This window comes from Tamandua tetradactyla, chromosome 2 (genome assembly GCF_023851605.1).
Source record: "Tamandua tetradactyla isolate mTamTet1 chromosome 2, mTamTet1.pri, whole genome shotgun sequence".
NCBI classification, from domain to species: Eukaryota; Metazoa; Chordata; class Mammalia; order Pilosa; family Myrmecophagidae; genus Tamandua; species Tamandua tetradactyla.
Genome location: NC_135328.1, coordinates 52427411 through 52567848, shown reverse-complemented (window position 1 = coordinate 52567848; position 140438 = coordinate 52427411). Strand labels below are relative to the sequence as shown.

General features: G+C 50.7%; 5 protein-coding genes and 1 pseudogene across 22 annotated transcripts; 3 read left to right on the top strand and 3 right to left on the bottom strand.

Annotated features, from left to right (window-relative positions):
* Positions 1–1293: 1293 nt before the first annotated feature.
* Positions 1294–2869, bottom strand: LOC143656218 (transmembrane protein 192 pseudogene; annotated as a pseudogene).
* A 23992-nt stretch (positions 2870–26861) lies between these two features.
* PTGES (prostaglandin E synthase) lies at positions 26862–37431 on the top strand. Its single transcript, XM_077147020.1, has 3 exons — positions 26862–27094; positions 30156–30238; positions 36284–37431. The coding sequence occupies exons 1-3, from the start codon at positions 26966–26968 to the stop codon at positions 36531–36533; spliced, it is 462 nt and encodes a 153-aa protein (XP_077003135.1). The 5' UTR covers positions 26862–26965; the 3' UTR covers positions 36534–37431.
* Positions 37432–47544: 10113 nt separating this feature from the next.
* PRRX2 (paired related homeobox 2) lies at positions 47545–96380 on the bottom strand. The gene is made up of 4 exons (XM_077147018.1): positions 96095–96380; positions 49767–49954; positions 49089–49267; positions 47545–48003 (listed from the first exon to the last, which is right to left on the bottom strand). Exons 1-4 carry the CDS (start codon positions 96378–96380, stop codon positions 47868–47870), a joined length of 789 nt encoding a protein of 262 aa, XP_077003133.1. The 3' UTR covers positions 47545–47867.
* A 15919-nt stretch (positions 96381–112299) lies between these two features.
* Positions 112300–118394, top strand: ASB6 (ankyrin repeat and SOCS box containing 6). 2 transcript variants are annotated; one of them, XM_077146984.1, is made up of 6 exons: positions 112390–112588; positions 114160–114341; positions 115403–115509; positions 115608–115716; positions 116238–116324; positions 116496–118386. In XM_077146984.1, exons 1-6 carry the CDS (start codon positions 112476–112478, stop codon positions 117161–117163), a joined length of 1266 nt encoding a protein of 421 aa, XP_077003099.1. In that variant the 5' UTR covers positions 112390–112475; the 3' UTR covers positions 117164–118386. The 2 variants fall into 2 exon arrangements, with proteins under 2 accessions (XP_077003098.1, XP_077003099.1); XM_077146983.1 differs by lacking the exons at positions 115403–115509; positions 115608–115716 and having other exon boundaries at positions 112300–112588; positions 116496–118394.
* A 20-nt stretch (positions 118395–118414) lies between these two features.
* NTMT1 (N-terminal Xaa-Pro-Lys N-methyltransferase 1) lies at positions 118415–129578 on the bottom strand. 17 transcript variants are annotated; one of them, XM_077146996.1, is made up of 7 exons: positions 129293–129578; positions 128836–128949; positions 128078–128173; positions 126955–127128; positions 121465–121680; positions 120358–120610; positions 118415–119383 (listed from the first exon to the last, which is right to left on the bottom strand). In XM_077146996.1, exons 5-7 carry the CDS (start codon positions 121624–121626, stop codon positions 119127–119129), a joined length of 672 nt encoding a protein of 223 aa, XP_077003111.1. In that variant the 5' UTR covers positions 121627–121680; positions 126955–127128; positions 128078–128173; positions 128836–128949; positions 129293–129578; the 3' UTR covers positions 118415–119126. The 17 variants fall into 17 exon arrangements, with proteins under 17 accessions (XP_077003111.1, XP_077003112.1, XP_077003115.1 ...); XM_077146997.1 differs by lacking the exon at positions 126955–127128; XM_077147000.1 differs by lacking the exons at positions 126955–127128; positions 128078–128173.
* Positions 129579–130479: 901 nt separating this feature from the next.
* On the top strand, positions 130480–137039 carry C2H9orf50 (chromosome 2 C9orf50 homolog). The gene is made up of 7 exons (XM_077128109.1): positions 130480–131011; positions 131253–131343; positions 131449–131583; positions 134099–134262; positions 135894–136038; positions 136250–136424; positions 136803–137039. The coding sequence occupies exons 1-7, from the start codon at positions 130480–130482 to the stop codon at positions 136908–136910; spliced, it is 1350 nt and encodes a 449-aa protein (XP_076984224.1). The 3' UTR covers positions 136911–137039.
* The last annotated feature ends 3399 nt before the right edge of the window (positions 137040–140438 follow it).

Genomic DNA, 140438 nt, shown 5'->3' with positions numbered 1-140438 from the left:
TGTGATTTAGGGAATTCAACCGCATTGCCAGTAGGTGACACAATCATCTTTACCTTAGTAGAAAACTTTTAGAATGGCCCAGCAATGGATGTATTTAAAATCAAAAAGGTTTTTCATCCTCCACAAATAAGAGTGGTTTTGACTAAATTAATAAAATAGGTATGTATATATAGCTCAAAACTTTTCAAATCAAATATTCAATATTTAGCTAATAACAAAAAAATTAACAGCCTACATAATCACAAACAACCCCACCCACAATGTGAAGCTTTCCACGAAAAGTCTCTCTAAGGCAGTATGTAAAGGTGCTAATAAATTAAGTAAAGTGGTACACTAGGAAAACTAGAGAAATAGTGCCATTTACACACAAAAATACTTCATTTTATCTGAGTAATTAGATATGTTTAATATATAAATTGATACATTTTATTCCCATTATGAGTATACTCCAAGACATAAAAAGGTGTATTTTTTTCTTTCTAGACAGAATTTAAAATCATAGACTATCCTTTTCCTACAATTGAATTCATCGACCCAATGAAGTTTAGTCAGCACAGAAATACATGGTAACTCTGTGAAGCAGAGCAAAAATAAAAGGAATATTTTAAATTCTTCTCTAAATTCTTTAGTTGTTGCCGAAATCACAGGCAATGCTGGTTAGTCTAACTCTGGTCTAAGTAATTCATATTTTATTTCTGGAGAACGAAACACTGAAAGCGTTTGCACAGTAAATCACCTAGTGAGACCTTGGTGAGTAAATTCTCTACAAAAGCTACATAGACCAAGCTGTCAATCAATACCACATAAGCATATAAAACACATGATAAGGTTGGCAGGAAAAAATATATATATATTAACTACATGCACAAAAATGACTTCTTATTGTTTAAAAGTAGGAAGAACTTACTTGCTCAAAACCCTGTTTGCAAATACATTGTCATGTCAGACTGGCTCTATAAATAGGTCAGATTATCACAGGGTTCTGAAATCATGTGGAAGAAGGGTTGGCAATGAAGATGTTTAAACTATACCTTTGATCCCAGGATAAAGCAAAGCAGTTAAATAATTTCAATACATGCAAAACAGACCTTCTTCTCAAATTAACGAGGCTTCTATAAAGTGCCTTTCAAATGACCCACAACCTCTACATATTAAACAGCCACGCGATTGAAAACCTAATTCAGGTTTCTAACAAAAATTGGAAAACGTTATTCTGCAAAAGGTGTAACTCCCTTTGGCAGCTTGCCAGTCAGTCTGTCAGTCGTAAATGACTCTGGACTCCTCCTGACCCTTTCACACTCTCCTTGGCTGAGAGTCAGAGGAGGTGAAAGCCAGTAACCGCTTACTCAGCGGCGCGTTGTGTCACTTCAGGTACACTGTTATGCCCCCTTGCTTTTCAACAATTTCTTCTAGACTGGAAATTGTCCTGAATCCAGTTTCTGAGGTAATATCGCTAGGATAAGCATAGATTTTGTTTTCTTCTTCAAGTCTATCAGGCTGTGGTGTGGCTTTATCAAATTTCCGCATTTTCACTGTGTAAATGAGCAGACGCATCAGAGAACAAAGCAGTTCCAAGGCCAGGATGGAGAGAATGAAGTGGAGGTACAGTTTCCCGGGCTCGGGAAATGAAAGCTGAACACACAGCATAAGGAAAAGTGCCGCGTTGCCAGGGAAGTGTATCATGAATACAAGTCTTTTCAGATGCCTTGCGGCGTGGCGGGTGACGTGATAGCCTCGGTTTCTTGCTTTGCCATGGTGATATTGGATACAGCGCTCAAGAAGTACATGCAGAATCCACAAAAAAACTTTTCCGAGGATTACAACGGTCTGAACTTCCAATGGGTTGGTGCAGTTTCCAGGACACTGGTCTGCATTTGGATTAGGGTAAGAACTAAGTACACTTGTTAAAAATGCTAAAATGACAAACACGACGTGTGAGAACAAGAGAAGATTAGCCGTGATGGCTGTAGGAACACGTTGGAATCTGGGTCTAAAATGAACATGTAAGGAGTGACGCGGGAAAAGCTGGGGGTCCGGGAGGGGGTCATCTGCAATCCTTTGGGTAAGATCCAAGGCGCTGTCCTCCAGCCTGGGCCCCCCACCCCCACCCCCGCCATCTCCCAGCCCAGAGGCTGAAGCCCGGCTGGCAAGGCCTTTCCTCCCCAAGTGGTTGAGAGAGGTGAGCTGCCATCTCCCCGCTTTGGTAGATAAGATCACTTCCAACTTGAGAGTAGAAGAGCTGGAATTTGAACCCAAGTCTGGCCAACTCAAGGGCCAAGGAGCCGAAGCTCCTGCTCTATGGCCCGCTTTGCGGAGCGGGTCCCTCCCCTCCCAACTCAGGCCCTGTCTGGTCGCCAGACAAGCTCCAAATTGTAACGGAGAAATCGGGATTGAAGGGACGATTTTGATTACTGAATCATTACATAGATATTCCTTTTTGCTTCCTGGTACACTGGAGTAGATAGAGGGAAATTCCTGAAATTTCCAAATTGCGATCCAGCTGCCTTGATCTCTGATAATGATTGTACAGCCTTTATCTTGTGCCCCTGTGCTGGTAAAAACCAGTGACTAACCTTCCTTTGTACGCAGTTATCCGGTTTCTCAACTTTAGAGTCTTGTAATCACTAAAGACAGCCTCTGATGTTAATCCACGAAAGATTAGTTCTGGTCTGCCCAGAACTAACTCACCCCAAGTCCCAGGTAATGTCGATGACAGCGACTGGATCCAATGGAAGTGGGCCTGCCTGGGTGGGCAGTAACTTCGGCTTGAACCTGCCAGTCACTCATACCTCCTTCCGCCTTTTTCTTACACGTGTTCGCGCAGCATGCCATCAGTCTGCGCCTGCTCAACGATTAGATCGCCTCTCATTACATCAACCGGGACCGCTGTGCTCAGGATCCTAAACCCTCCCCTCCTTTTCTCTGATAATACTATCAGAATTACTGCAATTCAGGGAGACAGATTTTGGGCCAATAACATCTGCTCTCCCACTACATGCCCAGTAATAAACTCTTTCTCTTTGAAACCCTGGTGTCTCTGGGATTAGCTATGGAGGACCTGGGGCAAAATAATCCACCTCCTCTGTCCCGTAACAAAATTGCACCCCGGGGTTAAATCCTGTGCAGACTCAGCTCACGCCCACCCCCAAAGGCTCCCGCGCGCTCGTTTACACCAACACTCTGCAGTGGGAGGACCCTCAGGCGGTGCCACAGGGTGGAATTGGGAGAGGCCGTGTGGGTGGGATGCCGAGAGCAAGAGGTGCAGCAGACCCCATGGCACTGCTGGGGGGAAGCCCGGGAACAGGGCTCCGCGCCCATTCCACATCTCTCCTCCATCTCAGACCCCACATGTTTAGAAAGTCCCTGAGCAACGAGGGAAGGTCTATTATAGGAGTGTGGGCACTTCTTTTGATTTATGAGTTAAAAAAAAAAACCCACCCATAATGCGGGGGGGGGGGGGGGAGGGGATGCATTGGTACTGTTTAAAAAATTTTTTTTAAAACAGTTTTAATGAGGTATCAATGACACAATATAACTTAACGTGTTTAAACTATATACCTGGATGTGTATTTTGTTTTTATAACGATGACGCTACCTATTCCCACAATTTATTCATCACCCCAAACAAAACCTCTGCACCCATTAAGCAATAACTCCCCATTTCCCCTTCCCTCCAGCTCCTGGCAATCAATAATCTACATTCTGCCTCAGTAGTTTTGCCTATTTTTCATACCTCATATAAAAGGAAACTACAATTATGTGTATGTTTTTAAGATCTTTTTTAAAATTACAGAAATTGCACGTGTGCATGAAGAAAATGAGAAATACAGAAACAAGCAAAAGTGATGAAAAACATCACATCCCCACCCGCCAGACATTCATGCTGTTCAAATTTTAGCATCCAGCCTCCTGGATCTTTTACCAGGTTCACAGAAACATTAGGGTTTCATTTTGGTTTTCCAAATTGAGATCTCATGACTGTATTACTGAATGATGAGGTGCTGTGGTTTTCTAAGAGAAGGTCATTGTTCTTAGGACATGCTGATTAAATGATCTTAAGTGATTTAATTCTGGTAACAAAACAAAACATACTGCTTTGTAACCTGCTTTAATCAGTCACTGATTTCCATTTCTGTACATTTTCATCTTAGTTACAATAAGACTTTATTCTGATTTTCCCAGTTAACCCAACATCGTCCTTGACAGCTGGTTTGTGTAAGCTTGTACTTAATCCAGGGCCGTGTGTCACATCCGTTACTTATGTTTTGAGTCTCTTTTACTTTAGCACATCCCTTCTTTTGTAACAGTGACGTGTTGAAGAGGTGGGACCAGACGTCCTATGGAAAGCCCCACCCTCTGCATTTGTCTCTTACTACTCTTGTGGTGCTATTTAATTTATTCCTGTCTCCCCTGTATTTCCTCTAAACTGGAAGTTAGAGCAAGGCTTGATGGTGTGAAATATTGGCCTGTGATTAAATTCCCACAAGTACAGAAGTGTGTAAAGTAAGGCGAGAAGGTGATACTGCAAGCACAGCTCTTTGCTATAGAAGGGCCCGCCTGACGGCACATCTCTCAATGTGAAAGTGATTTTATTGCAAGTATACAAGGAAAGAACTGGATGGAACCTTCCTTAAACCAGTTTTAAGTGAGGATGTGAGTCAGGCTTTTTACAGGTAGAGGAAGGGGTCTCTGGTTACAATTAAACTAAGACAGAGTCACATAAACATCTTGATTCCTTGGTCACATCTTTCTTTTCTCAGGGTTACTTCTTATGTGCAGAACTTCACGATCCTAAGTAATCAGCCATGGGGGTCTGAACTTCTTTCTCTTGGTGTCCTATAGTCTGGGGCAATATGGTATCTGCCTCCTCTCCTAGAAACTCAAAATAAGTTTTTAGTTAAGGTTTGCAAAGGAATGTCATGTACTATGATGGTTAGGTTCCAGTGTCAAGTTGACCAGGTGATGATGCCCAGTTGTCTGGTCAGGCAAGCACTGGCCTAACCTTTGCAGCAAGGATATTTCGTGGCTGGTTGATAAACTGGAAGGTTCGATCATGAGTCAGCTGATTGCAGCTGTGGCTGATTACATCTATGGCCTATTAAGGGCGCGCCTCCCGCAAATGAGATAATCTGATCAGTTGAGATTGATCCAAACAGCTGAAAATTTTTAAGGAAGAAGATAGAATTTTCACTGCAAGCCTCTTCTGTGGAGTTTGTGAAGATCCTGCAACGGAGTTGCCAGCTCCCAGGCTGCCCTATGGATTTTGGCCTCTAGCATTCCCAGGGTTGCACGAGACACCTTTATAAATCTCATACTTCCTGTTGATTCTGTTTCTCTAGAGAAACGCATACACATATTAAGAAGAAAATATTATTTAAAGAAGACTCTTACCATTGCTATGATTTTTAGCTACTTTTTTTTTTTGCATGGGCAGGCACTGGGAATCAAACCCAGGTCTCTGGCATGACAGGTGAGCACTCTGCCTGCTGAGCTGCCGGGGCCCGCACTAGCACTTATTTTTGTGTAAGCTTTTTTTTTCAACTAACAAAGGTTTTGTACTCAGCCCTTGCTGCTCCTTCTCCACAGAAGTCAACACATCTATTACCAATTGGGCGTCCCTCCTTCCAGACCTTTTTCTCTGCTTATGCAAATGTACAGTTCTCCCTGTGTGGGGGTGTTTGCTTTTGTTTTTACAAAAAAAAAAAGAGAGAGAGAACGCTATAATAGCTCTTGTTCTGCCACTGAAAAAATTAATGTATTTTGGCCACCTCTCCATGTCACTACAGAAAGATGAGCCCTTTGACCACGGGCCAGGCCCAGCAGCGCAGGTGGGGACAGCAGATGGCGCCCCAGGTGGTCCTGGAGGGGGATTCCCTGCCTTTGTCCCAACTCTAGGCAGTGGGCTTGAGGGATGGGTAGAGGTTGTGAATTGGATATAATGCAAAGATTTGAAATGATCAGGACTTGGCCTTAAGACGTGTTTTAATAATAAATATGACTGAGTGCTTGAGGAACTGGACTGTGTAACTTGAAAGAAACCAGTTCACTGTTCATTATCTACAGGAAAGGGGGCCCACAGGGAGTTCTCAGGGCAGCTGATGAATAGAATTCACCTGCTCCTGGATACGCCCCCAACTAGTTGTGCCTCAGCTGCCTTATTTGCTGCTGTGCCCCCCACCCAGTATCTGTCACACTTGGCACATGGCAGTGCTCATTAAATGCCTGTCAAATGACACTGGGAAACAAATAGGAAACTTGACCCCTCTTACCAGTGTGGGGTATGGAGCAGAGTGGGAGGGTCACGGGGACAGGACAGCACACAGTGGGGTGGCGTGTACAGCAGGGGAAGCAGCTTCTATCCATTTCCCTTTGGGATGCTTGAACCTCAGCATGGGCCTCCACCCAGGGCCTTGGGGATACACAGAGTGACAGAGCGCTTCGGTCCCGAGGTCATCTTGCCCAAAGTCCCTGGAGCCTCAATATTGCTAGAAAGCCTTCTGTCCTATACCTTCCTGAGCCTCCCACCCCTGGGGCCCCATCCACCCTCTGGGCTCATAGGAGCATCCAACCCCCTTCGTGGACTTCTGCATGCTTCAGCTGATTTCTGCATGACTTGGCAGTTTGGGTTTCCTGCCACACGTCCCTTTTCTGAACACACTGTGGTCACACCCTCCCCAGGAGTGGACTGCCTTTCCGCCAGAGGCCTAAGAGATGGAAGGAAGCAGGACACCCACTTCCTCATTCTCCATCCTAAGTCTCTGTCAATATATCCTAAGGTCACATTACCTTTTTGTTACTACTAAACTAAGCAAACAAAAATGGAGACAAAGGTGATAGTGAAGTTATACAGAGAAGGTCAGGTTTAACAAATGAGTATGAGTGCTGAATCGTTATAGTGATATTTCTTTTAGCCTCCATACCTTAAAGCAGCTAGAAAGAAAAACTTAAAAAGCGTGGAATTGTAACCTATACCACACTCAGAAATCTATTCTACAACTAATTATTGCAATGAACTTTGAAATTTATTGCTTTTATGTATCCATGTTATTTAAAGAGAAGGAGCAGTATAGCAGAGAAGATAGGATTTAACAAATAAGTAGGACTGCTAAGTCATTACATTGACATTTCTGTCTGTCTCCAGTGTCTTGGAGCAGCTAGAAGAAAAAGCGAAAAATCATGTAACCCATACCAAACCTTGAGATCTGTTCTATAACTACTTGTTAAAATGTACTTGGAAATTTCTTGTTTTTTGTATATGTGTTATATTTCATGATAAAAATAAGTTTTAAAAAAATGGAGATGATTACAACAGACATGACATCAAATAAGATTCACATAAGGCAAATTAGCATGGCAAGAGGCTCAACATTTTATTCAGCATTAAATGAAAACTAATAATACCTGAATTGTTACTGCCAATCTAATGCAACCATCAATGTTAGGCTTTGGGGGGAGTGTGGGATCAAAGTGAAGACTCACATATCACTGCACACAGTGAAAACTGGTGGGATACCATTTTCACTAGCACCAGGTAAAAAGCCTTTGTGTAAAAATCTAACAGAATATGTACTCAACTTATATGTGAAAACTGAAAAAACAAGCAACAACAAAACCCAAAAAATCCTGAAATTTTGAAAATATCTAAACAGTGGAAAACTATGATTTCATGGATCTGAAGACTCAGTATTTAATTTTTTTTTATTAGAACAGTTGTTGCTCTAAGATTTTTTAAAACTTTTTTCTTTATTAGAAAAATTGTGAATTTACAGACCAATCATGCATAAAATACAAGATTCTCATTTACCACCCTATTATTACCACCTTACATTGGTGTGGAATGTTTCTTACAATTGACGATAGGACATTTTTATAATTATACTATTAACTTTAATCCATGTCTTAACTTAGGATTCACTGTGTACTGAGTTTCAATGGGTTTTTCTTTCATTTTTATTGCGATGCCATATATACAATCTAACATTTCCCCCCCTTTAATCACATTCAAAAATACATTTCAGGGCTGTTAATTACATCCACAATGTTGTGCTACCATCACTACCACCCATTACCAAAATATTTTCATTCTTCCGAATGGGAACCCTGTACATTTTAAGCCTTCCCTTCCCGTTCCCTATCCCCACGCTGTCCCTTATTAACCTTTATTCTAGATTCTGACTTAATGAGTTTGTTTATTGTAAATATTTTAAGTCAGTGAGATCAGACAATATTTGTCCTTTTGGGTCTGACTTATTTCACTCAACATGATGTCTTTCCATGTGGTCACATGTATCAGGACTTATGCCATTTTACTGCTGAATAATATTCCATTGTAGGCATATGCTGCATTTTATGTATCCATTCATCAGTTGATGGACACTTGGGTTGCTTCCATCTTTTGGCAATTGTGAATAAATTGTGGATAATGCTGCTATGAACATTGGGGTGCAAATATCTGTTCAATTCTTGTAGATTTACACCTAGCAGTGGGAATGGTGGGTGATCTGGTAGTTCTATACTTAGCTTTCGGAGAAACTGCCTGTGATATATAGATTCACTTGTCAACTTGGCCAGGTGAAGGCACCTAGTTCTGTTGCTGTGGCCATGAGCCAATGGTACGTGAACCTCATCTGTTGCTCATTACATCTGCAGTGGGCCAGGAGGCGGTCTGCTGCAATGAATGATGTTTGATTTAATTGGCTGGTGCTTAAATGAAAGAGCTCAATGTAGCACAGCCCAAGCAGCTCAGCATACCTCATCTCAGCACTCGAAGCTCAGCCCAGGCCTTTGGAGATGCAAAAGACATCACCCTGGGGAAAGTTGTTGGAACCCAGAGGCCTGGAGAGAAGACCAGCAGAGACCATCCTGTGCCTTCCCACGTAAGAAAGAACCTCAGTGGAAAGTTAGCTGCCTTTCCTCTGAAGAACTAACAAAATAAATCCCTTTTCATTAAAAGCCAATCCATCGGGTGGGCCACGGTGGCTCAGCAGGTAAAAGTGCTTGCCTGCCATGCCCGAGGACCTGGGTTCGATTCCCGGTGCCTGCCCATGTTAAAAAAAAAAAAAAAAAAAAGCCAATCCATCTCTGGTGTGTTGCATTCCGGCAGCTAGCAAACTAGAACACTGCCAAACTGCCTTCCATAGCAGCTACACAATTTTACATTGCCATCAGCCGTGAATAAGTGTTCCTATTTCTCCACATCCTTTCCAAAACTTATTTTCTGTTGTTGTTTTTTAACAAGAGCCATTCTAATGGGTGTGAAATGGTATCTCATTGTGGTTTTGATTTACATTTCCCTGATAGCTAATGATGTTGAGCATCTTTTCATATTTTCTGGCCATTTCATGTTAGCTTTTTTATTTTTATAATCACATACTGTTGACATCCAGTGTCCAGGATTCCCCTCCATACTGAAAGCAGGTAATTTCACATAGCCACCTACATGACCGGGACAGATATTACAGGTCATCAAACCTCCTCAGGTGGGAAAAAATGCACAAATGGCACCTTAAACAAGGCTGAAACTCCCCCACCCTTGATCACTGTTGATAACAAACTCCAGTGTTAGGAGGTCCTGCTGCAACTCTGCTCTCACACCCTTGTCCCAAACCCTTATAAGTCTTTGCACCTCCTGAGCACTAATCTTCATTTTCTATTGGCTGGCTGCCTCTCCTGTTTATAAGTCCTAGTAAAAATTCAAGTCTCAGGGTGGTGTGACCGTGGCTCAGTGGCAGAATTCTCGTCTGCCATGCTGGAGACCTGGGTTCGATTCCTGCTACCTGCCCATGGGAAAAAAAAAATCACGTCTCACTCTCTGCCTAGGGTGTTCTTTGGTCTTCAGGCTGCCCCAATCCAGGGCTTCCAAGAGCTGGGTTGAAACACATAACCATATGTTCACATACCATGTAACCATCCAAAGTATACAATCAATGGCTCACAGTGTCATCATATAGGTGTGCATTCATCACCCCAATCCATTTTAGAATATTTCCAACACTCCAAAAAGAAATTAAAAATTAAAATAAAAAAGAACACCCAAAATATCCCATATCCCTTACCCCCCCCATCATTATTATTATTATTTTCTTTATTTTCTTACTCATCTGTCCATATGCTGGATAAAGGGAGTGTCAGTCACAAGGTTTTCACAATCACACAGTCTGACTGTAAAAGCACAATCATCTTCAAGAATCAAGGCTACTGGATTAGAGTTCAACAGTTTCAGGTATTGCCTTCTAGCAATTCTAATACACTAGAAACTAAAAAGGAATATCTATGTAATGCATAAGAATAACTTTCAGAATGACCTCTCAACTCTATTTGAAATCTCTTAGCTACTGAAACTTTATTTTGTTTCATTTCTTAACCCCCCTTTGGGTCAAGAAGGCTTTCTCAATCCCATGATGCCAGGGCCAGGCTCACCCCTGGGAGTCCTGTCCCACCTTGCCAGGGAGATTTATACTTCTCCTGAGAGTCATGTCTCAATTAGGGGAGAGAGTAGAGAGTTTATTTGCAGAACAGGCTTACAGAGAGAAGCCACATCTGAGCAACAAAAGAAGTTCATTGCCTGACTCTTAAGCATAATTAGAAGTAGGCTTAGCTTCTCTGTGTTTCATAAGGCAAGCCCCAAGATTGAGGGCTTCACTTATTAAATTGGGAGCCACTAATGCTTTTGATAATATCAGGAATTCCCCAGGTGGAGAAGTTTAATATTTTCACATTTTTCCCTAGTCCCTCAAGGGGACTTTGCAAATACTTTTTATTTTCTGTCCAAATTACTCTGGGATGTATTGCTGTATTACATCAATCTGTACAAAATAACAAGATCTCATTCTCTGTTCAAGGTTCCATGTAATTATGTTGTTTAAATAAACTGACCATACAAGTTAAATTAGATAGTGTGCTACAGAAAATATAAATTTTATTCCAAATAAACATTTCTTCCTTTGGTCTCACACAGAAGCTGAAGTTTTAAAATACAGTCAATATCATCCTTTCCCCTGTATTCTGATTTACCTTAGTCCTAACCGATCAGCTTCATTCATATCTCTAAATGAAGTCTGATCTCTTTTTTAGATTCTTTAACAGTTGCTGTATGGAGTAATGGAGTATCACATTAGCTTTTTTTTTTTTAACATGGGCAGGCACTGGGAATCAAACCCGGGTCTCCAGCATGGTAGGCTGAATCTGATGTCTGGGTGACTGAACCAGCCTCCTCACTCGTCCTCTCTCCTCTGTCCCCCTCTCTGCCCAACTCCCCTCTTCCCCCACAACAGTCAGAGAGCTGAGCAGGTTACTACCCTCCTTGAAATTCCTCAAAGGTGCGCTATTGCCAAGGGGTGGGGCCGGGACACACCCACCTGCAGAACTCTGCCACTGAGCCACCATGGCCCACCCCACATTAGCTTTTGATGACTTAAAAAAAAAAACTGTTTTTGTGCATAAACTGCTGTTAAATACTGTATGGGTTGTTTTTGGGGATTTAAATGCAAATTCCCTGGGAAAGATAACATCTAACTTATTCCATAAACTTTCAACTCCCACACTTAACCCCACAATCCTTTTTCCCACAGCAGCCAGAGTGATCTTATAAAAAAACCAAATCACTCAACTGCTTAGGCTCTCATTGCTCTTCCAGTACCTCTTGTTGCTCTTCCAGTACCTCTTGTTGCTCTTTCAGTACCTCTCATTGCTCTTGGGATAAAGCTCAAACCTCTCACATGGTCCTGACCGCCTCACTAGCCTTGCTCCTCTGCCTTTCACTCATTCCCAATGCAGAATCTTTGCACATTCTATTCCTGTTCCTGGAATGCTTTTCTCTTTTTGGAACTCTCTTTCTTCTTGAGCTCTTTTGACACTCTAATGCACTTTTTTTTTTTTTACTGGATAAGAAAAACCACTAAAAACCAGCTGGTCAGTGGTTTTAGGTCAAGGTTATGGGAAAGTGTTTTTAGCCTGTTCACTTTTCTAGGGATAAAAAGACACCTCTGGACAAGAGGGTCCCTTCTTCCCACACTGCTCCCCCTGAGACTGTGGCCTCCAGGGAAGGGGTAACTTCTCTGTTTTATTTGCTGCTGTTCCCCAGTACTTAGCACAGGGCTTGCCACCAAGTCAGCAATCAGTGAGTGACTGAACAAATGAATGAATACTGGTAGGAATGTAAATTGATAAAACCTTGCTAGCAACAGGAAACAAAATCTTAGAGACATGCTTATAATTTGATATACAAATTCCACTTCTAGGAGTTTATATGGCTGCACAAAGATGTTTATCTCACCTTTGTTCACACTGGGAATGATTTTAATATCCCAGCAATTGGGCATTGGTTAAGCATAAAACTGAATCATGGATCTGCTCTCCCAAGTCAGCATTTCTTCAAGGCTACCCATTGCAGTAAATGGCACCTCCATCTTCTCAGCTTTTCAAGTCAGAGACCTAGGTATTAGGATTTTCTTTTTTATTAAGGTACAATTTACTTACATTAAAATACACAATTCTTAAGCACACAGCTCAATGATTATTTTTTAAACCTATATATACATCTCTGTAACTACCACCGAGATGGAATTTCAGAATTTTCCCAGCACCTAGGGAGTTGCCTCATGTCCCATCCCAGGCAATAGCTCCCCCAGAGGTAACCACTATTCTGGGTTCTACTGGGCGTCAGAGTTTGTTACCTCCCTCTTCTAGCTGCTAAGAGCTGGTCTATCACCGAGGCCTGTAAATTTCCAAACTCATCTCCTTCTCAGGCCCTGAATCTGATGTCTGGGTGACTGAACCAGCCTCCTCACTCGTCCTCTCTCCTCTGTCCCCCTCTCTGCCCAACTCCCCTCTTCCCCTACAACAGTCAGAGAGCTGAGCAGGTTACTACCCTCCTTGAAATTCCTCAAAGGTGCGCTATTGCCAAGGGGTGGGGCTGGGACACACCCACCTGCAGGCCCTCTGACTTACCTGCTCTACTCTCCTGCATGAACAAATGTATGAGTGAATGAATGAACAATCTAGTACTAGATTTTCCTTCTCAGAAATACAGCTGTCCTTTAGAACTGTGATTTGCCTATCACTAACCACTTGAATTCTGTTATTGGGCTGCTTTCTGGGTGAGAGGGGAACAGGCAGCTCTTTGTCAGAGAGGAGGAGGAGTGGAGGAGAGAGGAAGTCGGAAAGGATCCAGCAATGCAGGGCAGAGGATGGCTTCTGCAGGAAGCTTTTCTGCACTTAGGCAATTTTCCAAGGGCTGGCCTTGACCTCTGGCAGAGGAGAGAGTCTTTATCCCCCCAGAGTCTGAACCCCGATGGTTAAGAGGTTGAGAAGGAGAGTCCCCCTCCCTCTGCAGGGTCTGTGGTTTGCATGAGGAAACTAATTGCGTAAAAATGGAAGGCCTTACCACAGATCCTGTCTCTACCTGAGTCATGCTGGAGGGAAAAGGAGGAGAAAGCAAGAACCCTAAAGCCCCCTCTGGCATGACCTCACTGAAGTCACCACCTGATGAGCTCAGGCAGAGGCGTCTGAAAGCACCAAGGGAGAGGGTAAGAGGGGGTGGGGGACGCATGGCCCAGAGGGACTGCAGACCTGTGCTGCAGAAAGGTCATGGGGTCAAGCTTCTGCCAGAGAGAGCTCCAAGCCTGGATCTTGGCAAGTGCTCTGGATCCAGGTGCTGGGTGAATGAATGGATGAGGCACCCTTGGCTAGGCACGCCGGCTCCCGCTTACATTCTCTGGCTTTCAGAAATGGCTGTTTCTCTTGGGCCTCATGACTTCTCTCATTCCCATAACCACTTTCCGGACACAGACCTGCCTTCTCCTCTGCTTGAGGTGATGTGGCTGGGTTTGTGCAGAGCGGAGGGACCACCATGGGCAGCGGTCACAGCAGGGGGAGGAAGCATTTTCCCCTCAAGGTTAATATACAATTCAGTGGCCAAAACTATGCTGTCCCCCCAGGGCCGGAGGGGATGCTAATGCTGAGATGGGAGGGTCAGGGCGACTGGGGACCATCAGAGCTGGGTGGGGCTGGCCCCTGGCTGTCATTTATGCTGATACCTGGAGGCCTAGGGATGGGGTGGGGGTGTGTAGATGGGCTTTTCCAGGCTCCAGCCTCAGGACCTTTCCGGGATACCTGAGGGCTGAGCACTGGATTACAGCGCTCTTGCTAGTTGGCTACAGTTCTGATGGGAAACTGGAGATTCAGGGTGATGTCCAAACACGTAGGTGGGCCCAGCATGGGAGAGCAGCTGGACAGGTTTCCTGGATGTCTGCTCTTTCTCAGCCAAGGTTCTCTTCCACAGGGATCCCTCAAGATCTTTTTTTCACATATGCAGCCATATACATATAATTGAGGCATTGCAGTGTAGCATAGAAGTTGGTGGAGTCACTTCACTCTGAATCTCAATCCCCTCTTCTCTGAAATGGGGATAATAGTAGGCCCACTTCTACAAGCAGGCAGTGAGCTAATATATATAAAACACTGGGCACAGTGGCTGGCAGGTGAAGTCAGCTATTATCACCTTTAACACTATTATACAATTACAATTATTATTATCGCCATTAGTTTTATTGCTACGTTCGTGTTCCCAGCCCAGGCCGAAGCTCTGCCACTAGGCTTTCCCGACTGAGCAGAGCGAGCATGTTCTTTTGTGGCCAGGTCGTATTGGCTAGAAGCCCTGCTCAACCCCTGGGCCTGGCCCTGCACCCCAGGGCAGGCTGGTCTCCTCTCTCAGCTGCACCCTAGACATTCTCAACAGACCGTGACCCCAGCGGCATTTGGTGGGTCTGTGTGGCTGGAGTCTCGCTGAGAATGGCCTGCAGGAAGCATGCAGTAAGGAGGGGCTGCTGGCTACTGGGGTTCCTGTTCAAATGTGCCAAGGCAGGACCTGGCTCTTGGGGCCAGGGTGACAGCAGGGAAGTGTTCATGGAGGTGGGGTTAGGGTGCGAGGCTCAGGGAAGCAACGAGAGGCTTACACAATAAAAATGTCCTCTTTTTCAACAGCATCCAGACACTGGGTGGGACTTGAAATGGCCTTTGAGCAGGGCCTTGGATTCTAGTTGGCTAAAGTGTCCAGTAGAGAAGAACATTTGGCCGACTCACACTCACCAACACCCATTTGATTCGTTTTTGATGTTGCTGGGGCAGGCCCACCCTGAGTATCCCTCAGATAAAGGGGTTTCCTGCGGGGACTTTCCCAGTACAAGGCGGCACCTCCAGGCAGCCTCTGGGTGAGGTTCTCCAAGGTTGATAGGACCCAAGACGATTTATAGACCGGTTCTTTCCACTGCTCCTGCTGCTCACAGCCTCTGAGTTCGACCCCATCCTGGCGTGTCCTGGCTCCCGCACCCACTCCTAACTCTCCTCCTCTCTAGCTATCTGCAGTTCACACCCGGGGAGGGCTGTTGGCTAACCTCATCCTTGGCTGCCAGTAGTCAGTTGCTGTCCCTTGTTCACCCAGTGATTAACTTCCTCCTGTGCCCTGAGAGGTTGCTGTGTTTGTTGACTCTCTCAGAGTACAAATTGTTGGTTCACTCACTTCCTAGCCCCTCTAGCTAGTGTGTGGATCATACGTTTGTCCTCTGGATAAGAGCTCTGTATCTGGAATTAGACCAGCCAGCAATTAAACTCAGCAAAACCAAATTACATTTAGCACCAGGCACAATACCCTGAGCTACCTGGGATGTCTCACAGTGATCCTGAAGGAAGCTCGACTATCGTGTCCATTTAGAGGTGGGGAAAGTAAGACGCAGAGGTGAAGTGTCAGACCCAAATAGGAAGTGGTAGTGCCCGATCATGGCCAGGCACAGGTTTCAGGTTCTGTGTTCTAACATACTCTCCTTCCTGCTCCTCAGCCACAGGCCACTGCTGGCAGGCCACTGGGCCTCTCCAAGCCTCAGTTTCCCCTTCTCCAAAAATGGGATAAGAAGATTTAACACATGAGACATTCAAAGAAAGTTAAGGTACTTTTCAAACTATAAAGCTCAACCCCGAAGTTTGCATTGTTATGGCAGATATAAGAGGAATTCTGCTGTTCACGATAAAAATAGGGTTTGTGGAGTTGACCTTTAAATCCAACTTGCTCAAAATCAGCCCATAATTTTGGCACCGCCCTCAAGGGCAATTTCAACATCTTGACTCATGCATCTTGGGGTCTGGACCAAAAGGCATGTGTTTCATCCTGAGAGTCTAATCACAATTGTGACCTTTGCACGGGGTGTCTTAAAAATCTTTAAAAACAAAACAAAAACAAACAGACATACAACCAGAAAGAGACAAGTTCTAGAACACTTTATTACACACTGATAGATGGATGGTTTTAGCTCAACCCTTTGGGTAGAGATGCACTGAGCATCTGAAGCGGCAAGTCCAACCTGAGATGTGCTATAAGTATAAAAGTCACACCAAATTCCAAAGAACTAATATGAAAAGAATGTAAAGTATCTCACTGATCACTTTAAAATATAGATTACATGTTAAAACTATAATGTTTTGGATATATTGGATTATATACTACAATAATATGTAGAAGGCTGAATAATATCTCCCAAAGACGGCAGGTTCTAATCCCTGGAACCTATTGATGTTTCCTCATTTGGAAAAGGTGTGATTAAATTAAGGCGCTTATAAAAAGGTGATTATCTTGACTTATCCTGGTGGGCCCAAATGCAATCATATGCATCCTTACAGGGGAGGCAGAGGGAGAATCAACACAGATGTACCCAGCAGAGGAGGCAGTGCCACCACAAGGAGACAGCAACCGGTGTGATGCAGGCACAAGCTGAGAAATGCTGGCAGCCACCAGAAGCTGGATGAGGCAAGGAGTAGATTCTCCTCTAGAAACTTCTGGAGGGTCCTGGCCCTGCTGACACCTGAATTTCAGCCCAGTGAAACTGATTTTGGACTTCTGGCTTCCAGAACTATGGGAGAATAAATTTTCTGCTGTTTTTAAACCACCAAGTTTGTGGTAATTTGTTACAGCAGCCACAGGAAACGAATGCAATTATTCAAATTAATTTCATCTGTTTCATTTATTTAATTTTTTTTTTTTAACACAGCTACTGGAAAATTTAAAATGCCATGTGTGCCTTGAACTTGTGGCATGCATTATATTCCTATTGGATAACTCTGCTTTAGAGCAGCAGGAACCCAGGTGAGCTTGGGATCTTTCTCCCTGCTCTCTAGCATTGACTCATCCCAGGGCAGCCAGATCCTCTCCCTGCATCCCTGGCTTCTTGTCCACAAACAAGGGGTTTGACTGGGACAGCCCTTCTGAACCCAAGTTCCTTGGGTCTCTGGGAGTCCAGAAAGGAGCCTGTGGATTTATTTTCAAGTTGGCAAATCTTTAGCCTTTGCCTGAATGCTATGCACTGAGCATGTTCTGAGATCCAACCAGCAGTTACATGTGTCTCATGGATGTGCGGACACTTTCAGAACACAAGAAAGCATGCTTCTGAGGCCTTTGGTGGAGACAGAGATGCAAAGGGGCAGAGTGTCTACTCTGCAATCTCGTGGCGCTGGATTTGGATAGTCCGCTTGTGATCAACTTGACTGTGATTGTTTTGTTTCCCCTTAGCCTCCAGAATCCTCCTTGAAAAATGGAGGTAATAGCATTGCACTTACCCCAGAGGTTGTTGTGAGGCCACTTATAAGCTATGAGACTTTAAGTTACTTAACTACTCCGTGCCTTGGTTTCTTCATCTTTAAAATGGGAATAATAATATTTGCCTACCTGATCCAGTTGTTATGAAGTCAGTATTTGCCAGGAACATGGTGAGTACTGCATAAGAGTTGTTCACAAAATGTTGCCTGATGCCTAGCTCAGAGCAAGCCCTCAAAAATGCTAGCCACTTTTATTGTTCATGCTATTATTTTTAACAAAATGTTGCCATCCATTAAATTAGACAGAGATAATCAAAGGCCTTATCACACTCTGATTGTGTCTTTCGATAACTGTCTCTGATGTTATCCTTTCATTGGCTTTGATTAGGACCTGCCCTCTTTCTTCATCCCCTATTACTTACCCTGAGCTGGGAGTCAGAGCCAGCACCAAGGACACATGACCTGGGCAGGCACACAGGACCCCACACTGAGAAAGCCCCCATGCATGGCTTAAGGCTCTGCTATCCCCATCTCAAAATTCTTAATATTTTTTGAAAAAAAGAATCAGATATTTTCATTTTGCATTCAGTCCCACAGAATATGCTTGGCGTTAGAATTCTCCCTGTGCTTGCAGCAGTGAGCGGTCCCCAGCACACAGCCCCATGGCTCCTCCAAGAGGGCCCTTTATAAACTGGAATCGTCTAATGTTGGTAGGGGCTGGAAAACACGGGATCTGAGGATGAGCTTCTGGGGTGGCAGTTGTTTTGCCAGAAAGTGGAGATTAAGGGTGGACTCAGTGGCGTCCTCCAAGTTCTAAAGGGCAGCCTGGAGAAGGAAGTACGTGTGTTCCCCATGCCCCAAGGGACAGATCCAGTTCAGCACAAGGAAGGAATCTGAACAAGGAGAGTTGTGCAAGAAGGGAATGGGCTGGCTTAAATTCCAACTGCAGTTCTTTCCTAGGATTAACAGCAGGGGCTCTGGCTTTGGACAGCTCCACCTCTGTCCAGATCTGTGACCTTGGGCAAGGTCATTCATAGCCCCGAAGATGTTTCTCCATCTATGAAATGAAACTGATATTTAAATATGCCTATGGATAAGCTAACTAAGATAACCATTTCTGGTGGTTCTAAGTGTATTGTTTGTTTTCTTAAATCAATTTCTATTTTTAATGAGCCTAATACTCTATAATGAAGGGCAACGATGCTGAAGATAAAACAAGCTGAGTTTAAACAAAAAACACCTCCACAATACCTGGCCCATAGGAAGTGCCTAATAAATGACAGCTGTTATTATTGTAATTATTGTTAAGTAGTGAGTTTCCTCAGAGTGTCGGGGCTCAAGCTCTTGGGGAGCTGCAGAGAAGTAAAGCAGGCAGCATGCACTTCTTTCCCTTGACAGTTTCGGCATCTGGCATATTCAGTCAAAAAAAACGCAGTGATAAAATATGGGCGGTGTGACAAAGGGTCCCGGGAAAGGGTGCGCTCTTGCGGAATGGAGGAAGTTTGGGTCCTGGAGGCTGCGGAAGAAGTAGGAGGGGGTCTCATCCTTCCTGTGTTTGCAGACCCCCGCCAGCCGTCCTGGGAGTCATCGCTGGCTGAACAGATCCCAGTAATGCAAAGCCCCTCCCCACCGCCAGGACCTCCTAGGAAGTGGGTTCCTCTTGTGTCCACGGTGAGGACATCAGAACTGCTCATGTGCGCTGTGGGTCATGGGAAAACAGATATTTTGGGGGGGGGGGCGTGAGATTCCGTGTGTCTGGGGCGGTGTGTGGGCAGTGGGGGGGGGAGGTGTTGGTGAGGGGACATGTCTTGGGAGCTTTGCCTGGAGCCAACACTCAGGGCGCCAGCAGCTTCCCTGGAAGGGTCTTGGCAGTGGTTTGTGCACTTGGCAGTGTTTCTTTTCCTCCACCCCCAGCCCTCCTCCTCTGTTTTGTTGTGTCCTGTCCCTGAGCTACATCCAGGAAATGCTCCCTGCCTGACCACAACTCTGGGCATCCGTAAACCCGGTGTTTCCACCCGGCTGGAGGAGGGAGCATGCTGCCAGGCTGAATTGAAGGATTACCAAAAATGGGTGCCCTGGGGCAAAGGCCCAGTTATCTTGTTCTGGTCCCAGCCTACTTGGCAGACAGTCTCACTCAAAGAACCTCAAAGACCCCTTCCTTGGCTCTCTGCCCATGAGGAGACAGACAAACAGGCTCTGCTGGGTGTTCCAGCAAGTAGGCAGACAGGAGTCAGGACCCAGAACCACACTCCTGGAATGGAGCAGAGGTTTTTACTTATCTTGTCTAGATTCTTTTGGTTATAAGGGACAGAAATCCAAATTTAATTAGCTTAATTCAATTCGATAAATTGCGGTCGTGACTATGTGTTAGGCAGAGTACCAGGTGCTTGTGGCTCATAGAGAATAAAACCGAGATCCCTGCCCTAGGAACGTATTGGACAATAGACTTTTAAATAAATTACATGGTGTGTAAGTGGGTGATATGTACTATGAAAAAAAAAGGAAAAGTAGAAGTGGATAAGTGGCATCAGCAGTACTGGTGGCGGGGGCAGGCTGCAGAATTGATTTAGGTGGTCAGGGTAGGTCTCATAGAGAAGGTGAGATTCAACCAAAGCCTTGAAGGAGATGAAGAGTCAGCCCAGTGGATACCTGGTGTGGTAGTTACATTCAGGTGTCAACTTGGCCAGGTGAAGGTGCTTAGATCTATTGCTGTGGACATGAGCCAATGGTACGTGAACCTCATCTGTTGCTGATTACATCTGCAGTCGGCTAGGAGGCGTACCTGCTGCAATGATGACGTTTGACTTAATTGGCTGGTGCTTAAATGAGAGGACATAATTTAGCACAGCCCAAGCAGCTCAGCATACCTCATCTCAGCACCTGCAGCTCAGCCCAGGTCTTTGGAGATGCAGAAAGAAATCACCCTGGGGAAAGTTGTTGGAACCCAGAGGCCTGGAGAGAAGGCCAGCAGAGATCGCCCTGTGCCTTCCCACGTAAGAAAGAACCTCAGTGGAAAGTTAGCTGCCTTTCCTCTGAAGGACTAACGAAATAAATCCCCTTTTATTAAAAGCCAATCCATCTGGTGTGTTGCATTCTGGCAGCTAGCAAACTGGAACAGCTGAGAAGAGAGAGTTCCAGGCAGAGGAAAGGCCCAGAGGCAGGACTGTGTTTGAGGATCAGCAAGGAGGCCGTGTTACCTGGATGAATGAGCGAGGCGGGAGGAGTGAAAGAGGAGGTCAGAGAAATGGGGACCAAATGGCAGAGGGTCCATGGCCATTTTCCAGCCTTTGGTTTCTACTTGGAGCTGGGAGCACTGCAGGGTTTGGAGCAGAGGAGGGACATGATCTGACTGATATTTTGTTTAAGCGAAAAAGGAAATGTTTAGGCTTCTAGACCAGGTGAGTCCGAGGTGGAGGCATTGTTCTCTCTTCCTGAACGTAGGCACCTTCCACGTGGAGAGGTGGCATGGCAGAACCCGGCTTCAGGACATTATCCCAGGGCTCCATCTCAGCATCGAGAGGGTCTCCCCTCTCAGTGCCAAGATCCAACTCCCAGGGAAGGCCTCTCTGGCTTTGCACGGCCCTGGGCCTTGCCCTTGGGCCCACCACTTGCTGGATGCAGGCACCACTGTGGTCGATCGGCTGGGCCACGTGTCCACCCCAGCCACGTGTCCACCCCATAAAAAGTGAACAGGGTCCTCCGATCAGCCGCCCCACCAGAGTTACAGGTAGGAGGACTACCGATTCTGAAAAAGAAAAGGTGTGCTTTCCAAGAAGAAGGAAGGAAGGAGAAGTGAGCTGGACAGACAGAACAACAGTGCTTTGCTAAATTGCTCATTTGAAGGGGAATCAGGGGCTCCCACATTGTGCCTCTGCCCAGGGCACAAGAACGCTTGATCTCTCTGCAAGCGTTCACTGCTGCACGTGTGCCCGGGGCTGTGTCTGTGGACTGCACACCATGTTCGCAAGCACCTACTACTGCTTCTTAAAGGGGGTTGATGCCACAGTGAAGACTGATACAAATCCAACGTAGCAGGTCCCTTCAAGCACAATCACTTTTTAAAATTGTGCCTTTTCCCTGTCACTGGATACGGGAAGCCCAGCTATCCTCCCAGAGGTCAGGAACCAGTATCCGAGGTGGGCCACTTCCGCCTCTTTCTACGCCACCTCTGATGTCACAGACAATAAAACAGCGTGAAGAGCTTGGTTTCTGATCCTCAGGAAATGCCAAGGAGGGCGAGCTGCAATGAACCACGCTGCAGCTTTAGATAAGGCTGCTCTTTGCTCAGGATCATCGAACCAGGGGAAAACTTCTTTGTACGTGCGTGTGTTTAAATGCAGAGAAGTGACAGATTTTAAAGATGCATCTCAATGCATGCATTCTTACACATGTGCCTACTTGTGTCAGCAGCGGCTGGTTCCTCACAGGGTGGATGGAGCCAGGGGTCTCTCTTGCCCTCATTTTGTGCACACGCTGCCGCAGTTTCCACTGGCTCCAGGTGAGCCAACCCCCTCCCCTGGTACTCTGTGCACACCATCTCCAGTCCTTCCATCCCCCCTGTGAGACAGGGGCCACCAGTCCCATTTTACAGGCAAAAAATCCAAGCGTGAAGCTCGGAGAGAACTATTGCCATCATCACCACCACCAAACAATAGTAGTGCCCAGGGATTGACAGCGCTGTGAGGGGGATTCTTGGCCCAAAGATCAGAGAAGGTTCCATTCCCCTTGTCAGACTTTGACTTAACTGGCTCATTTCAGCAGGCGCTGAGGACAGATTCCTAATCATGAAGTCACAGACATCAGGCAGAAGGGTCACCCTACAGAGACCTCTTGTGTCGGCTCCAGGTAACAGCAGGTGACAATCGGCTGTTTGGCTGTGAAGTTCCCCAGCCTTTGCTGTGGGTTTTCTGTCTCATTTCAGGACACCAGGCGGGCCCAGGAACTGCCCCTAGTCTGAGGAGTGATGTGCCCAGCGAGGCTCCCCTCCAGAGGTTCTGAGGCCGGGTGGCCCCAGCTCCGTAGCTGAGCTTTTTGACATGAAGATAGCAATCTCCAGTTGTGACCAAGAAGTTAGGATTTAGGGGGTGATTTTGATTATTGAATCATTATATAGATATTCCTTTTTGCTTTCTGGTATATTAGAGTAGACAGACAGATGGAAATACCTGAGATCTCTGAACTGTAATCCAGCTGCCTTGATCTCTGATAATGATTGTATAGCCTGTATCTTTTGCCCTCGGGATTGTAAAAACCTCACTTGTACTACATCTATCTTTTTTTTTTTTTTAGAAACTTGTAATCATAAGGGCAACCCTAATGCTAATGGAGGAACTTGAATCAGTTCAGAACTAACCATTAACTTGGTGCTAGCACAGTGCCCCTCCTCTACATTTGTAACTTATTATTGCCTTGAGATGGTAATAACCCCAAATCCCTCCTTTCAGCTTCACTTGCTATTGAAATGGTAATGAAGCCATCACCACTCCTTTGAATCCATAAGAACCTTGAACTCTTTAGACTCAGGGAGACAGATTTTTAGGCCCATGAGCCATCTCATCTCCTGCTTCCAGCCTCGCAATAAACTCTCTCTTGGAAACCCCGTGTCTCAAGAATCATCATTTGCGCACATCGGGCAAAGACTCCACAGGCTTTGTCTGGTATCCCAGGGATTCCCTGTGCTGGGAGCACACAGAGGGAGACTTCCTGCCTACTCAGACAGAAATATCAGCAAGGAGCAAGCCTGCACAGTTCCTTCTCACACTTTCTACATCCCGTCCCCTAATGTAACATTTATCTTTTAGAGCTGGGACAGCCTGGCCTGACAGCTCCATGTTCTAAAAACATGGGTGATGGTTTATCAATCATGGCTTTTATCCACATAAAAGAAAGTTTAGTGCATGGCAAATGGGCAAGAAGAAAACCACCCCCACCCCACCCCACCCCCGATGCCCTGCTCTCAGCTAGGTCATTAACCCTATTTGAGGAGGGGGAAACTGAGGCTCAGAAGCTCATAATGGTCCAGAGCCTACTACATGCTAGATGATTAATAATTACGACTTGTAGCCATGACTTCCTTTATTCTCAAGACTGCTGTGGGGAGTGACTGTCAGTAGCATTTTACTGCTGAGAAAATGGGTTCAGAGAGGGAAATCGCTTGCCTGAGGCCACACAGCTGCTGAGGGCTGCCCTTTGGCATTCACTGCCAGCTGGGTCTGACTCTAGAGCCCATGGGCAGGATATTCACCTTCTGGTGAGTCTTCCCCTTGGTCTCTGCTGCTTAGAGGCGTGAACCCGCCTGACCGTGCAGTACTTCTGGGCAGGCTGAAGGCTGGGGGGCAGGGGAGGCTGATTTTTCCCTACTCCCACTTCCCCAGGACAACCTCTAGTAAAGCCAGCAGTGTAGGCAAAACAAAGGGCGCCATGCCTAGGAGACTTGCTTTGCCGAGGCCCTGCCCAGGAACAGAGGTGGAAGTGGCAAGATGAGGATTTTCAGGTGAGGGAGTCAGAGGATCTTAGGGCATAAACCCATCCATGATTTCCGTGGCAGAGAGGGTGGGCCCTTCAGAGAGATCCTGTAATGAACAATCAAACATTTGCCTGGGTAAATCTCCCAGAAAAAGTGAAGCAATGCTAAAGAAGACAGTGAAATAGTGTATTGGTTTACTACTGCTGCTATAACAAATGACCACACAAATTTAGTGGCTTAAAGCAACACAGATGTACTTTCTTTCAATTTTGGAGGCCAGAAGTCTGAAATGAATTTCACATGCCTGAAATTGTTTCCACTAGGCTAAAATGTCAGTAGGACTGGTTCCTTCTGGAAGCTCTCGGAGTTTATTTCTTTGATTTTTACAGCTTCTCAAGGCCACCTGCATTCCTTCATATTAGGGATTAAATAAATTCTTGTTGTTTAAACCAGCCAGCCTGTGGTAGTTTTTATAGCAGCCCTGGAAAACTAAGACTATTTTTGCTACTGAGAAGGGGTTGCTGCTATAACAAATATCTAAAGATGTGAAAATGGCTTTGGAATTGCCTAATGGATAGAGGCTAGAAGCATTTTTATGTGCTTGATAGAAATAGCCTAACCTGCTTTAAAGAGACAGTTTGTGTTAAAGGGGCTTTCAGTGAAGCCTTAGAAGGAAATGATGAACGTGTTATTGGAAACTGGAGGAAAGGTGAATCTTGTTATAAAGTGGGAAGGAATTGGGTTCTGATATTGGATGGAGGGCAGAATTTATAAGTTATGAGCTTGGATATTAAGCTGAGGAGATTTCCAAGTAAAATGTAGAAGGCACCAGCCTGATTTCTCTTTGTTGCTTTTAGTAAAATGCAAGAAAAAAGTGATAAATTGAGGACAGAATTAAGAAAAAAGGAACTAGCACTTAATGCCTTGGAAAATCCTAAACTTATCCAGATAGCACACTCTCAGCCTGGGGCTAGAAGCAGCCTAACAGGGCCCTACCTGAATTCCCAGGAGGTGAGTTCCCAGTGAAAGGGGCTCTACATGGGGGTGTGGTCTCACAACCATTTGCTAAAGAGACTAGCTAGGCATAGAACCCATGGATCCAGCCAAGCATCCCAGAGGAAGCCAGGAATGGAGATACAATTATAGTGGAAAAATAAGTGGAAAACCATTTGTCCAATGACTCAGACCCCTGTGAATTCCATGGAAGACTGACAAGGTTTTTTGAGACTTTTTGCATCAGCAGAAACACTGCCAACCTGGATTGGAAGGGACAAAGATGGGACAAAATGAAAGGAGAAGGATTCCAACGGTAGATGAAGGGGCCTCGTTGGGCCAAGAGAGAGAGCTGCTGCCCCTGTGTTTGGAGAGGGAGGGGCCACTGCTCCAGCACGCCTGGAGACTAAGCACTGAGCCGTAGATTACTTCAGTTCTTGATAGCAAATGGAATTTGCCCTGCTGGGTTTCAGATTTGCTTGGAATCTTCTTTCCTCCTAATTTCTCCCTTCTGGAATGGGAATATCTACCCCATACCTGCCCCATTACTGTATTTTGGAAACAGGTAACTTGTTTTGTAGGTTTCACAGGTTCACGCACAGGAATCTTACCCCAGGACAGACCACACCCATGTATGGTTGAGATGAAATTTTGGACTCTGAGTTGTTACTGAAATGGCTTAAGGCTTTTGGGGTATTGGGATGAGATGAAGGTATTTTACATGTGGGAAGAACATGTCTTTTGGGGGTCCAGAGGGCTGCGTGTGGATGGGTCAGGTTCTGTCCGGGACAAAGACACGTTCCAGTCCTAATCCCAGTCCTGTGCATGTGAACCCATTTGTAATAGGATCGTCGAAGACCATAATAATGAAATGAGGCCAAACCGAATCAGGGTGGTTCTTAATCCAATCTGAATAGAATCCTCATAAGATTAGGAAATTTGGGCACAGTAAGGAGGAGGAAGAGGCAGATGGCCATGTGATGGTGACAGAGACTGAGTTATGGAGCATGGACAAGCCCCCACCAGGACGCTGCAGAAGTCAGAGGAAGCAGGGCTCAGCTGACCCCGTGCTCTTGGATTTCTAGCCTCCCAAACTGTGAAACAATAAATTCCCGTTGTTTAAACCAGCCAGTTTAGGGTATTTGCTACACAGCCCTGGAAAACCAAGACTCTTGGCTCGTGGCACCTTCTACCCTCTCTGGTTTCCATCCTGTCATCTTTTCCCTTTTTAACTCTTCTGACTTCCTCTTATAAGGATTCTTGCAATTACATGCGCCCACCCAATTAATCCAGAATAATCTCCCCACCTCAAAATGTTTTTTTTTTACTTAATTTCATCTACAAAGTCCCTTTTGCCATGTAAGGTAACATAGTCACAGGTTCTGGGTTATAGGACGTGGACACCTTTGGGGGCATGGGGGGCGCATTATTTAGCCTACCGCGAGTAGCAAGGTCACGTTAGTGCAAGTATGGCTGTAAGTCAAGGGTCCAGGCTGAGTGCGGGGGCATAGGGTTTCCTTCTCACGCCCACCACCCTCCCTAATGCTCGGAGAGATGGGCATAGATTTGCACCATCTGCTATGAACCAAGCCTCGCCACATGCCTGGAGGGCAGGCATTAACGTAATCCCCATTTTACAGATGGGAAAACAGATCTGAAAGCCTGTCAGGATTTACTGGCCAAGCCCATGCTCTCTGTTCTTCGCAGCCCGAGGGGCGCAGAGGTTGCTTCATCTCCAGTGAGGAGAGAAGAGGCCAGGCGTCTTTGTAACAGGAGAAGGGGGCCTGTCAGGGAGTGGGCGGGTGCTGATTTCAGAGTGGCCTCCCTCAGGCACTCTCCCCGCCTCCTCCCTGCCTGCCCCACAGCAGGCGTGCTGGGAGACGCTCACACCCGCCGATCCAGAGCTCCCGGCCCACCCTGCCCAAGATGCTTCCCTCTGGCCTGGCGATGGTGAGCGGCCAGGCGCTGCCGGCCTTCCTGCTCTGCAGCACGCTGCTGGTCATCAAGATGTACGTGGTGGCCATCATCACCGGCCAAGTGAGGCTGCGGAAGAAGGTACGTGACGCCCTCGGGGATCGGAGCTGTGCTCCAAGGGGAAATGGCCAAAGTTTCTCCAGTTTCAGAGCATGAGCAGTGCCCTGCGGCTAGGCAACCTCCCGCCTCCCCCTGAGATCGCTTCCCACCCCCCACCCCCACCCCAGCCGTCATTTTCAGCAGGGCTCGCACCTTTTTTGTCTTTTTTGGTAAAAGAGCATTCCATCCGCTTGCCATTCCACCAGGTGAGCGCTTGACCGAACGGGACCGGACGAGTGTGCTGCGGGCTCTGCCTCAAAGGAAAGCAGGGCCAGAGGGTAGAGCGTGACAGCCGAGAGCCTCTGACCCTTGGCTTCCCAGCATGAGGGATCGGATATTTGGGTGGAGTGGGAACTGGCGAAACAAGAGCCTGAGAAAACTTTAAGTGGAAATTCCCAACTCCCTGGTGTTTGTTTCTTATAAACCCTCTGCAGCCTCCAGAGCCCAGGTCTCAGATTGACTCTATCATAGTTTGGGAATTTTCGGGGAGGAATCTTCCCAGCGATCCAAGTCCCTGGAAAACAACAATAAAGAGGCCCAGAGAAGAGCCAGGGCGAGCGAGCGAGCAAGCGGTGGGACGGCCCAATGCAGTGAGGCTGGGCTCAAACCAGCCAGCAGTAGGCAGCCCGCGGGCGGGGAGCCGGCTCCCAGCCTGCCGGGTTCACACGGGGTGAAGTTTCAGCCGGTCCTCGCCTGGAGGCCCATCCTGTTAGGATGCAGAGAGGCCCCAGGAGTGCCTGGAGTTCTTACCTTCGCTTTCAGCCTGCACGCGGATCATTTTCCCTGGTATTTTAATGGAGAAATAGTTTCTGCAAACTGTACCCCAATTCTCTCCCTTGGTCCACTTCAAAGGCAAGACAAGGCTGGCACTGGCCTCGCATGCAGGGTGGGCATTGGGGGGTGGCGGTCTTGCCCATCAGCCAGGCTCACCCCCCTGGCACAGATCCCAGCAGGATTGCAGGCGGGGCAGCAGCCCGGGGGGAAGTGAGGCCCAGTGGCTGCTGTACAGTGGCCACTTCTGACTTCTCCCTACCTCGGCCCATCCCAGAGTTGTGGGCTCCAGGCATCGAGTAGGGGCAGCTGCATTCGCTCATTGTGTCCTTCTGTGTGCTGGCACGGAGCTGAGCACGCCGTCCCCACCATGGCCCCCTGGGCTCAGGAGAGCAGTCATCCCGGCAAAGGTCACATGGCCAGCTTTGAAGCCAGATGTCCAGCTCCAGAGCCTACGTGCTGACGTGGGGGGCGGGTGGGGTTCTGAACCATGGGGTCCAGGGGTCCAGAGCTTTCCTTTTAACGTGCATTCCGGGAAGAGGGGTGGAGAACGCCCAGGAGTGCCGTTCTGCCTGGTCAGTGGGGAAGCGGCACAAGGAAACCTCCCCCTGGGCTGCCCACGAGGTGTTCCCCGCCACCGTCGTGGCTCCTTCTTGGTTCTGCTTTTGGCCTTTGGAGTCACCCAGGGTCTGAGTCAGGCAGCCTGGAAGGACCTGGGGAAGCAACACAGTGGGGAGATGATGAGGGGGGCCCTGACTCTTCCACCCGCCAACCTGGCATCTCAGACCAGTCTGGGAGCTTGGTTTCCTCATCTGTAAACACAGCATAGGGTCAGCATCTTCCTCACCAGACTGCTGGGAGAATTCAATGTTTGGCACATAGCAAATGCTCCACATATGTTCATCCTTATTACTTATTAATAATTTAAGGTAACATGAACAACAGCAGCCTTTATCTTCCTGGGAGTGCATCCAGACCACTTGCCCCAACACTGGAGGCTCTTCTGATCTGCACCACAGCTGGCTCTTGGCCGGGCCAACTTGCATTAGAGCAGGGGTGAGCAACCGTGCTAGACTGTGGTCTCCAAGGGTAGTTGCTCACTAAATGCCAAGGCCCTTTAAAGGGTGTCATAAGTCCATGGCATTGGCATGAGGTCGTCAGAGTTGGTGCTTCTCTGAGTCCAGGGCCAGCAGAGAGGGACCCTGGGTGTGTGGCTCTCATCCTGACCATGATGGGCACCAGGCACGACAGCAGGCCCCGGGCTGCGTTCCCCTGTGGGGTAGGGAAGGGGCAGGCCCTGCCAGACAAGACAAACCAGCACTTGAGGGACAGATATCACAAGCAGTAGGGTTGGGCCACTTGGCTGAGCAATTTAGGAAACCTGCTGCTGAGATTCAGGTTCTGTGGTCAGGCCAGTGGGTTGACTTTGCTCAGATGCCAGCAGGGTCTGGCTTGGGGCATGGGCTTTTTTGGGGCTGTGAGTATGATCTTCAGTCATTGCTTTCCAATGAGAAAAACTGATGACTCTTTGAGTGCCAGGAGTTGTGCTAGGGCTGTCTCTCCAGTTCCCCACTTCACTCTTCACATGGTAAATGCACTCCATTTTATTCCACGTTTACAGATGAGGAAGTTGAGACACAGAGTTCAGAAATTTAGTGTGAAACTAAGTACCAGCCTAGGTCCATCCAAGGCCTTCGCATTGCTCTTAGTGCAAAGTCCAAATTCTAAAGATGCCTCCTGGATCCCTGTTGACTCTTGTAACTTCATCTTGGACCTCTGCCCCTTGCCTTCTTATGCTCCAGCCACACTGGCTTTTCCATCCTTTAAAAACATGCCCAGCTTCTTCTGACCCCAGGGCCTTTGCATATGCCATTCCTTCTGCTTAGCATGCTCCAACCCTCCCTTCATCTGGTTTGTGTCCACACATCCTTCAAGCCTCAGGTTAAATGTTACTGCCTCAGAGAAACTTCCCTGACCCCAAGACTCAGTCAGGTCCCCCGTGAACATTCTTAAGCAACCCTTCCTAACACTGGCTACCTGTGGAGTCTCCTGGTTCACGGCCTATTCACAAGAGAAAGGAAAGGAGGGCTTTGTTCTCTGTGAACCCCCAGCATTTGGCGTACAGTAGGAGCTCACGAATGCTGGCTGAATGGATGTTTGTGTGTGACGGCTCCAAGTGCCTTTCCCTGTAAACACTGTCCACAGACAAAACAGAGCCTGGCGACCGGACCATCCATATTACAAGTAGTAATTCTCAGCCGATGTATTTCAGGCCTTTGCTAACCCTGAGGACGCCTTGAGGCATGGAGGCCTGCAGTATTGCCGGAGTGACCCCGACGTGGAGCGCTGCCTCAGGCAAGTCCCTTGAGGCCACAGGCCTGGCCACCGCCTCTCCTTTCAGACCCTCTTTCCATTGAACTCTGAAAAAGTAATACTTTTTATTATTATTACAAAGAATGATACTGTGCTCACGCACAGGATGGCAAAGTTAGAAAGGGATGTTCTGGCGTAGAAGTCAGTCTTCCTCCCGCCTGTGATCTGAAGATACTCCCCATTTCTACTCGCCAAGTGCAAACGCTGTTACCAGTATCTTGTGCATCTTTCCAAAGAGATTCTGCATTGACAGACACTTGTGCTGGGCTCTTCCCTTTTTACCCCAAGAAGAATCACCCTGCAGCGACGGTGCTATCCTGTGCCTCTCCTCCATAACAACGGAGATTTTTTTCATACCAGCTCACAGAGGGGCCTCATTCATTTAACCAGTGCTATAGTATTTATGCCATCACCTGCAGCCTCTCTAACCACCTCCCCGCTGGTGGGCATTTAGGTTGTTTCCAAGTTTGTTAAAAATAGTAACGCATCAAAACCCCTTGCATTGGCCTTCGTGTGTGTGTGAGCATCCTGTAGGTGGCAACCAAATGGTAAGAAATTTTGCCAAATGGGGCACAAATCTATAGTCCCACAGCTAATGTGTGAGATCTGTTTCCCCACGCATATCAGGACACTTTTGAATAGATCCCTTTGCCAGTGTGACATGTGACAATTTATGTCACATTTTAGTTTTTCCTCACATTTCTTTTATTCTGAGTACAGTTGTACCTCTTTTCATATGCTTAGCATCCCCTAGTCAATTAAAAACAATTTTTCTTAGATAAAAATCAGAGCTATTCATTTCAGACAATTTGGATAATACTGAAAGTACGTAGAGGAAAAACAGGAAACCCAGTCACGATCTCAATCACTGTTAACATTCTGATCTATTTATTGTCTTCATGTATAAATATTTTTCAAAAAATTAAGTGTGCAATCCAATTTGGGGCTTCTTATTTTTTTGTTTACATTATTGCATGAGCACTTTCCAAAAAAAAATGATTCTTAAAAAGTGGCTGCATACAATTCCATTAACTGAATATTAATTTCACATAGCCAGTACCTTTTATTGGATTTTTTGGGCAGCTTCCTCTCTGCTTTTTTTTTTTTTTTTTTTTTTTTAACCAGTGTGCTGGAGAGTGAGGAGGTCACATTCTCAGGTCATCAGTAGAATCTGTGGGGTAGTGGCTTGGATGGGTGGCCGAACAGGGTGGGGCAGTTGGGGGGACAGGAGACAAACCCTTACATAGTTCTCAACATATTCCTGTGTGACACAGGAGGAAAGGGGTGGGACACTCCAGTTCAAGTAAAAGAAAGCTTGGGTTTTTTTTTTTTTTTTTGGTATGGTTTCCTTGGCCATTAAAAATAATATACATAGTGTGGTTTTAAAAAAACAGCAGAAATCTGTAAGGCAGGAAGTGAAATTCCTTGCTATTCTACCCTTCAAGTATCCAGTCTTTCAAAAGATATCTATTCATCCATCCATCATCCATTCACCGACATTTTAGGCACACCTACTATGTGTAAGGCATCGTGCCAAGCACTAGCTGTACTTGAATGAAACAGAAAAATCCTTTCCTATACAGTACCCATATTGGTGACCCCTTGATCTACCCCTTTTCCCCAGGTAGTGGGACCCTCCTAATTGTCTGAGAAGGATGTGATGAACAGATGAGACAGTCTGCTCATGCCACTGACCAGGAGGATGCATTCTGCCTTCTCCTAGGCTATGAGGCTTCTATGCACAATGCTTAGTTGTGGCACAAGAGTAGCCATGTGGGCTGACAGATACTTGGCTCATTTTTGCTGGCAATAACCATGCAGACTGGTTGGGGCCCGGATATTTCCATACACCCAGTCCATTTTTCTGAACATCATTTATAGTGCTAATGCTTGAATTGTTGGAATTCATGTCAGCACTTTTTGAGTGCTTTATTCATTTGATGACTATTTACGGGGGACCCACTGCACACAGGGCTATGCCAGACCTGGGGGTCCCTGGACCCCGGGACTCTTCCTCCACTGCCTGACTTCACAGAACATCATGGAAACAGAGTGCAGAATTAAGAGAATCACACATCCGATTGTCCACTACCGGACAACTGGCAGGAACCCAAGGAGGAGAGCTGCTAGACGCAAAAGTTGGTTAAATATTAGACCAGGGTTTATGGTCCAACCAGAGTCACTTTTGTGTCCAAACAGGAAAGCCCTTAAGTCTTGGTTTGTGGAGCAATAAATCTGTCTTGCAGATTGGCACATGTGGAGCCCAGAACATGAGCCCAGCTCTGGAAGAAGCCAGGCACTCGCTCTAAAGGAAAATGGAGAAACCCAGTCTCCTTTCCATGGTACCTATTCACTTCCTGGCAAGGTGTGGCCTGGCCAGGTTCTGAGGCTCTGTGTGTGAAACTGCAGGGAGGTGGTTATTAAAGGAGGAAGGTAAACACTCAATGCTAGCTTTGGGATATTTCTGATTAGTTGGAGCATGTAGACTTCGTGGGAGTGAACTGGTTTGTCAAGAAACTGGGTTCCAAAATGTCAGCCCTAGGAAGTCCCTTAGACATGATGTAAAGCATTCATTTTGTAGATGGTGAACTGAGGCTCAGAGAGGAAGAGAGACTTGCCTGAGGTCACAGAGCTTATTAGTACTTCTGCCGAATTAGAGGCTCCTGGCTTAATGCTCCCTAATTTGGCCTCTGAATCTCGAGTGCAGCAGGGGGCCTGCCCAAACCTGAAGGGTGCGGTTGGCTTTAGCAATCACGTCCAGGACAGGGCTGGTGAAGGTGGCGGCGGTGGTGGTGAAGACAGGGTCAGGCAGTGTTCTAAGCTCTTTGCAGGTACTAACTTAATTTAGCTCTCCCACAACCCTCTGCAGAGTGCACTATCATCTATAGCTGGAAAAACGGGCTTGCCAAGACCACACGGCTAAAGACAGTCCGAGATTGAGCCCAGACGGTGGGAGACTTGGCCTGTTGCTCCTAACCACTTTTACTATATTTTATACCAATTTTACTCAATTTTATACCTGCCTTAAAGACGAAGCAGCCATTGGGTTGTATCCAATGTGAATTCCTGATAATCACCATTGCGGATGGTGGGCCAGCGCCAGGCGATCCCTGCCGGGCCTGCCGGGCGGGAAGGCCTAAAGGAAGTGGCTCCCAGCAGCTGGCCCTGCCCAGGATACCTGGGATAACCCAAGTTCTCCACTGTCACCCGAAACAGTGAGATGTACGTGATGTCGCAAGGACAAGGGACAAGCCTGATTTCTGCAAGAGGCCATGCAAGTTCAGTCTAGCAGGAATTTGCTTGGGGTCACTTTTACCTTAAAATATGGTTATTATGGGAATGACACATTTCACACAAGCGTCTCTCTGGGACATGACTCCCTCCCTGTGTCTCAGCTTCAGTTCCTGGGGTGAGGGGAAGGCATGAGTTTTCTTGCATCATCCCTGGTTTCCCCATTTCACCCTGCCCCTGGCATCCTTTGTGAGTTCCGTGGGGGCCCCACTGCGGTTTGGTGCAGACAGGAGGGGGCAGGGAGGGCTGAGCCAGCCCCAGTCGTTGAGAGACAGAGCCCCGCGTCTTCCTCAGTCCCAGCTCTCGGCCACCCCTTCTGCACTGGTGACCTCTGAGTCACTGCGCAACTCCGGGATCCAGGAGGCGGAGCTCAGCACCCACCGTGACGTTCTCTGCAAGGGCTGCTTCTCCCCACCTCGGCCCCATTCCGAAGGGCATGGCCTGCATCTACCATGGGCTTGGCCTGCATCTACCATGGGCTTCTCCCCTCCTCATCCCTCCCCCTCCCCCCGTGTTCCCCAGCTGCTGTCCCCCACCCGCCCTTTGGGATATGGCTATGTTTGAGTTCTGCCTGCACTGATTCTCTTAACAGCTTTTAAAAAACTTGGCCTCACTCTTACAATATAAACACATACATAGAGGAAAAATATCTGAATGGATGGTTTCGTTATGCTAGTTGTGCTTTTTCTGAAACTAGAAAATAAATATATAAGTATTGAAAAATATGCACTGAGGTAGCACCCAATACCATCCTGTGAGTTACCTGTACTCGGGTACTCGGTCTACTATGTTTCGGGACACAGTGGCGTAATGGAAAACAGCTTTTTCAAAGTGTCCCTCTAATCAGCATGTGTGTGTCGGGGTGGGGGTGGGGTGTGACGTCCATTATCCCATTTCCACGGGCAGAGCAGTTTTGAAGGAATGCTTCGGGCCCCTCCCTCTGCCTGCCCCGAGCTGTTCTCCACCCAGGAAGGTGAGGGACTCACTTGATTGGGGAATTGGAGTGAACTTGTCCTTGGTTTGTCCTTCTCTTTCTTCCGTTCTTGGGTCTGGTCACATCCTGCCTCTCTCCAGCATGGACAGGCAGCATCTTTCCCACATATGGGCAGGACCAGCCCTATTGCAGACCCACTGCCCATGGCTGGGCCCCGAGGTCGCGATTCAGGGGGAAGGATTCATGTTTGCCTCAGGATGTGGGGACAGAGGCACAAGCTGCTGTGTCCTGAGTTTGGCCTGAGGAAGACCCAGGCTCTGCTGGTTTCCAGGAGCTTTTATACCCCCAAATTAAATTCCAGACTCCTGATCTCACTTCCCAGGCCTTCTCTCCCACTCTTATCCTGTCTGTCTCACTCTCTCTCAGGCCCCATTCTCCAGCCAACAACCTCTTTTCTGTGCCTTAAGCACTCTGCTCCTTCTCACCTCAGGGCCTTTGCACGTGTTGGTTCCTCTCCATGGAAAGTTCTTTCCCTACATAGCTGGCTCCTCATAATTCAGGCTTCAGCTCAAATATCTCCATCTCTGACTCCCCCCTCCCCAGTCATGCTGCAGAGTTTCCCACAGCACTGGGTTGCTGAGGGTTCCAGGCCTCTTCCTTGCCCTTCTCACTTCTATATGATCAGGCCAACATACCGTGGCCCTTGACCAAAACTCTGAGAGTGGGAGGGAAGTGGAGGACTCTGAGACAGAGGGGTCCCCACCACAAGCTGCTGGGCTGAGTCTGGACAGTTGGGGCAAAGTGTCAATGAAATGCATTCCAGCCACAAGGCCTGGGGAAGGGCATCCATCCCAGCAGTCTCCATACCCCACACATGTGGCCTGTCCTGGAGGGGAGGTCATAGCCCAGGCACCAGGTTCCTGTTTATCTGAGCTTCCGGTGTGGCCATCTATGGCTTCAGCTGCCCGCTCAGTCTCTAATTTATAGAATTCGGCTCTGTTACCCTCGGTAAAGGAAGCTGACCATTAGTGGGGGGGGTCATGGAAAATGTGAACTAACTCCTACCAGGAGCGGGTAAGTTTTCTTTCTTGACCCTTTATTTATGATAGGCTTATCCACAGCCCCCCACCCCTCCACCAGAAACACTCACACACTTGAATATTTTAAACAAAAAGGGAATGGGATAGCACGAATGAAACGAAGAGCTTCGCCACAGCCTGGCGATCGGTCAGCTCCAGTAAGCGGAAGCTGTTCTTGTTATTATTTCAGGGGGCAGGGCTGATATTTAGTCAGAACACGACTGGGGCCAGGTGTTCATTTCAAATGCGTGCTCGTGGGCTCCGGCCCATTTTTCCAGGACCTGCATTTGGAAGGAGGGCAGCCCCAGGCTGACAGATCCAGTCAGACCTCAGTTCGAATCCCACCTCTACCCCGCCCCCCACCTCTGTGAGGTGGATAATGCTAATGCGTCTGAGCCCCTGGTTTCCAGAGGGTGAGATGGGATGATTGTGGCAGGGTCCCAGGGAGCCTAGGGTCATGGTGAAGAAATCCCCAGCTGGTGGGCCTTTCTGACTCCTGACCCATTCATCGGAGCCTTTGTTTCCCGAGCTGCTCCCAGGCGTAAGCTTGGCGCTGCTCTCCCCTCACCCCGCTGACTCAGGGACCTCTTTGTCCTGGCCGCAAATGAACCAGAGGGTTTGCGCCCCAGAAATGATCCCCAAGGGTGCAGCGCCCCTTCATGGCATTCTCCAAAGGGCCCCGAGGCGAATGCCTGACTAACCGCACCCCTCTCGGCTCCCCAGGGCCCACCGGAATGACATGGAGACCATCTACCCCTTCCTGTTCCTGGGCCTCGTCTACTCCTTCCTGGGCCCGGACCCCTTCGCTGCCCAGATGCACTTCCTCATCTTCTTCGTGGGCCGCGTGGTGCACACCGTGGCCTACCTGGGGAAGCTGCGGGCCCCCACCCGCTCCTTGGCCTACACCCTGGCCCAGCTGCCCTGCGCCTCCATGGCCCTGCAGATCCTCTGGGAAGCAGCCCGCCACCTCTGACCCACAGCCGACACCTCTCCGGCCGCCCGGCCACACCGGGCCAGCACCACCCGGGCCGGACCTGGGGGACTGGGCATCCCTTCGAGATTGTGGTTTCCTGGCAACCTGCTGCGCGTGTGGATCCCTGAGGGCCTGCGTGTGTGTGCACATTTGAGGGTGTGTGCCTGCATGTGTGTGTGTGTGCATGTGAGTTTTTTTTTCAGCTCCTTGGTCCTGGATGAAGTGGTGGGGCAGGGCCATTTAGAGCTGGCTAGAGCACCGAAAACAGCACCTCCTCTCCCTCTCTACGCAGTGGGGAGAGTCAGGGAAATTCAAGTTCAGGATTCCCAAACCTGATGATCGTCGGAATCCAGGGCTATGTGCAGACTTCTCAGACCCACCCACAGAGACTCTAGCTCAGGCCGTCTGGGAGGGCATCTGTTATTTTAAAAGGCTCCCCATGTGCATTCCAGTGATGGGCTGGCCCAGTGCCCTCTAGATGTAGGGCCGGGGAGCGGGCAGGCTGCCATTCCGTGATTCCTCTTACGGTGGGCGGTCAGTGAGGCGCTGGGCGGGGTCACCATCCCTGCCCCCCCCCGTCCACACCTCCCTTGACCACTACTCTGCATTCCTTTGCAAGGTCTTTCTCAGGTGTGGGTGGAAGGTGCCCGCAGTACTGTCGGTCTCCTCTTGGGGGAGCTTTAATCACTCCAAAGGGCTGTCAGTCAAGGACAATAGACTTCCAATAACCAATCAGTAAAAGGGAATTTCTGCTTCTTCCGTAAGGTTCGAAAACTGCAAATACACACGCCTTTCGGGAATCCATGGGGCTAGAGGGTGCAGGAAAGTGTCTCTCCCAGGCCCTCATTCTAAGACAAGTGGGTTCTTAATCATTAAATGGAAGTGTTTGACCAGCTCAGTGGACTGCCTCACCGCCTCTTGGATTGTCTGTTCCTGGTGTCCGGCTGATGCTCCTGTTTGCTGGGCATTTTTGCTGATGTGTGCCTGGGGCCAGACTGACAAACACAAATGCACCCCGAGTGGGGCGTTAAGTGATACAGCCAGCAGGATGTCCCAGACACCTTCCTACCTCCAGCGAGGGGGAACCAGGCCTGAATCCTGGTCGCCCGTCCCTGTGACACACCCAACTCAGGGGTGCTGGTATCTGCTCCAATTCTGCAGATGAAGAAACCCAGGCTCCAGGAAGTGCGCTCCCCAAAACCCCTGCTTGCTCTGCTGTAGTGCGTCTGTCTCCCTCCACCTCTCCCTCCCAGCACGGCACCGTTTGCTCCAGGGTCGGAGGTAGCCCCTCACCACTCTGCAGCTCCTAGACTTCTGTATCCTCTGACTGGTGGGACCTGCAGTGCAGGGGCCTCAGTAGGGGCTCAGGGGACCCCAGGCCTCACTAGCAATTCGAGTTAGCCCCTGCTCTGGCCACCCTCTCTGCTGTGAGCAGGAAGCATTGCCCCCTAGTGGTGAGATGAAGCCTTTGCTCTCACGGCTCACACATGGAAAGCTGCCCGTCTGCAGAGAAACAAGGGCACGGTCGGTCGTGTGTTGAGCCCTTTAGTGTTTGCTAAACATTGGGCTGGGTGCAGCTTATACATTTTTTCACTTAATCCTTAAAACAATCAAAGGAGGGAGGCACTTCAGCTTTCAGATGAGGAAAGAAAGGCTCAGAGAGGAGAGATGGCCTGACCGACAATCTGAGCTAGGACATGGTAGAGCCAGAAGGAGGAAAGACCCCAGAGCAGGGACCCAGCAGGTTCAAGGGTGGGCGGGCTGTGCAGTCAGTTCCATGGGGTGAGCCCAATTTTATGTGTTTATGTTTTCCTTCCCGGGAAAAGACGAGATGATAGAACAAAGCGCCCTGCTCAGAATGTGCTGGACTCAGGTGAGGGGGGGCATCCGACACCCGTGGGGACCTTGCAAACCTGGAACCTGGATGAAGAAGGCAGTTCTGTCAGAGCCCTTCCCCCTGTGCACTGCCCCCTCATTCATTTCCTGGTTCACCACCTCCTTGGCCCTGGCCTGGGCGCTGGGGTAGCATCAGCCCTGTCCCTGGGGAGCTTAAGCCTGGGGGTGGAGGTCAGTAGGACAAAGGGCAATCACAGCTCCAGGTGCTCCGCTCCCTAGGATGGGGCAATGGGAGCACAAGAAAGGGCCCTCTAACACCTGCTGGGGAGGGCTTCCTGGGGGAGGTGTTCTGTGATGAGGTAGAGTAAACCAGACCGGCTTGGGGGTGGGACGAAATATCCAAGGTGAGGATATCACAGTGCAAAGACCCGAGGATGAAGAGCGCTCAGGCCCCTTGGGTGTTTGAAGTGACAGAGAGTCTCGTGGCCGGAATGTGAAAGGGATGTGTATGGAGAAGTGGTGGAAGGAGCAGCTGGTCCAGCCGGGGTGGGGGTGGGGGCCGGGGAAAGAACAGGTGCAGCTCAAGGGCAGGGAGGGGCTGGGCGCAGGATGCTGTCAGGGGCAGGTGGCAGGAGCACAGTTTTTCCAGGAGCGAGAAGGAGGCCATGGAGCCTGGTCTGCTCCTGCCCCCAGGAAACCCAACCCCCTTCTCGGGCAGGGAGAGGCCTCCTGGCAGCCACTATTTTTTTACATGAGGGAAGTTAGGTTCAGCAAGAAGAGGTGTCTTGCCCAGCATCCCTGTGCTAGAGCCAGAAGAAAATCCCCACAGCTAGGAGGGTGAAGGTTCAAGGGTGAGTGGACTGCTCGGTCTGGGGTATGTGGGGCGAGCCCAATATTGTGTTTTCATATTTTACTTCTGGGGAAAGAAGCTGCGAGGGCAAAGTGCCCTGCTCAGGGTCAGACTAGAACCAGGCAAGAAGAGGTATCTGCTGCCTGTGGCGACCATGCAAACCTGGAACCTGACCCAAGGCCCCAGGAGAACCAGCGGCCACCTTCCAGGCTGAGCAGAGGAGCACAACAGGCGAGACACGCTGGAAAGGGAACCCCGCAACCGAACCCGTCTGCTGACCCAGCCAGGGTCCACGCGTCAGGACTCGGCCGTCCCCAGAAGCCACTTGAGCACCCAGTGCAAGCTTACCTTCTGGGGCACCCGTGGGTGTCTTTCGTTCCTGACCTCCTTCCTCCGTCTGCAGCATGCGTTCCTCCCAGACCACCCCCAAACCTGGGCCAGCATCGGTGAAGCCTCTCTGGGGCTGCATCTCCCTCCTGACCTTGGGGTTGGGGCAGAGGAAAGTGCTGGCCTTGACCATCTACGGGTGGGGGAGCAGCGAATGCTGAGAGCCACAGCACCGGGAGGCAGGCTAGGAGGGTTTTTTGTTTGTTTTTTTTGCTTTTTGGGTGCAGTGGATGGGGCTGGGGCCCAGGCCTGCGAAACTGGGGTCTGTGTCTGGGTGCATCTTCTCCTGAGGGATAGTGGGGAGCTTGGAATTTGGAGAGCCTCTCCTTGAAACGCTGCCAATTTGGAGAATTGCTGTCAGAATTTGCTGAGAACCCTTCATCCCCTCTCCCGATATATACACTTGCCCAGGATGGTGCCTAAGAGAGGTGTTGGCCGATGTGCTTCCCGGCCCCCCACGACAGCCCCTCCGAGGGACCCCTGGGACTCCCTGATGTCATGGATTCCTTGGTTCAAGGCTGGAAATTCTGAGCGCTTCCCCAGTGAGTGAGGGACTTGGGGGAATGAGCAAGTTTGGGGCCTGTTTTTCACAGTCCTGGATGCTGCTCTGTGAGAGGCAGAAACAGAACCCAGGGGACCCTGTGGGAAAGCAAAGGTCAATTTCCATAGATGGAGGGAATCCTACATGTGTGTGTTCCAGGGAGGCCCCTGTCCTCAGGGACAGGCTGCGAATTCCAGTCAGATTGGGCTTTGAGCAGTCACGGAAGAGGTTGGTATCCGCTGAGACTGGTGGGAACCTAGGCAGGCTTCCTGAGAGAGGCATCGTTCGAATTGGAAACTGCAGGTAGATGGAACTTTAAAAAATTATTAATTATATGTACTCACCAGTAATGGTCAATGTCAAAGTTTTGGTAATTGTAGAGACGCTCAAAGAAGGAAGTAAAAAATTCCTTTGCTCTCATCACGTGGAGGCTGTCACAGGCCACACTCAGAACTTTCTGGGACCCACGTTTGTGCATGCTGCCGTGAGGGCCAGGGTCGCTGCATTAGCTCCCCAACCAGATCCCTGCGTCCACCCTAATGCTCCATGGTCCATTCCCCACCCAGAGTTGGGGGCTCCCACGACTCCTGCATGCCAAGCCCTCAGGTGGCTTCCACCCCTCGGCAAGGGAGGCTGTGTTCCCACGCGGCCGGCCAGGACCGCACAGTCTTCTGTGTGTCTGGCTTGTTCCTCTCCTGGCCATCTAGAAGGTGTGCTCAGGGAGGGCAGGGACTTGGGTCTGCGCTGTCCTGCTGTCCCTGTGTCCTGGCAGGGTGCCTGGCAACCCGGGGTGGGGCCGTGTAAAATGAATGTGTGGGTGCAGACATGGAATTGAGAGGTAGAGATTCAGGCTGGTTTTTATCCCAGATGGGATTCCACAACCAAAAAATATTTATTGAGGGCGTCTCAGCGGCCGGCCCTGAGGCGGCACTCAGGAGACGCGGGTTGGACGCCGGTGGCATCTGCACTCAGGGCCTCACGGTCTGGCCTCAACGCCCCGGCCTTAATCTTTTGCCATTGCTTGAGATTATTCTTTAATAATGTATCTGCACTTCCTCCCGGGGCTTTCGAAGGTCAATAGCATAAAATTTAACAGCTTCCCAGCATTCCATCACGTCGAACACCCTCATCATTAATTTAATCAACCCTTATTGTTGGATAATTCATTTTCCAGGTTGCATTAACATAAGCATTGCTTTCACGGGCATCTTTGCGCATAAATCTCTGTAATGCATCCGTTTCTCTAAGGCGTAGTTCTGGAAGTCAAATTACTGGCTCAAAAGGCATGTCTGTTTCTAAAGCTTGCGGTCTGTATTGCCTAATTATCCTCCAAAAAGATGGTTCCAATTTGGATAGGACTTTAAAGAGTTTTGTCCATTTTTAGACCCCAAGAAGAGAATTTTACAAGTGTGCATATAAAGAATAGAGACCACACACAATCCCACCTCCCTGAGAAAATTGCTGTTAATATTTTGGTTTATGACTTTCCAGATTTTTTTTTTACAATGCATATTTTAAAATTTTATATATTTTATATAAACACACACACACATATGTATGCAAGAGAGAGAGCGAGCCTGTGAGGTAGGCAGGGTTTCCTGGCCTCTAAGCCATGCTGTGTTCTGCCGCTCCCTGGAGGTTCTGCTGTGTGGCTGCCACGTGAGTATCTTAGCTCCTCCGGATGTCTACTGCAGCCAAGAAGACTTTGATTAGCTTTGCATTTTAAAGTTTGAATGATGAAAATAAAAGGATATATATTTTTTCCCCATTTTCCAGATATAAAATGATAACATTGAATTATCATTTTTTCAAACTATGCACCTCTCCCTGGAGAGGCCCACATACCAGTGGACTGCCTAGAAGTCAACTTGATTTTGTTTTTTAAGTTGACACTTTATTGCAACTTTCATTGGAACAGATTTTAACTGGCAGAGACCAGTTGGGTGGGGAGGATGTTGGCTTGGGGAACAGAGAGGTGGGGAATGCCGGGAGGAAAGGGGACTGAGTTGGCAGGACGGTCTGGAGAATCTGGGGGAGGTGGGGTTCAGGCTGGACGGGGAGATTGGGACAAGAGGGTGGAGCCTTGAACGCCAGGCCTGGGAGACTGTGTTTTGCTAGAAGGGCCCCGGGGAGGCCTAGGAGGCTTTAGGCAGGGGGAGGGAAGTGATGGAGGTTGTGTTTCAGGACAATTAACCTGTCAGCTGGAGTCGAAAGGCCTGGAAGGAGGCAAGACAGAAGGCTGGTCCTGAGGCCCAGCAGATAATTTGAAAAGGGGCCTCACCTCTGCCCTGTGGAGGGCTTGGGGGCAATTTGGGGGGACTGTGGACAGAGCGAGGTTGAGCTTGGGCGGATTTCCAAGCTCTGTCCCCGCCTGTATTAGTTCTCTATTGCTGTGTGACAAGTGGCCACAAACCTCCTGGCTGAAGACAACACACACACGTATTACCTCCCAGTTTCCGTGGGTCGGAAGTCTGTTCAGAGCCTCCCAGACTCCAGTCGATATGCTCTCCGCGGTGCGTTCTCATTTAGAGAGCTGTGTCCCCTCCCAGGCTCATTCAGCTCCTTGTTACTGTAAGCCTGAGGCCCTGAGCTCCTAGAAGCCGCTCCTCTCCACAGGCAGTTCCCAACCTAGCTTGTTTGCCAGGAAATTGTCTCTCCTGCTTAGAATCTCTTCTTTCAGGGAAGCCCTGGACCCTCTTTTAAAGGCTTACCTGATGAGATCCCAGGACAATCCCCCTTCTGATTAAGTCAAAACCAACTGATTCGGGACCTTAATTACATCTGCAAAATCCCTCCACCTTTGCCATATTGTGTTGGTTAGAAGCAAGTCACAGGCTGTGTTGGTGCTCAAGGAGAGCTGTGCCCCTCAGGGGCCAGAATCATGGGGCCACACATCTGTCCTTTAGTTCCCCTCCAACTGCAAGATGCCCACACCCTCATACCCCAAGTTCAATCCATGTCCCATTTCTCCTAAGGTGCAAACTAATACTTAGATGTTCTCAAGCACACTTTTTTTCCCCCAGCATTTGCAATGTAAAATGAATTATTGATGACCACAAAGCTTCAAGACCTGAGAGACTAGTGGTGAAATAAGGAGTAGGGACGAGAGCTTTGGATAGGGGCTTGGCAGTCACACCTCCATTCCTAGGGGTGGCCAGAGGATACCACTGACCCATGGTATCCAAAGTACCTGTTCAGCTCTGTCCTAGGCACCAAGGGAAATATAAAAGACGAGGGAAAAAGGGTCCTTTTTACCTTCAAAGAGCTCATTGTGTATTTGAGACCACTACAATGACCGACTTGGATTTTTTTTTTAAAGATCATTTCATTTTTCTATAAAATTATTACCACATTAGAAAAAAATAGGGAGATTATCAGATTGTGAGCCACCATAAAATTCAAGTTATTTACATTACTTGTATAAAATATGTGACAGACATCCTTACGCATGTCCTTTTTCCCCATTTTGGATTATTTCTTGTAGTAGACATCCTTATGCACATTTTCATGACTGTGGATTCATTTTGCCATAATCACTTTCTGGAATGCCTGGGCTGGGTTTTATGTTATGACCCCTGCTGGGGGGTTGGGGTTTTCTTATTTCTTTGTTTTCCAAGAGGGGGTTGGCTCAGCAGCCAGCTGCCAGCCCGGGTTCTGGGCCAGTGGTTCTCAGGATCCTGGCAGGCATCCCACTCTCTGCCCAACAGCTACTCCACAGCGCCCTCCAGGGGCGGGTGGCAGAGGTGCAGGAGTCGGGGATACCATTCTGATTTTGTCCCCCAACTGGCACCACGAGGAGGGTGGGCACCGAGGGGCTCATGGGTAAGAGCCCCTGAGCTCGAGGGTCTTGTCCCCCTGGGCATTTCCCAGGAGGGGTGTATTTTGACTTTCTCAAACTCACCCCTCATTCTGTACTCCTCCAGGATAAACCCAAGTGTCTGTCCTTGACCAGAGTCAAGAGCCAGGAAGTCTGATATTTATTTCTCAGGTTTTGCAAAAGCCAAACAGCCTTTCCTTCTCTTTCTCCCTCTCCCTCTCTTTGTCTCTCTCAACCCAAGTTCCTTTATTTCTAACAAAAACTAAAAGCAGATACATGCAACCCCTCTCACAAGCCCAGCTGGTCAAATGGCAAAGCGAGGCAGAGATGGGAGGATTCCAAGCTCCCCCCAGCTGAGATGGGGCATCAGGTACCTCATCCTTGTGCAGTCATATCCTGGGACGGGTGCCTGGCGTGCTGCCCACACAGCCCTGCAATTTAGGGCTACGAGAGCGACAGCAATGTTTGAATATTTTTTCATTTACAGGGAGGGCTGTCGTGCCTCCTGCTTTCCAGCTTCCCGAAGCAGCATGTGTAAACGATTAAGCCCATTTGTTTTCTCTAGAGCGCTCAGGAGGAAGTGACATTGACGTCCCTGTGGTCCCGTGGCAGGGCCAGCGCCTCTGTGGGAATGGGGCCCCCACAGCCTTTTCTGGAGTTGGCATGCAAGGGACCCGCCTTCCGGGTCCCCAGCCTGAGCTCCCCCACTCCACAGACAGCTCCCACCTGGTGATTTTTCACGGCGTCCTCCCTTTGGATTGAAAATCAGCGAAGACCTAGAAGGCAGCCGCCTGTGCCTCCATCTGAGGCCTGGAGGGTTGGGGGCTGTCTAGGCAGGTCTGGTCCATTCACTCCCTCAGAGGTTAGAGCTTCTGCAGCGTGGGAAGGCATGCTCCATGCCCGGGGGAACCTTGCTTAGGCCAGGATGCCCTCAGTTCTTACCTGGTCATGGGGACAAACCAGCATCTTCCAGAGACTTCCACCAGGAAATGACCAGTCTGGGGCGGGCTCATTCTCCTGGCCTTGCCTGCTTGCTTAGCCAAAATGTGGCCCTACAGCCTCCACCTTCTCCCTCAGCCCATTATCTAGTCAGAGACCAACTCCTGCTCTTGCTGCCTCCCAGATATCCCTTGGATCCACCCACTTCATCCTCCATCTGGTCCAGACCCCTGCCTCCTCCTTCCTGGACAGCTGGCCCAGCCTCCACGTGGGTCTCTGTCTCCACTCTTAGCCGCCCAGTCCCTGCTCTACATAGAGGCTGAGTATTGCATCTCTCTACCAAGCATGTCCCCTCATGGCTTCCCCCAGCCCCTGGGATTTCTAGCCCTGGCCACACAAGCTCTGCTTGAGCGAGCGCCTGCTTCTGTCTACCTTTGACCTTCGCCAGGATCTGCTCCCACCATCCCAAGAAGAGAAGCTCTGTCTTGGCCCACATATGCAGTTTCTGTAGCCAGAAACAGTTTCCCTCTCCTCTTTGTGTAGAAAACTCTTCATCTTTCCAGGCACACCTCCTCCAGGAAGCCAGCCGGGATGCCTAAGACTAAGGTTTGTGGTTCCCTCTAGGTGCTCCTTAGCCTCCTGCATCACCTCCTCATAGTCACGTGGTGTTGTAATTACCCATTTAGTATTTTGCTTCCCTGTAAGATGCAGCCGCCTCTGTGGCAAAGGACCCTATGTCTGTGCTCTGCCTGACAAATGGCCCAGAGGCCAAGCAGCGCAAGAAAACACAGCTCTGATTACCCACCCTTTCCAGGGCGCAGGTCTCTCCCTTGGTCCAGCCTGGTCCTCACAGTCAGGTCTGCCTAAGCCAAATGCCCAGCCCGTGCCCACCCTCAGTCTGAGTCTGTGCCTCCCACCCCACCATCAGTGTCCCATGCTCCGCTGCTGACCAGGGTCCCCACTGCCAAGGAAGAGACCAACCAGGCACCCGAGCAAGGCAGTCACACAGTGACTGGGCAGTCAGCCTTTCCCAGGACCGTTGGCGCTTCTGGAGAGAGCAATACTTAACCCACAAGAAAGATGACATCAGGGTAGCATTTCAGATGGCGTGCTGGGGTGGAATATTTAGGGACATATTGGAGGGGGGATGCACTTCACACATACCTATCATCACCAGACCTTCTGAAACAACTGGGGGCTGCCCTCGTGCAAGGCTTTGTATGTGGCTTCAGCCTGTCTGAGGCTGTCTAGAAGATGAAGGCTGTGGGTGGGAACCCCCTGGTTTTTTGATGCAGTATGGGGAGGGCAGAATATGTGAAAACAGGCCCATCTAATTGACTCCATCGAGAGAGTCTGACTGTGCCCTTGGGGCTTGGGAGTGCTGTCCTACTTCCTGGGCGCTGATGGTGGTTGCCACTCTCACTTCTATCTCCACTGGGTAAGCCCATCAGAAGGGTGGCAGGGGACAGGTGGAGGGGGCCAGCCTCAGACTACTTCCTCCCCCCTCAGTTTTCTGCGATGTTACAGGCTAGTGGAACTACCCTCTGTGGTAGTCAGATTCAGGTGTCAACTTGGCCAGGTGAAGGCACCTAGTTCTGTTGCTGTGGACATGAGCCAAGGGTGCGTGAACCTCATTTGTTGCTGATTACATCTGCAGTTGGCTAATGGGAGTGCCTGCTGCAATGAATGACATTTGACTTAATTGGCTGGTGCTTAAATGAGAGACTCAATATAGCACAGCCCAAGCAGCTCAGCATACCTCATCTCAGCACTCACAGCTCAGCCCCAGCCTTTGGAGATGCAGAAAGGAATCACCCCGGGGAAAGATGTTGGAAAACAGAGGCCTGGAGAAAAGGCCAGCAGAGATCACCCTGTGCCTTCCCACGTAAGAAAAAACCTCAGTTGAAAGTTAGCTGCCTTTCCTCAGAAGAACTATACGTTTTTAACTAAATAAATCTCCTTTTATTAAAAGCCAATCCATCTCTGGTGTTGCGTTCCAGCAATTAGCAAACCAGAACACCCTCTTACAGCGCGTGTCTTCTGTTGGGGTGGGGGACTTGGGAGAAGACCTTTCTGGTGGTCTCAACCATCAGGGACCACTGCTCTGCCATGTGAATATCACCAGGACCTTTACTCCTCACCCTTGTTTTCTGGGCCTTTTGCCCGGGATCCTTGCCCAGAAGGGTCCCATGCTTTTTGCGTACACAGACGCAAGGGACAGAATTCCAGCGTCTGCCCGCACACCCTCTGAGTAGTCTAAGAATCTATGGTCACCCATCCTGGCCCCTCACAGGCAGAGAAGAAGCCCCCCAAGGCAGAGACAGGGCTTGGGCTGGGAGCCTGGGCTTCCTGCTTTGTTCCTGGATGTCCCCTCTGAGGTTCGAGATAGTAGATGGTGACCAGGGCGGGTGTCTGTCACCCCACCCCCTCCGCACCCCCTGGAATCAGTGGGGTGACAGGACAATGGGCGGGAGAGCAGCAGGCCCCAGGTGGCTGCTGGTCTGTGCCGGGCCCAGGGCAGGCCCCATCGCCGCTGCAGACTAGAGGCCCTGGAAGGCCCGGCTCTGTCTCAGCTGCCAACATGGCTTTGTAAACCTGCCCCCTCGCTGCCCTTACCCGCCCTCCCACAGCCTTTTAGGGCTTAAAAAAAATCATTTTATTTCTTAAAGACAAAAGCTTTTTGGTTCTAATACACAAAGTAAATGAGGTCCTTGGCGAGCTCCTGCTCAGTCTTCCAGCCCAATCCCTCCAACGGTCACTTACAGGCGGCTGTGGACAGGGGCTGAGCCGGGCTCCACATGCCTCAGTAGCCTCTTAGGGTCAGGAGTCTGGACTGGAGAGAGGGGCCAAGCCCAACCGGCCTGTCCCAGATATAAGGGACAGGAGAAGGTCACTTTCCTGGGTGTCTGCCTTCTTTTCCATCCTTGGACAAAGGAGGCGGCTGGGTCCCGGTGGGGCTGGCCGTCAGTTCACCGTGGGCACCTGGCTGTGGTGCAGGCTGAACTCCTTGGCCTTGAGACGGAGGCTGGCGATGCTGTTGGCCATGTTGACCCCCGGGGTTGCAGGGCCCGAGCCCCCAGGGCTGTAGGGCGGCACTGTGCTGAGGGCAACAGGGGACACAAGAACACATTGGTGTGCTGACCTTTTCTGGCTGTCGGTCCTTGACCCCAGCCTCTGGTCCTCCTGCCTCCCCTGCTCAATTTGCTATCCTTGGAAGCCTTTACCTGGGGATGGGGTGGTCTTGGGTTGCAGGATTTGGGGAGGAGTTAAAACACTCAGGGTGGGTGCTGGGACGATGGGCTTTCCCTGTTCATGTGCTGACATTCCTCCCTGCACCATGGGCTTCCTGAGAGCAGGCACTGAGTCTTGTTCACTCTGGCACCTGCCCTGGGCCTGGCACATGGCGGGATGGATGTGGAATGAACACAGCCTGTATTAAATGACGCCTTGGCTCTTCTTTCACCCAGATAAGGACTGGGAAGGGAGTGTGTAGGCAGTGGTAGGACTAAGATTTCATGAGCCCACCCAGCCACCTGCTGCGACCGTCCCTCCTGTAACACCCCTGCCCTAGCCACATTCATGCAGACTAAGGGGCGAGCGATGCCTCCTGGAGTTGGGTGTACAGTGACCCTGCTCTCTGAGCACCTCCTCTCTCTTCCTTCCTGCTTGCCACCTTGGAGTCTTCTGCCAGCGTTGACTTGGGCAAGAACCGCCCAGAACTTAGCTCTGCGCTCCTCATCCCAGTCCAGGCCCACAGGAAGGAGAGACCTTTTCTTGAGCTCTCCCACTCTGAACTTCTCACCTGGAGGCTCTCTCTGTGGTCCTGGGGCTTCTGGGACAGCCTGGAAACCTTCCTGCAGGTTTTCAACTTCTTCAGGGTGATGTCTGTACTTCACTCCCCCTCTAGACAGGCCTCTCTTCTCTCCCTTCCACACACTCATGCACACTCCCATGTGCACACATTGCAGGCACACTCCCACGTGCAAACATTGCAGGCATATGTGTGCACACTGACTCACGCATGCACACGCACGTGTACATACACCACCTGTGGGCCCTTGGTCCGAGGGCCACCTGGACACCATTCACAACTCTCCTCTGATCATCAAAGGAGTCTGGCTCCTAAAAGGCCTCATGGGGTCTCCTGGATGCCCCCTCCCAGCTTGAAGGGGCTCCCACTCTCACCTATAGGGGGACGAAGCTGTCCAGGAGAGATAGTCAGGACTCAGGGTGGTGGGCCGGGGAGCCACAGGCTGCTCGATGGCGGCCTCCTGGCTGTAGGACTTGAGGAACGAGGCAGAGCGGTTGGCCAGCATGGCCCGTTCGTTCCGGCGGAATTTGGCCCGGCGGTTTTGGAACCAGACCTGGGGGTGCAAGGGTGTGGCGGACAGGGTACGGCGGGCTGAGGTGGGAGGGGACTGTCCTACCCGGGGGGTCTCGGGGCTCCGGAGTCCTTCTGGAGCCCCACAGACCTGGGTGCGTACCTGCTCTGCCACCACCTCCTCTCTGGGCCTCAGTTTCCCCAGCTGTAAAATGACGGTGACATATGGTACCTGTGGCTCGGTAAGTATATATTGGAAAACGAGCTAATGAATGAATGAACGAATGAATAAATGCACACTCAGTCACCGCGAGGTTGGAAGGAAAGTGCGCATGCTGAGCACTAAGCTCAGGGCTGACACCGAGAAAGCACTCGACCCTCCAGAACAACTTTTATTGGCTAAAACCCTTCCTGCCGGGCGGCGGCCTCGTTATTGGACAGCGCACCTAGGCCCCTCCTTCCCCCTGCCCGAAGGGTGGCTGTCTGCTCCCCGGGCGCACCCCCCACCCCCGACGGGTGACCCTCGCACGGCCCTCGCTCACCTGCACGCGCGCCTCGCTGAGGTTGACCCGCCGGGCCAGCTCCTCGCGCACGAAGGCGTCGGGGTAGTGCGTGCGCTCGAACACGCGCTCCAGCGCCTGCAGCTGGCTGCTGTTGAAAGTGGTGCGGTTCCGCCGCTGTTTCTTCTTCCGCTTGGTGGCGCTCCCGCGCCCTGGGCTGGGGCACTCGCCTGCGGAGAGGGCAGCGGGGTGAGCGGGGCGGCGGGCGGCGCGTAGTCCCCGAACGGCCTCCAGTCCCGGCCCCAAACGGCCTTCAGCCCCGGCCCCAGCCCCGGCACGCTGCCCCCAGCTCTCCCGGAGGCGCCTCCCGGGTCACAACACAGCCAACCGCTCAGCAACTCGCCACCGCACGTTTAAATTGTGCCTCCCGCTGCAGACAGTAGGGCCGGAGGACAGAGGTTCATATCCATTTAACTCGCTGCCTGATTCATTCTTCGGTTCATTCATTCATTCTAAAACCCATCATTTACTGAGCACCTGCTATGTGGCAGATGCAGTGCAAGCCATGAGGGCCCTGGGAGTCAACGGTGAAGAGAAGCCACCAGGCTGGAAGTACGCTACACAGTGAACCCTAAGTTAAACCACGGACAACGGTCAATAGTTCAATCATAAAAATGTGCTATCATCAGTTGTAACAAATGTCCCACACCGAGGTGTTCATAATCGGATAGTATATGGATTCCTGTATTTTAGGCATGGTTATTTTGTAAACCCACTACTTCTCTAATTAAAGGAAAATAGACAGATACATCGACAGACAGACAGGTAGGTAGAAAGCAGCCAGTCTCTTCCCCCATAGAGCCCATGGTCTGACCAAACTCAGATGGTGCCCACACAAGAGCCCAAGTGACAACACCCACTGTCATGAGGGACAACTGGCCTGGTCAGGAACCTGGCCCAGGGTTCTGGAACACAGTGAATCCTCTACTGATATTTGTCGTTGAACTATAACAATATACAATAAGGAGGAGTAAGCAGCACGGTATTGAGGGCCCACTGTGTGTAGGCTCTCTCTACACCCACAGTTCACGGGTGCTCACACATACATGGTGCTATTATCTTCATCATTCCTTCTTCACAGAGAAGGAAAGGGATTCAGAGAAGACAAGGTCCCTTGCTCAAGTTCAGGTACCTACTAAGTGTTGATGGGATTTGAATTCCACCAGTCTGGCCCCAAAGCAAACTAGTTGGCTGCTGAGCATGGCCTTCCAGAGGCCCCCACACCGCAAAAGGGCTTCTTTCAGCATCCTGAGCACCTACTGTGTGCCATGGGCTGCACTGGGGAGAGATGAATCAGACAGCTCCTGCCTAGCAGGGGAAGCAGGCCCCAGAATAAGATATCCTAGGGCCAGCGGATGAGGGATAGGTCAGGGCAGCGGAGAGCGTGCTCAGCCCAGAAGGGCAATGGGGGACCTGTCAGGGGAGGCTACTCAGGCCCACAGGAGCTTGAACTGGGTGGGGTTCGAACTGGGGTTTTTAGGATGTATGAGAGTTCTCCAGTCAGACCAGAGGGAGGGAGAAAAGAGCAGGGGGAATGAATAGCTTAAGCAAAGTACAAGAGAAGATGAAGTGGGAACTACCAGGGGGTGAATTCCAATAGGGAGAGAGCATTCAGCTTCCGTGCTGGCCTGTGGTGCAGAATTAGCAGCTTGGGGAAGGGTGATGGCACAACGCTGGGGAGGGCATGGAGTTAATGACTTCTTTGAAACTGTCTGGGTCCATTCTGTTTCCTGGGAGTCAGGATGGAGGGTGTTCAGCAGCTGTTTCCACATTTAAATCTTCCCCAGCAGCAGAAGCACTGACTCTTCAACCCCCAGGGCTCAGCACATTGCCCACTCCCCCAGGAAGTCCTCCCGGACTACCTCATCCACATGGACCCCCAGCTCAGCTGTACTCACCTTGCACTTCATTCGGCAACTTTCTGTATCTCTGCATTTCTTATCAAAATATATATTTTAATAAAATCATATCACTGCTTGTCACAGGAACAGAGTCAAACAACTCAGAAAGCTACAAAGTAAAACAAAGCCCTGTCCTCCCCTCAGCTCCAGAGGGGACAACCGTTCATAGCTTGTGTTCATAGCCCTCCATACATTTTACAAATTCACAAACATACATGTAAAAATTTACAAGTATGAGATCATGCTACATACACCGGTGCAACTTGCCCATTTTTATTTAATAATATTCTGAACACCTTCTACATCAGTATAGATAAACCTAGGTACCTCTATGGGCTGTCTGGAGGCACAATTAAAAAAAGGAATCCTATCTCGTATTGATAGACATTTGAACTGTTTCCCCATAATGTATTTTCCCTTTCATTCCTTCCATTTGTAGGACCCATTTTTAAATTTTAATTTTTGCTTTATCCTTCCAGCATTCCTTTTTGCAAATGTAAATATGCATACTATTTTCTCCCCTTCATCTATCAAAAGGTAGCATAGTATATACTGTTCTATACCTTGCTTTTTTCCCCCACCTAATTTATATCCTGGGGCTCCCTCCCTAACAGTGCATGGAAATCATTTGCATTTCTTTTCACAGCCCCAGAGTAGCCATTGTGTGATCCTCTGACTGTGGTTTATTCAATCCACTGATGGGCATTTAGCATGTTTCCAATCTTTTGCCATTAAAATAACGCCACAGTGAATAACCTCGTGCAATCATGATTTTCTATTTTTGCCAGTGCAACCTTGAGATAGATTCTTAGAAGTGGGATTCTGGGCCACACAGCAAATGCTAGTTGAAGCCAAATCCCCCCTTCTTCCCATCCCCGCAGGGTTCATTCCATGTTGCATTCCCACCAGCGCCATCTGGGAGGTCCTGTTTTGCCCACAGCTTGGCCAACAGAGCATACTGTCAACGTTTTGGATTTTTGTCCATATTTTTGTTTCTTCAGTAACACGTTCCTTTTATGCACCCTATGCTCCTTGCACGGTGCTGGTCATTTGTTCAGGTAACTGTTGCTGAGCAGCTAGAATATGCCAGGTCCGGTGATGGAGGATACTCAACCCCTGGCTTCATGCAACTCCCGGGTTAGCAGGGTTTACTGACTCGAGAAACTAATTCGATTTAAGGAGCCATTGTTCCCTGAGACTGGTAAATGATTAGGATGGGGAGGAGAACGGGGCGAAGCTCTTGGGCAGGAATCAGGGAGGGCACCCTGGAAAAAAATGACCTCAAAGCTGGATTTAGACCACCTGCCTGGAGATATATTAGACTGTCACCAGTGGGGCAGGGGGTGCTACTGGCATCCAGTGGATGCTGAGAGACATCCCACAGGGCACAGAGCAGGCCCCCCAACATCAAAGAACTACTCAATCCTAAATGTCAATAGTGCCGAGGTTGAGAAACCCTGGTTTAGAGGAATGATGAGGAGTTTACATGTAGTATTTTTTCCCCTTTAGGGAAATACTTGCTAACACTTGAGCCAAGTGCCGGGGAGGGGAAGGCAGTGGGAGTGGGGAAGGCAGCGGGGGGAGGGATGCAGCGTGGCCACTTGCAAGCTGGCCTCGTGGCATGGACTGGCTTCACACTTCACTCCTTACCCCTTCCCTCTAAGAAAAGGCGAAGATGGATGAGAATGTCTGTGGAGCCTGTGAACCATGGGCTCTGTCCGCCGCCGTCACTTCCACCCCCATGAAAGGAAGAAACTTGAAACCGAAACAAGGGCCGCATGCTGAAAACCAGCTGGTGATCAATAGCCCAAAAGGAGGGATGGAAGCCTCTGGAACACCAGCCATGAAAGAGCCAATTTCCACTCCCCTTCAGGCAACGTTGCTTGGGCACACACCCAAGGCAGGAGACATTTCAGCCAAAAAAGGAGAAATTTTTCGGGAAGTTTCTGAGCAATTCAAAACTGGGGGTGTTTAAATGAAAACCATTTTACAGCCTTTGCCCCAGAGAGTGGGTGTCGGAAGAAACAATTCCACTTTTAAACCAGTTAAGCTGGATGGTGCTTGGAGCCAAAACCTGCACATAAAGACATTTACCCCAGACCTTCACCAATCAATGCCAAGAGGGCTCCATGGTGGGCTTCGAATTGGCTCTCTCTTGGGCTCACCAACAAGGCAGCTAATACGGACCTGGTTTGTGCCAGGCCTGGTGCCAAGTGCTCCACACGCTTCCGCCCGCTGAATTCCTGCACCCCTCTTTGAGGTGCATCCTGTTACCCCACTTTACACAAAGGGATATTGAGGCTGCACCAGTTTCTTACCCAAGGTCAGGCAGCTAGGATTTAAATCCATGTCTGCCGAAGACTCAGCCAGCTCAGGCTTTGAGAGCCTGGCTCTGTGGTTGTCTTCTCCCTCACCCACCTTGCTCCTAGGGACGGTGACATGGGGGGGCTGTCACACTCTCAGTGCCAGCTCTCAAAGCCTAAGTTCAGGGAGACTCTATGGGAGGGACCTCCAGTCTCAACGTCATTTTACCAATACAGAAATGCACCCAAATCTCCAGCCCAGAACCTCGGCACCTCTTTATTCTAAAGGGAGACCTCAGAGCTAGTCACCCTGAGGGACAGTGGCTTGGCCAAGATCACAATCGACTGGTCAGAAAAAGCTGGGAGGGATCCCAGTTGCATGACTCCCAGGCCACTGCATGGCACAGTGTGGTAACACAGCTTGTCGTCTTGGAGGCGTCCTTCTTATTGCATATGAGGGGCCTGAGTTTGCTGCTGTACGGGAGAAGAGAGGGATTTCGCTCTCGGGAGGGTTTACGATCCCTACAGCCCTCCACACCAGGCCCCCTGCAGCCCGTGTCCCACCCTCACGCATGTCTCCCACCTCTTCCCCCAACCTCTGCTTGTGCCGTGGACTCGAGCCCTATATTGACCACAGGCTTTGGTGCCTGTCAGATCTGGGTTCACACTGGTTTTGCCATTGTGTAGCCATGGCGAGGGACTTAATCCCCAGAGCCTGGGCTTTCCCATCTGTAAACAAGGATGGCTTCCATGGTGTGCCGGCTGGAATCTGTTGTGGACCCCAGAAAAGCCATGTCCTTTAATCCTCATCCAGTATTGCTGGGTGGTAGCTTTTTGATTGTTCCCATGGAGATGTAAGCCACCCAGTTGTGGGTGGTAACTTTTGATTAGGTGGTTTCCATGGAGATGCGTCTCCACCTATTCAAGGTGGGGTTGTTTATTGGAGCCCTTTAAGAAGGAACCATTTTGGAGAAAGGACGGTACCAACACAGCCTACGCAGCCAGGTACCTTTGGAGATGAAGAAGGAAAACAGCCCCCCAGGAGCGTCATCAAAGAAGAAGCCAGGAGAGAAAGTTAGTAGACTTCACCATGTGCCCTCCCAGCTGAGAGAGAAACCCTGAATATCATCGGCCTTCTTGCACAAAGGTAACTTTCACTGGATGCCTTGGATTGGCCATTTTCATAGCCTTGCCTTAATTTGGACATTTTCACAGCCTCAAAACTGTAAACTTGCAACTTATCAAATTCCCCCCTTTTAAAAGCCATTCCGTTTCTGGGGTATCGCATTCTGGCAGCTTGTATTCTAGGACACATGCCCAGCACAGGAGGTTGGGGTGCAGGGCTGGGGTTAGCGCAGTGCCAAGACCGTAGTCACTGCTGGATGGCCGGTGGCCCTTCTTAGCCCGGCCCACAGTGGGGACACGGGTCTGCAGCCCCTGCCGGGGACTGAGGCGGAGAGAGACAGCATCTCCCGGGCGGCCCAGGGCTGGAACCCACAGCTTCTGACTCAGCTGGGAACCCTGGCGTTGGCCTCTGCTGCGGATATTTCTTTGTAACAATGAGTTCCTGAATCACCTCCTGAGAAATGCACTGTGGTGGGTGTGTGTATTCCTCTGGGGGCTTAAAGCATTCAGAAAATAAGTCCCTTCCCCTCCCAGGCGCTTGGTGTGCAATCCCGCCCTTTTCACTGTGCCTGTCTCATCTGCATCTGCACAGAGGCGCTGGGCCCGTTCTGTCCAACAGGGCTCGGCCCAAAGTTTCCTTTTGTTCAATCAAAGTTCTGCTTTGCTCTGAGATTTAAAACAAAGCAATAAACTGCTTCCATTTGAACTGGCTGTTTAGATGCTATCATTGGGGCCCATCGTACAAGAGATAATCGGGGAGGTCTGCCGGTCTCTTCCTTTAAACCAAAATTACATCGTCCCCGATTACATTACCATGAGAAAAAAAAAATGACTGGCGCTCAGTTTTCTGCCATTAAATTATTTCACACATACCATTTATTAGGCTGACTGTGGGCCAAAGACATTTAAAAACTCTGCTCTCAGCCAAATGATCAAGTGTTTTTGACTCCCTCCCCTGCTCCCATGGTTTTCTTACTCCGTGTAATTTAAGGGTCTAAATAGTCTGGAGGGAATTAACTGCGGATTCTTCCCAAGACAAATAAACCCAACCTCTTCGTTCCTGCCTTTCTCAAGCCGTTGAGAGACACTCTCTGTTTGTTTTTGCTTGAAATAGTCAGTTTGCGCCTGACCTCGGGGCTGTGGTGAGGGCCAACCCAAATAAATAACTTTTATTAATTAGCATTTATTCGGACCAAATAAGCAGGCCCACCCCATCCCCCACCCCCAATGTGATCTCTGCCAACACGTTCGCAAAAATAAACAACGGGTCCCCAGGACCTTGATGTGGATTTAACAAATTAACACGGGGCCTTCATCAGAGGGGCCTCGGAGCTGCAGAAATATTTACAGCCAGAAAAACCTTAGGAAGGAAGTGGAGGTGGGTGGGGGTGGGGAGGCCGGCAGAGGCTTCGGCTGCCCTCTGACGTTTCTTAGTAGAGATGTGGATTCCTCAGAAGGACCCCTGGGAGCAGGGCTCAGACAGGAATTCTAGAAACCGCGTCCTTAGCTGCCGGCCCCGAGCAGTGAGCAGCGTCAGGCAGGACTTGACTCCCAGCATTTTTCTCCCTGAGACCACTGGGGTTACTGGAGGGAGAATTTCTTACTTGCTCAGATCACAAGAGGTGAGAGCGCTGGTTGAGGTGGTAGGATCCAGGTCTGGCTCTCAGGTCAGCCCAGGCTCACCAGTAGGGTGGCTGTAAAGCAAACCCCTTTATGGCCAGCCTTTCTTAATCCGTTCCTGTGGGCGTGAACCCAGTGTAAGGAGCAACTTCTGATGAGGTTACTTCAGTGAAGGTGTTTTTGTACCTCAACCAGGATGAGTCCCATTCCTATTACTGGAGCCCCTTATAAGAGGAGTGAAATTGGGACAGACGGAGAGAAAGCCACAGGAGGTAAGAAGCTGAAGGTCAGTGGGACCCAGGAGAGGAGGGAGAGGTCACATGCATTGCCAAACGACAGAGGAGCCCAGGACCAAGTTTGCCAGGCAGCCAGCCCCACAACACCAGTCTTTGGGCAGAAAGCATCGCCTTGATTTGGACTTTATTTGGACTTCTCTTAGCTTCAAAACCATGAGCCATTAAATTTCCATTGTTGAAGCCAACCCATTGCATGGTATTTGCTTAAGCAGCCAAGGAAACTAAAACACAGCCTCAGGAATCCCACCTGGAAAATGGGAATAACAGAAGCTACCTTATTTAACCTTCATAACAACTCTACATGGGATGGCTCATAGCCCAGTTTGACACGTGATCAAACTGAGGGACAGAGGGGCTAGGCAAAATGCCCAAAGTCCATGGCTAGTAAAAGGCTGGAGCCGAGATCTGAACTCTCCAGTTCAGTGCCCAAGTCTGGACACTTAACCACCTCCCCACACTGCAACACGGGCCCACCTTGAGCGAGAGAGCCAGCCCCAAGAGTGCCCTCTCTCTTGAAGAGAGAGGGAAGTGGGATTTGGGGGTCTCTCCAGGGGGTAAGTGTATATGAAGTAGCCAAGAGGAAAGAGTGCTGAAGGCCAGGGAAGCATTTCTGGAGCTGGGTATGTGACAGAGTGCACGGGCACCCACGTTGGACAGAGGTTGGGCGGGTGGGGGCTGCAGGCAGCGTGCAGGGAGGGTGGTCATGAGGAGGGGGTGGCTGTGAGGCTGCCCAGGCCATGAGCCTGTGAGGGCAGGGCCAGGGTGTAGCTAGGTCAGCCTGGCACAGAGCTGTGATCAAAAACATAAGGAAGGGCGGGAGGGAGGAAGGAAGGAAGGGAGAAGGAGGGAGAAGAAGAAACATAGTCACTGCAGAAACATTGGAGACAGGGCACCTGGGTGCTAGCCTCTTTCCCAGCAGTCCAGCTCCAGCTCAGCCGGCATCCCACACAAGGATCCCGAGAGCTCCTTTCCCATCAGGGCAAGCTGGCTTCAGCCTCAGCCACTCAAGGACCAGGGGTAAGGTGCTCAGGGTCTCGGCTCCCCTGGTGAGGCTTGCACAGACAGACTTCCCATCACCACCTCCTCGGAGAGAGGGGACAGGCGGGGATGTCTCTGCCTTACACAAAGGACAGAAGTCCAGGGGGTGTCCCAGCTACTTAGAAGCCCCTTGCAGACCCCCCAAGCCCACTTTCCTCATCATGCCCCTGGTAGCCGCCTGGTGTGGGTGGCGGGGGGAGGAGGAGAAACACCAGTCTCAGTCCAGCCCGGGTGAATCCATCTGTGAACAAGAGAGAGGAACGGAACCTTTCTTTTGAGGATCTTTCTGGCTCTTTGTGTTGGATGGGGTAACCCAGGCCATCCCCGTGGGTGGAGCCAGAACTGATGGACTCAGCAGGTCTCAGGGCTTCCTGGCTGCTGCGGGCTGTCCTGTCACGGGTCCCAGCCCCCATGGGGTCATGTGCTCACTGCAGGCACGCCACACCCTCTCTCACTCGTGAACCCCTACCACAGGCCCTGCCTGTCCTCTCTCCCTCCCTGGTTCACCCTTCAGGTCTCAGCATAAACACCACCTCCTCCAGGGTGCCATCCCTGACCCCCAGACTTAAGATCTCACATAGCCCTGCCCTTGCCCCCACCCAAAGCTCTAGCACTTTCTAGGGTAAGGGTGGGGTCATTTGTCCAGCTCCCACACCAGACATGAGGTCCTTGAGAGCGGAGACTAGAACCCATCATAGCCCTTGCGCATGACAAGACTCTCCATAAATTCTTGTTGATGCTGAGTGAGTGAATGAATGAATGAATGAATGAATGAACAAATGAGCAGATGAAGCATTGGAAGGATTCAAGAACACTTTAGAGCCTGCCCACCTTGCCTGGGCTTTCTCCAGGGCCGAGGAGTCTGAATGCCTCCTCATGGAGCCATAAAAGCCAAGGCAAAATTAAGACCCGGGTTCAATTCCCAGACCATGCACCCACCCCCCAAAAATTGCATGTTAAAAAAGCCGGGGCCACTGCTGAGTCATGCGAGGTCACAGCCGGGGGGGAGGGGGAAGGGGATGGGGGGGGCAGGGCCCAGTTGTTGCCAGCCATTGTAGGTGCCCTCCACCTCCAGCCTTCCAAGGATGTTTCACCTCACTACTTTTGAACAGAAACCTAAGATACTGACACATCTTTATAGTCACCAGTGTGGAGAAGAAGAAAAACCTCTCAGGAAGGAGAGTGAGAAGGGGGACCCTACTCATGCCCCAATGGCCTTATAGTCCTCAGTGCAGCGCGTTAAGAATCTGGGACATGGGCCCATCCCAGGCTGAGCCTGCCTTACCTCCACCTTTCCCAGCCCCAAGACCAGTGGCCAGTGTGGCTACAAGGAGGCCTCAGCAGGCCTGGGCTGCCCCACAGTCTGGAGGAGGCTCGGGGCAGCTCCCCCAAATCCTCCAGAAATCTCAGCAGAGTCCCAAGGCATCTGTAGTGAATGCATCTTGGTCTCTCTGGGGTGCAGAACTCTCCCCGAAAATGCACAGAGTGCATGAAGTACTGCATACACTTCCACTGGTCCCCCAAGAGACCCCTGTGGAGGGATCAGAGCTCCAATGGGAGCCATCTTTTGGAAAGAGCACAAGTCCCTTCCCATCTCAGGGCCTTTGCACATATTCCCTCTGCTGGACACTTGTCCTCCATCCCACCTCACCCTTTTTTTCTGGCTAGTGCTTACCTGGCCTTCAGTCTCAGCCTAAATGCTCTGCCCGGAAGAGCTTTTTCAGCCCCCAGACTAAGACATGTCTTCTTATTACAGACTCCTAGAACCATTCCCTCTTCTGCACATTTGTAACTAAGTAGTTTTTCTGTTTTGTTTAGCTGCTTCGTGCCTGTCTCTTCCATTAATCTCTGAGCTCCAAGAGGGCAGGGATTGGGTTTGCCTTGTCACTACTGAATCCCCAGGATCAGGCAAGAAGTTTGGTTTCAAAAATATTTTTGAATGAATAATTATGCTCAAATAAAAGAATGTTTCATTCCAGGAAGGGATGAGAGGCATGGCTCTAACTTCCAAACAGAGTATCCTTTATCAGGCTTTCCATTCTCAAAAGGGTCAAACCACAGTTTCTTAGATGTGACACCAAAAGCACAAGCAACAGAAGAAAATAAGATAAATTAGACTTGGTCCAAATTAAAAACAAAAGAACACCATCAAGAAAGTGAAAGGATAACGGGTTTGGGGTCTTTATGGGGTGATGAAAAATTTTTGCAACTACAGAGAGCTGGTGGCTGTACAACATTGTGAATACATTAATCCCACTGAATCGTACAATCTAAAATGGTTAATTGTGTGGTAAGTGATTTCACCTTGACTTTTTTTTAAGTGAAAAGACAACCCAGAGAATGGAAGAAAATATTTGTAAATCATATATTTGATAAGGGACTGCAACTAGAATGTATTAAAAATATTTGCAGCTGAATAATAAAAAGACAAATAACCCCATTTATAAATGAGCCAAGGACCTGAATAGACATTTCTCCAAAGAAAATAAACTAATAGGGACATGAAAAGATGCTCAACATCATTAGACATCAGGGAAATGAAAATCAAAACCAAAATGAGATACTACTTCACACCCAACAATCCAAATATAATCCAAAAGACAAACATTAACAAACGTTGGCAGGGATGTGGAGCCACCGGAACTCCCATACATTACTGGTGGGAACATAAAATGTGTTTGGCTGTTCTGGAAATGAGTCTAGTAGTTCCTCAAGATGTTAAACATAGAATACCACATGACCCAACAATTCTACTTGCAGGTACATATACTCAAGAGAGATGAAAACATATGTCCACACAAAAATCTGTACATGAATGTGCATAGCAGGATTACACATAACAGGCCAAAAGTAGAAACAACCCAGAATGCCCATCAACTAATGAGTGGATAAACAAAATGTGGTATAGCCGTACCATGGAATATTATTTGACAATAAAAAGAAAAGAAGTACTGATATTTCCTACAACATAAAGGAACATTGAAAACATTAAGGTAAGTGAAAGAAGCTGATCACAAAAGGCCACATGCTCATGATTCTATTTATGTGATACGCCCAGTTGATGTCCAGAACTATTTAGCTAAAAGTTAAATAGGTAAAAGATGGAAACCAGATTAGTGGTTGCCTTGGGTTGAGGTTGGTGGTGGTAGTGGAGAGACCGACGGGTACTGCCTAAGGGTTTCTTTTGGGGGTGATACAACTGTTCTAAAATTGATTGTGGAGATGGTTACACACTTCTAAATAAATTAAAAACCATTGGCTTATAGACTGAAAATGGGTGAACTGTATGGTATGTGAATTATTTTTCAATAAAGCTGTTATGAAAAAAACTACAGAAAAAAAAAGGGGGAAACCAGAAAGAAACTTTGGGAGTGGTAGAGCACGGTGAGCAATGGAGAGTCCCTGAACCATCAGTGCTTGAGGTGACATGGGAAGGGAAGCGACAGGCAGCAGGGGACGAGGTCTGCTTGGTTCCAGACAACAGCTCAGCACCCTTGAGGAAGCCCCAAAGCTGCTCTGGGCGGGAGACTCTGGGAAATCCTCAGTAAGAGAGCAGCCACAGGCATGGTTCTCAGGACAGGGCACCTCTGTTTGGGGGCTGCAGCTGTGGGCTCATGTGGTAAGGCCAGGAGGTGAGGGTGGACAAGGACAAAACCTTCCCAGGTCCAAGAGCCTTGAGAAATGGGGTAACGGGCCCAAGAGGGAAGCAGGGAGGTAGCTACTGGTAAGAGAATATTTGTTTATTATTCTCAGGCACACTAAAGGGTCAGAAGGTCAAAGGCTAACTACAACTGATGCCCCGAAGGCTCTTGGATCTCCAGCCTGGCATGAGTTGGAAACCCTCCCCGATGTCGTCAGTCCTCCCGGAGCCAGGGGTTCAAAGTTCCAGCCTCCTTGCATGGCATTTTTGTTCAGCTCAGTCTCCTCCACTCCTGAGGCCCCCAAACCAAACTCTAGGGAGCGGGGCACCTGGCTGGCATGGGAGCAAAGGGGTCAGTGGGAGGTGTGGGGTCACTGAGGAGGAAGAGGAGCAGCCCCGGCTCACAATCTGATCTAAGAAGGGAGTTAGTGTCTGTCCTTCTGGTTTTAATCTAAGACTGATGGCCAAATGCCAAATTTATTGTAAGACCTACATTTTAATAAGGGGCTGGTATCTGGAGCAAAGCTGCCCTCGTTAACCATTTCCAGACCATGGTGAAATTTGCTGCTGAGAGACAATGCATTTTTTTCTCTCTCCCATTTAAGAGCTCCTGGGCCTCTCTAAGCCTGCACCCAGCACCTGCTGGCAGGTCAGGGCGAGCTCTGGAAGCTGTCGAAGAGACCATTCCGGTTTCCTGTGGCTTGGTTTTGAAACAAACCTGTGCCCAGCTCTGGGGTCTCATGCTGGTTATTCTTATCCTTCAAGGACTCCTGGAGTCTAATGGGACCTCGAAGATTACCTGTCAAAGTCCCTCCTTTTGAAGATGGGGAAACCAAGGTCTGAAGCCCGAGGAAGCACATTTTCCTCCTTGCTGCCCCCCATCTCTTTTCTTGAGCTCCCCGGGCAGTCTCAGGAGCAGATCCCTGGCCCAGAAACTGGGCACAGGGGCTGGTCAATCAGCAGCCCGTTTGGAGAGCAAATGGCTGCCTCTCCTAAGCATCTGAGAAGGAAAGAAACGTCCCCCTGTGTTCCTTAGTCAAGAGATTTCACCTCTTGGGTCCTTGGCTTCACCATCTGCACACTGGGCACGAGAACAATATCTATGCCTCCCTCAGAGGGCAGCCCAGTGAGGGTGGAATGGCCCAGTTGTCTCCTAAGGACATGCTAGATACGGTGGGGTTGAGCAGATGACCGCTATCTCCACTGCTATTTTTTTGGAATAAAACCTAGGCCCTGTCTCACTGGTCCTCCCCCTATTTCAATCATGAACCTCTTGAGGAACCCAAGGAATGCTATGGACCCTTCCCCAGAAAAACAGAGGTGCACACAAAAATCTGCATGTAACTTTGGAGGGGAAATGATTCATGGGCGGTCTGAATCCTGGCCACAGACCCCACCCTAAAATGTCAGCTCAGTGGAAAGCCAGGTTTGTGTTGTTGTTTTGCTCCAGAAGAACCTGCTCCGTCTGCTCTCACCCCACCTTGTGTCCCAGGGCCAGCCCTTCGTGGACAGCTGCCCAGCCAAAGGCAGGCCCCTTTGGCCCCTCTTCCAAGGCTGGTGGGACCTCCTGTGACCCTGGGTATGGGGCAACACTGCACTCCCAGAGAGGCTGACCTTTAAAGCGTCACTGGAGGTTTTTATGATCCATCTGTGAGTTCTAGGCACGCTGGAAAATGTGAATTTGAGGTTGAGTTCGGCGAGGCTCCAAGAGCTGTCTGCCACTCTCCTCACCAGTGGGCTTGGGACCTGTGGGGAGGAGAGAAGGACTCCCTCTCCCATCCTATTTTTGGGCTCCCATATACTAAACTTTTATGGGTCTGGCACTGTGTCAAAAAGCTCTGCCTTCCAAAACGAGGAAGGCACTGTTATTAAGCCTTATTCAGACTTGGGGACAGTGACGTTCAGAGAGGTAGGCTGTGACCCAGGTCACACAGCTAGGCAGTGACTGAGCAGGAACTTATGTTCAGTCTGTCTGTCCCCAGAGGCAGCACCCTTGCCCACCCTCTACCTGGGGAAACCTGAGCGCTCTGCCCACACTTACCCACCAGGCTTATGGGCACTGGCACTCTTAAAGCTGAAACCATCAACTGCGTGTTGGAGTTGGGGACCTCCTCTGTGTCCCAGTTTCTGCGGGGTACCTGGTTAGCTGCTGCAGCCTGGCCAGAGCAGCTTACCATGGCTGTGGGTGCATGCACAAAGCATGAACCATGGAGCCACCTTCAACATCTCTCATGCATGCCCTGTCACATCCTTGCATGGCAGCCTGGCTTGGGAAAATTCTTTACAGAGAGCCAGAATTCATCTTATGGGCCCATCCCAGTGGTACTGGGTTTGTGCCCCTAGGGAGAGCACATGAGGACTCTCTTCTCCAGGTTTTCCTGGGTAACATTTGAGGGGTGCTTCTCCAGTGCAGCACTGACTCTGGGCACCCGGCCCTGTCTCCCAGGCCACCCTGGAGCTCTCTGGTGGAGGAGCTGGTGTCCGGTTTCTCAAAGGGGCCTCCAATGACAATCTGCTGTAGAACTACCCGGGCAGCTTGTTAGGAAGGACTAGTCCACCCCTCCCAGACAATGCTGATCCAGCAAGCCGAGGGCCAGTTGGGAATCTGTAGCATAGGCTCCCTCACCTGCAAGTTTAGGAGCCACAGGCTTGTGCAGCAAACTGGGATTGACATGACTCAAAATGAAAGACTGATCCTCTCCCTACGTCTGCACTGCCCAACACCATAGGTACTAGCTACGTGTAGGATCCAGATTCAAACTTAGATCAATTAAAGTAAAATAAAAATATAAAATTCAGTTCCTCAGTCACACTAGGCTTATTTCAAAGGGCTCAACAGCCACATATAGTTAAGGGCTACCATATTGGAGAGCTTAGATTTGGAAGCGTTCCACCATGGCAGTAAGTTCTATTGGACATAGTTGCTCTAGATATTTCCAATTCTCTTTATCCTCCTTCTTCTTTTTAAGAAGGGGAAATAACAATAATAGAGATCAGCAGAGACTGAAGGGCACGTGAAAAGAGAAAAAGCATCCCTAAATTTTACCATGTCAGCCTATCTGTTTAATTTTGTGTGTACTTTTTGACCCATGTCCACATGTATTCAGCTCTCACACGACTCCATGCACTATGTGCATATAATTTACTTTTTTTGGAAAGGGCACTGATTAAGAGTTGGTGATTACACCAAGCAAACTCACTGCCCTCCGTCTGTCTACGTGGGACATGACTCCCAGGGGTGTGGACCTTCCTGGCAACGTGGGAGAGAACTCCTAGAATGAGCTGAGACTCAGCATTGAGGGATTGAGAAAACCTTCTCAACCAAAAGGGGGAAGAGTGAAATAAGACAAAATAAAGTGTCAATGGCTGAGAGATTCCAAACAGAGTCGAGAGGTTATCCTGGAGGTTGTTCTTACGCGTTAAGTAGATATCACCTTGTTAGTCAAGATGTAATGGAGAGGATGGAGGGAACTGCATGAAAATGTAGAGCTGTGTTCCAGTAGCCATGTCTCTTGAAGATGATTATATAATGATACAGCTTTCACAATGTGACTGTGTGATTGTGAAAATCTTGTGTCTGATGCTCCTCTTATCTACCTTATCAGCAGACAAGTAAAACATACAGAATAAAAATAAATAATAGGAGGAACAAATGTTAAAATAAATTTAGATTGAAATGTTAGTGATCAATGGAAGGGAGGGGTAAGGGGTATGGTATGTATGAATTTTTTTCTGTTTTCTTTTTATTTCTTTTTCTGAATAGATGCAAATGTTTCAATAAATGATCATGATGATGAATTTGCAACTATGTGATGATATTGTGAATTATTGATTATATATGTAGAACAGAACAATCAAAAGTTAAGAATGTTTGCATTTGTTTATTGTTATATATATTTTTTAAATTTAAAATTTAATAAATAAATTAAAATAAAAAGAGTTGGTGATTAAAATCAGATATACCCAGGAACACTGGGGATGGCTGCACAGGTTTTGCACAACTCTAGGGGCTCCATTTCTATAGATTACAGTGTGACTGGTACCCCATACAGTTATGCAGTGGACAACCTGCCCAACCATACCAAGTGTCTCAGAACTAGCTGCAGTTAAGTCCTGGCTTCACCATAAACCAGTTATGTGAGCTCTGTGAACAAGTGTCTTCACTTCTCTGATCCTCGGTTTCTACACTATTATGGACAGTGGTATCTAAAATGTTTCAACAACACCTGGCACGTGGCAATCAATCAAGTAACATTAGCTATTTTATGTTGGTGATGTTTATCACCTCACCATTTTATGAAGCACATTTGATGTGACAAGCAGGCAAAGTGCTTCTCCCTGCAAATGGCTAATACTCACTTAATCTCTATCCTATCTCCACGTTTCTCATCCACTTCGTCGTGATCCTTGTGAATGTCTGCATTATTTTTCCTAGTGTGGATTCCAAAATTGCTTAACTATTTAGTCCCCTCTTGCTGGACCTTTAGATTCATTCCAATGTTTCCTCTTTTGTAAACACTGAAAAATCTTTCATTTCTTTTTCCTCCAGCTGGACTTCAAAACTCCAGCTGCTTGAGCAGACCTTACAGCAGCATCCTCCTTTCTCTCATGACCTTCAGCTTCTTTCTTGTCACCACATCAGTTAGGACACACAAAATGACTAGGCTCACTGTGGTTCACATGTCTGGGCTCAAATCTCAGATGTGCTGCCCATGACCTGTGTGACACTGTGCAACTTAAAACCTCTCTTATGCCTCAGTTTTCCCATCAAGAAATTGGGGTCATAACAGCATCTCCCCACTGAGTGCATGTAAAGCATTTAGAATGGTGCCCGGAACATAGTAAGTGCTAAGTCACATTAGTCATTAGGATATTTGGGTTCAAATCCCATACCTGTCATATATTGATCATGTGAACTTTTTTGGCAAGTCACCTAACCTCGCTAAACTAAGGGTGACCATGTCTCTGGCACACTGAAGCTCTGCTCATAAACAGCAGCTGGGTTAGTGCTTCAGACATGAAGGTCGGAAGTTCTCTGCTCCCCAGGACACTTCCTCCCCAGAGCCAGTGCTAACACACACACATGGGGGAGGCTCCCTCAGTGTGACTGAGCAGCCCATTCTTCAAGGACCCTTCCAGAGATGCTGGGCTGGACCAGATTGTCACAGATTGTCTCCCTACTCCTTATTCTCAGTATCTGGTTCAGTGCCTGCCATATAGTAGGTGCTCAATAAATACTGAATGACTGTGAAAGGAAGGAAGAAAAGAAAAGAACTTGAGTCCTAACTGGAAATTAATCCAATTCTCTACCCACCCAAACATGCAAAGACATATGCAATATAGATTGGGGTAAACCGCTACAAGTCCTCTCGCTTTCCTGACTTTCTTAACTGCACAAACTATTTTATTTTCCTTTAATTTGGGGGCCAGAGCATGAGCCAGAGAAACTCTCTCCCAAAGGAAAAGGCCTCCTGCCCAAGGCCGGAATACAGGAGCATTCTTCTCACAGGGGAGGGCGACTAGGGTGGCGGCCCCAAGCTGGAGCCTGTTCTGCTAAGTTCAACCGACTGGGCTAGACTGGATGGGGGAGGGGGCTGGCCAACCTGATCCCTCCCAAACCAGGTCCGGCATCCGGGTCCAGCAGCCGCTTTTTAAAATTTAGCAAGAACAACCTTGTTCTTCGAGTCTGCAAACCCAAAGAGGATTTGATCCCAAGACCAAAGTTGGTCCCTGGAGTCTGACAGCCTGCTTAGAAACCCCACCTGTGCCCCTTCCCGGCTCTGTGACCTTGAGTCCATGACTCCTGTCTGGACCTTGGTTTCCTCATGAAGTGGAGACAGGATGGCAGAGACGTGAGATGGCGTGTCCCCTGCAGTACTGAGGAATAGCCAATGCTCTGGCCACCTGGGCCTCAGCCCCGCGCCTTTCAAGGCCTGGAGAGGGGTACAGGCTTCTCACCCCATATTCCCTAAGGGGAGATTCGTCTCCGGGTGTTTGCTGTTTATGGGCCTCGCATCTTACCCCCCACCCCCCCCAGCCCAGAATCCAAGTCCTCCAAATGCATTTCCAGGACAGGGAAGGCTGGTCAGGACTAAATGAACTGCCCTTTCCCTGCTTCTGTTTCCAAAGTTTTCTTTGAAACTCTTCTTCCCCACACAGGAAAGGGCTGCAAACCAACGGGTCCTCTGAAAGCCCAAGGGCCCAGGTCTGGGTGGGCCATCTCCTCTGCAGCCGGACTGGGCTGGACTGGCCTGTCCTACAGCCTCCTCCCCTCTCTCAGTGCTGCCTTGATAGAGACTGGAGCACCCAAAGAGGAAGCTCAGACAGGGATGCAGCTGGTCTGGCAGAGCAGCCCACCTCAAGGCTGCACCACGTGCAGGGGACGCAAGGTGCTAACCTGGGCCCAGGACAGGGGTCCCAGCCCTGTGACTGATGCAGAGTTGATGTGAAGCTGGTATAGGCCTCAATGAAACCCTTGTACTTACCCCGGTGGGTAAAAGTCCCATTCAGAGTCCATGAGTTTAAAAGCCACCAACTCCCATATTTCCTGCTGCCCCACCTCCCATCCCGTTTCCCGCTCCCTTCCCTGCAGTTTGGCTTTTCTGAGTATGGCCCAAACCCCTCATCTTATGGGAAGCTCTGACTCAGAATTAAAAAAAAAAAAATCTTACACATAAACTTAAAAAAAAAAAAAAAAAACTTTGGGAGTTGGAGAAGAGTTCCCAGCCCTAGTCAGGTAGGGGCTCTGGGCTTTCTGGGGGGCCATCTTTCTTTCTCTGGCAGGGCTGGAGGGCTAGGCGGTTCCCACCAGAGGGTGACCAAGGTCACAGCAGGGCAGGTGCGGGGTGGGGGTGGGGGGGCAGGGGTAGCTTTCTCATCTGGGAAGGGCGCTGTTGACGCTTCCGACTGCCTGAGGGTGGGTCGAGTGTCTCTTTCGCGAACACGCCGATCTGGGGTCCTACCCGAAATCCAGGGGGTGCCCCGCCTCGGCTCGCCAGCCGCCGTCGGGCCCCGCCCGGCCATGTGCGCGCCAGCCCGTGCGTGCGAGCTCGCCGCGCCGGTGGCGGCCAGAGCGGCGCCGCGGCACATCTGGTTCCAGGCGAGCCCTTGGCGCCTGCCTCGCCGCAGACCCGCGGCCCAGACACACAGACGTTAATAGATCGGCGCGCCCAGCCCCGCGCTGCCCGCGCCCACCGCCGCCAAGCCGCTCATTGTGAGTGCGAGGCAGCCGCCAGGGCGGGAGGGTGGGCGCGGCGCGGAGGGGTGGGCGCAGGGTGGGTGGGGTGCAGCCGGAGAGCGCGGCGCCCACCCGCCGGGGCCCTTGCCCCCTTTTTCCCGCCTCCTTGTCTTCCCTCCAGCACAGAGCACCCCACCCCCAGTCTCGGCAGCCTCCTGGGTTAGAGCTGGAACTGCCCTTTCCCATCCTGTAAACCGTAGGCGGGAAACTTCAACCCCCAATTAGCGACAGAGGTGGTTCCCACGCTGAGCGCGTGCCATGGGCTGAACTAGGCCCTGTACAATCAGATCTCCGCACACAAGAATCATAACTCTGAGGCAAGTACTGTTAACACTGCTACCACCCCCATTTCACATTTGGGGAAACTGAGGCTGGAGAGGGTGGTCGTTTGCCCAAGGTCACACAGGGAGAAGGCAGCAGAGCTGGGTTCAGCCCCGCTATTGGATTCCAGCCCCCAGGCAGATTCTTGCACAGCTGTGCCCATCCTTTGCTCCTGATATGCATACCTGGAACCCCAGGTCACCCAATGTAGACAGCAAACCAAGACTTCTCAGGCCTCCAGGCTCGCGGTCCCTCCACTCTCTCCCTTGCTTGTAAGCCCCCTCCTCAGCTGTGGCCCTGATCACCTAGCTGAGGTCCTCTGGGGGGTCCTTCCAGCCCAGGCACCTGGGGGAAGTGAGACTGTCCGACACTCCTGGAATTTGGGTGACTCGTTTCCTTTGGAAAGGCTCCAGGACAGCTGGTATTTGGAATTCCACCCCGTATCAAACCCCAGAATTCGAAGGCCTATACTCCATGTCCACTCCTGTCCCTGAGAGAAATGCCCTGCTTTAGAGGCTCGTTTTAATTATTCAATGGTATATGACTTGTTTTGTTTTGAAAAGGGGCCATAATCCTTAGGAACAGCACTCTATCCTAGATTAAATGATAATAAATCTGCTAAAGAGATCAAAACAAGGCTAAAGTGGGCTGGTGAGTGCAACTGGGTTTTGTCTGTCTGTCTGCCTGTCTCTCTTTTTTTTTCCTGCGGCCTTTAGCCCCTATGGGTTAAGCATGCGTGCTTGCAAACTGCAAGTAATTTGGAGGCTCCAGGTTAAATTTTAGCTTTTAATTTTAGAGGTTAAATTTACCTCTAAGGAGGGGAATTTATAAGGAAATGGGACACTCTGAGGCCTACTTCAAAGTGGTACGCTCGCCCTTAAATTGGGAGAAGAGAATTTTTTCTGAGCGGCTTACAGCCGGAGCAGGAGTTCTGTTTAGAACTTTCCCATTAATACCCTCTGAATCCATTTGGGGACTTGTTAACTTGGGCTGTTAGAAATTCTGGATTTTAGAACAAAACCACACTTTTAAAAAGTCCCCAATCTGAAGGAAATAAGCTCTGTAATGACTGTGTTGAATGTCATTCTGCAACGGGCAGGGAAAGAGTCTTTATTTACTTTACAGCCAAATTCCAGTTGTAGGTTCCGGGCTGGGGGGCCCTTGCCCCACCCCCCCCCACCCCCCCACTGCCCAAGGATGGGGGAGGGCCTGGGGGAAGGGCAGTGTCGTGAAGGAAGAGGCGGCTCAAGCAAACTGAGGGCTCCTGACCCAGCTGTCAGCCCTCTACCATCATAAAACCTGGTGCCCTCCCCAGCAAATCCAGGGAGGGGGCAAAGGCCAGGCCACCGGCCAGAACTAAACAAAACCAAGGCCTGGGGTGTATAAAAACCAAACAAGCAAACTGAAAGAACCATCCACAATCCCCCCTGACCCGCCTGGTCAAGTGGAGCTTGGAGCAAGTGACAGCAAATTTGGAGGGAAGCCAGTTCTGGAAAGAATCTGACACCTCGGCATCCTGTCTCTTCACAAAAGCGATTTATTCTAGTACCAGAGAGACCTTGCAGCAATTACGGTCACAGAACTCTGTCTCCTGGCCTTTACTTCTACCCTGTGGCCTCCCCTCACTATCCCTTAGCGAGGGCGGGAAGGAGCTGGTAGGGAGCTCTTCCAGAGTGGCCCCGAATCTTCATGAGGCCAACCCTGGATCTGCCAGGCCCCACTGCTTGTCTTCAAGATACTGAGATTCTTCTTGGGTGGCCGGTACCCCCAAAAGATTAACTATTGGGCACCATGGCCCTGTCCATGGCCTCTAGACCTCTCTGAACCAGCCTGTAGCACACTCTTTCCTCCTCGATAGTGAGCCCCTTTCTTCTAGAAATTGCAGGCAGATGAAGGGTGAGGTGAGGGGCTGGTGACAAGAGGGGTACTGGGTTTTCCAGGCCAAAGGCCTGGCCCAGCCAGGAGGCCTTTGCTTGACTACCCAGCTGTGTGCAGGCATCACATTCTCTGAAAGGGGCTCTCCCAGCTCCACGGGCCACTCCTACATGCCAGGCACTTTACACGCATGACTTTGCAGAATCCTCATATTTGCAGCTCTAGGAAGCAGGTATCATCATCAATCCCATCATACAGATGAGGAAACAGGATCTGAGAAGTCAAGTAACTTCTCTAAGGTTACACAGTCAATGAGTAGAAGAATTGGGCTTCACCCCCAACCTGATGTACCTGATTCCAGCACCTGAACTTTAACTATGGAAACCCACTGCCTCCTTGTGTGCCAGGGTAAGTGCTTCTACTAAGAGCATGGGCTAATCTGTGCTCACCTCCCAGGCAGCAGCTGCAAAGAGTCAGAGTCGGAAGAGGCTTAAGAGAGCACTCAGAACTGGGCTGGCTCACGATGTCACCCCCACCACCACCATTTCTGATCACCTGGTAGTGGCCGCTTGGAACGCTTTTACAGAGGATTCCAAGGAGCATGGTTGATTAGTTTTGTATGCTATGGGCTCAGGAAGGGGATTCGGAGAAGAGAGGTGGGTAGTTGCCAATCCCTGGGCTGGTTTCAATGTTCTCATTGTACATTTGGGGAAGATGGAGCTCAGAGAGGAGGCGAGACTTGTCCAAGGGTACAGGGAGACTTCAGGACAGAGCCAAGGTGGGGCCATGACCTTTGCTCACCACTCAGGGCTCTTTCCACCTCAAGGGAGGTGGGCAGATATTCAGGGGATGGTAAATAATGTTGCCGGGGCCACCGTCTCACCACCCCTCATCCCCTGACACATTCATTTTGGAAACTTCCACATTAGGCCATAGAAGTAAATTTGAAGAGAACTAGGTTTAGTTCTGCCTCTTAAAGGAAATAAACGAACAGCAACTTGGTGTGTTGCCAGCAACAAAACTTTGTCCAGGGCCTACATGAAGGCAGAAAAAATTATCCAACCTCCCTCAACTCATTTGAAATAGGGACAATATTCCACGTCCTGAACATAAATATCACATTACTAGGTAATGTTGGCAAGGCAAGGTTTACCCCAAGAGAACAATTTTTTTTTTTCAAAAAGACCATCTACCACGAGGAAACTTTTTTACAAAATTAAATTACAGCCAGTGGTGTGCTGATAAATGTTTAACAGGTAGTTCTATGGGGGAAAATCCCCACCTTAACACATTTGCCAATTCTGGATATAAATATTTCCACTGTGGCCAATTTCAAGCTACAGTGTGACATCAATGAAGATGGAGTTGGGGAACTATATGTGCAGTAGCACACCAGTTAGTGTTTTCACCAACCAGACACAACTGCAATATGCAAATGACCCCAAGAGCACAGATAATAGTAACATGTAGTAAAAATATTAGGAAGAGATGAATTTTGAGTATATATTGCCTTTGTTTTAAATGCATTCATATAATTGTATGTATATGTAATTTCATTTTCAATAGCATCTTTGACAACCAGCACCCAAAATTCCTGAAAATGTAACAACTGGCTTTCATGAACTGGTGCAAGCTGGTTCTAGCACACCACTACAACTTACAGACCATCTAAAGGAGGATGTCTATAAACCTATTTTGTTGGCTGGCATCATAGTGTACAACCCCTTTTGGATTTGACAGCCCGGTACGGTAGCCATGGTAACAGTCATGCCTGGCTCAGGATGAACAACCCCGAGAACTGCTGCCCTTGAGAGGGTCGGTGAGGCCCCCAAATCCTGCTTACCTCGTGGTCAAGGTTTAGACCCTTTCCCATCAACCGGATGCAACACATGGGTCTAAATACATCACCTGCTCTGGTGCCCAGGACTTTTTTTTTTATAAAGGGAATTTATTAAGTTACCAGTTTACAGTTGTAAGGTCACAAAAATGTCCAAAGTAAGGCATCCAGATAAAGATACCTTGACTCAAGAGAGGCCAATGTTTGTCACATGGGGAGGCACGTGGCTGGCATCTGCTGGTCCTTGTTCATGGTTCTGTTGTCTCCAGCTTCTGATGCCAGTGGATCTGCGGGCCTCCACTTAGTTCCTCCGGGACACAACAAATTGTCACCCTCAAAGGTATACTCAGAGGGCTAAAAAGTACCACTGGAGAAAGCTCAGACCCTGCATCTGCAACTTTGATGATGTAGGGGAAGAGAGATGCACCCTCCTAACCAGAGGACCCGGCATGAGGATGGGCTGGGTGAGGCAGAGGCATGTAGCCAGCATGGTGGAGGTGAGTCTCAGCCCTGGCTGCACAGCACAATCACTGGTTGGAGGGTGGGAATGGAGTTTTTTAAAAATAAGATGCCTAGTTCCACCTAGAGAATGAGGGCCTGGCCATGAGCATTTATTAAAAGCTGTCGGGTAGTAGCTGTGACAGTGCCAGGCTTTGGGCATGGGTTTGCCCGGCTCTATGGCCACAAGCCAGGTGTCCAAAATGAGCCTCAGGCTCTTCATCTGCAAGATGGAAATGTACCTACCTACAGAGTTGTTACAGACCGACTCCGATAACTATGAGGCAGGAGAACAAGAAATATTAACGAGTCCCTGTAACAGGGTGTGGAGCAATTCCCATGTGCTGGGGTTGAGCGAAGTGCAGCATCTCGCCAAAGCTGCACACAGCCCTTGGAGATATGCGCTAACTTATTCCCCCTTTACAGCTGAGAAAGTCAGAGCTCAGAGAGGATGAGGGACTTATCCCAGGTCATCCAGCAGGATCAGGATTCAAACCAAAGCAGGCTGGCTTATCACTGAAAACATAAGAACTTTGGGAGCCCAAAGAAGAGCAGAGGGTGGAAGAGGCAGGAAAGTTTGAAAAAAAGAGGCATTTGAAGAGGAGATCTGAGCTCGTTAAGGGGCACAGAAGTGTCCCTGAAAGCAACAATATGGAGCAGTTTTGGTCTCATGCACACTTCCCCTTCCCGTGAGTCCCCCACACCTATCACTTTCAGAGACTCTCACAGCAGAGCAGGCACTTTCCGTTCCATTCTAAGGATGAGCACTTGCAGCCACAGAGAGAGGATGCCGAGCTCAAAGCCACACAGCCCAGGGTAGGGGTGGGGGGTCACAGCATGAACTGGTGAAGCCAAACAACAGCTCCTACTCATCCTCCAAGAACCCAGTTCTTGGGCGGTGCAGTGGTGGCTCAGTGGCAAAATTCTTGCCTGCCATGCCAGAGACCCGGGTTCGATTCCCGGAGCCTGCCCATGCCAAAAAACGGAAAAAAAAAAAAAAAAGCTCCCCCCCCTGCCCCCCGATGCCCAGAACCCCTTGTATACATGTCTGCTTCAGCTTTCTCAAACTAACTTCTAGGCTTGGTCCCCTGCCTCAGGCCCCACTGGGCTGTGAGTTCAGATTTCAGGTACCTCTTTGGGTCTAGGGCTATCAGAGGTAGAGAAGCAGAAATACAGACCCTGTGAGCCTTCCTGACCTTTCTCCTTCAGAGTCATACAGATCTTCTCTTGAAGTTGACAGTGCTTCTTGGGAAAAACAAGAGATTCACATGCTATTGCATCTATGGGGGATGGGGAGGGAGGAGGGCCGAGGGGGCAGCTCACGGCCAGGGGCTGCATCGTGGAGCTGGGGTCCAGGACAGCTCTTCAAAAGCCCTCTTCACATCATGGGGCCTTTCCCAGTCCTCAAAGCCCTTTCTCATCCACCGAGCTCTTCAATCCCCTCAGTAACCAGGTGAGGTGAGGACTATCATGAACTCATTTTACAAACAGGTAAACCGAGGCTGAGACAGTTGACATGGCCTGCTGAAGGTTACCCAGCTGGGATCTGAGCCTGAGTCTTTCTGCCCTGATCCCCTGGGCCATGCTACCTCCCTACTTCCCGAGTCTCAGGTGGGTATAGACTTCTCCACCTCTACCAGGTTGTTATGATTTCATGACTCAGGTGCAGCATCCAAACGGGGCTCCCAAGGCAGGCTGCAGGCTCTGCCTCTTGTAGGTTCTGTGACCATGGCAGGTTGCTTTACCCCTCTGGGCCTCTCTTTTCTCATCCAGACAGAATGTCCCTCGGTGGACGGATATGAGGAATCCAGGTCAGGAAGGTGATCGAGAGACAGGAAGCACGAGAATCGCTGTGGTTGGCATGCACACATATGGCCCTCCGCATTCTTCACTCACCTGGAGGGGGTGGACTGGATGGGCCAACCTGCCGGCCAGGGGGGACCCACTTCCGCCCCTTTCCTTCCACGCTGCACCCCTAAATGCCAAAGGCAGCCCATGCCATGCAGGCTCCGAGGAGGCCATCTGAATCAGCAGGGTGTCCTACCCATCAAACCCTCCCCACCCCCCTCCGCAGGGGGCTTCGCTGCAGGTAGCCATCCCTCAGCAAGCACCAATCAAGTATGAAGGAAAGCCTATGAGGGATTGGGAACATTTGCTTAATTCTTCCCTAATGGGGCCTGGCTCCCCTCTGGGTGCCCCTGATTTCATTAGCATTCTGCTGAGACCCCACCCCACTGGATTCACCAAGGCCCCCCCACTACAAAACCTCCAGTGTTTTTTCAGAGGGGTGGAGAGGGGCACCTGGAGAAGAGATAGTGGATCGTGAGGGCAAATTATGAGGCTCCTAATGAACAGGGAAGTCAGTTCGAGCTGGCCTGGGGGGCCTGGGGTGCAGATTTAAGGGGGCCTGGGGTGCAGATTTATGGTGGTACTCTCTCAGGTGCTGACTCCCACAACCTTGACAATAAGTGCCTCCTTAAATTTTGTGCCCTGGGTGTCTCACTTGACTCACCCTAGTCCCGACTCTGGTTCTGAGCAAGAGCCTAAGAAGAATGAAATATGCCAGACCAGAGTTTCATTCCAAGGGTCAGGACCTGCCCCCCTCGAGTCCCATCTTGTACCCCTGTACCCTACATGCCTCCTGCCGGCCACACCTGCTTTCCTTTTGCTCCTTGCACACTCCATACTCTTGGTAACTCCGTTTTTGCACATATGGTTCCCATTGGCCAAAATGCTTTTCCCACTCATCAAGCCCAATTCAGTCTCCACCTCTCACCTTATCCCTCTGCCCCGAAAAGGTTCAGAAGCCTGCTTCCCCCAGCCACTTCACTATCACCGATTAAACCTGACTGTATCCCACTGCCTGTTTTCCTCTGTCCCCAACCCTCCCCCTCCCAGTTGTCTGTCTCAACACTGGGGAACTGGCCCATGGCAGGTGCTCAGTAAACACCAGGTGGGTGAATGATTGAGTGAATTAATGAATGACTCACAAGACCCAAGGCCCAGAAGCTTTTCAAAGGCCCAGGAAATGGAAAACCTGAAATACGGTTTTTTGTTTTATTAGTTCCAAAATACAAAAGCCGAAAAAGGGTAATTAACAGATGGTTAATGAACTATCGACCTCACAAGGACACGGCACCCAGCCACCACAGTCCACCACCATTCTTAGCTATGAGAACAGTATATTTGCCACAGGGTGTTTGATGTAACGTGAGGGGGATCCTGCCCTTGGAAGGGGTGCTGGGCCCAATGAGGCCCCAACTGGCCCAGCTCCCCTAGCCTAGGCAGCCTCTCCTGGGCCTGTGCTAGGGACCCAGCAGGATGGCCATGCCCCCTTCAGAAGCTCCCACGTGGCTTCCTCTGGGCACCCCTCAGCCCAGAGTAGGGACCACTCAGATGCTGCAGGAACTGGGCAGACCCACAGGGCCCATCCCAGGTCACATGGCAGCTCCTGGCCCAGGAGGAAGGAGGGCACAGTGTCACTGACAAGGCTGCTGGTCCTGATGGACAGAGACCAAAATGCTGAAAGTGTGGTCCCAAGGTCAGCTGCCCAGGCCTCCTGCAGTGGGTGCTGGTGGCTTTGAGGGTCATGGTTGAAACTAAAGGCCCTGGAGTGAGTCCCTGCTCCTCCACCCACTAGCTAGGTGACCTTGGAAAGTTTGGCCTCTCCGAGCCTTGATTGCCTCGTCCACACGTAAAGCACTAAAGCAGAGCCCACTGCTATTTAAGGTACTCTTCTTCTAGACAGATGAGCTCCATTATGTCCAGGAGCAGCCCTTCCATCCCTGGCCCAAGGGGTTTAGGGGAAGCCCCACCCCAACATAAGCGAGCATAAGTCTCACAGCACAGTGAGACTTCTGCTGGGAATTGTGGGAAAGACTCTGACTTCTCTGCAGAATATAGAAGTTAGGGGTGCCAGGGCAGGGGCTACAGTGGTTGTGCATGAGTATGAGGGATGAGCATCTTGGAGAACAGAGCCCACAGGAAGGCAGATGAGGGGAGAAGAAGGGGAAACAGAGAGAGAACCCAGGTCCTGGTGCCATGGGATTTTTGTTCTGTTTTAGTATTTTTATTGAGAAATATCCACACACATTCAGTCCAACCATATTATACAATCAATGGCTCAGGATATCATCAACAAAGTTGTGTATTCTTCACCATGATCATTTTTTAGAACATTTGCATCACTGCAGAAAAAATAAATAAATAAAAATAACTCATACATTCCATACCCCTCCATCTCATTAACACAGAGTATTTCACTCTACCCAATTTTTATCCTTTATCTCTCCTGTGGTAGTTAGATTCAGTTGTCAACTTGGCCAGGTGAGCGTACCTAGTTTTGTTGCTGCGGACATGAGCCAATGGTACGTGAACCTCATCTGTTGCTGATTTATATCTGCAGTCGGCTAGGAGGCGTGCCTGCTGCAATGAAGGACGTTTGACTTAATTGGCTGGTGCTTAAATGAGAGACCACAACGTAGCACAGCCCAAGCAGCTCGGCATTCCTCATCTCAGCACTCGCAGCTCAGCATTCCTCATCTCAGCACTCGCAGCTCAGCCCAGGACTTGGGAGATGCAGAAAGAAGTCACTCCGGGGAAAGCTTTTGGAACCCAGGGGCCTGGAGAGAAGGCCAGCAGAGACCATCCTGTGCCTTCCCACATAAGAAAGAACCTCAGTGGAAAGTTAGCTGCCTTACCTCTGAAGAACTAACAAAATAAATTGGCCTTTTATTAAAAGCCAATCCATTTCTGGTGTGATGCATTCTGGCAGCTAGCAAACTAGAACATCTCCCCATTATTTATTTATTTTATCCTTTTTTTTTACTGATCTGTCCATACCCTGGATAAAAAAGAGCATCAGATACAGGGTTTCTGACACACAGTTACGCTGTAAATGTTATATAGTTACATAGTCTTCTTCAAGAATCAAGGCTACAGGAACACAGTTCAATAGTTTCAGGTACTTCCCTCCAGCCACTCCAATACACCATAAAGTTAAAAGGGATATCTATCTAATGCATAAGAATAACCTCCAGGATAACCTCTCGACTCTGCTTGAAATCTCTCAGACACTAAAACTTTATTTTGTCTCATTTCTCTCTTCCCCCTTGTTCTAGTTTGCTAGCTGCCAGAATGCAATATACCAGAAACAGAATGGCTTTTTAAAAGCGGGAATTTAATAAGTTGTTAGTTTACAGTTCTAAGGCCAAGAAAATGTCCCAATTAAAACGAGTCTATAGAAATGTCCAATCTAAGGCATCCAGAGAAAGATACTTGGTTCAAGAAGGCCGATGAAGTTCAGGGTTTCTCAAGTGGAAGGGCATATGGCAAACACAATCAGAGTTTCTCTCTCATCTGGAAGGGCACATGGCGAACATGGCATCATCTGCTAGCTTCTTCTCCTGGCTTCCTGTTTCATGAAGCTCCCCGGGAGGCATTTTCCTTCTTCATCTCCAAAGGTCGCTGGCTGGTGGACTCTGCTTCTCGTGGCTATGTCATTCTGCCCTGCTCTCTCTGAATCTCTCTCTCATTCTCCAAAATATTTCCTCTTTTATAGAACTCAAGAAACTTATCAAGATCTGCCCAAATGGGTGGAGACATGTCGTCACCTAATCCAGTTTAACAACCAAGGGAGATGATCTTATTACAGTTTCAAACATACAGTATTGAATAGGGATTATTCTGCCTTCATGAAATGGGATTTAGATTAAAACATGGCTTTTCTAGGGGACATACATCCTTTCAAACCAGTACACCCCTTTTGGTCAAGAAGGCTTTCTCACCCCCATGATGCCAGGTCCCAGCTCATCCCTGGGAGTCGTCCCACGTTGCCAGGGAGGTTTACACCCCTGGAGTCATGTCCCACATTTGGGGGCGGTGGGATGGTGGAGGCAGTCAGTTCACCTGTCAAGTTGGCTTAAAGAGAGAGGCCACATCTGAACAACAAAAGAGGTTCTCTGGGGGTGACTCTTAGACATAATTACCATAGGTTTAGCTTCTACTTTGCAGGAGTAAGTTTCATAGGGGCAAGCTCCAAGACTGAGGGCTCAGATATTTAATTTGTTGTCCCCACTGCTTGCAAGAATATCCGGAACTTCCTAGATGGGGAAGTTGAGTATATCCTCCTTTCTCCCAGTCCCCCAAGGGGACTTTGCAAATAGTTTTTTATTCTCTGCCAAAATTACTCTGGGATATACTGGGGCATCACACTAACTTTTACAAACCAACAAGATCTGACGCCCTATTTAAGATTCTATGTAATTATGGTATTCAAGTAAACCTAACACCATACAAGTTAAATTAGGTAATGTGCTACCCAAAATATAAATTTTCCTGGTGCCATAGTTTTAAGCCCTACACCAAGGGGTAACTGAAGTCCCACCCCATATTTTTCAGTTACATGCATCGATAAATCTTGGTTTTGCTTAACAAGCTGGGACTGGTTTTCTATCCCCTGCAGGCAGCAGAACTAGAATAGTGTGCCCCCAAGCTGGGAGCACAAGCTTCACCCCCCCATCCCCTGCCAAGTTCGCAGAGAGCACAGTGCCCGATGGACTTGCGGCCCTACCTGTAGAATCCTTTTGCCTGTGATCCCAGCCCCGCCCCTGCCACAAGGGCTGCTCATGGGTCCCTCTCTGGGCTAACTGGGGAAGTGAATCTTTGCAGCCTATTAGGAGGGGCTCCCACTGGCTATGGCCTTACTCAGTGGGACAGAAAGGGATGGGAGAGGGCTCCAGAGCCTGACCGGGTTTGAATCCCACCTCTGTCAGGTGCTGGCTGTGCAACTCCCGCTCTCCAAGCCCTAGAGGCCCTGTGCTTCTTGGTGCTGCTTCCCAGCACTGTAATTAATTATCTACCTGTGTCATTATCTGTTAATTGCCTGTCTTCCCTGCTACCTGTGCAGCTCCCTAAGGGCTGAATAGTGGATATTTGCCCAGTGCCTGCACTTCGTTGGTGCCTGAGAAACATTCCAGTGATGTTGAACGAAGGAGCCTCAGTTGCTGATCTGTAAAAGGGAAATTTCAAAAACTTTCTATAAAGGAGGCGGAAGATCCTGTGTGCCATATGCTCAGTGGGGGCCTCCAAAGCAGGGTTCTAGCAGGACCTCTTTCTGGGTAGGGACTTCACCCAAAGAAGTTACTTCAATGGCAGGGTGGCAGGCGCTGCCGCAGCTGGTGGAGGAGGGGGACGCTGGGGCCGGGGTCTGAGGTCTCAGATGGAGCAGCAGGGCGGGGAGGCAGGGCCCTTCCCTTGCAGCTCTTCCTGACCCTTCTCTGGTGGTCCGGGCTCTTCGTCTTCCGTGCCAAAGGCCACTGCCCCCGAGAGAAGGGCAGGACACTGCCAGCACCCCACCCCACCCAGTCTTCACCCCCGAACGTGCCAGCAGACAATGGAATGAAGCCCCTACTTGCCCTGCCTCACCCCAGGGTGGGGCTGGGGTGGAGGGACAGCGTTTTGCCTTAATATGGTGCTAGTTTGGACTGAGACAGTTCCCTGTCCCTGTGCTGGGGGGCATGAGGGTCCTTGGGGACCAGCAGCTGCCAGAAGCATGGCTGGGTGAGACCTCGGCCCAGCCTTCTTCAGAACCACACAGAGGTTGTGACTAACAGCCAATGGCAGAAATAATAACAATAATAACAGTGGCAGCAGCTGCTTGTATTAGGCGACATGCATCCTCCCTTGCTGCTTTCTCACAACCATGTTAGAGAGGTGGGGGCTGTCATTATTATCCCCACGCTACAGATGAAGAAACTGAGGCTCAGAGAGAGGGGTCAGCCTAAGCCGACATGGGTAATGCAGACCCATTGGGTCAGTCTGGCTCCCTGGCCCGGCCCTGGCCCTTTCCTCCCCTCTCAGGCAGAAGAGGAGGCCGGTGGGCACTAGCCCTTCTTGGCCAACAACTGCCTGGAGCTGACTGCCCTCCTGACCAGGACACACCTGAGATACCTGCCCATGCCCGTGGGAAGGTAGAGAGCAGGAAATTTGTGGTACCGAGGGCAGCTCACTCTCCCAACCATGGCCATTGTTCCCAGTTTCAAAGAAAGCAGCAATCACCCATAATCCCCCCGAAGCCCAGGAAAGGTGCCAGTGGGCTCTATGGAGTCCCGAGGTTCTTCCAGGGGGCTCTGAGCTGGGTGCCAGCGGGGACACAAACTGCCTATGGCCTCTAGACCTCCTTCCTCCTTCCCTCCCTCGCTGAGTGGGGCTCCCATCCCATGCTGCCTGCCCTGTCCTCAGAATCTAAATCACTTAGATTTCCATCTGGTTCTGGTTTGGAAGGGGAGGCGGCGCTGGAGGAAAGGGAGGGTTTGGGGAGACGCTGAGGGCTGGCACAGATGAAGGTAAATCCAATACATTCGTGTCTTTTCTTTAAGCCCCAAGCTCTGGGCATTCCCCTCTGCCATCCACCTCCACAAACCCTAGGGCTACTTCATCTCTGTGGAGCATGGCTTTGAGGGCCTCTTGGACATCGTGGACTGGCAGAGAAGGACCCTTTGGAGGAGCTCCAGGCCAACACTGAGATCCGCCTTCCCACAAGGGCAGATGCCATGTTTAAACCACCTTGCCAGAGCCCGGGGCTAGCTGAGTGTGTACACGTATGCATGTCCATGTGTGTGTGTACATGCATGCGTGTGAGTACATATGTGTGTGTACATGCCCTACCATGCAAGAAGAACCCGTCTGCAATCTCTGCAGGAGCATATCTGAATATCTCGGTCTTGCTCCCCATGCCATCTTACCCACAGACCTTCTAGAAGTTGCAATTAATCTCTAATTTGAATTTCTTAACCTCAAATGCCACATTATAAAAATAGTTCTGTTGTGTTTTATAGATGGCATTTGTCATGAAATTATACATGGTTTTAATTTGGGCCACGTAAAATAAAGCAAGATGCCGCCGCAGTCTGTGCAGGAAGGGCGGTCGGGTCCGGCCAGCAGCAGGCAGAGACTGCAGCAAACCAACACGGCTCGTCCAGACAGGAGCTCCTGGGCCACCAGACAGCGCAGGGCTGCGGGGTCGGGGCAGGGGAGTCTGGGGCCTGTGAGGAGGCACAGGAGCTGCTGACCCATCTCCTTTTTGAAAACATAATTAAAAACCAGAAAAGACTCCTGGGACCTGGAACTCTGCTTTTATTCTCGGCTCCCTCTCCTGTGAGCCCTTAGGAAATGTGTTCCTCCTTGGTTTTTCCATCTCTGCAGGGGGCGCGACAGTCCTAAACTGGGTCCGCCTCCTCCCAAGTATCAGGGAGAGGGAAAAAGAAAAGAAATTTGTGCTTATTGAGCACCTACTGTGTGCCAGGCCTAGTGCTGAGAACCTACCTGCTTGACTGCATCAACCTCTCTGGATAATCCCAGCTCTGGGTACAATCATTATGCCCATTTGGCAGGTGAGGAACTGGAGAGATAAAGTCATTTTCCCAAATCCACCTGGCAAGTGGGCGTGACATCAAGGCCAAAATCCCAACAGCAAAGCCAGGCTCCTTCTGTCTCCAGGGAGACAGTGGTAGCCTTCTGACCAGAGGGGGACCCACTGGAACTCTCTGTGGCCAACTCTCCTTTCTATGCCTGCACCACCGCTGAGCTGCTCTGGGGAAAACAGGAGCTGCCCTTGCCTGAGTATCCCAACAATCAGCAATCCCTGTTTCAGCCTTCTAGAAGCAGTGTCATGTCTTGCCCTTCCGCTCCTAAATGAGCCTGGAGAGGCTGGATGAGGTCACAGTGAGCCATGGCTGGGAGCTCTGGACAGGTGGGGATGGGGCAAGTGTAGGGGGTGGACACAAGACCAGACACTGCGGTGTCCTCACTGTGTAACTGTCTCTCTGGGCCTCAGCTTCCTCATCTGGAAAATGGGGCAACAGACTACCTCCTTTCTACACTGGAAGGATTTAATGAGATGATCCATGCAGAAGGTTCGGCACATAGTAGGTGCACGATAAATGGCAACTGCCAAGATCACAGTGCTGCCACAGTGGATAAGAAGCCTCACAGCCACAGCCACGAGCCCCCCAAAAAGTCATCTAGCTCAACTATCTTGACTGTGCCAAGCACCCCAAAGTTCTCTGTGGGGTGCAGATTTGCAGTCAGACACCCCGGGATGACCTTCTTCATCTTGTTAAAGGGGCTATTAATGAAACTTCCATCCCAGGGTGGTTATGAGCTGTGACACACAGTCCCAGTGTTGGGTCCATGAATTTGTCACCAGCAACGGCTGCTCGCCTCTCCTCCTGCACATGTCCTACCTCCCCACCGTCCTGCAGATGGTGACGTGGTAAAGTCAGCACCACCTCTGCCTCTGAACAGCTCTTGAAGCCTCCCCTCCTCAACTCAGCAGCTAGGCTTCTGAGGTGGTCCAGATCCGTGAGCAGCTGGGTCAGGGTCAGACAAGGCAGGGGGCAGCCCATCAGGGTGTCTGGCCTTTGGGACAGTCCAGGAGGCTCCAAGCAACTGGGACACACAGCTGCGCCGAGTCAGCCACTGGCCGCCACATGGCCAGGGAATGTGTACTTGTTGAGAACCACTGGGAAGGGCCTGGATGCCTCCAGATTCTCCAGGACACCCACAGTCCCATGGAAAGCATTCCTTGCTCCATCAGCCCTCTTCCACCGTGCTCCTTCCCATTCCTTCTGCTCCTGGAGCAAGCCAACCACTTTCCCACCCCTGAGCCTTTGCATCTGCTATGCCCAACCTCCCACACCAACAGGAACACCCTCCCTGACTTCTTCTAATCCCAAATTGCCCTTTAGGTTCTCTCCAAAATTCCACCTCCTCCGGGAAGTTTTCCCTGAATCTTGGGACCAGGTTAGGGTCCATGAGCTGCATAGCAGTACAGACATGCCTCTCATAGCATTTTTCTCCCTCTTCAATCGAGAATTCTTTGTCTGTGTCCCTGACTAGACTGTGAGCCCCAAGTAGGCAGGAACCACACCTTCTTTCTTCCCTGCTGGGATCCCAGAGCCCAGTATGGGGCCTGGCATGGACTAGGTGCTCAATAAATACATGTGGAAGGAAGGCAGGATGGAAGGGGTCACAGCATGCTTTCCCTCCTTTCCCTTGCTTGAGAGCGAAACCAGCTCCTTAAGAAGGGAGCCCCTCTTTGAGCTCTGCTTCACTCCGGACTCAAATTTGCTGCAATGGCAACAGTTCTCTTTAAACAACGACCCCACTTTCGGCCAGCATTATATCTTCGCATTTTTTGTTTCCTTCCCAGTGAAACCAGAGTAGTCCGTTTTTACTTCTTGTCTCCAGCAATTTCCCACTTTGAGTCCTGACACTCTCCTCGCCCGGGAATGTGGTGGCAGGGCAGCTGGCTCTGCGGGAGAGGCTGGCCTTCCAATTAAAACATGATGTCTCCTGGAAACATGAGGTTCCCCAAGGCTTGGGCCCCTCCCTGGCTACATCCCTACTCTGTGCCTCTCCATAGCAGCGTGGTCCAGGGCCCCCTGCCTGACCATGGCATGGGGCAGGGTCCGCACAGGTGTACGGCGCCAGGAGCAAAGGTCTTCCTAGGGCACTGCAGAGGTTTCTGGGTGAGACCTGAAAGGGTGGCAAAGAGCACTCCCTCCCTGGCAGGGCCTGCAGCTGCTTCTAGCAGGTGGACACTGTGGCTCTTTGGCCACCTGGGGGACACAGCACAGGGTACCACACTTGGGCCCTGGCAATCATTGCATATTTCCCAGGTGACTTTGGGTAAGTCATCTTACCTTTCTGAGCCTCAGAGTCCTCATTTGTAAGACAGGGATAATGCTAAACCTCCCTCAGAAGGCTGCTAGGAAAATTCGTCAGATGCTGCACGTAAAACAGATTTCTGAATCAAGCAGACAGTAAGAGCCGGATAACAGGGAGCCACGTTGCCTTTGTTTTAAGCTCCATGCAGTGAGGGACCAAATCTGGCCCCTTCAATGGTGTTTTCCCAGCATGATGCCTCAAAACAACACAGATGTGCACTGAATGAATGAAAGAATGAACAAACGAATGAATTCCATCCAGTTTCCTCGGAACCAAAAAGCAGGACAGATCTTGGCAGTGGGGAGGGTAGGCAGTGGCATGGAGTTTAATATCCAGTCTCTTAGGGGAAGACAAGAGGGTCTCCTTTCTGTGGCTTCATCACAGAACAAAGCGCCAAGCTGTCCTTCCTCTCAACTTTGGAACTTTTCCCATACTTTTTTCCCTAGTCAGACATGCAGCCCCTCCTTCTCCAGGTCTGATGCTCCTTCCCTGCAGAGATTTGGGGCTCATACTTCAGGTCCTGGTGAGGCACCCAGGTCTTCCAGTCTTGAAAGTTTTCTACATTCAGAGTAGTGAGGACTTGGAGAGGCTGCCTGGTGTTGGTGAGGGTGGGTCCAGCCTGCTCTCTCAAAGCTGAGCTCAGCCCCTTCTGCCATCAGCTCTAGACCCTAAGCCCTTTGAGGGCAGGGGCTGTGTCTGATCTACTTCTCCTTTCTCCCACCCTCCCTCCTTTCCAAGTAGAGAATTTTATTGGCTGGAGGAGAGGCTCCAGAATCTGCTTTCTTCTGTAACAAAGAACCCCTTTCAGTGGCTAAACAGCCAGGTACAAATCATATCTGTGTGTTGCCTAATTAGTGTTCTGATAATTTATATAAACCAGTTATAATATTTTCTCAAAAGATTTCTTATGTGACAGTTAAATTTTATCTGAATTTATTGGTAAACATCTTGGTTGGTCTAGTTTTGTTTTTCTTTTCAATGACGTTTTGATTTTTTTTTCCAGTTTTTTCTTTTCTTTTGGCCACTTCTCTCATAGCATCTCTTTCCTTCTGTAATCTTGTTATTTGTGGTGCTATTCTAAGTATTTCTAAGTAAAGTATCCTTCCAGTATATTCAAATTGGATGAATATATTCAGTTCTTCACCACCATTCATAAAAGTGCTACTTTTCCTTGTCTTCCAGCTCACCTCTAGAACTCACTGTACATGTTTATATACCATGGCTCGTGTCTTTCGATCTTTGAAGTGTTATATACTTATTCTTTAGCATATAAGCTTAAAATTCTTCAATGGCTTCTCATTACATATACGGTAAACCCAAACTCCTTAGCAAGGTACATAAAGACCATGATGCCAGTCCGATCCACACTTGGCACAGCGCTTTTATCTCACTCCTTGTTTCACAGTGTTGTAAAGAAGGTGTAGGCTTGGAGGCTCCAAACCTTAATTCTCTACCCACTGTGTGACCTTGGGCAAGTCACTTAACCTCTCTGAACCTCAGTTTCCTCAACTCTAATCATAATAGCAGAGGCCCCTTTTGAGCACTTCCCACGTGTCTGGCTACATGCTGACTACTCTACTTCCACCATCTCCTCAAATCCTTAAAAACACTCATCCCTAAAGAAGGCACAATTCTATCCTCACATGGCAAAGGAGGAGTTCAAGAAAAGGAGAAAGCCAAGGTACCACCGCTGGTCAGGAGATGGGTCAGGGCTCAAACCCTGGCCTCTGGACCCCCATGCCACCCGTAAAGTGGAGGGTTGTGATACGGGATGCCCAGGGGTTCCACCCCCTCCCAAACTGACCCTCCTATAACAGGCTTCCATCAGCAAGAAGAGGGTGGGGAATGACTAAGCTAGAGGTGGGGAAGGAGGCTTCCAGGTCCCAGAGAGTACAGAAGGAGGCCCAAAGGGCAGGGGGTTACTGTACCCCGAGGCCCTGCACCCCGACCAACTCCAAAAAGGTGCGGGCAGCCAAAACCCGAGCCCACCTCTGCCGGGTGCCTGCTGGCTGGACCAGCCGCTGGCAGCACCATCTTGAGAACATAAGGGGCTGTTGTTAACAGATGTTTTCTGTTACGTGTTATTTGTTAGTCTAATGAAAGGAGGTGCGCTCGCTTTCAAGACCTCAGGGTTCTGCAGGGGGTTTAAATCGGAGGCCAGCGCAGAGAGGCTGTGAGGCCCCTGCCTGGCGTGCCTGGCGGCTCCTGCTTTGATTCGGAGGTTTGCAGCCATCCGCATGGTAATTCCAGCCCTGGTTAAATGTCATTTTTAATAACACCATCTCTGGCATGTAAACGTCTGCACCCACAGTGAGGGGAGGGTGGGGGAGGACAGAAAGGGAGGCTGGGGTAGGGGGCAGGTGGATAAATCTTAGGACAAGGCAGCCGCCCTCCTGGGGCAGTGGATCCCCAAACCCAGACGGGCCTGCCAGGCTGAGGGCAGGGAAGCAGGCGCAGGCGCCGTGAGGGGGCTCTGCCAGCACAAAAGCTCAGCAGTGAGGTGGCTGACCACCCCTTCTGACCCTGGCCAGCCCCAACTAGAGGGGGCCAGGATGCATGAGAGGTAAATCTCAGTGCCCCTTTCATTCCAGTCCTTTGTGCTGTCTCGGGACTGGTCCTCAGTAGGTGCTCAATGAATGCTGTAGGACAGTAGACAACAATTGTTCTCTCTAGGACATAGGGCTTCCTGGACAGAGTCGGGTCTCTGGGAATGCTGGGGGCTTGGCCTGGCAGCAGCTCCCTCCCCATCCTGCCAGCCTCGTGCTTCCTGTGGCAGCTCTGCTTGCCATTTCCATCCCCCAGAGGCCCATTTTCCACTCAGGCAAACTGAAGAGAGTGACAGAGCTGCGGAGGCAGCTTGGAGAGCACAGACCTCAGGGGCTCTTGGCTTTCAATGCACACCAAAAATCACTGGGAGAACCTTGTGAAATGCAGATACCCAGGCCTGCGCCCCTGAGACACTGCTTCCAAAACGTGGTTAGGGCCTAGGAGCATGGATTTCAGTCAGCTGCCTGGGTGATTCTAACGCGGTCGTTCCCAGGACCACACTTAAACAAACACTGATGGCGCAACCCCTTGTTTTAGAGATCGGTGCACAGAGACTCAGATTAGTGACAGGGTGTGTCCCAGATTGGGGGTGTTGGGCAAGGCGATATGGGAACCCCAGCTCCCTGACTCTGAACTACCCGGGCAGAAAGGTCATGGAGGGGTGCTAGGCTCATGTCGCCAAACCTTGAGCAACTGAAGTTGGAAGATCAGCTCTGGGATGGAAGAGCCTTCTGTGAAAGCCTCTAGGCCTCGCAGCCACTGCGCCCTCAATGTCTCACACCCAGGACCTTCTCCAAAGACTGTGACCCACCCAGCAACCCTCGGCCCATGGCTGAGCCTCCCATCCCCACCGGGTCCCAGTGCTTGGCTTCTCCAAAACTCATTGCCTTCACTCCGTCCTAACCCCTCCCACCCACCCACCCCCAAACCATAGGTCCTGGCTGCCCATCCCACAGGAGAGCAGAAGCCATCACAAAGAGGGACCAGAAATAATGTCTTCCAGAGCCTGCCTCATTTTCAGGACACAATAAAAGACATCGTTACCCACAAAGGGCCCCATGTGGGCCACATCCTGTCATCACGGCAGCCCCGCAGTGCTTCCCAGATGTGGAAGGGACACAGAGCAGGGCGGCCAGACTGGGGAATCAGTGCTGTATTTTAATTTAATTTTATTTTATTTTTGTCTTTTAACGACCTTTTTTCCCAGGACATCTTGAGATGCACGGCTCCGGGGTTCTGGCCAGAGCCAGCTCTGCCTCTGCTGTGGCCAGCAAGCTCAGGCTCCTGCAGACCCAGGCTTCTCCTTGGGCAGTGGCGGCAGCTCTGCCCCTCCCATGTCCTCTCGCCCACCTGCTGGACACTGACCACCCGCTGGATGGTGTGGGGACCCTGTCTCTCTTCCTCTCCTCGGCGTCCAAAATCCCACGGCTGCCTCTGTTCCTCTGCTTGGCCTGTATGGGAGCCAGGCGAGCAAGCTTTCCCCAACTCCGCCTGTCTAAACAGGAAGCTCCCACGGCTCTCTCCTACTCACCACCTCACAAAAGGCACTTAACCCTTGGCCCACGCCAGTACAGATACGTCCGCTCATCTACTCGCAGGCTGCCCGTGGTTGCCCGGCCCTGTGGAAAATGGGCTTGGAAACTTGGGCCGGGTGTTGTTTCTGACACAGAGAGAGAGAGAACGCACACGAGTCTGGAAAAGCAAGACTACCATGTGATTTCCAAATGACAAAGTCTTCACTGACCTACTATGAAATGAGAAAAATAGGGGGCAATTACAGCACGTTTTTTGTTAAGCTAAATTGAGTCAGGCTCAAGGGCCTTTCTTTACTCTGAGGTTCAGATGCTAAAAGGTTCTTTCTTAGACATAATGATGGAGGCAACAGACGATAGTTGTGACTAAATGGCTTTCCTTGGCAAAATTTTAAAACTGCCCACTCTACCCAAGTTCCTCTGAGATCCTAGAAGTTTCCCTGGAGCTGAAATCTGACAGTCTCGGAACCACAGGGCTGGAGCCTGGGCTCTGGGCGCAGGCAGTGACAATGAATGAATGAATGAATGAATGAATGAGTACAAGAGTGAGAGTGGAGTGGGGAAGGGGCCTGTCCCATGCTGTTTTTCTCAGACACAGGGGCCCTCCACGGGTGCTCCGTGTCCCGGTGGCTGGAGACAGGCTTGTGGAGGGTGAGTGAGGCCCTTCTGGTTGTTTCAGGGTGAGACATATGGGGGAGGAGCCACCCCTCATTCTCACAGCTTCAACCACCCCCAAGGCTGGTCAGCGACCCGGGCCAAGCTGCGGAGGAGACTGGGGAAACCCCGCCCCCGGCTGCCCCACAGTCCCCTGAAGGCAATTCGAACAGCCCTGGTCGAATGGCGCCCAGCATTCCCAGGGTGCCTGGGTAGCTTCGCTCAGTGGCTAAGAGCACGGGCTTTTGGGCAGGAGGGTCTGAGCTGGACTCCTAGCTTCTGTGGGAACAGCGCGACCTTGGCAAGTGGCTTGATTTCTCTGAGCCTGTTTCCCTCTAGATAAAGTGGGGATAATAAAAGGACCCATTTCACCCGGATGGCGGGAGCATAGCTCGGGGTGATGCATGTGCAGCCCCGGCCAGCACACACCAAGCACCCCGTTAGGGGCCCTGAGAAGGTTTCTAGTCCTTGCCAAATCCCTGCATGGGACCCACCCTTCTCTTCCATTCCCAGTCTCGGACCCCAGGACTGGGCCCTGGTCAGGCTGCAACACTGTAACCCTTTTTGCAGGATGCATTCAGGAAAGCACCGGCTCCCTTTTGGATCACCCCAAGCTGACCCCCATCCTGGGTCAGCCACTGTCCCTTTGAGGCTGGGACACACGAAAGCTCCATAAGCTCTGCCTCACCTAGTCTACCTCAGGTCCCTGCCCAGAACGAACTGTCCAAAACCCTTCTTTTATATCTCTGCCCACTTAGAGCCCCCTCACACGTGCCCAGCATCCAGCCCGACAGCCCACCCTGTGCCAGCCCTCAAGCCTCAGCACCCCCTGGCTCTCTGTGCTCCCTCATCCCCCATCCCAAGCAAATCACAGCTCCAAATCTCCCCCACACCAGCGGAGCCTCTCATCTCCCACACCTCCACCCAACACGACCCTCTGAGACCCTGGGCAGGTTGCTTCACTTGGCTGGGCCTCTGTAAAAATAAGGATGTCATCGCCAGTCCTGTCTGATTTCACAGAGATCTAGGCTTGGTACCCCACGTCCACTCAGGGCTCATCATACCTCCATGGGGGCACCACTGTCCCTCGTTCCCATTTCACAGGTAGTGACTCTGAGTCTCAGGGCGCTTTCTAGACCTAAAGGGTAATGTGCATGCAGGTGCTATCATACCACCCCTAAGTTGTTTTTTTTCTAGAGTTTCCTTGGCAGGGCTGGGACAGCTCCAAGCCCACTGAGGTTCTGCCCCCAGGGAAGGGCCCTCACGGGGTCCCTGTGCCAGGCCCAAGCTCCGTCCAGTTGACCCACTGGAAAGAGGAGCAAGACCACCCTGGAATCATGAGCGATTAACTAAATAGCAAGCGCCCTCCCTACTGACACAAAGCCAGGGACGCCGGCGGTCACCCCTCCCCGCTGCCCAGTGCCCCCAGCTGCCCTGGGAGACCTACTGATTCTCAAACTGAAGGCCCCCTGGGCTCCAAGACCCTGGCTCTTTCTCTTAAGCCCCCCACCCCTCCACTCCCTCTGTTTCTTAGACATCTGATGAGAGACACCTCATTTCTCCAGGCAGCCGGGACCCTGAGGGCCAGATACTGGGCTCAGCCAAGTCCCAAGCCTCCGACACTCCACTGCCCTGGGAGATGTGGCCCATGATGGGGCAGGGTCTAAGCCTGCATGAGATCACCCAAACATCTGCGCATGTCTCCCACTGTTCAGGTGGGGAACTGAGGCCCAGAGAAGGGACGGGTCACGACCAAGGTGACATACAGAGATGGCAGCAGAGGCAAGGATCCAAACCTGGGTGTCTTGACTCCCAGTTCAGCCCTCAGTCACCACAGCCGACTCTGTCCCCATCAGGAAATGCATATATGGAAAGGAAGGAAGCTTGTTTTTAAAAGGCTCAGTTCTGAAGAAACCATTCTGTCTCTTTCCCTCCCAGCCCTGCTACTATCTCAGCGGCTGGCTGCCTCAGCCCTCCCTCTCTTCAACAGCCCCAGGGGCTGCCACTGCCAGTTTCACAATCAGTTACAGGAGAGGGGGGTTAAGAATGGAAGGCAGGAATGGGTAACAAAATGTGGTCTGTACATAAATGGAATATTATTCGGCTGCAAAAAGGAACAAAGTGCTGGTCCATGCTACAACACAGATAAACCCTGACAACATATGCAAAAAGAAAAAATTCTGTTATGAGTCCACTTATTTGAAATATCCACAATAGGCAAATTCATAAAGACAGAAAGTAGATTAGAGGTTACCAGGGACTGGTGGGAGGGGGAAATGAGAGCTATTGCTTAATGGCCATGAAACGGATATCTGGGGTGCTGAAAAAGTTCTGGAAATGGATAGTGGTGATGGTCGCACATCATTATCAACGTAATTAATGCCAGTGGTTAAAGTGGGAAGTTTCATGTCATGTATGTATTATGACAATAAATTTAAAAACAAACAAAAACCAGAAAGCACACAGGATGGTCTGTCGAACTCAACGGTCCCTGAAGCCCCTCCATTCTGGACACTCTGGCCTGGTGCCTCCAACACTGGCAGGGAGAGGGGTAGGCCCTCCCCCCAAACCAGGCTGGCCCCTGGCTTCCCCTCACCCCTGTTAACAGATGCGGCTCTGGGAGCAGTTCCCGGGAAGGCTGGGCCCAAACCCCCAGCCCAGGGCCCCTGGCCGACCCGGCTCAGCCTGCGCCCCTCGAATGCCAAGCAACTGTCTGTCCTGAATCTCCGGAGGGTGCGTCCGCTCTGTCCCGAGGTTTTCCGAAACAGGTACCAGCCCCGAATACCGGCAAGGGGAACAGCCTCTCCTGCCTGAAAGCTTCCCCCCTGCCTGGACAGAGGGCCTTTATTTATTTTCACAGTGTGTCCGCGGACCCTGTTTCCGCCCTGCCCGCAGGAGGGAATGCTTTAAAGAAAATCTGTTATTAATGTGGTTTCTTTTGTTGTAAGTCAGCGCAAAGGCAGCAAACGAGGGTTTATTTTCCTAACGTGCTTGGCATAGCTCAGCGCCCCAGCCCAGACCTCAGTGCTTGATTTGGGAGGAACCCGAGATCCTGGTTTGTTCTGAGTCACCGAGGAAGCCACCGCCTTCCCGGCCAGTTCCGGGGGGAGCCTGCTCTGGGAGAGCCATTGGCAGGAATCGGCGACATCTATGGTTAGTGTTGTGAAAATAAAAGTTTTTTTTTTTTTCTGAAAATTAATTTTAAGCCTGCTAACCTGGCAGGTTGCAAACACAGAAATTTTCTAAGTCATTAGTTTTCCCATTAAGCCTACTTTTTAAAATGGGGGCACCCCATCTCCCTTTGGTATCAGTCTCTTTCTTTGGACTCAGAAAACAGCCCCAGAAGCCACAGGAAAGCCCAGCTCCAAGCATGTTCAAATCCTCAGTGAGGAGCCAGGACCCCTTGCAGCCCAGACAAGGGGGAGACCCCAGTCCAAGGCCCATGTCAGCCAGCCTGGGGTCTGGGCTTCCAGCACCCCAGGTTTGTTTGTCTGCTTTGGAAAGGAGTCCCGAGATGCAGGCTGGGCTCACCAGGCTGGTGGTGAGAGAGGCCCCTTCTTTCCTACCCATGGAGACCACAGGACTTGGGAGTCCACAGTTAGTGGGAGACACCCCGAACAGAGGAAAGGGCAGGCAGGAGGGCCCTGTCCACACCCTCCGCCCCCACCCACTGCGTGACAGGCCCCGACGGGATGGCATCTGACGGACTCTCCCAGGGCCCATGGGCAGCCGCAGGGCAGTGGGCATCCCTGGAATGCTCCCAGTGGGCCCTGGGGAGATGTGTGGCTCTGCACAAAGCCCTTCGATTTCAGGGACTAGTGATTCGTTTTGCATTTTAAGGAATGGGCCCAGTGCTGTGCTGAAGCGCCCTGCTGCGGCCCTGTTCCCCGCAGAGGAGGGGAGGAGATGCCTGTCTCAGGGCAGACAACTAACAGTGGTCCCCGGCCCATCCCACCTGATTCCACACACAGAGTGTCCCCTTTTCCAAGCACGCAGGGCCTGGATCTTTCCAGCGTGTCAGAAGCCCCTCCTTGGGACAAGGCCTGTGGGACTCGCAGGCTCTCAGGGAAGTGGCAGGGCCCAGGGGCAGCTGGGAGGCTGACTCTGCACCTGGCTGCCTGGGAGGTCATAGTGCCCTCTGCAGGCACACTCATGTCCCCAGCTGAAACTAGCTGTCCCGAGACTCCCCATGGGAACCCTGCATTCAGAGACCTGTGTGGCCCAGGAGAAGCGAGCCTTCCACTGTCTGTCCTCCCCTGGTCCCACGGGCCTGGGCGTAAACAGGCATCAAGCCTGAAGAGCGCCGGTGCCTGGCTCCCTTCCTTCTCACCCCACCACTCCCACACCCTCCCCTTCCTCCTTTCCCTCCATCCCTCCCATTCCTCCTCCTTTCCATTTTTTCTCCTTCCCTTCACCTTTAATTTGTTCCTCCTCTTCTCCCCACCTCCCAGAGGTCCCCCATTTGTCCAGTGAAATCAGAGACCTCTACCTCTACCCCAACGGGATGCCGACTCAGAACTGCTCCTGCCGCAAGACTTGAGGTCGTCTACCCACCTCAGGCTAGCAGGGCCTCCCCTCTGCAGAGAGCACCCCGCTTTATCCCTCCACCTTTCCATCAGGGATCTAAACCCAAACTCCTAGAGAGAGGTCTGCCTGCTTCCTGCTCACCCTGGAGGGTGAAGAGAGCAGCCAGTCCCCTGGGGCTGGTGGATGCCACTTAACTGGCTACACTGGTTCCCTGTGAGGGATCCAGTGGCCTTCACTTCAGCCACAGACAGGCAGGCATGGCCCTAAGATGCAGGTGGGCAGGCCCTGACGCCAGCCTGGGGCTCTGTGAAGGTGCCTGGAGAAAGGCAGTCATGTCTCAGGCATCCCCCAACAGCCACCATGCACAGGCACGAGCCCCTGGACGCGGTTCCAGAACAGGTTACAGTCACTTCAGCTTTCCCTGCACCTACTCTCACCTGAGAAACCAGGGGCACATAACCAGGCCAGGCACCCCTGAGTCCTGGAGGCTGGTGAAGGGGTGGGGGGGTTTCCCAGGGTTGGGTGGGAAAGGAGCTCTGACAGACCAATCACTCTCCAGAAGCAGAGGAGATGGACAGTGGTCTCAGGACACCCCATCCCCTCTTCAGGGTGTGGGTGAATTGCTGGGATTCTGGTTCCCTCCCCAACCACATGCAACTGTCCAGGGCTGGGACCTTTGCTTTATTTCCATCCTCTCCTGCTCTACCCCCTTCTGACTAACAGTTCAGAAGCCTGCAATCCTGTGACTCTTTTTGGAAAAGTCGCTTGGGTGGGTTGTTTGTTTTTAAAGCCCCTGCCTGATGACCTTTAACTCAGAGGGGGAAAAGAGGCCTGGCAGGCTCTTAAGGGGTGGGCCATTTTACTCAGGAAGCTGCTTGGAGGGGCAAACTGAGGGAGCTGGTGGCAGGCACCTCTACGCCATGCCAAAGAATCCATCTCAAGAAGTCCTAGTGGGAGCTCTGTGGGGGGTTGGGAGGGTGGGGTGAGAGTTTGAAACCCAGATGTACAATATCAGTCAAGTCGCTTTGTCTCCTCCAAGCCTCGGTTTCCCCATTCACTACGTGGAAACAGTCTGGCCCATTTCCCAGGCTATTTGGGAGTGCAGAGAGACGGCTGGGTACAAAAGCTGTGCCAGTCCTCAGCGACCATTCCAGTCATGCTTCAGAGGACGTGTGGTAGCTGTGGCCACAAGGAGGGCCTCTCACCCAGTCGCGAGAGTCCTAGTCAGACACAGTCCACCCTAGCCCAACAGTAGCCCCAACTGTAGGATGTGCCAGTCACCCCAGCCTCAGTGCCCAGGGCCCATCCACGCGGGGCCCCGCCTGCCGCAGCATCTCCTCCAGCACCCCTTCGGGTGCAGCCTCCAAGCCCCACGCTCCTCCCCACCCCAACTCTGGGTCCGGGTAGAGGGAGCGCCCTGCATCTCCGGCCTGCCCCCCATCACCCCGCGCGCTCCTCCGGCTCCGCAGCCTTCCAGCTTCGCACCTTTATAGGCCCGGCAGCCCCGCGCCCCCTCGGCCCCCTCGGCCCCCGCATTTCCGTTCCCACGCCCTCCGCGGTGCCGCGCCCCCGGCCCGGGCCGCCCGGCGCCCCTGCCCCTGCCCCTGCCCCGCGCCCGCGCGCACTCACCGTCCTGCGGCACCGCCTCGCTGCCGCTGCTGCCCCCGGACGGCTCCCGCGCCGCGCCCTCGCGCGTCTCGGCCCTGGCCCCGGGGCGCGCCGCCAGCCGCCCGGCCGCCGCCACCTCCTCCAGGTCCAGGAGGTGGCTCACCGTGAAGTTCTTGCGCGCCTGGGCGCAGTCGCCGGGACCCAGCGCGGGCGGCGGCGGCGGCGGCGGCGGCGGTGGCGGCCCCGGGCCCAGCGCCGGCTTGTCCAGGGCGAAGGCGGCGACGGCGGCGGCGGCCGCGCTGTCCATACCCGCGAGCGGCCCGGGCGTCGCAGGCGCGGGTCGCAGGCGCGGGTCGGAGCGAGCGCGCCCCGGCCGCCCCGTGCTCTGCCCAGTTCTCCGGCCGCCTACTCGCTCCGCGGCCGCCGCGGCCCGCCCGGCGCTGACGTCGGGGGTGGGGTGGGGGAAACAAACTTTCCTCCCTCCCTTTCTCTGCCTCCTTCGCGCTCCGTGAAGTTGCTAAAGCACAAGCTCCGCCGGTCCCACGCCCCTTCTTGAAGTAAACCTCGCCCCCCTTCTCCTCCCCCTCCTCCGCCCACGCCTTGCCCGCCCCCACCCCTCGGGCTGCTGGGGGCGCCCTCGAAGGCTGGAGGGCGGGGGGCGGGGAGAGGGTGGAGAAGAAGGGGTATCCTCCCTTCACCCGCCCCATCCACAGCTTAAGGAGTGGAAAAGTTCAGTGTGTTTTCTTAAATCTCCCAACAAGTGACTGGGGAAGGTGACCGACAGCCCCTCTTCATTTACAAATTTCCTCGTAGGTGAGGGTGAGCGGCTCTGAGATGGTTGACAAGGAGGTTGACAGAGAAGACCCCCTAACTCCAGCTCGGCTCTCACTGCCACCCGCACCCCAGTGCGCCCCAAAACTGCTCCTGGCCCCCATGGAAAGAATCGGAAGTCTTTAAACCCCTCTGCCCACCTCACCTGGCCCCCAGGTTCTCTCACAGAAAGCAGCGCCCTCTCAGACTTCCGGGATGTAGGCACACCCCCCAGCCTGGGGTCCGACACTTTTGTGCCCACCCCCAGGATGCTCCTGGGCCTCCCCCAGGCAAACCACCCTGGGAGGGAAGAGTTTTCCCTCCCAAATTCCCAGTATACAAGCAAAGGATAGACAGCCAGACTGACAGATGGGTGACAGAGAAAGAGAGAGGCAGCCTCAGGTTTCTGCTCTTGTTTTTGTTTTTCAAGGAAACTCACAGAAGAAATGCACCCTGTAAGCAGAACTGAGACTCTAAGCCCTTCAGATGCCACAAGTCTTTCACCAGGATGGCTACTTGATGGCCTGTCCCTCTGTCTTCCCTGCCATTACTACCAAAGCCCAACGTCCTGTGGGCAGAAACAGTTCTACTGGGAGAAGGCTTTTGTTCTTTCTGGGATCCCACACAGAAAACCAACCCTGCCCACATCCTTGAAAACCTGCTGACCTGTAGCCTTCGTTCTTGGAAAAAGAAAACTTGCTTTCTTTTTCCAAGAAAAGAGTCATTCCCAAATGAGGCTGACTGTCCCTCATGTAACCTCAGCCACAGTAGCCTATCGGCATGCGCCCATGGATAGGTCCATGTTTGAAAGATGATGGGGTTTTTAGTTCCTTGGAAACTCCCCCAAGGAGCATCCAGTGAGATAGGGCTGGCAAAGAAGGCAGCAGCCCTCCTTCTCCCAAGGGCCTGACAGGACCAGCCTATGGCACCACGAGGCAGGAACCCAGCCAGGAAACAGGGGATCCCCGAGCTGCCCACAGTGCATGAGGTTGTGCAACTTTCTGAAGAACTGAGCAGGGTGGAGCTGCTGCTTGGCTCTGGACACTGGGAGGACCTGGCCCTTGCTGGAGTACCCTGCAGGTCCCCTAAGTGGGGGAGGGGTCTTACATAGAATTTAGAATGGTTTTGGTGTCAGAGACCAGGTTCCAGGTCCAGCTGTGCTTTGCACTGCCTTCTGCCCTCCGAAGTGTCACCTCTCTGAGTCCATCCCGTCATCTGTAAACTAGAGATAATTAAGGGACGGATCCAAAAGTGTGCTTGTGAAGATGGTATGATTATTATCGTGCTATTACTGAGTTGTTACTATCCTTGCCAATTCTGGGGCTGGGGGTTGGGGTGGCATAGGGATGGCAGAGTGGGGCAAGGGACATTGGCTACTATTACAAAGCCCAGCCTTAGGACAAGGGCTCCAACCTGAAATTATACCAAAGGAAACTCTGTCAACCCAGGGAGGAAGGAACAGAACTCAGGGACTCACTACCTCAACAGGATATGGCTGAAAAATAAATAACTTCCATGGTAGTTTAGATAAATCTGTGATGCTAACCCAGTTTGGAGGAGGGGTGGGGTGAGATGAAGAAGGGGTGTCCATTTAATCTCTCAGTTCAACCAGCAGTAACTGAGCCAGGCACTGCTCCAGACAGTGGGGTGGTGAGGAGCAAAAAGGAAGTGGGGAGGGTCCCTGCTCTCCAGAGAGGGATTCTATGGAGAATGAGCTGATTGTTAATTGGAGGCTCCATCGGAGGCTGGGTCCTGGTTTGAGTTTTAGTGAAAATGCACATTGGTCCCCAAAAGCTCATGCATTAAAAAAAAGTTTACTTTTCTTATTACAGAAGTAATATGTTCATTGTTGAGATTTTAGAAAACATACATAAAATGAAGAAAACAAAAATCATCTATAGCCCACTCCGAGATATCCCCAACACACTAGGCATTCCAAATGTTAAAAACAGTCTTTTTAGTGAAAGGAGTTGAAGATAATCATCCTATTTACTAAATATTGAAATGAAGACCTAGAAAAAGCAATATGACAAGAAAAAGAAATAAGCTAAAATTATTTTAGAACATATCTTTCTAGCTTATATCTATATAACTAGGAAGATGGAGAAAAATGATCACATATAATAAAAGTAGAACCATCTTGTACCAAGTATTTTATAACCTGCTTTCAGTGTCATTAAAGATTCTTGTCCACCATTATTTTTAATGAAAGCCTTGTGCTACCCTAGTGTTGGATTTGGTAAGTAGAATAATGGCCACCCAAAGAGGTCCACATCCTAATCCTTGGAACCTGTGAATATGGCACAAAGATGAATTAAGGTAACAGATGGAATTAAGTTTGCTTATCAGCTGATCTTAAAACAAGGAAATTATCCTGCATCAGCAGGATAAGGTGGGCCCAATTAATCACAAGATCCTTAAAAAGTGGAAAAGGAACGCAGAATAGTCTATGTCAGAGCAATGAAATGTCAGAAAGACTCCATTGGCCATTGCTGGCTTTGAAGTTGGAAGAGGGCCATGAGCCAAGGAATGTGGGCAGCCTCTAGAAGCAGGGAAAGGCAAGGAAGCAGATTCTCTCCTGAAGCAGCCAGAAAGGAATTCAGCCCTGCCAACAGCTTGATTCTAGCCCAGGACTTCTGACTTCCAGAACTGTAAGATAATAAATTTATGTTGTTTTAAAACACCAAGTTTGTGAAAATATATTAGAGCAGCAAATAGAAAACTAGTACACTGGGCCAAAGATTCTACAAAAATGTAAGGCTTTTGATAATGCTGCCAAATGGCCCTCAGAAAGGTTGTATCAATTTTTACTCCAGGCAATTTTTCTATCTCTTTGTCAGCATGGCGTATTCGAATAGTTTATTTTTAATTTCAAAAGGCATTTCATTGTTTTAACCCATAAATCTTGAATTATTGGTGAAAAATATTTTTGGTATTCAATGGCCACTAGCATTTCTTACTTGTAAAATGTCTGTTTGTAGTCATACCTATTTTTCTACTGGAATGGTCCTGTTTCTTATTGGTTTCTATTAGCATCATTCTTTAGCCATCACAAACTCTGCAAGACACTTGACTCTCAATCACTCGAGGACCAGACCCATTCTACAGATTGGGGGACTGGAGACTGAGGACGAGATGGAATCCTGCAGCTTTTCGGGTTTACCTGATCAGACCCCGTGGCTGCAAACTGAAAAGGCTGTTCAGAAGCAGACAGTTGAGTCAGGGCAGCACACCGGAGCACACAGGCTGAATTTATGTTCAGTGAGGCACGCCCAGGGGATCATAAACACCACAGGCCAATGTGACTCAGACGTGACCAGGCGTGACTGTGACAGATCACAGGGTTCTGTAAATATTATGTCAGGCTGTGATCACAGTGGGGGCTCCCGCTCATCCCAGGCCCAGGTCTGCCCTGTTAGAAGTGGAGCAGAGCCCAAAGGGGCAGGACATCTGGCTATCTCCTACCCCCCCCCCCCGCCCCCAACTTGCTGCCCAAACTTTTCAGGCTTTGATGTCTTTCCTGAGATTCCCTGGCAGGGGTACCCAGCTGAAGTGACTGGCTCTCAGCACTCTGCACAGGTTAAAATATTGGATCATTTTGGAAAATGTTTCTGACCCACTTGCAAATCCAAAGATAAAGATGCACTCCATAATAACAAGGGTTCACATTTAATGAGCCTTCCTGTAAGCCAGGCTGATCTACACTGACTCCCTGCATCCTCACACTACCATGAAGAGGAGAAACTGAGGCTTGGACAGTGTAAGTCCTGTGTCCCAGTAAGTTTGTCAAGCTCCCAAGCCCTGGCTTCTAACCACCATGCCAAATTGTCCCATGAGAATTTAGGGCTAGGAAGTTATCCATTTCTCTTGAAGAATCACGATATCTCCTTTTGAAAAAGAACCAAATAACGAGACTTGGATAATCGGTTGTGTTTCCTTTCTTGCCTTGGCTGCCAGGGAAGCCAAAGCTAATGTGAAGACATAATCACAGGAATTGTATTCATCCAGGTGGCATATCAACTTCCCTTTTCTTCTCCTTCCACATGGCTTTTGTGCTTTCCTGTTTCTATTTAAAATCTTTTTGTATGCACTGAACTTGAACCCTGCACTTTTCAGCTGTGTGACATTGATTGACTCACTTAACGTCTCTGAGTTTCAGTTTCCTCATCTGTAAATTAGAAGTAATACTGGCACCTCTCTCACACTGTTGTTATGATAATCAAATGAAATGACTCATGTTAATGGTACAGAACCTGGCATTTGGAAAATAGTCAATAAGCATCAGCTATGGATGTGAAAAAAAAGGCTTAAAGCAGACACAACTCCAGTTAAAGGAGTTGAAGACCTGGCTGGGTTTAAGGCTGACTCTGCCGCGGACTTGCCCTGCGACTTTGGACCAAGCATTTCCTTCTCTGAGCTGCCACTTCTGGTCTGTAAGCTGCCTGCTGTGCCCTCCTGACTCTATAGATGTGAGGCCAGGAACGTTGTCTATCCTTTTCACTGTTGTCTCCCCAGAGCCTGGCACAGAAGAAAGGAGAAGGCATCCAGGCCTCTGACCCAAGCACACAGTAGGGCTCCACACACAGTTATCTCTAGAGGGAATAGCCTGATCACATGGCTGAGGATCAGTATTCCCATTGCTTGAGTAGCAGAAATGCCTGGTCAGTGTGGTGGTCCGTGCCTGGGCCAGTGAAAAAGCATAGTAAAGCCAGTCTGGGGTCCCAAGGACACAGTAGGGCCGAGCTGGCAGGAGCTGGCACAGGCCTGGACCCCAGGCTGGGGCCAGATGGCCACCTTCTGTTTGAAGGGCTCCTGAAGGTTGGAGATTGGTGCCATGCTGTGCTCTAGATGTGTGGTGACCCTCCTTGCTGCCCTCGAAGGCCTGCAGGCTTCACAGGGAGACAGATTGTGGGAAATGGTTCTGACCGGTTCATTCCGCAGAGATTTACTGAGCACCTACGATAGACTGAGGCATCTTGGGTGAGCATTGGGCTGTAAATCCCAGCAGCACTCTCAGGGGAGTCACCGCAGTCCAGCCACAGTGGTGTGCATCTAACCCTTGGCTGGTCCGAGCTGCTCTGTTACAGCAAAGCTTCTAAACTCAGGGGGGTCTCTGGGTTTCTGGAACAGTTGTGACCCCCAGGAAGATCCCAGTGGGAGAATCCCACAGAAACGAGGCTCAGAGGGGAAAGGACCAGCCCAAGGGCACACCGCGGTATCAGACCTGGGACCCACCCCACATCGTAGCTCTGTGGAATTTTCTCCTGGCAAACTGCTCCCCCCAGAACATGGGGGTGGAGGCGGGGGAGGTGTGCCCCAAGGCGAGGAGCACAGGCCAAGGCCTAGGGTTGCTCAGCACCTTTACAAAGCCTTCCGGAGCCCTCGGGCCCTGCCCTCACTCACTCCTCAGGCCCTGAAACATCTTGCTGTGATTACTTTGTGGTGAAGTGCAGCTATGCGAGGCTCTTCATTGCACACAGCGTGTGTGTGTGTGTGTGTGTGCGCACGCGCATGTGCATGAGCAATGATGGTGCACGCGGTGACAGAGGATAAGGCGGGGCTGGAGGCTCGGGACAAGGCTCTCAGTTCACGGACTTAATTGGGGATATTAATAGTTATTATTATTTATACCATACTCTTGAACTCTCTCCAGGAGGGTGTGTTCACGGCCCTTATGAGCTGGGCAGGCGTTAAATAATTAAACCAAGGGCCTAATCGGTGGCAAAACTCCCCATGGGCTCCCACTTCCTTAGTTTGCTGATTGCTGATATTTTGGGGGTGAAATATGACCATTTTTATGATCAAAGAGATCAGAGTTCCAAAGGAAAGAAACGGAAAAAAGGGGGGTGGAGTGGGCAGTGGCAGGCTCTTCCAGTTTTCTTTTCCTCTGACTTAGTGGTCTGGTAAAGTTTCTTTAGACATGCAAAGATTTACACACCTTTCTGCAGGGAGCCTTAAATTACTCCCCGATTCCTCACACATTTCTCCGGCCGCGCAGGAACAGTAAGTCATTGAGAAATGAACGGGCCTCCCCATAACCGCTCCGGCAGCCTTTGAGAAGGAGAATGTCTAATGACTTTTTTTTGAAGTCGAGGTCAAGGTTTTTTAAATAAAACAATCTGTATTAATGCAATTTCCTTTTTAGCTGTAGCACTGGACTTTTTTTTTTTTTTTTGGAAACGGGAGGCAGGCTCGGGAAGGGCATTATTTTTCTCCCTCCAGACAATGCGTCCCTAATGAGATACATTTATTTAAAATCTGTATATCATCGCCCTGTCAGGGCCTCCATGAGGGACCCCGAGTCTCCTTCTTCATTTGTTTCAGATTAGCAGGACGTGTGGACGGCCCGGCAGTCTGGCTGGCTCTCCCTGCCACTGGCTTTCCTCTCACTCCCTGCGACCCGAGTGCAGTCTTTGCTGATTGCATTTTGTGTCCCCTCCGCCCCTTGTCCCAGTGACTGGGCCTCCACCTCCTGTCCCCACCTGCCTCCTGCCACTTGGTCCTGGATACTCAGAACCCTGGAGGACTCTTTCTCTGCCCCAGGGAAAGGGGGTGGGGATGGGGAGGTAGTTCAGTGTTATGTCTGGAGTTCATCTGCAGACAGAAATGAGTTCAAATCCCTGCCTCAGCCAACCACCAGCTCCACAACCCTGGGCCAGTTACCTTGCTTTCCCCCAACCTGCTCCCTTCCATCTGCCAAATGGGGGGAGGAGAGTACCCTTCCTGGGGTTACCATGAGGCTATGACAAGCCTGTGTGCCCCGTGGGGCCCTGGCCCAGAGCACACACCCAGCACACAGCAGTGGTCATCATCGCCACCTACCTTCACAGCTTGGCTAGACCTCGAGTGGCCCGAGCACCTCTGCCATGCCAGATTGCACACTGGAGAATCCACGGCCTGTGGAGAAGTCAATAAACCAAGATTAGGTAGTAAGGAGTGTGTGAGGAGGAGCAGGGGGCCGTGGGGGAGCAGGGGGAGAGGAATATCAGGGAGGGCTTCCCCAAGGAAGGGGGCACTCAGCTGGCCCGTGAAGAATGAGCAGGATTCATCAATAGAAAACGGATAGGGTCTAGGGAGGGGGCTCCAGGCAGGACGTCCAGCATGGGCAAAGGAGCAACAGACCACCAGCCTTACCTCTTTCAAGTGTCTGGAGGTCTGCAATACTATCTTTTTTGGTCCCACTGTTCCTCACTTCCCCTTTTGCAATTCCAGGACCGGCTGTGAGCTCCAGCCCATCTTCCATGCTGCTAGAGAGCTTGAGCTATTTGTCTAAACTGCTCTCCAAGTACCAAGGTCAGGCAACCTTCATTCAATAAATATGTGCTCAGCTCCTACCCATTGCCCAGCCCAGGCCCCACTGAGGACCATGTTGGAGCTGGCCCCTGCCTTCGGGGATCCCAGCCTAGAAAGGAAGAGTAGAAATGGAGGATGCAAGCACTGGGGGTTGATGCAGGGCTGTACTTCAGCCATCCCAGGACGGGTGGGGGTCAGGGAAGATGGGAAGAGCCCCCAGACTGTCTTGGGATAAGGACCCTGCCAGAGTGAGGTCTCTACAGGGGGCCAAAGCCTGTTCCAGGGCAAGTCACAGCATGCTGGAGGGCAGGCATTGGATTTTAGAGGGAGGGAGAAATTACCCCGGAGGTTCTGAGCCAGGGCAGAGATCTTATTCTTCCCTTGCCAAATGGAAGCCTCATTTGGGCCTGGGGCTCTGAAGTCTTGGACTAGGTGTGGTGGCGGTACTAAAGCTTTCAGACCAGGGCAGGGCTGCTCATGTGCAGGAAACTGGCAGAAGAGGGGACTAGGCCAGTATCTGCTTACTTGGCCATGGGGGTCAAGGCCAGGAAGCCATCCTTCCATTCCCATGGCCGTGAGCACTCACTCGGGCCCAGCCTAGAGCTGGCGCCTGGGGCCTGGAGGATCCCTACTCCCCAGTGGCAAAGAGAGAGAGACCCCAAATGCTTCTCTCCTACTTCCTCTCCCAGCCAACTCCTGCCCAGGCTTAGGGTGAGCCTCAACCACTGCTGTCTCAGGGAGGCCTTCCCCGGCCGCCTGTCTGCTCTGCCAGCAGCCAGCAGTCCCTGCACCAGCTGTGGGCTCCAGCCCATCTTCCATGCTGCTGCCTCCTAGCCCGGTGGATGGCACCCAGCAAGCCCGAAATGAACAGTTGCCAAGTGAATGAAATAATTGCAGTCAAAGGGACCCAGGAAGCAAATGAAGACAGAGGGTGACCTTGGGCAAGTCACTTCTCGTCTGCAAGTGAGATAATAACAGTATCTAGATGATAAGGGCTTGGGAGGAACCATCCCCTATGCAGGGACCAAGGAGGGCAGGGGCTTGATAAATGCTGGCTTCCCCAGGGACTCCGGGCCAGGCACACTGGTTTATGGAATTCTCTGAAACCAAATCCCAATGCCCAGCCTGGCCACACCCTCGCCCTCTTTCTATTCGTTTTTGGCTCTCCCCTCCCTGGTCAAGTCTGTCTCTGGGGGCCTCTGCCTGGGTCCCAGTCCTTGCCCACCTCTGTTCTCCTGCCTCTGACTCACTATGTCTCTACCACGGTTCCTCTCTCTCTCTCTCTCTGGTTTTCTCTCTCTTCCTCTGTCTTGTCTCTCTCCCTCTTCATCCACCAGGAATTCTATCCCAGAGGAACCAATACAATACTCCAAGGCTCCACTATTTTCCCTTCTACAGCAGTGAGATGGGAAAAGAAAGGAGGGAAAAAAAAAATCAAAGCTCCATATATTGGTTCCAGATGTGGCCCTCTCTCACAGCCCTCTCCAGCAATTTAATTAAATTCCCCCAGACAGCCAGGAGGGTTTCTTAATGATCAAATTTCCCCGGCTCCCCTCCTCAAATGGCCCTCATTCGGGCCCACTCTGTCTCCCTGACGGATGGCCAACGGGATCCTTCCTGCCGTCAGTTTCGCCAAGCAGGACCGGTGGGGGTGGAGTGGGGGGTTCCCGGGGAGCACAAAGGGTCCTGCCCGCCCCCCACCTCTACCATCCCTGCTTCCCCAAGGGATCTGAGCTGGCTTGAAACTTCCCTTGGCGGAGCCCGATTGGGCCCTAGCTGCAGCGGCTGGAGGGGCCCCTCCCTGAGCTCTGTCCCCAGGGCTGGCCTGCCAGGGACAAATGCCAAGTGGGCGGCAGCAGGGGTTGGATGAGGGAATTTCTGGGATCAGGACACTAAGCCTACAGCCGCCAGAGATGGGGCAGGCTCAGACCTCTTGGACACCCCCCACCCCCCGCTTGCCCCCATATTGGGCAGCTGGGGAGAACAAGGCTCAGAGAGGGCAAGACCACAGCTCTGCCCTACCAGAGTGAAGGCAGAGGCAGGCTGACCAGCATTTACGAGACACAGATTTGCCAGGAAGAGGTCAGGGGATATTTCTCAGGACCTTTCCCCTGAGTGAGGCCCAGGGTCACGGGCAGAATCCGACCCTGGGAGACTCTCCGCGGGACCCCTGACTTCTGGAGTAGGAAGGAATCTGGGCCAGCCCCACACCTGCCCCTTGTTGTGCCGATGAGGCAGTGAGGTGCAGTGAGGAGCTCCAAGCACCTTTCACCCCATTCTCCTGAATTCTGGGGGCTCTCAGGACTCACCTCACCAAGAGAGACCAGGGCCAGGCAGGACCTCTGATGCGGGCACATGGGGTAGCAGAGAATGGGGATCCCTCCAAGGCTCTGGGCTCCCCACTCCAGGGGGTTTCATCAAGGCTGGTCCAGCCCATAACCACTTTCACAGGCCTCAAACCCTGACCTGGGAGCACCAGGAGGCACCTGGCGGTGCCTGGGTGGGGACAGAGGGTGCATCTGGAGCCGGAGGAGGCTGGTGTCGAGGTGACTCTGCCAATAAGGGTGGGAGGGCCCGGGAGGGGCAGGGCAGGCACTGGGAGAACAGGGACCCCCCCAAGGCTTGTCTGCTCTAGGCATTGGGGTCTCCACTGTGCTCCTTGGGCTGACAAACAGACTGAGGGAGGGGACAGGGGTACTCCCCTGGCCTAGCCAAGGTCCTGCCTCCCAGCCTCCTCCATCCTCTTACGTCCCACCCCCACCCACCCCGCCGAAGGGCCCACGCCTGCCTCCCTCCAGTCTGTCCTGGTGCCAGACCTGGCACCTCAGTTTTCCCCTGGAGTCAACAGAGGGTGGGCCTCTGGGATCCTGAGACTCGGGGTCCTCCCCTGTCACCACGAGGACCATGGCCAAAGAGGACCAAGCAGACTGGGTCATGCGGGTTGGGGGGCAGGGTGTGGGGGCAGGAGGAAAGGGAAGAAATGGGGAGCCAGGGCCAGGGCAGGCATGCAGACAGGAGGGAAGCTGGAGGGCGGCAGTTTCATGACCACACTTCAGAAATATGCCCAGCCCCTCGGTCTCTGCACCTCAGTGCCCCTGGGAACTGCCATGGGCTGAAGCTGGAGGCTCTCCATGAAGAAGAGAAAGCAATATTCCTTTTGCTAAGTTTTACAAATACCTTACTTTATGAAAACTCTGCCAAATAAAAAAAAAAGAGAGAAATGAAAGGGGGGCCATTCCCCCTCAAGGGCCGTATGAGGGACAGATCTGGCTGCTGCCAGCCCCTCTCAGGGAGAGCAGGCATTGGGAGGGTGCAGGTACTGGGGTGGAGCCAGGGACATGGCCCTCCCTAGAGCAGCCCTCCCTGGGCCTGTGTGCATGTGAGAATGTGTGTGTGTGTGTGACAGAGTGGGTGTATATGTGTGTAAGAGTGTATATGAGAATGTGTGTGAGTATGTGAATATGTACGTTTGTGTACAAGTGTGAGAGAGAGTATGTTTGTGCATGTGTGTGTAAGTGGGTGTGTGTTGAGAGAGCGTGTGTGTGGTGAGAGTGCGTGTGTGTGTGTGAATGTGGGTGCTGAGTATATTGTGAGTGTGTATGTGAATGAGAGATGGAGTTAGAGGGCAGTGGTGAGGGAGGTGGTGGGTTTTGAGGTGACTCAACAGGGGAGATGAAAAGCCAGGCTCTGGGTTTGAATCCCAGCCAGGTCCCTTACTAGCTCCCTGACTCCAAGTCGGTCAGTTACCTCTCTGAGCCTCGGTCTCCCCAGTGCTAACATGGGAGTGCCAGTATTACTTACTTCCTGGGCTGTTATGACGAGTCAAAGAGATGATACGTGACAAGCTTCTAACCTAACTCACCGGACACATTCAGTGAAAGGCCGCTGCTATTATCAATTTTATCATTCATACAACCAGGCCAGCTCTGTGATACCCCAGAAGACTCACTGCTGCCGGGGAGGGAAGTGAGCGATGCACTAATTAGGCTATGAGGACTGAGGGAGAAGGATTCAGGAGGGCTTCCTAAGGGAGGTGACCTGTGTGCTAGGGAGGATGCCATAGATGGGGTTGGTAAGGAGAAAAGGTCTTGTGCACACATCTAGACCATGCCCTGAGGTACATTTTGGAGCCTTTAAGAATGATTTCTGCACGCTCACATGTTCACACATACACATTGTACTAAAATGGGCTCATATTATGCACCTTGTTTTAGCTTGAGTGGCTGTAGAATTTGCATACAGCTTGTCATTATCAAGCACAACTGTTTATATCAGTAAATATTAGCGTAACCTGCCATCCTAGTTTGACTGGAACCGGGGTTTCCTGGGATGTGGGATTTATAGAGCTAAAACCAGAACAGAGAGAGTGTGTCTTGGGCAAATCAGGATGATTGGTCACCCTAGACATAGGTCTAAACCATTTATTTGATGTTTGGTGTGGTAGATGGAATAACGTGTCCCCCCTCCCCCCGCCAGAGATGTCTGCAGCCTAATCCCTGGAACAGTAAATACGTTACTTAGCAAAAGGGACTTTGCAAATAGGATTAAGGCTGTGGGCTGAAAAATAGGAAGATGATCCTAGATTAGCTGGATGAGTCCAATCTAATAACATGAGCCCTTAAAAGCAGACAACTTTCTCTTGCTAGAAGCAGAAGTCAGAGAAATTCCAAGCATGAGAAAGATTCGATGAGCCTTTGGGTTCTGAAATATAGTGGCCCGCATGAAGGACTACAGAAGGTTCTCTAGGGGCTAAGGGTGACCCTCAGCTGACAGCCAGCAGGGAAACAAGGACCTCAGTCCCACAACCATAAGGAACAGGATACTGCCAACAACATGAGTGAACTCCCAGAGCCTCCTGATAAAAGCCCTGCCAGCTGACACCTAGATTTCGGCCCTGTGAAACCCAGAGCAGAGATACCAGTTTAGCCAACCCAGACTTTGATCTGCAGAACTGTGAAATACTAAGTTTGCATTAAGGCACTAAGGTTGTCACTTTCCTGCATGGATAGCCCCCAACTTATTTACACATCCCTTCTGATAGAAATTTGGGGTTTTTCTACCTTTTTGTCATTATAATCATCCATAATTATTCCTTTGGATAAGTTATTTGAAATTAAATTGTTAGGACACAGTGTTGTTGTTTTTTGAAGCTTTAGTAGCTATCTCCAAATTGCTCTCTGGAAAGGTTTAGCCAGGTTATCTACCCTCCCATCCCCTGCTCCGTGTATGGGTATATACGTACAGCATCCCCTCACCTACACTGAATCCCATTATTCTTTTTAAATGTTTGTCATTAAAGGGAAAACTTTCAGGTTTTAATTTTGCATTTCTTGGACAGCTAGGGAGGCTAAATAATTCTTTTGCTTGTTGACAACTTTTCTTCTTTTGTGACTTGCCCATGTCCATCTTTTACTGGTGTTTTTGCCTTCTTCTTGTTGATTTTGAACAGTTCTTTATATGTTGAGGTTATTCCCCCTCTGCACATGGAGACAGAGTGACTCCCAGATGTCCTAGGGAGTAGGAGGCAGGGACAGACCTGGCCAGGACTCACTGAGCGCTGGGTGCTTAGGCCCAGGAACCTCATCTTGCTGAGAACACTGGGCATTGGATGGCAAGAAGCGGCGAGGCTGAACGAGCAGCGAGGGGCAGTGGCAAGGAAGGAAGAGTAAAGGTTCAGGGCTGAAATCAGAGGCTCCAAACAACAGAGAGCCTCTTAATGGGAGGCAGATGGAGGAAACAAGGTTGCCTTTGTTGACAGGAGGGAGGTCAGGGGGCATGGTGCTTTCCAAAGATAGGAACCTCGGTTGATCCATTGGGTGGTACACAAAGGCTGTGAGAGGGCAGGGGTCAGCTCCTCCCTCCGGCACACCCTGACCCTCTTGAGCCCAGAGCTGGAGGAGCTGTGAGGACAGTTGATCCCTGGAGGCCAGATGTATGGAAGGGTCCCACAGACCAGGGATAAAGTCCCGACCTAGCTGTGTGATCTTGGATAAGCCCCCAAACCTCTCTGAAACTGTTTCCTCATTTGTTAAAATGAGGTAACACTATCACCTACTTAAGGGGAGTTACTGAGATCAATACGTCAAGCATTTACTGTCAGGCACATAGAAAGGGCTCAGTAAACAAAACTTAATTCTTATTGTGATTATTATAATTGTTGCATCTAACCCCCTCTCCTTTGGCAGAACCATCAGCAGCATCAAAGAGCTCTTCATTGAACCTAAGGCTGATGGAGCTGGAAGGGCCCTTGGATAAGGAAACCGAGCCCCAGAGACAGGAAGGGCCATAGCCAGGGTCACGCAATGGGGCCAGAGCAGGTTCTCCCAGCTAGCTCTGCATGTGATGCGATTCTGTTCTGGGCTCCTTTTAGATGTGCCTCCTCCAGTGACTTGCTGTGTAAGTCAGGTCCCAAGGGCAAGTCAGGTCCCTCTGAGAAACTGTCTCTGGACCTGTGCAACGCAATAAGCATCCCAGGAACAAATGAGAGAGAGGCTGTATGTAGGTGACCTGCTGTGCCATTCTGGGCCTCGGAATCAATTTTGGGGAAAAGGGCTTCGTGGAGGTGGGGGTGGCATGGATGAAGCCTTAAAGCAGGGGCAGACATTCTAACCTCCCCCAGGGCGGTTATGTTCCAGGTTAAATGCCTGGGGAACCTGAGGCATTTGGGAACAAGTGCCCTGTCCTGATGCTCACTGTTGCCAGGTGAGAACTCGGACTCAGTTTTCTGATCTTTTGATTTTACAAGACAAGCTGAAATATCCCTATTTCTGTGTGAGCAAAATTTCCTGATTTGGGTCAAAGAGAACATGCTTCTTTCCTGAAACAAGGCAGATGTGCTGAGAGCTGTGGCCCTTGTAGTCTGCAGTTGTTTCTGGGAAGCCCATGCTGGCACTGCCTTAAAGGGGCTTAAACCTCAGCTGCTCATCCCCCACCCCTCATTACTGCTCTTTTAGGCATTAGAGGTAAAGGCAAACTATGGTCTTTTGATTACTTAATTGGGGTTTTGATAGCTAGTCATTTGCTCTGCACTTTGTAAACGAAACAATAATAATAGCCAGCAATTATCCACTCCCTACTGCATACTGGACCATGCTGGGTCGCCATAGTTGTATCCAGGCAGCTTTGGATTGATTTTTCTTATAAAGTCTATTTTTCTGCTGGTGGTGGGGTCTTATTCTGCCTACTTTAAATGTTTATTCATAAGACACATGAGGTTGCCTTTAAATGTGCCTCTAAACGTCGTTCCCCGCCCCCCACCCCCTCGGCTCCACAACTCTTGCCATCTGGCAGGTACCAGGCCAGAGCGACTGCCAACTCAGCACGATGGGTGCTCATGGCCAAAGTTGTGAGGTCACCTTCTGGGAGGAAAACACCGACTTTCCAGCAGCTGTGGGGCCGAGGTGGTAGATGCTCAAGTTCATGGCCCCAGAAAAGTGGTCCCAGGGCTTGGGTTCCTTCCTGCTAGACTCAACTTCAACCGACACAGAGCTGTTGATCCTGGATCTCAAGTGAGTGCGATTATCCCTATTTTACCGAGCAAGAAATTAGAGCTTATCGAGTGCATCAAGGCAGAAAGTGGCAGGAGACGACAGCCGGCCTGGGCCAGGGTCTCCCGGGGTCAGAAAATAAGCTATCGTCTCCACCGCCCGTGAGCAGGACGTGCCGGGAGGGCGGTCCACATCATTCCACGGTCAGTGGGCCCGCGTGGGGACAGAGTCGTGATGGCAGGCCCTCCTCGGGGGGGAGGTGAGAGCTAGACCAATATGGAAGAGTCGTGGTCTGATCCAAGTTCAGCGAGGGCCGGGGCATCAGGGGCTTGAGTCACCGCCCCGGCTCAGGCTCCTAGCGCGTCCGGCAGCGGTCCAGCCGAGGGTCGCAACGGGCAGAACTCGGACGGCGCCTAGCGGCTGAGGACGGGATAGCAGGGCCGGGTGGGGCAAAAAGGGGCGGGCCGGCCCTGCGCTCCGGCTCGGGCGGGGCTCCGGGTCCACGTCCGCAGCAGTCCTGTCGAAGCCGTTCTGCTGGGTCAGCTCCGCGAATCGCGTTTCCGGACGCACTGCGGTCCTCCGAATCCACAGGGGGCGCTATCGCCGCCTCGTCCTCTTTCCTGGGGCGGCGCGAGCCGGAAGCACGAGGATCATTTCCGGTACGGAGCAGCGGGCTGGGCTGCGGACCGGGTCCGACGCTGGGACTGGACTAACAGAGGCCGGACAAGGCTCGCGGCGATCGGAACGCGCCAGTCCGCGTCTCGGCCTTGGGGGAAAGGGCGACCGCCCTTGAATGCCCGGGAGCCGCCACGATGCCATTCCTGCACGGCTTCCGGAGGATCATCTTCGAGTACCAGCCTCTGGTCGATGCAATTCTTGGCTCTCTGGGGATTCAGGACCTCGAGCGACAGGAGCCCCTGGACGGGTAATTGCTTTCTTCCAGCCAGTGGGCGGGGACGCTCTGACCTGGTGCTGCTTTTCGCTTCGGTTGCCACTACAAGATGACTGGGCCGGTCGGGAGAAGGTGTGATTCCCTCACTTTAGAGATAAAGAGATTAAGGGGAGAGGCCGAAGTTGCGTGGCTTCGCGCTCAAGTTTATCTGCGCCGACCCATGTTCTACCCCTTGAAGGGTGGAGTGCTCCAGGCCAACGCTGATGAATGGGCAGCGAGGGCCGTAGGGTGGGGTGAACGGGCAGAGCCTCCACCTCAGGGCCCCCACCTTTTGCCCTCCCTGTCCCACGCTCTCCACCCGGAAGCCAGTCTTCATGATGTCTGTGTTCCAAAGGAGAGACTGACAACAATCATAAGTAACGTGTATAGTGTATTAGGTGTAATGGAAAAAAAGGTGCCTGGGTGTTGGGAAACAGTTGGAATTTGCAAACGACGGTAATTATTCTCTCTCCAAGGGCTTTGGTGCAAACGAGATTTTCTTTATTGCTACATCAGCTGTACTCACGTTGAGGCTTGTTCTGAAAATGCAGTGCAAGGTGTTTGACTCTGAAGCCAATCTGGGGTGAGGGGTAAGGCAACAAAAGGGCCTTTTAGACTTCAAACATGTTGCAGATCTCTGTCAGATAGTTTGTTTTCAATCCATGGTCTTCTGGGTACTCTATAGGGCTGGGGTGGGTACAGTGAGGATGAGAGGGAATCTTGCCCAGTCAGTAAGGATCAAACTTTGAACCAGCCAATGAAGGAGTGCAGATGAATAAGACTAAGGGAAAGAGGAGAGTGGTAGCACCAATAGAGAAAACTTCACCAAGAGAGGAGGTTGCAGCCTGTAAAGGAGCCTGCGATGATCTCAGAGCTATGTGCAAAGGCAGGGAGCCGTTCACAGACTTGAGCTTTGGGGAAAGCCACAGCAGAGTTCTTAATAGTTCTGACCAGCAGCGGGGAGGATGATTTTGGAGAGGTGAGTGGCAGGTAAGTAGGTTGCACTTGGGATATGAAGGGCATTGGGTGCATATACCTTCACAAGTTTGGCTTGTGAAAGGGGAATGAAAGAAGACTGAAGGAGGGTCATTGTTCTCCTTATCACAAGAGGTAGAAAGATTTTCCAGGCTGGTCTAATGTATTCTGCAGCTTGGGGAGCATCCCAGTCTTTGAGTGTGAAGGGCTTTTTGAGGAAGGAGTGTCAGTGTCTATTTCCTGCTCCTGCTCTAGTCTCTACAGCCCAGGGTGTGTTGGGCTTTGTACCCACTCCAGGGACCAGACTCTCTGGGCAAGCTGGGGACCAGCATGGGAGGAGCCTGAAGACCAAGCCAGTCTTTTATCTACAAAGCCAAGGACTCTGCTCGTTTAAGAGATCTAGCTTGGCCCTCTTTTCCACCACAGACCTTTATATGAGCACTGCAGAACCTAGGCCCCAACTTTGGTGGGTAGTTACAGCAGGAGAGTAGGGGGAGCCCCAGTGGTGGGGCTCCATGCCACAGGGTCCCCACGCCCAGTGGTCTCACAGCTCTTCCTCTCTCAGTTGGCTGGCCTCTCTTCTGCCCCAGGCCCAGTCATGTCGCCAGTGAGGAGAGCCGTATCCTTGTTCTCACGGAGCTGCTGGAGAGGAAGGCCCACTGCCCATTTTACCAGGAAGGTGTGAGCAATGCCCTGCTGAAGATGGCTGAGCTGGGGCTGACACGGGCTGCTGATGTTCTTCTGCAGAATGGGGCCAATCTCAACTTTGAAGGTCAGCTGGGGTCTAGGGAGATAAGAGTAGGTAGGTGGCTGAAGTATGGTCCTGCTCTGGGTGTGTGGCCAGGCCTTTGGCCCTGATTTTACTGTTTTTATAGGAGCTACTTTACTCATTTATTTCATGGGATGATGACTAAAGCGGCCCACACTGGGCTGCCTCCTACCTCCCTTCCCAGCTTTCAGATGGCTCTTACCACTTCTCTTCCAAGAGCAAATTTGTGGCTGTTTCTATCATGTGATTGATTTAGCAAACTTTACCCAGTCCCAGATAAATCCCTGCATCCATTAATGTGAAAATGTGGCTGCTGGCACTGTGCCCAGAGCTAAGGGAAGGTAATTTTCCACCACTTACTTTAAGCCATCTAGTATTTTGTTCTTGCCATAGGGAGAGGAAAAAATAGATAAGCCATATTAGGCATAAGTTATGGCAGGACCACATTGATTTCTAGCTGGTAAGTGCTAGGGGATGGTGACGAAGCCATTCTCCTTTCTTTGGCTTTTTCCCAGGAAGAGTGTGGTTGGCCAACATGCAGGGTCTTTCTGCGGACGCAGGATGCAGCCAGGCGTGTCTCCCCTCTCCATTTGAGAATAGGCTCAGGGGTTGTTGGGCTTGTGGAGGGTCAAGTTTCTGAGGAAAGAGGCTCCATTTTGAAATCAGTTACTTTGAGACCTAGTTTCAAAATCTTGGCTATTATCGCCAGACTCAAGGAACAGAGCAGCCAAAGAGATGTTACTCCAAGTACTCCCAAAAGATGCCTCCATTTTCTGGCCCCATTTTATAGAACAGGAAACTAAAGCCCATATAGGTTAAGTACAATGCTCACTAGAACCCTCCCAGGTCCTGAACCCCTGAACCTAGGTCTGACTCCAGAGACCTGCTTTAGCATCTGGTGAGCACAGTTCTGCCTGACCCCTCACCGTGGCAGGAGCGTAGGCCTGCAACTTCTGGAGACTTGAGGTTTGAGCACTAGGCCTGGGCTCTGAGGTCAGGACCTGGGTTCCTGCAAGAATGTGCTTATAGGCAGGACTGTCCATGAACTGTGTCTATGTCTTCAGACCCAGTCACCTACTACACCGCTCTGCACATTGCTGTCCTGCGAAACCAGCCCGACATGGTAGAACTACTGGTGCGCCATGGGGCCGACATTAACCGGAGGGACCGGGTAAGACAGCCAGGTCCAGCCTGCTCTGAAGAGGTGGGGAATTCCCCAAGTAGCCCCACAGACCCCAGGCCAACCTGGCTTGTGCTCTCTTGGCTCAGATACATGAGAGCAGTCCGTTGGACCTGGCCAGCGAAGAGCCAGAGCGCTTGCCCTGCCTTCAGCGCCTTCTGGAGCTTGGAGCAGATGTCAATGCAGCTGACAAGCATGGTGGGTGCCTCATGTAGAAAATCAGAACAGCACTGAGTCTCAGGTGTCTTGCGAGGGAAAGCCAGGGTAACGCAGGGTCTGATGGCTAGGTGGGCAGGCTGGATGCTGGCTTCATCTGACAGGCACAGCATGCTTGACCACAGGTATTTTGCTGTCTTCCCTTTGAGTCCAGAATTCAGAGGCTTTAGAGAAGCACGGACATCATTGTTCCCAGACTGGCCCCTCAAGGGCTGCCTTGGTAGGTAGATACGTGGTATGTATGCACGCTCAGCATTTGAGGGAATGAAGGCTTCCTGTCAGGGAAGGAAGAGTCTCAGTTAACAATTAGGATCAGAAAATACCTTCTTCTCCTGGCCCTTTTTCTCCCAGTTTTGTGTAGGAGGAAAGAGAATAACCAGACACCTGTCACCCTGATCCCTAACTGAGAAGTCAGTCCTTTATAAGTTTCTTCTGTTTCTCTGCAGTTACCCTGACATTAGTTTCTTGGCCTCCCAGTCAACCTTATTCTTCTCTCTTTCTAGGGAAGACTGCTTTGCTACATGCTTTGGCCAGTAGTGACGGGGTGCAGATCCACAATACTGAGAACATCCGACTCTTACTGGAGGGAGGTGAGGCTTGTCTCCTCCTGGTAGAGTAATACCCAGGCTGGTTCCAAGCCTTGGTCTTTCACATAGCACTTGTCTAGTTTCACCAGGCTCCCCTGTTAAAAGTAAAGTGTTAATTTCTAAGGATTTAAGGCCTTCTCCCACCTTCTGTTGTTTTCCTGTTGGCTTTTCTAGGGGCAGACGTGAAGGCTACCACCAAAGATGGGGACACAGTGTTTACTTGCATCATCTTCCTGCTTGGTGAAACAGTGGGAGGGGACAAAGAGGAGGCCCAGATGATTAACCGCTTCTGCTTCCAAGTAACACAGCTGCTACTGGCTCATGGAGCAGACCCCAGTGAATGCCCAGCCCACGAATCCCTCACCCACATCTGCCTCAAGAGCTTTAAACTGCATTTCCCTCTCCTCCGCTTCCTGTTAGAATCTGGAGCCGCTTATAACTGTTCCCTCCATGGTGCGTCCTGCTGGTCTGGCTTTCACATCATCTTTGAGAGGCTCTGTTCCCACCCAGGCTGTGCTGAAGATGAGAGCCACGTGGACCTCCTGCGCAAGGCTGAGACTATCCTTGATCTCATGGTGACTAATTCCCAGAAACTCCAACTGCCGGAGAACTTCGACATTCATCCTGTGGGTAGCCTAGCAGAAAAAATCCAAGCCCTTCACTTCTCCTTGAGGCAGCTGGAGAGCTATCCCCCACCCCTCAAGCACCTGTGTCGTGTTTACATCCGGCTGTACCTTCAGCCTTGGCCTGTGGATGTGAAGGTCAAAGCCCTTCCTCTGCCTGACAGGCTGAAGTGGTATCTCCTCAGTGAGCACAGTGGTACCCTCGAAGATGACATCTGACAGATCCCAGGTAACCCTCTAGTTTTCAGGCCCCCAGACAAAGGGAACAGTGGTCTGGGAAACTTAATTCAACCTGTTGGTGGATTTTAGTACCTGTCACAGGCTTAGTTGAGGGTTCTTTGATTCTGGAAACCTTTGGTCCCATCTAGCAAAACAGTGCAGTTTGGAGATGAGACATGGAACTTCTTGAGTACAAAGAAAGCCAGGTAAAATCTAGCAGCTGTAATCATTCCAGAGGTGACAGGTGTGCTTCTTCATCTTCCAGGGAGGCTGCCCTCCTTTCCCTCTGACAGCACCCCCAAATTTCAACCCACGTTGGGAAAAAGAACAGGGTGTTGATTTGGGGAAAGTTTATATGCTATTAATTTGAGGGGCATCCCAGGGCATTTACAGAAGTATGGAAGCACTAAGTCTAAATATTCTTGAGAGCTTCCTGCATGGAAGAGACACAGCCAAAGGTAGAAGTCAGGCAGGGTTAGGTCCTGTTCGAGAGCGTGCAGCAGGGTAAAATCAAGCTGAGGTCCATTATCCTGCCTCTTTCACTCCAGATTGTGTTGGGGTGGGGCTGAGGGGTAGATGGGCAGACATTTTAAGACCTTCCTGGTTTTGAAAGCTGAGCTGACCCTTACCAGTTTCTGAAGTCCTGTCACCAAGGTTCCACTCCAAGTACCTAATCATGCATCAGGGCTGTGGTCCCCTGCTATGGTGGCAGCTCTGCTTGTGCAAAACCTGGGTCCTGGAGCAATGCCTTCTGCCTGAAAGCAACCACAAGTGCACAACAGGGGGCAGCTCTTTCTGAAGTCTCGTTTTGTGAGGGGCTCACCTGATGGAGAAAGCTGCCAAGACTGGAAGCTTACTGTACTGCCCTAAGCTGAACTCTCAGTCATTTCAGTCATGTTGGTCATTGTGAAATGTGTAAAACTATATGCCTTTGGGAAGAAGCTAAGGCAACTAAATGCTATATTTATATTATAAAATTAAACTGATTTTTCTTGGCCTTAAAATTATTTGTATATCTGCCATGCCGGAAACCCAGGTTTGATTCCTGGAGCCTGCACATGCCAAAAAAAAAAACCCAAAAAAAACTACTTGTGTAACCTCTGTTCCTTCCCTGGCTTAAGATAAAGCGCATCAGGATCCTGCAGCAGCCAGAAAGGAGCAGTGGTAGGCAGGAGTTGAAGCAGTGGGGGGCAGATATAAGTAGCACAGTTCCATTGTCCAAGTAAAGAAAAGCAGCATCCAGACAGCTAGGACCTTCACAGTACAGGGATTCATCCCTTTTATTTTTTTACTGAAGATGCCTACCAAGCCACAAGGCACAGCAAAGGGGAGGCTACAGATGTCTCCCCTTGGTACAGGCTGTTGTGACTGTCACCTTAAGGAAATCAAGGCCCTGACAGCAAACAGGACTTGGAAACATGAACATTCCCACAAGCTGTACAGTATGGCAGATTCCATGTTGGATTCTTAAAGGCCCCACCAGCCCCATTTATTTCTCTCAAGAGGGCTGTTCCTCTCTTCCCCCTAGGTAGAGACCACATTTCTTCATGCCCATAATAACAAAGTTAAGTTAAGGGCTATTCTCTTCCTCTTAGGGCAGCCAGGCCTATGACTGAATGGTCAGTTGGCGTTACTAAGACCCAGAGAATTTTCACTTTAGATGTGATCACCACATTCCAGTACAGAGCACCAGGCATGGGTTTGTGCTGTCCAAACACTGCCTTTTAGAGCAGGCAGAACCTGACCCTTGCCTCACTACCCAATTCAGCAGCACCCATCCCCAAATGGTCCAATTCTGCATTTTTATAAAGAGTCTGTATAGTGAATACATGGCAGACAGGTATATTTAGCAGCCTCTTTAAACACTCCTGAACTATCAAGATGAAGCCACCGGATCTCACCCAGCTGCCAGCTCCCTCCCCACTCCCACACTGGTCTCTCAGTTTTTCCTGCCAACCCAGGCTCATCTCAGAGCGAAGCTGTAGACATGATAAATCTCTTCAGGGAGGTTCTCCTGCCTCTCCTCAGCCAGAAGGCTGAGGCCCGCACTGCGGATGATCCTGCGGACCACCTCGAGGTCCCGGCACACACTGCTGTCCACATCATCCAGGATCACACCCTCCTGGGCCATGTTGTCTTTGATAACGATGATGCCATTGGTGCGAAGGGCCCGCTTGCAGCGCCGCAGGAACTCAGCCAGGTGCTGATCCGTTAAGTGGCCTGGGGAAGGCAGAGGCCTTGGTTACCAGGGGAAAGATGCAAGCATGTACTGCCACTGGATGTCTTTTCAGCCATCAGTTACTGAGCACTTAATCTGTACCCAGCACTTTGTTAGGTGCTTAATGTCCAGTACCTCACTGGCTTTCACAACAGTACTGAGGGAGTTTTACTAAACCCCATTTGCATAAGAGTAAAACTACAGCTCTGAAGTAACCTACCAAGGGTAGGTTAGTACGTGTGAAGCTGGGACTGAACTGAACTCTGATTGACTGATTTCTAAGTCCTGCCCACATACCACCTATGCTTTTTTGTGGGCCTGGATCAGGGAAGCATACCTGATCTCAGATATTGGCATTGCGGAGACTCACAGATTTCCTACCCTACATGTTAAAGTTCTAGAAACTTCTTGGAACTACAAAATACAGGCCCAGGCCAAGTGTTCGCAGCTGCCAACCCTGGAGGTGGTGGCTGACCACGGGCACAGAGGCCTACCACCAGGTCAGCAGGCCCTGGAAAGAGCACCCTAGAGCAGCAACATGTATGCTGTTAAATTAAGTGGGTGCAGGAGGGTACCACAAAGCAAGGCTGGCTCACCAGGAAAGGCAAGAACAATGTTCATTTTGTTATTTAAAAACCCTTTTTTATAAAGACAAATTTTCACTTTCTTTAAATGCAATAAATTACTGGCCATTTGAAACTTAAAAACAAAACAAGACAAAGCAAAACAAAACAAAAAAACTGCCCCCAAATGGACTGCTGCAGGTACTGAGCTGAAACAAAGCATTCAAGAAAAGCCTAACACTCCTTTCAGGTAGTCTCCAGTACAGCCCTGGGGAAGCAAAGGAGAGGATACAAGGAATCCCTGCTGGCCAGTTTGCTGAAAGTACACCAGGGCCCCAGCTCCCAGGATCTTGGAGGGAGCCTCAGTGCTGGGAGACAGGCAGGAAAGCAGAGGAGGGAAGCAGAATCCTCACCTATCACCCACTGGATCCAGATAACATCATATGAGTTAGGCTCTGGGCTGAAGTCCTGAAGACCACAACAGAAGTAGTTCCTCACCCTCTTGCCCTCCTCACCCAGATAGGTCTTAGCTTTAACCAGAAAGTCCTCTGTCACATCAACCATATCCACCACTTTAAACAGTGGCAGGAGTAGACGCTTGGTGATCCTTCCAATGCCAGCTCCACAGTCCAGAGCATAGGAACTTCCGGTCCTGCTTGGGCCTTCCTAAAAAGCAAAGAAGGCATATAATCTATAAGGAGGGTTAGAAAGCCATAGGGACCCTGTCACTCCAAAGGGCCAGGGCCAATTCCCCATTAGCCCAGAAATGTGAGCACTAGTAGGGACTGTCTATGGACCATTCTCTTTTATCTGGGCCACACATTTCTAAAATGAAAGCTGACTTCCACTTAAAGGTAATAACATGAATACATGCATTAATCTTTCCCTCCTGAGACCTCATAAAAACAACACAGGGAATAAAAAGAGTTTAAACAGTGAAGAGAATGGAACAGGGACAATCAGTGTTGAAAGGATTTCAACAAATTTGGGAAGATGAAAAGTAGATAGAGGATGCAGCTGTGGGAGAAAGCAGTAGCTTCCAGTGTTTGCCAAGGGAAAGAAGGGAGCAGGACCCAGGGGTGACCCCAGCCATGGAGAGACCAGCCTGGTAAAGAGGAGAACGGGTGAAAGACGTAGGGCTACAACCATGACAATAACTAGGATTCTGCACATAGCAGAACAGCTAACACCCCACAGCCTCAAGTGCCCAGAAAATGGCAGGAGAACAAAAGTTTTGTCTCTGGCAAAACTGATCAGTTTGAGAGAAGACACTTAAATTCTGGCACCTGAGAGCCCCCCCACATAAAGCCAGTTCCTGTCTGATAACCTTAAAGTCCAGACTTCTGAAGTCTTACCCTCCCCACAAAAAGCTTCCATCCAGCTTTCCAAGACCTTGGTATTAAATACCAACAGGTAACTGAAGAACCTGCAGTGTTACATTTAAAAGATGGCACCCCACAAGGACCAGGCAGTGCCACCAGAGCTGCTTCCTCTTCTGGAAAACCACCAGACCTTCCTACCCTCAAAAACCTCTGCAGGAACTTCCGGGAGCTGTTGATGTCGATGCTGGAGATGTGGCCATACCCCCCGAGCATGCCGTCCACTGTGGGTGGGACTTCTTTCCAATATGTCTTGGCTTTCGAATAGAACTGTTTCTCATCTTCTATCACCTCGCTTGTCATGCTGTCACCAATCAAGTCTCTGCTCAAACACCAAACTCAGCAATGGCACCTCTCCTGAGCAAGAAAAAGAGTAAATCAGCCCAGTGCAGACACCCAGCAGAAACCCTCAAGTAAAAGGAAACAGTCTCACACCATGCTTCACTAGTCACACAATCTTGCCTGATGCGAGGAGTTTTCAGTATCTCCAAATCTGCTTCTACCCTCTGGATAACAGTACCTCTGTCTCTTGCATTTCTTTTAAGTCAGTCTGCAAAGCTGTCTTCATACAAAGGGAAAGAAGTCCTGGGTTCTGGTTCTTTACTTGACCCCAAGGCACAGAGAATTCCAATCTACATTTAAGGATAACAAAGCAAGAAACTCGAGCCTCTTACAATGGGCATTCCAGCTGATCCTGGAGAGGGTCTGAATAGTTCCCATGCCTCTATTCCCCTCTCACTCATGAGCACACAAATAAGCTCACTGTGGGGTCCATTCATTCATTAAATTAGCAATGAGCTCAGATGCTGTGTCAGGCCATGTGCTGTAAACAACTACATAGACACTCATAATTACAACAGTGGTGAGGGCCGCAAAGAAGTACAAGATGCCAGAAGTATACATTAGACCTAACTTAGTTGGGGGGGGGGGGATCAGAGAAGACATCCCTGAGGAAATGACACATGAGCTGAAACTAAAGGATGAGGAGGAGTGAGTTAGGCAAGCAGAGGGCAAGAACACTGCTCCTGGAAGAAAAGAGCATGCTAAGGGCCCTGGGAATTGGAAATCTGCTGAGCACATGCTAAACACTTCATTTACCACAAAAAGCTTATTTATTTATTTACCATTAATAACCTAGCTATAATAATAATAATCTAGCTCCAGAGAGTCAGTCAATGCAGTATTTGATGGAAGAAGGACCAACCCCATCACTGGCCTGTAAACTCCCTGAAGAAGGGATTATGTGAGGGCACCAGGGGAGGGGATCCTGGAGGGCAGGAATGCAAGCTATCCAAGCCTCCGGAAAAGCTGCTCACTTCTGTGCTCCTGGGGTTTTATTCCCCACCCATCCTGACACAACTCTACTGGGCCACAGCAAGTCCAAAAGGTCATCACTGATCCCTAAAACTATGGGGTCAACACAGAAAGCCTTAACATGTAGAATTCTGGTATAGTCCTCAAAAAAAAAAAAAAAAAAGAAAAGAAAAATCTAAAACCAAGGATTGCTTTAAAGGCTTCAGAAGAAATCAGAAAATTGAAAAGTGACTAGAGGACATACATACACAAGGTATTCAATTCAAAAACTCAGAGACTCTAAGGAGTAGGAAAGGGGACATAAAAAAACAAAAAAGAATTTCATTGACCACATTTGTTAATAGCACCCAATATATTACTGTATTTGAACCTGTCTTGAAAGAGAAGCTACACTCCATAAGCAACAGGCCCACCCCAGCCAGCAGCATGGCTCAAGGACACTCCCGATGGCAGCAAAGAGAGGGAGGATGCAATTCTACTTCTAGTCAGCCCTTTCCAGCAAACCCAGCCAGTCAGTGGGGAGGAGCACAGCTGCCAGGAGAAGATGGAAAGCCACCCCCATCCCCCCACCCCACCCCTTTCCATCCCCAGACCTGACTCTGCATAGATTCAGGTTCTCTTCACAGATAAGGTCACACACTGGCCCTCTGAGGGACTCTCTGAGGGACTAGGTGAAACCTAATAACACCCATATGCTCTACCAGGGTTCAGTTCCTTTTATCTGTTTGGACACTATTTCAACCTTCAATAGAATCTTTAGCTGTGTCCAGAAAGAATCCTACTCAAATCCCTCTACAGATTCCAGAATTAACACTCATACTGGTCCCCTCACTTAACGGTTCAGGTACCAGATTTGGGGCCATAATAAAGACAAGTACAATCACTGCATCAATTATGTAGCACTCTGGGGTAACAGGGTATGGGCTACCTTGGTTCTAAATATAGCATACACATACCCCGCTTGGTTCACCACCATGTTCCCATACCAGTGTCCCACCACCTGAAGCTATAGCCCTCAGAATGAAAGAGCAGTCAATACACTGCTTAGAAGAATGAACTCTTGCTCCACACCAAACAAAAGAATGTGGAGAGAATAATGCTAGCTGCGGTAGGGTAGATGTCACTGTGGTTCCCTGAGAACTGATGGGAAGGGGGTCACCAGTCTGAATGTCACCCTGTCATTTGTGCTTCTTGGTTGTCTTTCCTCTGACAGTGGGCCTTACAGCAAGCATATCCCAGCCTCTCCATCATCATTCAGAAAGGAAAGCACTCAAAAGCTACTTTTCCACACCATACGCAGTGCCCCAATTCAGACCGGTGCTCAATGAGCTCAGGTCTGTCCCAGCCTCATTGCCTGCCAATCTCAGCAAGCTTCTGGTTTTGTGTTCAAATCTCTGTCCCTCATTGGACTGGGAGATCCTTAGAGAACAGTAGTAACATCATCACTGTGCATCCTACATTGCACATAGTGTTCAATAAAAAGTTCACTTCTGATCAAATGAACAGAATAAATTTGGGGCCAAATACTTAACAGTCTGTATTCTCTCTGCCTTTCCTACCAGATTGTAAGCTCTGGGGTAGGTGGGGTTGTAGGCAGGAACATCATCTTGTATTCCATTAGCACGGCACCTGTTACAAGGTGAGTGTTTACTAATTAGTTGTTGAATAAATGAAAGGAGGGGCTTTATGCAGCTATAGCCACGTTCTACTTTTAAGAAAATCCTACAAAAATCCAACCATTCAAAATTGAGAATACTGAGAGCAATTACTGACAATATAATTTTCTGCTTTACCAAAAGCTATACAACATGATTCCTTTAAATGTCAAGGGCCCTGAATAATCTAATTTACAAGAATTGCACTTGCACATAGATTCTAGGAAAAAGCCAGGGGAGGCACATTTAGACCGGGAAATGGCAAGCATAACTTTGACATTTGTTCTAACAGCTGATTCATTGATAAATGTGATTCCTGGGGCCCTGTCTGCTCTTAGCCTCCTGGTGTTGATTTGAGCTGGGCAGGAGGTCCCTAGGAGTCAGTGGGAACAGCAGGGTCAAACAGCAGGAACTCCTCCTACACTCTGCTCCAGAACACAGTGAGGAATTGAAGGGCTACACAGACCTGGAAAAGGGTCAGAGGCACAATCTGGCTGTGTGTGCACTCTAGTCTAGCTCAGAGCTGAAGAGAAACCCTTCTGCTTCTCAGAAGGTAAAGTGTGATCTGAGCATCATTCACGGTCAACTGGCCACCTCCTCTTCCTTCTTCCTCTTCCAAGTTGTTTGGGATGACACCTGGACAGCCACCCCAGCTACTACTTCTATTCTCCCAGCATACATAGAGGAGAATGGTGCTTCAGCTGTCACTATCAGTTCTTTGTATAGTAATCTCATTCTCCTCATTTAACTGCCTTCAAGAAAAAGCCTGACCTCTCTCTCCAACCAACACAACAAGCAATCTCACCCCCCTCCCCCTTTCTACGTGGGACATGACTCCCAGGGGTGTGGACCTTCCTGGCAACATGGGACAGAAATCCTAGAATGAGCTGAGACTCAGCATCAAGGGATTGAGAAAAACCCTAGAATGAGCTGAGACTTAGCATCAAGGGATTGAGAAAACATTCTCAACCAAAAGGGGGAAGAGTGAAATGAGACAAAGTGTCAGTGGCTGAGAGATTCCAAACAGAGTCAAGAGGTTATCCTGGAGGTTATTCTTATGCATTAAGTAGATATCATCTTGTTATTCAAGATGTAATGGAGAGGCTGGAGGGAACTGCCTGAAAATGTAGAGCTGTGTTCTAGTAGCCATGTTTCTTGAGGATGATTGCATAATGATATAGCTGTCACAATGTGACTGTGTGATTGTGAAAACCTTGTCTCTGATGCTCCTTTTATCTATCTTGTCAAGAAACGAGTAGAACATATGGAATAAAAATAAATAATAGGGGGAACAAATGTTAAAATAAATTTAGTTTGGAAAAAAAAAAGCCTGAAAGCAATAGGAGGTATGAGCCTGTTTGAAGTTACTGCTTCCCTCTAGCAGCCTGTGGACAGGGCCTGTTCTGCCTGGATCTGTGTAAACAACAGCTTAACATATGAGAATGGCAGACTACTCTACTGGAAAGGGAGAGAGTGGGGGGTGGGGGGTGGTAAGAAAAAGGAAATAAAAGCAGTAACAAAATATCACTACTATGCTACACGGTCTATCCAACAGACCCAAACAGTTCTGCATATCAGGGAAGGGGTGTGAGCTTCCCCCCATCACAAGCATAACCACTGCAAACGAGAATTCTGAAAGGCTAACCTTGAGATTCTATGGTTTCTGGCCTCCACCACAGAATTTGACCTATACCACCAAGGCTACAAGCCCTAGTTTACTGATGGAAAACCAGATACATTAAAGGAAAGTGAAGTGCCTTAGACACGCAAAGGAAAATGGCAACAGAATTAAGGAAGGAATAGAGGCTTCTTTACCCGGTAAACGGCTTGGCCCCTTCCAAAGGCCCATCCCATCTGAATGGACAATCGTTCTAGACATCAGGATATCACAACCATCTGCTACACTGCCCTACCCTACCCTCGGGGCCTCTGACACCAGCTTCAATTCCTTATTGTACAGACCAAAGAATCAATACCGAGAGGGATAAGGTCACACGTCACACCGTTGGTGGGCAGCAAATTCTGGAGTTTTGATATTGCAGCCTCCCTGCAAACAGGCTGACCTTGGCTCCAAGGGCTATTGGCAGCAAATTCTCCTTTGAGCGGCACCTGTGTCGTGTCAGAGTTGGGCTGGGCCCAGAGAGTGAAAGGGACTTGTGGCCTGGGGACAGGCGTGCGGGAGTGGCCGGCCCAGGCTTTGGGTGCCTTGGCTTTCCTCCTCTACTCTCCGCCCCTACCGCCCCCGGAGTCTGCGTAAGTTCGGCCAGCAGACCTCCTGGGGTCGCGTCCAGAAGCGGCTCGCACAGGTCACGTGACGAGCCTGGGCCTCAGGTCGCCGAGGCAGTTGGGGGTCAAGGCCTCCCCTCTCCCAACGGCTGCCGCCCCCGGCAATGCCTCGCTCTACTCACCCCGGGCGGAGACTCCCGGGACCAGGGAAAAGAGGACAGGAAAGAGGGAAGGAGGAGGAAGAGGGCGGCGGCGGCGGCGACCCCACAAGCCCACAACCTGCTTCACCTGACCACGACGAGACGCGACAGGTCGCCGCGCGTGCTGCCTTTGTCCACTCACGTCACTTCCGGGCGTCCAGAGGGGGCGGGACCAGTAGCGGCCCCGCCCCCTGCGGGCTCAGGATGCGGCTTGACTTTTCCGTAAAGGCACAAACCTCCAGGACTGCATCCTCTCCTTAGTGTTCCTTCCCTCCTCCAGCATGTGCAACTAGTTAGTTTGGAGGCTGCGAGGCTGGGCTTTTAAAAACTAGTGCACTGGGCGGTGCGACCGTAGCTCAGTGGCAGACTTCTCGCCTGCCATGCCGGAGACCCGGGTTCGATTCCCGTTGCTTGCCCATGCAAAAAACCACAAAACAACCCTAGAGTTCTGTGGATTTTTCACTGCGTAAAAAGGATCCTAATCCCACATTAGCATCTTAAAACATATACCATAATAGTAAAGAAAGAAAAAGAAATACCTCAGGAACTAACAAAGGGTTGCCATTCCAAATAAGCAGAAAAAATTCATTGTTTCAATTCCAAACAGGTTGCTCTGCCCTATGCCCCATCTAATTGTAGAAATTCTGGAGGATCGGCTCGGAAGCAACTGTAACTATTACTCTCCTTGTCTATCTCCTCTTCTGGCAGAGGAATGAAATAATTACCTTCTGATGCTCTGAGGGTTAAATTGGTGTGATACTGAATGTTAAGGCTTTAGCCCTGCAATTTGCACAGCAGCCTCACAGGAAATGGAAACTGTTATAATAACAATATTCATCATTAGTAAATTCATTTTTCCTGAACTGATATCCTGTCATAGATTTACAGTGCCTTCCGCTGGGCATTGCACAAAGGAGGGGCTCAACGTGTTTTTGCTCTAATGAAGTGAAAGTATGGGGTGCAGGGTAAATCCTGCTTGCAGTCAAGTCCCCAAAACTGTTTATGTACAAATTATCTGGAATCCACTCCAGCCCACTCCAGGTCTGACGTGGTTGCCCTGGCCTGTACCCCTCTTCCAAGTTGCATTTTCCCTGTCTCTAAGGGAAGGAGATAGAGCAAGGCAATCTCTACTGCTGGGGGCACCTTGAATAGTCTTTTGGGGGGCAGCTGTGATCACAACTGTACATGCTTAAAAACCCACCTCCCATTGGAACTCTCATACATTGCTGGTGGGAATGTAAAATGGTGCCAGTTCCTCAAAAAGCTAAACATGGAATTAATACATGACCCAGCAATTCCACTCCTAGGTACTGTATCTACCCCCAAATCATTGAAAACAGGGATCAAACAGATACTTACATGCCAATGTTGACAGCAGCAATATCCTCACTAGCTAGGGGATGGAAACAATCTGTGTCCATCAACAGACGAATGGATAAACAAAACGTGGGATATCTATACAAATATGGATATAATTAATTTTCATGTGGCTATCCATACAATGGAACATTATTCAGCCATTAAAAAATGAAGTTCTCATACATGCTACAATATGGATGAACCTTGAGAACATTATGCTAAGTGAAATAAGCTAGACACAAAAGACAAATACTGTACAATTCTGCTTACATAAAATATCTAGACTAGGCAAGTTCATAGAGTCAGAAAGTAGATGAGAGGTTACCAGGCGCCAGCGTGGGAGGTGGGGCAGAAAGGGGAGTTACTGCTTACTGGGTACAGGGTTTCTGAGTAATGAAAAAATTTTGGTAATGGATGGTGGTAATGGTCACACAACACTGTAAATGTAATTAAAACCACGGAATTATTCACTTAAAAATGGTTAAAATGGGAAATTTTATGTTATGTACATTTTACCACAATAAAAAAAACTATTAAAAAGAAGAGAAATCCCCTTCCGATGCTTGCTCCTCTGAGGTCTGGCTGGCTCCCTAAGCCTCCCACATCTCTGAGTTCCCAAGCCTAGCACATAGTAACTGCTTAACAAATGTTTACAGAGAGCATGGTGTGAAGGGCTCCTCAGAAATCATCTAGTCTGGTGTTCTTATCTAATTCTTTAAAATTCACATATCCTTTAGATAAATGTAAAGATTTCTCACCATCCTCAATCAATACACTAACTCCCCGAAGAGATGTGCCCCTCTAACCGTGGTTGAGGAGCATTTGCAGAAAATGGAACACATCTTCTGCGATGTCTCCTCCAGGTAGCTGTCCTGTAATTTGAATTATCACTTTTTCATTATCAAATCGTAAAATTATATCATGACATTGAAATTATGTTTTCAAACTTCTCTTGACACCCTCCCAGCCCCCAATTTACACAATATATTCCTCCTTCCTGTCTTCTCCCAGCCAAGAGTCAGTCCATTTCACAATGGAGCTCAGAGAAGGAAGGGCCTATCCCTTGTCACACAGCAAACAGTAGTAGGGCAGGGACTCTAAATCTGATCTCTTTGTTTCCAGGCCCCCTGCATTCCTCACTGCCCAGTCTTGCAGGGTAAGTTCTGCTTTCAAAAGCCACCCAGTCAGTCTCCTGATCAAACATGACCCACCCACCTGTGCCTCCTGGATAGAGAAGGGGTGGCTGATTCCTTGGCTTGGGCCTGGCTGCTCTGGTCAAGAGTGCCTGCCCCACCCCCACCCCCTGGTGGCCACAGTTATGGCATCCTGGGCACAAGAGCCGCGCCCTCTGCCCCTAGACCCCAGTGCCCACGGCTCCTCAGGTGGACGAGGGGCGGATCATAATGACCCTGAAGAGAGTCTGGACGCAGCAGGGAGGGGCAGCAGACGGACCAGGAGCAGGAAGATGGGCTCTCTCAGGGACCAGCCCACCTGTTAGGGGGCTTTAAGTTCACGGGACCTTTTCTGGCCCCACCCAGAAGCCCCACCAGGGTGAGTGTGACACCAGTTCAGCTCAGAACAATCTGGGGGTGGAGGGTGGGGAGGAAGCAGGCACAAAGATCCCCAGTGTCACAGCGAGTGTGGAGCTGGAGCTCTGGCTCCCAGAGGGGGGCTGTGTCTTGGCCCCTCCCCAGGCCTACTGGATGGGAATCTGGGGAGGGAAGTGGGGGAAAGTCATCTGTATTCTCAGCATGCTCTGAAGCCCCACCAGGATTGGGGAGCTCCTGGGTAGGTCGCACTCTCTTCCCTTGCAAGGTGGTTCTAGATTTTCTAATTCCGGGTAGAGCTAGTACCAGCAATAGCCTCCAGGACCTGAACAGTCCAGCATCCATGCTGCATGCTCTTTACTGCATGAGGCTATCTCCTTCTTGCAAAGCAAACGCTCATATTATCCCATTCTACAGATGAGGACATTGAGAGAAGGTGAAGGGAAATCTATTACTTGTCTTACCCAAGGTTATACAGGTAATAAGTAGTGGAGCTGAGACTAAATCCTAAAAAATAATTGTTTAAGCATCTAGTCTTTATTGAGCACTAACAGTGTGCCTGACACAGTTCTAAGAGATCTACATGTATTCGCTCATTCAAACGTCACAGCAACCAAAAAAGGTGGGTACTCTTACCGTCACCGTTTCTCAGAAGAGGAAACAGGCTCTGTGAGCTCTGTCTGGCCCGAAGCCACTGCTTCCAGAGCCGGTGGTGTTAACCCCCAAACCACACAGCCCCTTATCCAGGTACTACGGCTTAGGGACTGTCTGGTCCATGCCGTTCCCCCGCCTCACACGGCACCCCCCACGCCCTGGCCGGCGTGAGGATGCCCTGAGCTGAGCGCAGGGCCAGACATGCTCCGGCGTCACCCCGACCTAGGGGCCCAGGAGGTGGCGCCCAAGTGGTTTCCAGGCGACAGAGATCTCCGAAAGAGAGAGTCGCTGCTGCCCAAGCGGATCCCACCGGAGCTCCGAGAGGTGTTGCGGCAGCGTGGCGCGAGGGGCTCACGGGCTGTGAGGGTCTCGGGCGGCGGCAGCCTGTGGCGGCAAGACCCCAGGCGCGGGTCCCCACACCCTCTGGTGCACCAGGTTACAGACACCGGGGTGGGCGTCGAGAGCCTCCCCCGGCTCCGGCCCGCCGCATCCAATGCGGCCCCGCGGGCGGCGCGGCGCCCGGCAGTGCGGAGGCCCCTACTGCTGCCGCCCCTGTTCTCGGCCGGCGCGCCCCGGAGCCCCCGGCCTCCACGGTGGGGGGATCCCTGGAGGGACTTAGACGGGGAGGCCTCGCGCTCCTTGGGCGCCCAGATAGGAGAGCTCCTCGCGAGAAAGTTCCGGGAGTTCCTGAGCCAGCTCGGGGCAGAGCGTGAGGAGCCGCGGCCGCCACAGAGTGAGGCCCGCCCGGGGCCCCCAGGGGGCGGGGCTGAGCCGGTTGCGGTCGCGGATTGGCCCCGCGGTCCCTCCCCTCCTCCTCCCGGAGGCTTAGCGGGACGCTACTGCAGGGCTACCTTTGCACCCATTCTTTGGATAAGGAAATTGAGGCCCAAGGCCATATAACTAGCAAGAGCCTAGTAAGGACTGTCCCAGAAATAGAATGCCCCTAACTACTTCCGCCTCATCCTCCCTCCCAGCATCCTCAGCATCTCAGCATCAAGGGGGTGTGGCAGAGAACGGCCGAGGTTCTGCTCAGTGTCCCGACTGCTCATTCCTTCCAGACCTGCCGTAAGTGAAAATCAGGACGTCCTTGGTGGGGAGTGGGTTGCCACCGATGCCCCAAGAGGGTGGAACCTGACCACTCATGCCAGCTGTGGCCTATTTGTCGTCCAGGTGCCAGCCATCGTATTTTCAGGAACTATCTTTACTCACAGACAGTCTTAAGAAGATTTTGCTCCATCAGACACCTGTCCTCGGTCCCCTGAGGGGTGGTCATTCACAATTCACAACGATCAGGAAGGCCCACGAGTGAGTTATAGGAGGGGTGGGTGTGGGGGAGTTGGGAGAAAGTATTCTTCCCTTTGCTCTTGTCCCTCTGTCTGTCACCCACCCAACCATGAATTTATCCATCCGTGAATCAGGTCTTCCATCAGTGAACTCACTATCTTGCCATGAATCCAGCCATCCATCCATCCACCCACCCATCCGTTGTTACATAGATCTACACCTGAATTAAGTCTTCTACCAATCCATTCATGGATTACCCATCAGTTCATCCAGGAATCCATTCATATATTCATTCTTCCATTCACCCATCCATCCTTGCATACATCTTATCTACACACCAGGTCTTCTTTGAACCTATTAATGAATCTCTCAGTCCATCCATGCAGTCAGATATCTATTCATGAACCCATGACTCTATCCATCCATCCATCTACCCATGTATCAGGTCTCTTGTTGATCCATTAATCCATCCATCCATCCATCCATTCACAAACTTCTACAACTCTATCTGTCCATGAATCCAATAATTAATTACAAATCTTTCCATCCATTTATAGATCCAGGATATGATCCATCCCTAATCTAGTCATGAAGCCATCCACAAATCTATAAACCCAGTTACATAATCATCCATCTATCCATCCACCCATGATTTGGTCCTTCAAACCTTTTCATTGATTCATTCATCAATCCATACATTCATCAACCCACCCATCTAGTCTTCTATCTTTTACTCATCCATTCATTCATCCATTTCTTCCTCCAATTTTTATTGGATGTTTACTATATGTCAAATATTGGGGGAAATGAAGTAAGGATGAAGGTAAGAGAAGAGCCTGGGCATAAGAGTTTACCGGGGACTAGGTGTCATGGCTCTAATGGAGAGGGTAGAAAAAGCAGAAAAAAATTCCTCAGCTTAGCAGGGCTGAAGGGTGAAGCACACTATATGCATACATGCCACTCTCCTAATCCTTTATCCAGGGCAGCTATTCTGTCTTCCTGATAGAATGTGCCAGGCAGACACTACTGATGGGTCAGAGAGCACAGGAAAATAAACGCATTTGCCATCCCAGGAACTTTCAACCAATCAGGCCAACTAAACAGGACATGTATTTCTCACAAGCTGTAGTAAAAATATGGAACTCATGATCTCAAATATGAACAAAAGCAGGGACTGACATATACACAGATTTTCATGCTCAGGAGCCAATACCTGAGTGCCTTCCCCTGTGTGAGAGTCATAGTAGACGCAAGGGGGCCCCTGGGGTGCCCTTTAGTGAGTAAGCTTAGACTTTGGACTTGCAGGCAGACCTGGGGTGCTTCCACACTGTGGCCAGCAAGAAATTCATAATATATTCATAGAGTAGATCATTCATAAGCAGACAGTTGTTGGATAACTAGGTCCCAGTGCCTGTTGCCAGGCATTGTCCTGGCCACCTTCAGGATGCTTAGCAATTTAGCAGACTGATAAAAATCAGCCACTCTGCCCATACAGACATGGTCAAATAAATGGATGCAGATATCTAAATATGTATATATTTAAGGTCACACATGGCACTTCTGAAAAACAGAGCCATGTCTGGATCAAGTAGGCCCTCCTGTAGCCTTCCATTGAAGTGGAAATTAATCACAATAAATGTAACGATAACAAATACACTTTAATTGAGAACACGTCCTGTGCCAGCCCTGTATTAGATGTATAATGTAAGTTATTTGATACCCTTCAAATTATTAAGAGAATGGTATTATGTTGCCTTTAATATATAATATATAATTTAAAGGAGAAAACTGCAAAGTGGAGACTCAAGGAAAGTTGAGTCCTCTGCCCAATGTCACCCCACTGGGAAGTGGCATAATGGAGACTAATGATTATAATAAGAATGGCTCACAGTTAGAGGTGTTTACCCTGGGCCCCACAGACCATGAACTGAGTGCTTGCAGACATTAATCCATTTCATCTCATCACAGCCCTGTGCAGTGGGCACAACAACGATCCCTATTTTACAGATAAGGAAACCGAGGCTCAAAAGAGTCAGAATTGAAATCTAGGACTGCCTGACGTCTGAATTTGTATTCTTATTCCATCTGCTACATTGCTTGATCTATCAGTCGGCACAACAATGATCCCTTCTTATTCCACACATATATATAAAATATATAAGTCTGGAATCAGGATATAAATCTTGTCTCCACTCTTTGCCAGCTATGTGACCTTCGGCAAGTCACACAACCTCTCTGTGCCTCAGTTTCCTCATCTGTAACATGAGAATAATAGTGTCTCACAGACGTTTGTGGATGGGGTGGATGATGTCTGTTACGCTCGATCCTCAGCCCTGCAAGTAGGAAGTGTTCAGTAAGCAGTAAGGCCAACTGCCGAGACTGTGAGTACCCGACGCCCTCCTCTTACAGATGAGGCAAGACTGCTTGTCCAGGGTCACAGAGCGAGTCCTGGGTTGGTGGATGCGTGTTGGTCAGGGTGGGGTGGGGGGCTGCGGGGCTCAGTCCCTGGCCCTCATGGACCCCTTTCCTCTCTCAGAAGGCCTCACAGTACACAGGCCCCCAAGCCCAAGGCTGTCCTCACTCACAGCTCCTCTGGGGAAGGCTCAGGGCCCCGCAGGCGGTGCTGCCCTTTCCGAGTACGATTCGCTGACGAGACCCTCCGGGACACCGCACTCCGTTACTGGGAGCGCAGCTGTGTGGGTAAGGAAATAAGGTGGGGAAGCCCCGGGACTCTAGGAAAGTTCTGGAGCTGAAAGGGCAAAGGCTGTGGCCCCAGGCCCTGGAAATGAGGTGAGGGGCTAGCCCAGGAAGGTGGAGCTGGTCTGCAAGGGCTGAAAGGTCACTGCCTCTGCAGAGGAGGCGCCGGGCCTCTCTGGAAGATGTCAGAGTGACATTCAATGACCAAGGAGAGGTCCGAGGTTCAACAAAGGCAAGTGGTGCCAGGACGGGATGGCCACCTGGGCCTGGCCACCACTGAAAGTCTTCTCACTGCCTCAGGGTCCTCATGGGCTACCCTCCGACCTTGGAGCCAGTGCCCACAGCCTTCTGACCCTACGTCGACCCCCACCCCCACTCCCCCAAGGCCTACAGGGACTGGAGAAGATCCATAAGCCACTGGAAGCATCTTCCTTCCATCTCCATGAAAGCTTTTCAGGTCCTGGCTCGTGTGGTGCCCAGAAAGGTCCAGAGCAAACCGCCCCCTCTCTTGGGGAAGATGGGAACTGCCTGTTCAGACAAAGAAGCCAAACTCCACCAGCTCTGAGCCTATTCCAGAAAACAGTTTCTGGGACGGATGTAATAGTGTCCTGCTTGGCACCGTTTCCAGCAAGTTTTTTTAATGTGGGTGGAAAGAGGAAGGTGGGAAGAAGGACGTTTCCTTGCTCTATGACGGCATGAAGCTCCACCTTTTTTTCTGCCTGCTCGGCCTCTTCTTTTCTCAGCCTTCACATGACAGTGTTCAGCAGGGCTCTGTGCCTCCAACAGTCAATAACCTGTCAGCATCTCTTTATTGAGCAGTTTCAGGAAACGGCTGCCCCAAAGACTAGCTGTGGATAAAGTTCTATAAATCCAAGACCTTCGTGGAATAAGAAGGAAACCAGCCTCTGTACCATGGGTTCAGCTGGAAACTGAATCTTTCAGGATTAGAGGAAGTCAGAGATAGAAGCTGCAGTTTTGCCCAACCTTCTGACTGCTCGATGGGGAAACTGAGGCCTGAGAGTGGAAGGGGTTTGGAAAGATCACAGAGCAGCTAAAAATAGAAGCCGGAGTGTCCCAGAGCTACTCTTGGGGATCCAGAGAAAGGAGGACATCCAGGAGAAACAATTTCATGTGAATGGCAATTGATGCACATTTCCTAACCAGCCACTAGCCAGAAAGAGCTGGGGTCTGTGCCTTAGTGCACAGGGTGTCCTGGAGGAGAGATGGGACTCGGCTTGCTGATTCCCAGCCCTTTCCATCCTGAGGCAGCCCTTGGGGAATCTGGGGTCCCTGGCAGCCATAATGGAAGGAAAGGCTCTCACTGCCCCCACCCCTGCCTCAGATTTCCAAGGTGGGGTAAACTGCTTCCTGCTGTGGGAAAAGGGGCCCATTTTGGGCTGGAGCAGAGGTAGGCATGGGGGATGGGCTCTGCAAAGTTTGGGTAATTACAGCAGAAACAGTCACACAAGATGGCTTTAAAACCCAAACCTTCTCTGGAGGCAACCAGTAGGTGCTGGGGAGACTTAGGTTGCCATGGGGATGGGGCTCTACCCATCCTTGCCTGCCCGAGGGAGGAGGAGAGGGCAGGGTCACTGGTGTCCCTGGGTGGGGCCTGACCCATGCCCTCTCTCCAGTCCAGCAATGCCTTCTCAAGGACCAGGCAGCCAGCCAATCAGCAGCAGCGGAGCAGGTGTTTGGGGGTGTCGGAAGATGGCTGGAGAGTTTGCCCAGAGTGCTTCGCCCCAAGGCCAAGAAGGAGAAGGCCACAGCCAGCTCCTTGTACAGTCGGGACTGCCCCAGCCTGAGAAGCTTCCCAGGGAGGGGGGTGGGCCTCACACACATTGCCAGAGCTCTCCATACTCCCCCTGCAGACTTCCCTGTCCAGCAATGGGGCGGGTGGGCTGCTGGCCTGGGCCCTCATGAACTCTGCCAACTATAGGTGGGCCTGGGACTCAGGGTCCAGGCAGCTCATGGCTCTTTTCTTCCTCAGGCCCACCCAGGAGCTGCAGGGCTGCCTCTCTGAGAATGTTTCCATGGCCAGCAGCCTGCCCTTCATCCCCAGAGCCACCACCCAGGGGCAGCGGGGGGACCTCCATACCTACCCGGATGCCCACGACATCTTGGAGCAAGTGGGCAAATCGCCCCCCTCCTGGAGCCAGAAGCTGGTGAGCATCTACTGGCAGCCGGCTGGTCCTTGGAGCACCCCTGCCTGGTGGAGTGGCTGGGGAGCAAAGAAAGCCTCCCTGTTACCATGAACCCTTGCGGTGGCCAGGCCCTGCATCCCCTTCCAGGAGCAGTGGTCAAAGGGGTTGGCTCCCAAGCTGGGCTACCCTGGATTCAGACCCCGCCTCCATACTTGCAGGCTGAGGGACCAGGAGAAAATTGCTCTGCCTCTCTGCATTTTGGTTTCCTCATCTGTAAAATGGGGGTGAAAACAGTACCTGCTCCATAGGGCTGGGATGTCAAATCCCCTGGGCTTAGGGGAGCTTGTCTTCTGCACCAAGGCCCCTGCAGTGCCCAGCTGGTCCTTCCCCTTTCTCTAGGAGTCCTTCCTGCCCAAATTATTGCTGCAATCAGTCCTGAAGCGAAGCCACTCTAAAGGGTACCAGCTCCTGCTGCCTTCCGCAACAGCACAGCGGGCTCAGAGGTGAACACTTACTGGAGCCCATGCCCACAGGGGTGGACACAGGACAGGGATGAGGAAAAGCCTCCCCTGTCCCACAAATAAACACACATCCCAGGTGGCTGGGACCTGCTACCTACCGGGTCTCACGGTTCAAGCCTTGCCTGGTGCCTGATTTGATCTCCAGGGCTCCTGGGCTGGGGGAGTGGCGGCGGTGGGTTCTGGGATCACTACTGTGTAAAGGCTGAGAGGTCGAGGCAAGACATCCTCAGGTTCAGGAAGGTGGGAGATCCTGCCATGCACCCTGAACCTAGATCAGCCCATACCTGCAGAAGGTACCAGGCATGAACTGTAGCCTGAGGGTGGAGTCCACTTCTGCCCCCACCATCACCCACCCTACACCCTCCATCTTTGACTGGACCCAGAGGCTGCTTTGCTGACCTGCCTCTATGGGGTGAGATTATCTGGACTTCAGTTAGCTCAGGGGAAAGAGACCTCTGTATGGACAAACCTCTTCTGTGTTCCTCAGGTCCGTTTCACACCATCTGGTCCTGGAGGGCAAACATGTAGATGGGCTGGGGCCAGATAGTTCTCTCCTTCTGTATGTGTGTATGTGTTTGGGGGAGGGCACAGAGGGAGGAACAGTGTTCAAACCCAGATTAGGAGGCGGTGGAAGGCAAGTGGCAGGCGCTGCCTGGAATTTCATCTGACCTCTGGGCTGACCCAGAGCCCTAGCAGCATCCATCCATCTGCTAGGTTTGAGTGGGCCACACCTATGTTCCCATCCCCTGGACAGAGTTTGAGCCTCCTTTCTCCTGCTTGGAGCTGCTCTTTGCCCCCAACGTCTCCCCAATTCCCGGATTCCAGATATTTATCGCCACCTTCTGGCCAGTAAGAAAAATGCTATGAAATCCACCCTAAAGCACAGTGTATTTAGTAGGAAAGGAATAGGCTGCTAAAGGTGGGATTTGGGCCGGATGGAGGTGGATGATCTTGGGGCCGGATAGGTTGTGGATAGAGGACTTGTTTTGAATGGGTGCCCTGAGTGCAGAAGAAAAGTGACAAATCTAGGCACAGCTTGGGCAAACCCAGTGGAGGGTGGGAGGGGCTGAGTGCTGCCACATATTCCTCACGGGGTACTGGAGCCACATTTCAATCCCTGGGAAGACCAACCTCCCTTCTTTTCTGGAAGGATTCTCAGGCCCTCCCTCCCCACGCCCCCGTCCCTCAGTATTTCTATTACCTAAAAAGCCTACTGGTCTCAGGGAAAGCTGGATTCTTCACTGTGACCTTGCACAACCCACCCTGCCCTCTCTGAGCCTCAGTTTCCCCCGAAGGACGGCTGAGCCGGAGCCGAAGGGCCGCTTGCAGCGCCGCTCAGTGCGCACGCGGGGGCAGTGTTGGCCTGGCTTTGGCGCCGCCCGGCGCGGCCGAAACTTCTCAGCGTCTTGCTAAAGGGTCGGAAACTTTTCCCCTTCACGCTCAGCTCGCGTCCTCCCGCCTCCTGCCTCTTCCTCTCGACACCGCCCTCCTTCCCGCCCCGCGCAGCGCCACGGGCGGCCGGGCCAGCCCGGCTCCTTTGCACTCGCCGGGAGTTCGCGGCCGAACCCCAAAGAGAGAGACGCCCCGCCCTCAGCACCCCCCAACTTCTCTCTTTCTCGCGTTTCTTTGGTCCTTGTTGTCAAACCCAAAACTGCTAAGCTTGCAACGGCGCTGTCAACAACGAGCCCTGGAAACTGAGTCCCGCGTGGAGCGCACAGGAGGGTGGGGAGGCGGCTGGAAAAATTCTTGGCGGTGTCTCGGGCCCCACCCAGAGCCGGGTCGCTCCGGGTCGCGGCCCCCCACGATCTCAAAGCGCTTTCCCAGCCGGGCGGGGTTGGGGCGGGGGGGCAGTCTCCTCCCCCGGCCCCTCCAGCGGGGGCTCCGGCCGCGGCGCGGGGGTGGGGGGCGCGGGAACCTGGAGCCCGAGCACCCCCGGCTTCCTGCGCCCGGGGGGCCGCGCGCGGAACCGCCGCCCTCCCTCCGTCCGTCCTTCCGTCCCTCCCTTCCGGCTTCGGTCGGGCCCTCTCCTGCCTGCTGCCTTGACTCCTTGCTGCTCGCACCAGCCCTGGGCTCTGGCTCTTCCTCGTCCCCTTCCCGTAGTCCTTTTTTATTCTTTCTCTTCGTGCACCCCCCTCCCCAAGCACGTTATTCTGCCCTCTCCTCCCTTTTTTCCTTCCTCCACGGACACGGACTCTGTCAAAAGGACCTTGAGTGTCAGCCCATATTCTCCCATCCCGCCATTCATGCCCAGCACACACACACACACACAGACGCACAAACACCCACACAGGATCACACCACACAGTCACCAGAGACGCACACGCACCACACTGACACGCCGGCGCCAAGACACACACACACTTGCTTGCGCACACAACACAGACACACAGAGAGAAGCACACTACCCCACACACACAGACACCACACACAGCATACACAGATACACAACGGAGACACCACCTACTCAGCTGCATGCGCACATCACAAAGAGGCCCCCCACGGGGTTTGCTGTAGTGCAGGCAAACCCACACCCCTCCCAGATCCAGAACCCCCCATGCACACACATGCAGACCCACACCACACACACAGAGAAATGTCCCACACTCACACCACACAAACATATCCTTGCACACTTAGGGTCTCCCAGCAGCCACTGCCCTCATGTTCTAGAGTCTACCTGATGACTCGGTTCACAGATGCCCTTACCCGGGCCTGTGTAGGAACCTGCCTGCCCACCACTAGTCCAGCATGCTTCCCCGCCCCGCACTCCACACCCCACATACCCCCAGCGGCAGGCAAAACCTGAACTTGGGGTGACCAAGGAGAGGGGAGAGAGAGGGAGTGCTATAGTGCGGGACTGGACTCCTCTCCAGCTGTGCCAGGCTCCTCTGTCTCTCAGCCCTCTGTGGCCAGGGCCTCCCTCAAAAGGTCCCTCTCCCCTCAACCCCTCCGGCCCCCCACAGAGCTCCACTCCTAGTCTCCAGGGAGTCGCAAAGCTGCAAGGCCAAGAAAGTGGCCCTGGCCCTGCTCCCCTCAACCTCAGCACCCCTGAGCTGCTGGGAGGAGAGGGGACAAGGCAAGTGCAGCCCTCACCCCCAGCCCAAAGCTCTGTGAGTGCAGATTTCTTCTTTGCACTCTGAGAGCTCACTGCCGACTCCATTCCACTTGTGCCAAGCCTAGGTTGGGGAGGCGATAGGAGCTGGGTCTAGTTGGCGGGGGCAGAGGTCAGTCAGGGGTGGGAGGTAAGGAATGAATCCTGATGGGGCAAAGCAGCGCCATGAGAGAGGCAGGAAAATCACTGCTTCTTTTCCCTGAGCTTCTCTCCACCTCTCTAGGACCTCTGTCCCCTGCAAGGGTATCTCCTTAGCCATTTTTGCAGAAGTTAGGGTGTCTCACCCAGGTCCTACAGGCCACAAGGAGCTGGCCACGCGTGGCCCTCAGCGTCACAGGCAGGCATTCTCTCATAAACCCCTCTTAGTATAACCTCTCATTGTTGGGGAAACTGAGGCCTGGG

Excerpts from the sequence above, each read along its gene's own strand:
- PTGES (XM_077147020.1), top strand. The coding sequence starts at position 26,966 with ATGCTTCCCTCTGGCCTGGCGATGGTGAGCGGCCAGGCGCTGCCGGCC. Across the intron at positions 27,095-30,155 it reads AAGTGAGGCTGCGGAAGAAG|GCCTTTGCTAACCCTGAGGA; the intron begins GTACGTGACGCC and ends GATGTATTTCAG. Across the intron at positions 30,239-36,283 it reads GACGTGGAGCGCTGCCTCAG|GGCCCACCGGAATGACATGG; the intron begins GCAAGTCCCTTG and ends TCGGCTCCCCAG.
- PRRX2 (XM_077147018.1), bottom strand. The coding sequence starts at position 96,380 with ATGGACAGCGCGGCCGCCGCCGCCGTCGCCGCCTTCGCCCTGGACAAG. Across the intron at positions 49,955-96,094 it reads CGAGGCGGTGCCGCAGGACG|GCGAGTGCCCCAGCCCAGGG; the intron begins GTGAGTGCGCGC and ends CCCTCTCCGCAG. Across the intron at positions 49,268-49,766 it reads TCAGCGAGGCGCGCGTGCAG|GTCTGGTTCCAAAACCGCCG; the intron begins GTGAGCGAGGGC and ends TTGCACCCCCAG.
- ASB6 (XM_077146984.1), top strand. The coding sequence starts at position 112,476 with ATGCCATTCCTGCACGGCTTCCGGAGGATCATCTTCGAGTACCAGCCT. Across the intron at positions 112,589-114,159 it reads CGACAGGAGCCCCTGGACGG|GCCCAGTCATGTCGCCAGTG; the intron begins GTAATTGCTTTC and ends CTTCTGCCCCAG. Across the intron at positions 116,325-116,495 it reads CCGACTCTTACTGGAGGGAG|GGGCAGACGTGAAGGCTACC; the intron begins GTGAGGCTTGTC and ends TGGCTTTTCTAG.
- NTMT1 (XM_077146996.1), bottom strand. The coding sequence starts at position 121,626 with ATGACAAGCGAGGTGATAGAAGATGAGAAACAGTTCTATTCGAAAGCC. Across the intron at positions 120,611-121,464 it reads TCCTGCAGAGGTTTTTGAGG|GAAGGCCCAAGCAGGACCGG; the intron begins GTAGGAAGGTCT and ends TTTGCTTTTTAG. Across the intron at positions 119,384-120,357 it reads CTGGATCCAGTGGGTGATAG|GCCACTTAACGGATCAGCAC; the intron begins GTGAGGATTCTG and ends TGCCTTCCCCAG.
- C2H9orf50 (XM_077128109.1), top strand. The coding sequence starts at position 130,480 with ATGCTCCGGCGTCACCCCGACCTAGGGGCCCAGGAGGTGGCGCCCAAG. Across the intron at positions 131,012-131,252 it reads GGAGCCGCGGCCGCCACAGA|CATCCTCAGCATCTCAGCAT; the intron begins GTGAGGCCCGCC and ends CCTCCCTCCCAG. Across the intron at positions 131,584-134,098 it reads ACGATCAGGAAGGCCCACGA|AAGGCCTCACAGTACACAGG; the intron begins GTGAGTTATAGG and ends TTCCTCTCTCAG.